This window comes from Antennarius striatus, chromosome 16 (assembly GCF_040054535.1).
Source record: "Antennarius striatus isolate MH-2024 chromosome 16, ASM4005453v1, whole genome shotgun sequence".
Taxonomy (NCBI): Eukaryota; Metazoa; Chordata; class Actinopteri; order Lophiiformes; family Antennariidae; genus Antennarius; species Antennarius striatus.
The window spans coordinates 3,583,045-3,722,202 of record NC_090791.1 but is presented as its reverse complement, the minus strand read 5'-3'; the positions used below and the strand labels follow the sequence as shown (position 1 = coordinate 3,722,202).

The 139,158-nt window shown below is 44.6% G+C and overlaps 10 protein-coding genes and 1 long non-coding RNA gene across 17 annotated transcripts; 8 read left to right on the top strand and 3 right to left on the bottom strand.

The window, feature by feature from the left end:
- Positions 1–9,796: 9,796 nt before the first annotated feature.
- On the bottom strand, positions 9,797–14,204 carry neurod2 (neuronal differentiation 2). Of its 2 annotated transcripts, none has more exons than XM_068337293.1 (2): positions 13,865–14,204; positions 9,797–11,367 (listed from the first exon to the last, which is right to left on the bottom strand). In XM_068337293.1, exon 2 carries the CDS (start codon positions 11,358–11,360, stop codon positions 10,290–10,292), a length of 1,071 nt encoding a protein of 356 aa, XP_068193394.1. In that variant the 5' UTR covers positions 11,361–11,367; positions 13,865–14,204; the 3' UTR covers positions 9,797–10,289. The 2 variants fall into 2 exon arrangements, with proteins under 2 accessions (XP_068193394.1, XP_068193395.1); XM_068337294.1 differs by lacking the exon at positions 13,865–14,204 and adding an exon at positions 12,175–12,278.
- Positions 14,205–22,830: 8,626 nt separating this feature from the next.
- ppp1r1b (protein phosphatase 1, regulatory (inhibitor) subunit 1B) lies at positions 22,831–37,454 on the top strand. Of its 3 annotated transcripts, none has more exons than XM_068335989.1 (5): positions 22,831–23,233; positions 32,696–32,779; positions 33,320–33,395; positions 34,440–34,577; positions 35,122–37,454. In XM_068335989.1, exons 1-5 carry the CDS (start codon positions 23,117–23,119, stop codon positions 35,280–35,282), a joined length of 576 nt encoding a protein of 191 aa, XP_068192090.1. In that variant the 5' UTR covers positions 22,831–23,116; the 3' UTR covers positions 35,283–37,454. The 3 variants fall into 3 exon arrangements, with proteins under 3 accessions (XP_068192090.1, XP_068192089.1, XP_068192091.1); XM_068335988.1 differs by having other exon boundaries at positions 32,696–32,785; XM_068335990.1 differs by lacking the exon at positions 34,440–34,577.
- An 876-nt stretch (positions 37,455–38,330) lies between these two features.
- Positions 38,331–45,319, top strand: stard3 (StAR related lipid transfer domain containing 3). The gene is made up of 15 exons (XM_068335986.1): positions 38,331–38,483; positions 39,887–40,126; positions 40,215–40,292; positions 40,552–40,629; positions 40,713–40,766; positions 40,925–41,042; positions 41,215–41,316; positions 41,434–41,489; positions 41,579–41,671; positions 42,311–42,373; positions 43,153–43,248; positions 43,336–43,415; positions 43,500–43,604; positions 43,697–43,790; positions 43,963–45,319. Exons 2-15 carry the CDS (start codon positions 39,911–39,913, stop codon positions 44,095–44,097), a joined length of 1,368 nt encoding a protein of 455 aa, XP_068192087.1. The 5' UTR covers positions 38,331–38,483; positions 39,887–39,910; the 3' UTR covers positions 44,098–45,319.
- Positions 45,320–45,713: 394 nt separating this feature from the next.
- Positions 45,714–48,492, top strand: mreg (melanoregulin). The gene is made up of 6 exons (XM_068335987.1): positions 45,714–45,989; positions 46,093–46,370; positions 46,471–46,633; positions 47,252–47,342; positions 47,433–47,596; positions 47,778–48,492. Exons 2-6 carry the CDS (start codon positions 46,276–46,278, stop codon positions 47,979–47,981), a joined length of 717 nt encoding a protein of 238 aa, XP_068192088.1. The 5' UTR covers positions 45,714–45,989; positions 46,093–46,275; the 3' UTR covers positions 47,982–48,492.
- A 1,943-nt stretch (positions 48,493–50,435) lies between these two features.
- tcap (titin-cap (telethonin)) lies at positions 50,436–51,930 on the top strand. Its single transcript, XM_068336917.1, has 2 exons — positions 50,436–50,726; positions 50,852–51,930. The coding sequence occupies exons 1-2, from the start codon at positions 50,578–50,580 to the stop codon at positions 51,240–51,242; spliced, it is 540 nt and encodes a 179-aa protein (XP_068193018.1). The 5' UTR covers positions 50,436–50,577; the 3' UTR covers positions 51,243–51,930.
- A 14,296-nt stretch (positions 51,931–66,226) lies between these two features.
- On the bottom strand, positions 66,227–67,759 carry rprml (reprimo-like). Its single transcript, XM_068337408.1, has one exon. It carries the CDS (start codon positions 67,293–67,295, stop codon positions 66,960–66,962), a length of 336 nt encoding a protein of 111 aa, XP_068193509.1. The 5' UTR covers positions 67,296–67,759; the 3' UTR covers positions 66,227–66,959.
- A 4,716-nt stretch (positions 67,760–72,475) lies between these two features.
- On the top strand, positions 72,476–84,309 carry itgb3a (integrin beta 3a). Of its 2 annotated transcripts, XM_068336511.1 has the most exons (15): positions 72,478–73,177; positions 74,308–74,393; positions 74,642–74,846; positions 74,933–75,185; positions 75,324–75,486; positions 75,578–75,739; positions 75,830–75,925; positions 76,032–76,121; positions 76,217–76,351; positions 76,430–76,859; positions 80,750–80,972; positions 81,881–81,981; positions 82,195–82,314; positions 82,671–82,837; positions 82,995–84,309. In XM_068336511.1, exons 1-15 carry the CDS (start codon positions 73,120–73,122, stop codon positions 83,058–83,060), a joined length of 2,355 nt encoding a protein of 784 aa, XP_068192612.1. In that variant the 5' UTR covers positions 72,478–73,119; the 3' UTR covers positions 83,061–84,309. The 2 variants fall into 2 exon arrangements, with proteins under 2 accessions (XP_068192613.1, XP_068192612.1); XM_068336512.1 differs by lacking the exon at positions 82,995–84,309 and having other exon boundaries at positions 72,476–73,177; positions 82,409–82,813.
- An 800-nt stretch (positions 84,310–85,109) lies between these two features.
- Positions 85,110–89,092, top strand: mettl2a (methyltransferase 2A, methylcytidine). The gene is made up of 9 exons (XM_068337086.1): positions 85,110–85,267; positions 86,292–86,380; positions 86,571–86,839; positions 87,346–87,395; positions 87,480–87,540; positions 87,621–87,760; positions 87,863–87,969; positions 88,421–88,486; positions 88,575–89,092. The coding sequence occupies exons 1-9, from the start codon at positions 85,116–85,118 to the stop codon at positions 88,751–88,753; spliced, it is 1,113 nt and encodes a 370-aa protein (XP_068193187.1). The 5' UTR covers positions 85,110–85,115; the 3' UTR covers positions 88,754–89,092.
- Positions 89,093–89,411: 319 nt separating this feature from the next.
- tlk2 (tousled-like kinase 2) lies at positions 89,412–98,357 on the top strand. 2 transcript variants are annotated; one of them, XM_068336173.1, is made up of 21 exons: positions 89,412–90,017; positions 91,139–91,221; positions 92,654–92,731; positions 92,833–92,899; positions 92,986–93,029; positions 93,189–93,287; positions 93,460–93,558; positions 93,755–93,847; positions 94,062–94,172; positions 94,310–94,446; positions 94,636–94,788; positions 94,886–94,952; positions 95,047–95,144; positions 95,221–95,302; positions 95,775–95,866; positions 95,971–96,060; positions 96,191–96,360; positions 96,442–96,580; positions 96,685–96,796; positions 96,935–97,042; positions 97,136–98,356. In XM_068336173.1, the coding sequence occupies exons 2-21, from the start codon at positions 91,141–91,143 to the stop codon at positions 97,307–97,309; spliced, it is 2,094 nt and encodes a 697-aa protein (XP_068192274.1). In that variant the 5' UTR covers positions 89,412–90,017; positions 91,139–91,140; the 3' UTR covers positions 97,310–98,356. The 2 variants fall into 2 exon arrangements, with proteins under 2 accessions (XP_068192274.1, XP_068192275.1); XM_068336174.1 differs by lacking the exon at positions 93,189–93,287 and having other exon boundaries at positions 97,136–98,357.
- Positions 98,358–99,855: 1,498 nt separating this feature from the next.
- Positions 99,856–121,186, top strand: mrc2 (mannose receptor, C-type 2). 2 transcript variants are annotated; one of them, XM_068336240.1, is made up of 29 exons: positions 99,859–100,090; positions 103,975–104,406; positions 106,552–106,725; positions 106,818–106,982; positions 107,150–107,263; positions 107,528–107,671; positions 107,763–107,954; positions 108,460–108,614; positions 108,740–108,844; positions 110,006–110,121; positions 110,205–110,353; positions 111,270–111,487; positions 113,366–113,508; positions 113,593–113,689; positions 113,778–113,907; positions 114,072–114,104; positions 114,233–114,399; positions 114,600–114,768; positions 114,844–114,986; positions 115,070–115,178; positions 115,262–115,428; positions 115,540–115,648; positions 115,746–115,984; positions 116,086–116,248; positions 116,333–116,482; positions 116,719–116,832; positions 117,239–117,418; positions 118,733–118,756; positions 118,849–121,186. In XM_068336240.1, exons 1-29 carry the CDS (start codon positions 99,970–99,972, stop codon positions 119,067–119,069), a joined length of 4,443 nt encoding a protein of 1,480 aa, XP_068192341.1. In that variant the 5' UTR covers positions 99,859–99,969; the 3' UTR covers positions 119,070–121,186. The 2 variants fall into 2 exon arrangements, 1 of the variants encoding a protein (XP_068192341.1); XR_011038333.1 differs by lacking the exons at positions 117,239–117,418; positions 118,733–118,756; positions 118,849–121,186 and having other exon boundaries at positions 99,856–100,090; positions 116,333–116,610.
- Positions 100,959–119,057, bottom strand: LOC137609294 (uncharacterized). The gene is made up of 3 exons (XR_011038334.1): positions 118,932–119,057; positions 115,495–115,631; positions 100,959–101,475 (listed from the first exon to the last, which is right to left on the bottom strand). It is a non-coding gene; the product is annotated as an uncharacterized lncRNA (long non-coding RNA).
- Positions 121,187–139,158: the final 17,972 nt, after the last annotated feature.

The window sequence follows — 139,158 nt, the reverse complement described above, 5'->3', positions numbered from 1 at the left end:
AAAAGAACTGTCGATTCCTCTGCGTAAAACTTGTGAGAGCGACTCCCCGGTTCCTCGGAGAGCCCCCTCCCTCCACCGCACAGCTGCTCTGTGGAGAGGGGGGCTCGGCGGGGCTCCGGGTGGCCTTAACTCTGTGCTTGAGAGAGAATTAGCCAGCTTTGGTGCTCGCCTTTCCTGGTAATCCGTTAATCTGGCGAGGCTGAGGAGGAAAAGCTTTGGAGGAGAGATGGTGTGTCAATCCATGTCTTCACATCTCTCCTGGCGCAGCGAGGCGGGAAAGTTTGCAGAGGAGAGTTGTTCCGCGCTTTAATTAATCAGAAGTATTATTCAGATAGTGAAATAAAATGTTCTTAAAGCTGGAGCCATTTTTTTTGAAGATGACATGGAGCAGAATTATCACAGTTTTATCCCTGTTTGAGTGTCTTGAGGAGGAAATGTGGCTCCAAATGTTTTTGTCTTCCGTTTCGAGCAGGTTGCGTTCAAAGTCTTTTTTATATCCGTTTCACTGAAATCGGTTCCCTGCTGCGGGCTGCGATGAGAGCAGCGAGAGGGGAACCAGAACTGATGGAACGTTTGAATCCTTCAGCAAATCGTCACAAAAATAAAAGAACAAATGAAACCAGAGGGTGTTCGAATCGTCTCGAAACAGCGGGCGAAGCTACAGTTTGATCCACGGCACCACATGACCGTCATTCAAAGTCACCTGAAACGTGACGTTTCCATGGCAACCGCACAAACTAAAATCCGTGTGAAAGTCGCGCAATGTCTCAAAAATGCGCAACTTTGTGATCCATGTGGCACACGATGCGTAAAACAACCCCCCCAGAGTCACCTTTTGTGTTTCCATGGAAACAACATATAATTCAGGAAATACAAAAGTGTCAAAATTCGCAAATTTTGTTTGTCATACAGGTTGATACCCCCACCCCACCCCCACGTACAGTGTTTTTTTCCAGGGGATGAAAAGGAGGGATGACGTCATGAAGAAACCAGCCGTCTAAAGTACAAACTTTGATTTTCCACTCATCCTTTTTTTTAATTTTTTTTTATTTTTATTATTGGCTCTCCGTGTCCGTCGTTTGGCAGCAGTGATGGGTTCTAGTCCAGACTTTATTTATATCATCATAAATATTTGTTTCATGCACAGATTTATTCTTCTGGCGCTGCTCTTCAATTTTTGGGTCCCCAAATATACTGGTGTGTGTGTGTCTGTGTGTGTGTGTGTGTGTGTGTGATTGATGATCAGCTGATCAGTCTGGGGCCTTCCTGGAGTCGACGGGACATTTTCCCACCCTTAACTATGGGATAGAATGGAAGCAGAGAATGGATGGATGAGCTTTTCTCGTAGGAATCGAACATTTTAGATGCGTTTTTCTCCGGTTTTGAGCAGCGGAAGGTGTAAATATACGGCGTCTACCGGATGTGGAGCTGTTGAAACACACTCCTCTGTGACTAACAAAGCGTCCCCACGCGTTAACTTTGTTATGAATGCGATAACACAGAGGGGAACGAGGGGCGGCCCCGGTCCTGATTGTGCAACCACATGGTAATGAATGGCTAATGTGCTGCTGCATGAGGCATTAATGCCATCCTAATTCCCTCCAGCGCGGAGCGGAGCGCAGCGGCCTGAGCCTGTTAATCTGAGCCCTTTAAACCTTTAATCTGGGAATCTGTCAGCCTCACACACACACACACACAATCAAACACACACATACACACAAACAACCTGCCATTGCGTTGCACCCTACCTGTCACACCTTCTCTCCCCCCCCCTCTCTCTCTCTCCTTTCCTCTCTCTCATTCGGAGACACGTGTGACGCCTGGAGCGAGATTCTTCCCCATGAGCGGCATTCCAGAGCAGGACGTCCCAGGGGAGCGTTGGGGGCCGGGGCCGGGCAGTGGTGCGTCTGGGGAGGGCGGGAGGCGGTAGTCTGGGGGAGGGGGGGGGCAAAAGGGGCCTTGTTGATGTCGAGGACCCGGTTGATGGGGTTTTATGCTTGCATGGCGCGCCGAACACCGAACGCCCCTATCACCAAAATCTGATCAATAATCTGGATCTATTATTGTTAACTAAAATGTAAATATTGGTATGAATATTAATTCAGATTTTGAGCTAAAAACACACCAGGAGGATGTTTTACTCGTAAATCTGAACATTTTTTTATTCCCTGTGATGACATACTGGTCCTTTATGTTGAATTAAGGGAGGGGGGGGGGAAGCAAATAAATACAAATAAAATGAGAGCAGGCTGTCAAATGTCTCCGTCCGGCGTGGACGTTAAGGACCATCTAGAACGTCCTGGACCATCTGGACGTCCTGCAGCGGTCGCTCATCCTCACTGAAGATGCTCAGTGGCCCCAAACGGGAAGTGACCTTCACACTGAACTCCTGCTTGTCTCTCTACACTGACTGCTCTGCAGCTCTGAAGTACATTTCATTACTCCAGCTCTGCGCTGCCTGTTGTGTCCCAGCAGTGGATTGCTCTGATTTTTGCCTTGGCAACCTGTTTCCATCATGGATTCCCATCCCTGTCCACCGTGGACCGTTCCTGACTCTAATCGGATCCGAACGTGTGTGTGTGTGTGTGTGTGTGTGTGTATGCAGACACTGTGTTCGTATCTTTGTCACATATTATCTTATCATTTCTCCTCTTCCTCTGTCTTTGTCCTCCATCTTCTCCCCGTTCTTTCAGTCTGCTGGTAAATATTTCATCTGCTCTGCCGGCATAGCGGGTTGGTACATTAACCAGCGGTGCCAGTCGAGCTCTCTGCTTGTGGCTGGCTGTATAAAAATAAACACACTCTAGTTGTAATGAACAGATGTCACAGAATTTAAACACCCCCCCCCTCTTCCCTCCTTCCTTCCTCCTCCTCCTCCTCCATCACACAAACACGCTTCCTCCTCATTTTTGCTCATGCGTAAAGGCGCACATGCATGCATGCATGCACAACATGCAGTGACACTCGTGGATGCACGTGTGTGTGCAGAAAACACGGAGCTGCAGGTTCACGACGCTTGTCCACACGAGTGTGTGTGCAAACACACACACACACACACACACACACACATACACACACACTCCCCTGGCAGAGGAGCATGCATGGCAGACATTGTGTCGCTTTGTCAGTCTCCTCCTCTCTTTATCTTCCTCCTCTTCCTCTTCCTCCTCCCTTCCTCTGTCGTTCTCTCTGTTAGTCTGACAACCCTTTAACACTCTGGTCATTTTATTTTCATCAGGGCCTCCCATCCACTTTACGGGACCAAGCCTGTCGTCCCACAATCCCCAGCGGCGTCATCAGAACCAATTTTGTGTTGGTTTTTTTTTGTGGGGTTTTTTTTTGTGGGGAAGGGAGTGGCCTAAATGCGCAGGAGTGTGTTGGTGTGATTGTGTGTGTGTGTTTGTGTGTGTCCATCCCTCTTGTCACTCTCGCTCTTTTCCCACTGAGTGTGTGCCAGCTCTCTGTGTTTGCTGGCTGACAGGACCGGAGGAGAGACGATTGTTCCGAACGCACCCAGAGACCCTCCCCTGCCAAGTCTGGGATGAAATCCCTTCTATAGCGCTAACTCCTCACAGTCGGCATCTCACAGCAAAACACACACCAATGCTGGGGGTGGGGGGTCAGTCACACACACACACACACACACACAAAGGTCTGTTTGACACAACACTGCAAAATAAATGACTTGCAGCGAATCAAAAGGTCCGGATTTGAAGTTTTTATAAGAATAAATGTGATAAATGTGATATCAGTGGTTCAGGGATGATCTGATAACTTGTGTTTCTTATTTTCACCACATCACGCATCCATCATTAGTCCTTTAATTCCTGATTTATGAGCTGAAACTAAAACTTTGGAGTCTCTTCTTTCTGATGCTCCTTATTTCAAGTTTAGAGGAAAGAGAACTCGACATCGGCGGTGATGAACTGATCCGACCCGCCTCTTGATGCTGCTGAGGCGGGGAAGTGAAGACCGCAGGTGACGGGGAGGAAGATGAGATGAAAGGATGAAGACGAAGAGGGAGATGAAAGGAAGAGGAGAGAGGTACGACGGAGGTCGTCCGGGGGTGGGTGGGGTATGTGTGTGGGGGGGGTGATCAGTGAGGTGGATGCGATGCCATCTGACAGGTCCAGCTGGGAGACCGCCCGCCCCCCAGCGCTGCAAACTGGTCAATATGGAGGCCAATTACTGCTGCCCATGTGACCAGGGCATCATCCAACCCTATCATAACACACACGCACGCACTCACGCACCCACACATGCCATCTGTGCAGATCAACGACCCCCCTCTGATCCAGTTGTGTCCCCGTGCCCGCTCCTACTTAACCCCCTAAACACGGGGCCAGCCACACCCCGCCGCCGGACCCACCGGGGCAAACCGCGACCGGGCCTCCGTGAGGGGGGAAGGTGGTCGGAGAGGTGAGGAAGACTTTCTGAACGCGCTCTGCGGATTAAACCCCATAATAAACACTCGCTCCGCGTGCGCGTCAACATCTGGCCCCACCCAACCCACGGCAAGAACCCTTCTGGCCACCCGCCAAAGGCCTGAAACCTGCCTGGCGCTCACCCGGATCTCCACCTCTGTTCCCCCCCCCCCCCCCACACACACACAAACACACACACACACACACACACACATACTCGGTTATTCCCTGCCCCCTTCACCTTCACCCCCCCCCATTCCCCAGCCCTCGTTTCTCCCTTGGCGCGACCTCCAGCAGTATTGCGCACTCCCTGTTTAGCTTCTGCCCCGTCTTCTGCCCCACTGCCTGCGCTCCATTGTGTGATAACGCACAGATGTTGTGGAATTTCCTCTGAATGGACTGCCAGTGACAGGCACACGCGTGTGTCTGGCAGCGCGGGGGGCCAATGGGGGCCAATGGCGCGCCTGTCTGGCAAAGAGGTCGGCCTCAAAGTCTGCACCATTATTTCCTCTGTGCGCGTCGACGTTTTAAGTTTTTACGCGCGTCAGAGAATTAATGTCTTTGCTGCAAATTGTGCAGTGTGTGTGTGTGTGTGTGTGTGTGTGTGTGTGTGTGTGTGTGTGTGTGTGTGTGTGTGTGTGTGTGTGTGTGTGTGTGTACGCTTGCTTCCGTGCGTGTGTCTGAGTAGCCCGTGTGTTTTGTTTTTTTTCAAAATAAAATCTGTGTCCTTTCCAACTGCATTGCCTCGTGGTTTGTTTGTTAATCACTGACAGATTGCAAATGGTCACAATCTCCTAACCAGATTATCTTTTCACTCCTGTGCATCGAATCCTAAATGCCTCCATCTTCTCGTATTTTATATCCCTTTTATGATCTGATATCTGCCTTTTGCACAAACACTCGGTTATTATTTTAGCTAGACGTTAATTGGAATTCACACCATAGTACTTGTGACATTTTGATAATCGCACTATTGACTGTTATGTCGGACAAACACTCTTGATTTTTTTTTCTCCTCCTACCAAGTTGAGTGAGAAAAAGAGTGGGCATGAACATGATAATTTAAACAGCGAGATTCATTCAGTTTTCATCCTGAGCGGAGCACAGAGTGTCACTGGAAGTTTTTTTTCTTTTTTCTTCTCTTTCTTTCTCGAGACTGCAAATACAAGTTAGTCTGACTTTTATTGGAAAGGAAATATACGGGAAAGGATTATTAATATTTAAGGATCCATTTAATAAATATAAAAAGTTTGCGTAAATGCGCATTTCTCTCCTGATGCAATGCGTAAAAATCAACATCTATTTCATAAAGGTGTGACATAGCTATATATATATATATATATATATATATATATATATATATAATATATATATATATATATATATATATATATATATATATATATATATATATATATATATATATATATATGAATGTTTTATATAATTTGACCGTGACACTCCCCCCTCCGAGGCCTGATGGACGCATAAACACAAACATTTAAAAAAATAAACCCATGACGTCTGACTGGTAAAAAATACATTTATATTTATTTATTGTTAAATATCCTTTAAAAACTGATTTGAAAACAACAAGTGTGTGTATGTGTGTGTGTGTGTGTGTATGTGTGTGTGTGTAGGGCCTGATTTATTGCAAGGTTACCGAAGCGCTGGATTCACTGCAGCCTTGTCTCACTGAATGCGTGTTTAACACACTTTTTGGACTTCTGTACTGTATTTGAATATTCATGCGCCAACTCTTCTGCGCAAATGTCTTGCTGTTTGCGCGCGGTGTGCGTGCAGCGAACTCGGGATGAGCGCTCTCGTTTTTAAACGTCCTGGATAATGAACAGATGCTGCAAAAATTAGGAAAGAAACATCGACTCCTCCCAGCAGTGCCACTTTGGCCCGGTGAACTGGCACACTGGTGCGCGCACTGGGTTGTCCTCTCCGGAGCTCCCGGTGCTGCTGCTGGGGAACATTAAGGGACTTGGCACGGATCTCCTCCGCCAGCCTGCCAACCTCTCTTCCTCTTCCTCTCTCCGGACCGTGGAGGAAGAAGAGGTGGGAAGGGAGGGTCGGGGAGTATTTTGATAGATGCCCTCTCCTACTGCTTGCTAGCTTCTGCAGAAATGTATGAAACTTTTTTTTCCCCCTCTTTGCTGATGAAGCCAAAAAAACAGAATATTGAGGCCCAAAACTAACACAAAAGCGTCAACTTCGAGTCTCTGGTTTGTTCAGAAGTCGGTTTAAAACCTGCAGAGCTGCGAGTTTGGTTCCAGTCTGAGTCTAAATTATTGATTTCACCTGTAATTCATAGTAGATGTGTTATGTTAAAGGTAAAGATCTGACATATAATTAAAAAAACAAAAATCAAATAAGTATGACTTCACGCCCTCAGGGAAAATCATTAAAATATTTTTCTACTATTAAAAGTCATAATGCATCTCTATAGAATTATTATTTAAGAATTAAATGCATTATTTTACGTTTTATTATATAAACTATTTATAGACTGCAAACCAAACTTGTAGGAAACAAATCTGGGCTAATTTTTAAAAATGAAAAATAAAACAACTCGAATATTCTTCATATTCGTCTTTTGATTTATTTCAAAACTAATTCGGAAGGATGCTGCAGGATAATCTTTTTATTCCAAATACATTTTCAAACTGGAGCTGCTGGTTTGAAATGATTCTTTGAACTGTTTGCTTTTTTTAAAAAAAAAAAAACTATTTTAGAACCATTATCATTGAGAAATGTCCTTCCTACCAGATGTAAACCTTTTAAACGCGCAAAGACATTAAATTAAGGAGGAGATTAAGTGACGGAAGCGCTGATGCTTTGGAGGAAATTATTAACAAATTATTTGGTGAGTTGCTTCAGAAAAATGGATCATCTTGAGCTTCTTGTCGTGCAGCTGCCTAAAAAATATATCATAGTTCCTGTGATAAAACTCAAAATGTGTATTTGATTTAAATAAGATGATTAAAGAGTTCAAGTTTTAGCTGCCATTGATATTGAAATTTGGTCTCTTGCCACCTGAAGCCTGTGTGTGTGTCCTTACAGCAGGACATTTTGGGGAACATATGGGTCCCGGGGCAGCGCTCCAAACCCAGGCAGGGTGGCAACGGCTACCCCTTAACACTGTGTGTGTGCGTGCGTGTGTGTGTGTGTGTGTGTGTGTGTGTGTGTTTCAATATTTATTATTTCTAAATTTAAGAAAGTCCACAGTTCGATCTTCCACAACGCAGAATGTATTTGACGTGTTCACGTTTAAAAATAGACAAAGAAAGAGATTTGATTGGTTTAAACCAACCAGGAAGAAGAAATCTACAGGCCCGTGTGCGTAAAGCCGCAGGAACCCGTGTTAAAAGCTGTGACATAAATATGAGATGTGTGTGTAAAGTTAGAAGGAATAAAACTCTGAGACGGGTCGACTTCATAATTCATACCTGATATTTAATTCATCACCGAGATGTGAAATAAGGGTTTTAAAATTATTAAAATACATTACATGGAACTGTGTGTTGATTTCACTACATGTAAGTTTGCAATTTCATTTAAATAATTTTTTAAAAGGTGAGGAAATAAATATTGTAGAGCCATTAAATTAACTGACTGTTGATTGGTGTTATTTTATTCTTTGTTTTTATTATTTGCATTTCCCCCCCACTCTTTGAGTGGTGTGTGTGTGTGTGTGTGTCTGTGTGTGTGTGTGTGTGTGTGTGTGTGTGTGTGTGTGTGTGTGTGTGTGTGTGTGTGTGTGTGTGTGTGTGTGCGTGTGTGTCCTGGTTAGAATAAAAACTCAGCTTCTGATGCATCCTGGACAAAAAGCACGTTATTTTTTAAAACATATTTCACACGTCGTGTTTTGAAGTGGATTCTTTCCAAATTCCAGGGTCGCAGCGTCGGATTCGACCGACGACAGACGCGCTCTGCTGCGTTCTAGCAAGTTCATTCCCCAAATTTCGGCTTAAGGGCGGGACGCATGATCAGAACTGCTTTAGAGGAAGACGGTTTGGGCTTCGAACCCGTATCAGAACTCACGGAGCCTATAGAGGTGACGGGATTTGAGAGAAAGCGTAAATGGACATATTGACATGCACTCCATAAAATAAGAGGACCAGCCATTATTATCCGGACGACCTTGAATGCAGCACGTGGCATCAGTGAGCCTGTAACCTTTATCATAGGGGTGTCCAGTTTCAGAAATAATCTGTAGTCTGAAGTCACTGAATTAATTTCATATTTTGAAGATTAAATCACTTCAGTTATCTCCTAAGTCTGTTTTATTGTCGTTAAAGAAAAAAAATCTCATTGGCACCATGATTACAGTCCTGGAGAAGAATGGCAGCACCGCCCTCTCCATCCTGTCCCACTTTAAGTTAAAGACCCCCAGGCACTAAGCAGCTCCTGCAGGTTGGTGCGCCTTCAGCTCTGCGTTCTTCATCGTTACAGTCCGCCGGGAGCAGGTTGGTCATCTAAAATAAAGTTATTACCTTTAAAATATAAAATCTATAAATGTTAACCTCGCATTGGGAATGAAGAATGCAAGTCATGTAATATCATAATAGTTTGATAGGTGTAAAAAAAAAATCAAGTGGCACGCACTCTTTTTATTGTGATTTTATTTTACCGCACAGTTGGTTGAATACAAAGTTTTAAGACTTGAATTTTATGAAAAAAAAAATTCTCAGCAACACATGAGATCCATTCATTTCCATAGACTATTAACATTAATTACAGAAAAACAACACAATAAATACGTGCAATAATAATAATAATAATAATAATAATAATAATAATAATAATAATAATAATAATAATAATAATAATAATAATAAACCTACTCAACATTATGTTGTGAATTCAAACAAAAATATTGAACCAAATTGTCATTTGAAATCAAAATGCAGTGCAATGGCTCAATTAGAGACAATATGAATAAATAAATGAATAAATAAATAAGAATTTTTAAAGAAAATGTGACGAAATATCTGATTTCATTGCATTTTTCATTAATGTTTTGGACGTTAAACCATTTTGGCCAGCCCAGGCATTGTCAGATTCGTTCGTGTGTGTGTGTGTGTGTGTGTGTGTGTGTGTGTGTGCGTGTGTGTGTGTGTGTGTGTGTGTGTGTGTGTGTGTGTGTGTGTGTGTGTGTGTGTGTGTGTGTGTGTGTGTGTGTGTGCGGCTGCGCGCACCCGTGCGTGCAACATCACTGCTGATGAAACACAGTGTCTTCCTGGGCCTTGTCGCCTCTCTCTCTCTCTGGTCTCGTTGGGTTTTGCATAGATGTGAAATGATTTGAACAGATTCTTCTAAAACAACCCAAGTAGCACTTTTTTTTTTTTTATTGGTTCAGCGTTTCCCTTTGAGTAAATGTGATTTGCATTAACATTATTTCTAATTTCACGTCTTTAGAAAATCCCTACCAGTGTCATATAGCCAGGAATGTAACGGTAATCTTTGACCTCCTGTGTCACCAAAATGCAAATAACCACCGATACAAGCACAAATAACACTTTAGAAAATGAATAATATTTTAAAATTCCACTTTAGTCCAATATGTTGACATGATATACTCGTCAGATTTCCTCTAACAGATATATTTCACTTTAAAACGTTGGATAAATTACGTTACGCGCCATAGAGGAGTGGCCTTTAGGTTGGATTGATCTCCATCCCATCCCTGACTATTTTCCATTTTTTTGAAGTCGGGATAAATAAAGGGAAAACACTAATGTCAACGAATGGAACATGTGTCCAGAAGGAATTCAATCCTGGCAGGCGTATAGTTGTCAGATTGTGTGCCGTGAGTAGATTGTTGATTGTAAGGGGACGCACGATACCCTTCTCGTTTCAGTTGTGGAAAAACGCGTTCAGTTCGTCATACACGGGGGCCCGTTCGTGGTGTAAGTGCATGTCGTGGTAAGGCAGGACGTTTTCAGAGTGAATGCCGCTCCGGGTCCCTGAGGAGCCAAACACCAGGTTGTGGGCCCCGGTTGATCTTGAGCCGGGCAGGCCGGAGTAATGCATAGAGTAGTGGTAGCCTTTCTCGTTTTCTGGGGACGCGGATCCCTGGTGCTTCAGGGAAAAGTTGCCATTGATGCACAAAGGCGGACTGAGGGGCCCCTCGTACTCGGGGCTGTTATATTCAGGGGATCCGCTGCCACCGTACAGGGAATCATAAGTCGAGCAGTAGCCGTGCGTCCTCAGAGGATGCGAGTTCGAGCCCGGCTGGCAGTGGGGGCTGGAGAGACGCGCGCACTGGTAGGGATACGAATGCATGGAGAAGGAGCCGGAGCCGTACCTCCCACCGTCCTGACACTGCTGCTCGGTGAGGAAGTTGCGGGAGTTTAACTGCAGGCATCCCGCCACCAGGTTGGTCGTGGGCTGGGAGAGTCCCTTGCACAGCGTCTGGACGTAGGACACCAGATCGGGCCTCTTTCCAGAGCGCAAAATCTCTGACAGAGCCCAAATATAGTTTTTGGCCAAGCGCAGCGTCTCGATTTTGGACAGTTTTTGCGTTTTGGAGTAGCATGGCACCACTTTACGCAGATTGTCGAGCGCAGAGTTCAGATCGTGCATGCGGGTTCGCTCCCGTGCGTTGGCCTTCACCCGGCGCATTTTGGAGCGCTCGATCCGGGCCTGCGTCATTTTACGCTTCTTTGGGCCCCTTTTCTTGGGCCTGTCCCCCTCCGTATCCTCGCCATCGTCCTCTTCCTCCGCCCCGTCGTCCTCGTCGTCTCCCCCGTCGTGTTCGGACTGCGTGCGGCTGCTTCCTCTCAGCTCAGATTCATCCATGTCGTCCTGCGCGTCCTGGTCCTCGTCTTTGATCTTCTCGTCCTCGCCATCGCTGTCCTCCGCCCAGCCGGAGTATTTCTGCACGTCGGGAAGCAGTGAGGGGTCACTGAAAAGCCTCGTCAGCATGGTGGCTCTGGGGAGGACAGACATCGACAATAAGCTTTTACGCGCACAAAGGGGGAGGCGTGACGCGCTCATGCTCGCGTCCTGTAACATGGATGTTCCTCTGGTGACACAGACTACTGATTTCAAGGTACGCATGCCACTATAATTAATTATCAACACGGTGGATTGATGTCATGAAACAAATCCTGGTGATAATTTTTTTTCCAGGAATAAATTGTGTAAATTTGTTAGGAATAAAAGAAGAAAAAAAAAAATCATCTTCCAGAGATTTGCGCTGGGCCTCAGCCAGACGGATCCCCATTTAATTCCCTGCTGTCATCTGTGTGCCCTATCGCGTCCTCTCGCAGCGGGTCCCAACGGCAGGGGCCACATTACAGGTCCCATGGGGGCCCCCACTTTCACTCCTCCTGACGCCCATATACACTCCTGGCTGCATTCCAGCACTATTCATCCACGACGTATACACCTCAGAGGAGGCGAAATGGATTTTATTTAATTGATAGGATGTCCCTTCCGTTTTAAAGTCACGCTGGTTGTTAAATTAAAGCTCACAGACAAGAGCTGTAAAAAAACAACAACAAAAAACCCCCCAAAAAACAAAACAGGAACATAAAAAAGAAACAACGACAAATAAAAAAAGCAATAATAATAATAATAATCAATAGTAATAATAGCGTTTAAAGAGGTTCAGTTGGCCTCAACATTTAATTCCCATTATTTCCCTACTATAACCCATTAGGTTATAACAGTAAACCATCGAGCTAAGCTGCTAATCAACACATCTAAAATAACGTGAATGAATTGTTCGTCCTACCACTTGATTGGGGAGTGTGTTTCCATTCCAGAGAAACGGGGCGACAGAGACGAGGTGAACCCTGACCGCTTCAATCAGCCTCCATCGGCCTCCTGAACGCGTTTCCCTCCCCAGCTATATTATCATAGAGCCTCAGCAGACACACTTGCAGCCTCAGTATAAGGTAGGCTGTGATGGTTGGTTAATTACCTCGAAGGAGGGGGTGGTTTGGGTGGGTGTAGGGTGGGGTGAGGTGGGATGGGATGGAGGTGGGGTGGGGGTGGGGGTGGGGGTGGGGGGGTTGCCAGGGGCAAAATCTAGTTTTTAAATCTCCGGCTCAGGAGGTTCGCTCAATTAGAAGACGAGGGGGGAAAAACACACACATACACACACACACACACACACACACACACACACACACACACACACACACACACACACACACACACACACACACACACACACACACACACACACACACACACACACACACACACACATACACACACACAACAACGTTTAATTAACAGAGCATGCAGCTTACACGAAATAGATTTCACACATAATTCAGTATGCACGAGTGCATGATTTCAAAACACTTTTTAGTCGGCAGGAACGTGTATTTTTTTTTATAAATATATAAATGGAAATCGCTTCGATCCTTTTAGAGCTCGTTAAATATAAAAACGCTGCAACAAAAAAAATTAAAAAAAAAAAAAAAACATACTAAAGAAAGAAAAACACCCGCAGGTGCTTCAACAGCGACGAGGCTTAAACGGCGTTACGTGGAGATAGATTGGAGGAGATAAAACTAGACAAACACAGATAAATCACGCTGCGCACCGCCTGTCACAGGCGATGGCGTTGTCCCACCCTTTCATTTTTATTTTTTTTTTTATTTTTTGCTGCGAGAGTGGAAACCATCGACAAAATCATTAACAGCCTTTATCTCCCATTAAGCTGGAGGACGTCCCTCATATTCCCCCCCGCAAAAAAAAAAAAAAAAAAGCAAAGTCTTATCTTTTGTCTGATTTAAGGTCCAGACGCATGGAATCTGTGAATCCCATTAGTGTCCGGTGGTGTGATCTATTTACGGCGCCGCCGTCCTCAGGAATTGCTCCTGGTAAATGATCCCGGAGGAGCAGGAGGAGACCATTGTGTTTCTGAGTCGATCTGGAGGTCTGATCTTTAGGTCTTCACATCATCTCAGGCGCATTCGGGTGTCAAAAGTTGAAGGGCACAGCAGAGGGAGAGCGACAAGGTTGGGTGGGTGGGTGGGGGGCGAGGAGGAATTTGTACGAGAGGGCAAGAAATCCTTTGAAACGATAATTACGTTTCTGTATATTTATGACATTTTTTTATTTTTTTTGGGGGGGGATTTCAAAACGGTGCCGTCATCAGATGAACAGATTAGATGTCGTCAATCCACAGTCACATCAGAGCAAAGTCGCAGACTGCGACTGGGCACTAAAACATTAGATTTCCATATTGATTTGTGCCACTAAATTAGCGTTTTATCCCATTAAGTGTAACCAATAAACGCGCTTTAATTCACTAAGACATGGAAATTGACATCACATTTAGGAAACACTGCTGGACGCATCGCTCTCACTCATTTCAGGTTAATTCTCTCTTCCGTTTCCACTATCCAGGAATTTCTTTTTTTTTTTTTTTTTTTTTTTTTGCTGGTGTTGTTTCTGTTCCAACTTACCTCGGTTAGAGCTCTTCACAACGGATGGGAGGAAACACACAGACGCGCGCATGAGTTTCAGACCATCTTCAGGAAACGCAACGGAGTGAGCGGATCCACGCTCCTTGTCGGTGTGGGTGCGGGGAGTGTGCGCGTTTTTTCCCTCTGCTTTGCGCCGGTTGGCTCGTTTAGGGTGCTTCTCTCACGGCGCGCACACTGGAATAACCGGAGCTGACGAGCGGACGTGCGCCTTGGCCTGTCTGTGCGTAAAAATGTGCGAGCGAGTGAGCGAACGCGTCTGCGTGTATGCGTGCGCATGTGTGTGTGAGTGTGTATGTGTGTGTGTGTGTGTGTGTGTGTGTGTGTGCATGTGGCAAACCGTGAGCTACCGGGGACGGGGTTACATACCAGCTAAGGCTGTGATGCCAGCGCCCATATGGCTGGCACGTCACCGGCAAGAGCCATCACATGAGAGGCCGGTGATTGACATGCGCCCGCATTTGGAGAGATTTGCCCGCAGGGGGGGGGAGAGAGACAGAGAGGGAGAGAGAAGGAGAGAGAGAGAGAGAGAGACAAGGAGGAGGTAGGAGGTAGTGGTGGTGGTGGTGGAGGAGGAGGAGGAGGAGGGCTCCGCCATCTGTCACCGCGCTAGAGCTCACACAGCCAGAAAAAAGGAGGAAAAAGCAGGAGAAAGAGGAAGGAAATAAAATGGAGGAACAACAAAACTCATCATTGTTGACCTGAGCTGCTTGCTACAAGCGATGCAGGCTCCCTTTATTGATTTATTTTAATTATTTGATCAAACATGTGAATCTTCCTCAATCACCTGCCAAACTCACCCATCAAAGCCATTCAGAGGAGATCTGCAGAGGAGAGAGAGCAGTCAGAGGTCCTAAAGGAGGTGAAGGAGGACATGATCGACCTACATGTGGACCGACAACGACTAGGAATGACACGAGGAATACTTTTCAGGATTTAAACCGTAATCAAAGTAGCAGAAGTAAATCTTTTATAGAATTACATCCATTAACTCTCCATCAAATGAGAGGAGGTTCAGTTGGGTTTACCCTCAGTAACATCTCCGGTTCAGAGGCTGGGTCGGGACGGGGGGAGGGGTGTGCATTATAAGTGCATTAAGAATGCTGAACAGAAGGCATATTGTTTATTTATTTACCTAATTGGATCAAATTATGCTTCAATGTATTCAGAGGAACAACAAACCACAACCAATCAGATCCCTTCTGACTCCTGAGGGCTGCAGAGACAAAGATGACCCAGATGCCAATAAAGCTCCAAATGAGTGGGATTAAAAAAGGTGAAATATTCCTGATGCATCCGTGGTATACCTGTGTGTGTGTGTGTGTGTGTGTGTGTGTGTGTGTGCGTGTGTGTGTTTGCACGTGTGTGTGTGTGTGTGACTGGTGTAGATCAAATGCTGGCTGGTCGCTGTGTCCGAATGCGAGCGCTTTGCCAGAGCTGCCGCTGGTGTTTCCAGGATTTGGTGCCGAGCGAGTGGATGCAGGGGGGGCACCTGCAGGGGCGAGCATCAGAGAAAGAGAGAGAGAGAGGGAATGAGACCCAGGTGTGCAGCCCCACTAGGGAGGTGTGAAAGATGAGGAGCATGGAGGGGGGGGGGGGGGGTCGCTGGAGGTGACAGGGAGTCGGTCCTGACATCCATGTTGGCACATCCGCAGCACGGATGCAAGAATTCCTCTCCTCCGGCCTTCGCTGTGTTTCCCTGGCTGCACTGTGCCCCCCCCCCCAAGATCTGAGATATCTCTATTTAGCCGACATTAGTGGAGTTAATGTGGGAGAAACCGACTCCACGGCCACCGCGTCCAACTTGGCACCACGACCCCCCCTGCCGGAACCGAGGGAGCTGGGACCCGGAGACGTCGCCGGCTGGAGGAATCGTGGCGTCCTTGGGCCCGGATCACCCCTACTTCTCCTCCACCGCCGCGGCCGGGACCGAGGGGGGTGTTTGGAAGGGTTGTGGGGTCACCCCTGGGGTCATCAGCATGTGTGGCAGCTGTGGTTAGGGAGCTGTGATGCTGCGCTGTCGCTAATGTGGCTCATCCCTTATGGGATGAGGGGATGGTACCCTGGCACTCCCCCAAAACCACAGCATGTGTGTGTGTGTGTGTGTGTGTGTGTGTGTGTGTGTGTGTGCGTGGAGGGAGAATAGAGCAGCAGCTAGCGTCACTGCTAGCCAAATCCATGCCCTATCCTTCAGCTGAGAGGATGGGGCAGGCGGGGGGGGACTTATACCTCAACATTCCCAAACAACCTTCAGGTCACCTTGCCAAAATAAATGCTAAATGTCAACAGCGCCGGTTTGGAGGTGGGGGGGGGGGGGGTGAGATGCCTGAGTGTATTCGGGCTTGTTTGGAATTAAATTTTGGAATGACTTTGCATCCTGTTTGTGGACGGATTAACGTCCAAATAAGGACCTGCTGTGCTTTTATTTTTTCCTTCCTGGTTGAATGCAAGTAGTAAAAAAAGGAAAATCAAAATCTCCTTCACTGGTTTTTCTCTCTCTCTCTCTCTGGTCAAATCGTATCCGGATATCCTTTTTTTCAAAGTCATCAGGCCACACCTCTGCACCTTCCTCCTCCTCCTCCTCCTCCTCCTCCTCCTTCCTGGTCTCCTCCTCTTCCAGTCAGACGAGGTGATGACCCGTACTTCACTTGTCTTTCTGGAAGAAGAGCAAAAACTTCAGCTGATGGCTTAAACATGAAATACAACACACACACACACACACACACACACACACACACACACACACACACACACACACACACACACACACACACACACACACACACACACACACACACACACACACGCACACACACACACACACACACACACACACACATGCACGAACCCCCTCCCGCCCACCCCACCCCCACACACCCTTTCCCCTCCCACCAGACTCCCGGACCCCATCTGCACTCGTGTCTCCAGCCCCCTAATTGCATATGCACAAATGCAAATGCATATTAATTAATTACTTGACTAATTAGTGCAGTGGTATTTCAGAGCCATAAATCAAGTGGAGATGGGGCGGCGGACGGGACGGCGGGGCAGGAGGAGGACTGAGAGGAGCATCCACGGTGAACCCGCACCGGAGGGACCCCACTCGCTCCCATTGTGTGTGTGTGTGTGTGTGTGTGTGTGTGTGTGTGTGTGTGGGATTATGCTGCAAAGAGGAGGTGAAGCTTTAAAAAAGAAAAAAAAAAAAAAAAGATGAGGTGAATCGTCTTCATCCGAGGATGCGACGAACGGAGGGAGGAAGAGGAATCCAAGTCGGATGCGGTCTGACCTTTGACCTGCCAACATGCGCTCCTTCCCTGGCATATGGCCGACCGTACCGACGCCGGGCGCACCTTTTTCTCCACAAAGGAGCACCATTAGCCACCTAGCATGCCCGTTCGCTGCTGATGCATATTTACAGTGATATTGTAAACCTGGTACAATAGTTCAATGAGCCGAACAGTTGGCAGCGTTTACGCTGCGATGCTGATGTGATAATTGTGGCATCTGTGATTGGGAGGTGAATAATTCTGGCAGCCGTGGTGAGTGGTATGTGTGTGTGTGTGTGTGTGCCTGTAGGTGTGCCAGGCCCCCCACCATAGGTGCCCACGGAGATCTCCGGACTGAAATATTCATTCTGGTTCTCTCGCCCAGACAGTGCGGTCTCTAATTGCAGCATCAGAAGGCTCCGCCTCGCCTCCTTTGGATGGCGCGGATGCAGCGGAGGCGGCGGCGGCGGCGGCGGCGGCGGCGGAGTCAGTACCTTCTTCAGGGGAGCTGGGAGATGAGATGCTCGCGTAAGTTTGTGTTTGAATTTTGTGGGTTCAACCCCCCCCCCCCTTTTTTTTCTTTTTTTTTCTTCCTGGGGAGGGTTTAAGGAGAGGAGGGGTTCGTGCTTGGCTCGATGTTCCATCACCTTCTCATTCATTCACAAAAACCCCCCCAAAAAAACACGTTTTTGGAGGAGCGGCTCCCATCTGTAAGATTCATTCATGTAATTTACCCGTTCTTGACTATTGATCTCTCTCTCCTAACGTGTCTGTCTGTCTGCCTGCCTGTCTGTCTGTCTGTCTGTCTGTCTGTCTGCCGACCCGTGGGTCCTCTGGGTGGGCGTGAAGCTCTGGAGTTTTTTCCATCAGTTCCCGTGCCAACCCCGACCCGTGTCTGGCCAAGCCGAACCATCTTGTGGGATTTTTTGGGTTTTAATTATAGTAAGAGAGGATTAATTATGGCAGTGGAAACAAGGGGCCATGCATTATTGATGCTATGAGTGAAGGGCTGGAGGGGGTAGAGGGTGCTAATTAAATCACTGCCCTACTACCACGTCCTCCCCTGACTCTGCTTCCACCATGTCTTCCACCTGCTACGCTTTACCCCCCCCCCCTCCCAACCGGACCCCACCACACCCACTCACACCCACGTGGAGCGTCACTCATCTGTTAAATCTGATTCTTAAAATCCGTGCAAGAAAAGTTTAAAAGTCAAACACTCTATCCTCACTTTTTTAGGTCAAATATCCTTTAGGTCAGGGGGGTGTCAAACTCATTTTCACCGAGTGCCACATCAGCATAATGGGATTCCTCAAAGGGCCAGATAGAAGGTATAAATTTAACTAAATGTAACTAAATGCAATGCAAAGTAAATGTAACTACTGTTTTATGTTAAACCACTCTGAATTTATTACTTATTCTAGTTTAAAAAAATGACGTTTGCTTATGTCACAGCATAAATCCTTTAAATTTGACAGAACTCCATCAATCAAGGATCAAACTATCCAAGAGAATTTAAAAAAAAAAAAAATCAAAAATCAAATCAAACACAAGTTAGGACATTAACTTTGTTCAAGACGTTTTTTGTCAAAGTCAAAATGAGCTGAATTACTGCATTGTGGGAAATGTAGTTTTGCTCAAAGCAGACTTTTGACATTTATTTTTAGACACTCTGACCTTAAACCCAGGCCTTGGGTTTGACACATGTGCTTTAGGTGGTGTGTGTTTTATGCATTCGATGCCCCCCCCTCCTTTGAAACTGCTTTCATTCTAACTGACCCTTCAGATTAATTTCCTTCATGCAGTTTTGACTAAATGCCTCCATCTAGTGGAGTTTTTCCCCCCGCAATTATGACTAATATCAAAGACAGCAACAGCAATGAACTAAAAATAAAGACAGAACATTTTATTCCACTTCACCTCCAATGAGACCAATATGTCTGATTTGTGATTTTAAACACGCAGGACTCACAGCGGACTTTCCAGGCAGCCGTTTTCCACCTTAAAGGTCACCAAACAAACCATAGAAGTCTCTTTTATAAAGCAGTTTGTGATGTTTGCAGCCTGTCTTTACTGAACATGAAAGGTTGACAGTGGAGACTGAACAGCAACGCGGAATAACATCCAACTTTCCGAGCTTCTCTATGGTTTTAGGAAACATTCCATCTCCTGTCACTCCTGGTTTCTACTCCCATATATCTTCACGTTCATTTAATTCTCCCTCTGAATTCTCACGGATTATCTCCTGTTTTTCCAGCACATTCCAGATGGACGTTGGTTCCCTGGCGTCCGACGTCGCAGCGATAACAAGCCGAAGAGGTAATCCCCTTTCTGCCCCTCTGTTTATACTCTATGTTCATGTACAGTTGTCACTGCAGTGTTTGGAGCCAGGTCTTCCACTGAGGGGACATTCTGGCTGAACAAACCCTCCTTCAGTCAGACAGTCTGGCTTCAGGGGAAACACCCATCTGGATGAAAGTCCAGCTGAAAAGCACTCAGTTACAAAGTTCTTTCATGGAAAATAGAATAGAATAGAATAGAATAGAATAGAATAGAATAGAATAGAATAGAATAGAATAGAATAGAATAGAATAGAATAGAATGCCTTAATTGCACAACAAAATTCTTGGTTTAACAACTCAAGTGCAAAAAGTATTTTAAAAAAAACAGAACACAGTTACAACAAACAAAGGGACATAAAGGACCTGAACAAATCAAAAGAAACTAAATCTGACCTTTGACCTTTGAAGAGGAGCAAAGAAAATCAAATTGAATGGGCTCTTGTGACTATAAGGTGCAATTTCACCGACTAAACAGCAGATGGCGCAAGTGCCTCCTTCATCATCAGGACAGCTCGGCTTTGACTCCTTACCTGTTCATTGTGTGATGGTATGTTATGTAACCGATGGGGCTCTATGCCCCCCCCCCTCCCCCCCTTCATTGAAACCACCGGGGCAACTGGTTTGTCGGGACAAAGCCTGTCTGTGTGATCGTGGACAGAACATCTCATCCTGTCCCTGAAATTCCCCGTGAAGGTATCGGCTTATTACCTGACATAGAGAATTAGCTGGGATTAAGGAATGAGTTGGTTTGTCAGAATAAATTCCCACAATGCTTTTGTTCTCCCGGAGGAGATCTGAGGAGTTTTTTTTTCTTTTTCTGTCAGCTCCTGCTCCACCGACTGTCACGTGGTACAAGATGCCCGGGTTAGGATTCAGAATTACTGCCCCTCTAATCTGTCTTTGGAGCTGGGTGCAGCCTGGATGTGTTCGTGTCACATTCTGTACAACATGTCCCTGAGTTATTATCATTCTCCCTGCTCCGGGGCTACAAGCAGGATCCATCTCTCAGAGGTTCTTCCCCCCCCCCCTGGGCTTCTGCCAGCGCAGCGCTTTAATGACAAAACGTGTGAACATGGTGCGCACAATTAAAGGAGCGCAGACACCTGTGAGCGCGCATATAGATGGGCTTTAGTCGGTGTGTGTAAATACATGCGAGTAGAACAACAGACAAATCAGGCTTAATTAGAGACACAAGCAAATACAGGGATCCCTCAGGGTGTTCTAACCCATACTGTAGAGATTAGCAGGACATCATACACAAATAACACGACAAACCTCAAGAATACATGAAGCACGGCTCTAGGATTGTATAATTACTGAGGTTAAAAAAAAAAAAATAATATAGTGAATTTATGTGTTAATCTATTTATAGACAAATTATTTAACACACTTTCACATCAAGAGTGCTTTTTTGGCGTTATTAGAATAAAACAAGTTCAAACAAGAACCACGGCAGTTGGAGACTGCAACATCCCGCAAAGGGTAGGTCAGGGTACCTGACAAGTGCATAGCTGTGACCTTTCAGGGTAGGTCAGTATACACTAGCTATGACCATAGATCAAAGCTAGTGCATAGGTAGATCAAAGCACTCTATTGTTTTTCTGTGTTTATATGCACTTGCTCTCCTAACTCAATCTACAAGTCTGGCAGATGTGTTTTTCTTGACGACTGGTTGATTGTACTCAGTCTTTATTGGATTGTCAGATCACATTTAATCATCTTATTCCGTCTGTACGTCCTGCACTCCGCTGTGCAAACATGATATTAAAAGTTGTAAAAGATTAACATCTACCTCTGGCTTTTATAAGCAACTCAGTGTGTGTCCATCAAAGCTAAGGCGCCATGGATTAGTCCTGCTGCTGAGAGTCACGTGTCTGGATCTAAATCCAGACACCCCTGTGTGAAGTCATATACTGGAATTACCATGATAAATGTGTGTATAACGTTTAAAAATACACATTTAAAGGAGACTAGTGTTGTCATTACTGACAAAAATACTGACCTGAAATCAGCTAATGAACTCCTGTTGAGGCATTTTTGAACCTGAGGCCTCTCTGCTTCATAAAAATAAATTTGCACTGACCCAACTTCTAACTGAAAGCTATTCCTCAGTTAGTCCATAATTTGACAATAAGTCAATCTGTAGTTGCGAGCCGGTGTTTTAAATGCTGCGCAGGACGTTTTGTACTATTCCTTCTGACGTTATGCAAGCATTTCAGGAGGAGGAAAACGAGGGCAGCGCGGCGACTCCAAAAGGGTTAAATTTTTTCAGCGATTTGTTCAGACAGTCTGTGTTTTGTCTCGCTTGTCACGTCCTGAACTATAACCCTTCACATACATGAAGCGACACGGTAATGAATATCCACCTGCTGGTGTGTGTTAGACAGTAATTCATTTGTGGTAAAGTCAAAGACACAGACAGACATTTAACAAAAAAAAAACAACAACTCCCCTCGACCTCCTCGTTCACTCCTGCACAGAAACTGTGAATAAATAACAAGCTGGCGCGTTTGTAGGGATGAAAACTCACTCCACTCAGTTATTTAATGACTTTCTGGATCCTTCAGACGGACGATGCTCTTCCCAGAGTACCTCATGAGGCACACCTTGAACTTCCTGCCTGCGCTTGCTCACCAAACCCCCTCCAGCGAACCTCACTCCTCCTCCAGTTCCTCCTCAGATGATGCCAGAGCTCAACTCTGGCCAAATCCACCTCTCTCCGCTGCCCAAATCCCTCCGCCGTGGGAGAGAAAATAACGCCGAGAACCCCTGGAAATAGCACCGAAACCACCGTTCAGAAACAAGTTGCATCCCTTCTCCCGCCTCATCTGCATCCAGCATCCTTTGTCCCATTTGTTACTCAAATATTCTTTGATCAGGATTTTAAAAAATAATTTCTAAATAACATTTGGATTGCATTTATGCATTTATATTCATCGTCATTATGAATGAAATTTAAATTTGCTGGTTATGACATCATCCAATGCCAGTAAATCCAGTGATGTCAGCAGGATGAGCTTAGCCGCTGCATCCCTCCTCTTGTTTACCCCACCCCACCCCCCCACCCCGACCCCCTCCAGCGTAAATCTCTCATTCACAAATAGAGGCCAATAGAGGCTCAGCTGATGTGATGAGATTAGTTTCTTTCTCATTACAAATCAAACTCAGTTCAGCGAGACAGAAAAAAAAAAAAAAAATTCGACTCTGGCTCCTCCCCTTCTTTTTCTTGATGTCTCCACCTCCTTTTGGACTTTGGCCCCTCCCCTCCAGCTTGTGCCCGCCCACTTCTCTCCAGTCAGAGTCAGATCCAAGGACTCGCCTCTTTCACACCAGCTGCACAGGTTGTGAGGGAGGGGAGAGAGAGAGAGAGAGAGACGGGAGAGGCAGGGGAGGATATTTGCAACTGCTGGAGAGAGAGAGAGAGAGAGAAACGGAGAAGATAAAAGTTCTGCTCAGCTTTGGGGGGGTTTCCTAAGAGAAGAAGGGAGGCAGGAGTGAGAGAGAGAGGACGAGTCTTCAGGAGTGGGACTACCCAAAGTTTGGAGGTGCAGGAGGTTCCTCCAGGGAGGTTTTATTCTGGGAGTCGAGACACCCACCCCCCCTGCCCCCCAAAAGAATCCAGAACCATGGATCATCACTCCATGTCAGCAGAGGTGGAGGGGGAACCCAAGGAGAGGAAGAAGATCCAATTCGCCGTCCCCGCCGCCGCCCCCACCAACCTGGACCCTCGACAAGTGGAGATGGTGAGCAGGAGGTGGACAGATTGGCAGTTTGACCCTAAGAAGGAGAAATTAATCTTTTGCAAGTCTGAGGATTATGTTTCAGCTCAGACCTGTTTGTTTTTTTTGTGGGTTTTTTTTCTGTTCCGTTTGAAGGTTAAGCTGTATTTAAGCCCAGTTTCTGATTGGCTAATTTAGAGCAGCCCTGAAATGTCTTTATATTTGGGTATCGTACCTCTGATTTTTAAAATCCACCACGGTTTCCTCATGCAAGTGTGTGTGTGTGTGTGTGTGTGTGTCAGGTGATTTTGGTCAACGTTTGCGAAATTGTGAAGACATTTCCCTGTCTTCGCTTCCTCATGAGGTGTCTTTTTTGTCTAATTTCTATCTTCTCAACAATCTAACGCTGACGTTCAAGCCGCTATCTCACACATGAATCTGTTTTTATGCTTCCGTGACTCATCACTCACGACATTCCCTTCACGTCTCACAGGTTCCAGGTTTTAATTTTTTTTAAACTCATTGTTTGCTTTCGAACTCTCTTTGCGTGTGAGTGACCTCTTTGTTTGAGGCCACAAATTACTCAATCTGGCTTCTGCAGCAGAAAAGATATCATATGACGCTCATTACCGATGCTCATTTTTGATAGGACGGCTCTGGTCCTCGGTTCCTGACTGGAACAGAAGCTCGTGGCTCTTATTTTAGTTGATGGGAAACTGGGCCGAATCGGGGGGGACGCGTTTTGTCGAGGAGGTAGATCCAGATCCAGGCCAACTGCTGGTCTCTCCTGGGAGTTGGAAGGAGAGATCGGGTGGGGAAACCAGGAAAAGAGATGAGCTATAAGGAGGGAAGTAAGACGAATCTCTGGGGTCACCTGTTCGGGGTCAACTCCCCCAGTAGCTGCCCTTCATTCCTGGATTGGATTAAAGAGGATTTTAATCAACTCCCAGTCATTCTTTCACCTCCCAACTCGTGTTTTTCTTACTTTTCTTAGCAGATTTGAGACATTTCTCATGTGAAGTTTGTTTTGCTTCACTCTTCATTTCCTCCGTCTCTCATGCCGTCGTCTCGCTCTGATCCCCCCTTCTAAGAAACCACAGGATATTGATCTTCCACGTATAAGCCTTTCCTTTATTTAAAAATAATTCTTTTCACTTCCTTTTCTTTTTTCCGAGGCGGCCCTCGCTGCTCGGACGGTGATGGTCTATATTTAGCCGGCGTGGCCTTTACCTCCAGAGAGGCGGCGTGTGTTTAAACGTGCTCCTGTGCAGTTATTTAAACACGCTGTTGTTGGCGATGCTGAGGAATTTTTGTGTGCAGCTGAAATGGATTATGGGAAAATGAAGGGCGCTTAGGGGCGGGATGTGTTTATGTGTGTTTAATTGCAGATATCATCTCCCGGATGGTTGGTGGGTGTCCCCCGTGGGGGGCCGTGTGGGTGGGCGGGGTCAATGGTAATGAGATTCAATTCTTCCATTTCCCCTCGCGCCGCAATTACAGTCGCCCGCGAGTCCATCGCCGCTAATGAGTCGTAATAAACAAACCGTCTCTCTAAACCGGTCCTTAAAATCCTCCGTAAGATTTATACACGACAGACTCTTGTTACTATGGAGACAGGCTGCACAACAACATCGACAAAAGGCCCCCTAACCCTATAGAAGGGCAGTTTTAATGGACGGCTCTTCATCTGATTGTCGTTTATGGGTTTGGTGTTAATGTGAGAGATGCTTCCATACCTCACTTAATAAATATTCCACACTGTGGAGCCAGACAGATTTAAAAAAAATTGTAAGATTTCCTGTCAAGACATTTTTCAGTCCTTTGTGGAAGATTTGCTTCGAGAAAATTATCATTTAAATTAAAAATATGCAAGATATATAAAAAAGTTGCTCAAATAAGACAAAATAAATAAAATAATATATATATAATATATTATATATATATATATATATATATATATATATATATATATATATATATATATATATATATATATATATATATATATAATTTTATTTATTTTTTCTTATTTGAGCAACTTTTTTTAGCATTAGTATTTAGAAGATAGGGGTATATAGATGGACTGCAAACACACCAACAACAGGCCACTAATGATAATAGTGGTATTATTTATATACAGCAGCTCAGTGATGACAGGTCATTTTTCTCATCAGGTGTGATGTGTGTGTTGTGAGTGTTTTCAAATGTCCTTGACCGGCGTTTCACTTCCTGACACGAACAAACCCTGAAGTTCAAACCAATTTACTTTATAAAGCGTTGAATGATGGAGAAAAATATCTTTTTATTCAAATGATCACCGCCAATCCGCTGACCTCACTGTGAGCAGATTTCTAATAACCTTCCTCATTGTGTTCCGTCTGTAACCCATGGCAACCTCAGTTCAAATGTTCGGTTACCAACCTACTTTCTAGTTCTGCCTTCAAACGCTTCGAGTTCTCAGACGCACATCCGTCTTTTTATGACCTCCTTCCATATTTTCCACCTGATCGGATCTCAGTTTATCTGCAGTTATGGTCTGTTTCCTCTTCAAACCTCCATAATATTTTTTTTAAATATAATCATTTGTCGCTTTAAAAACTTATCGTCTATTGTTTTAGCGGTTGTGGACGACAACAACAACACAGGGGGAAGCACATGGCTGTGTTTACCATCCCTCCCCCAACTCTCTCTCTCTCTCTCTCACACACACACACATGTGCATGCACACACACACACACACACACACACACACACACACACACACACACACACACACACACACACACATGCAAGCATCAATCCGACATACTCAATAAGCGATGTAGAGTAATGTGCATAATGGAGAGATTAGGGTCATGGTGCAGACGTCCCTGATTCCCTCCCAGCAGCCATCACTCCCTGTTTCTCCTCTCCGGACGTTGATTCTTTGAAATCACAGGAAATGCAGGACGGGATATCCAGTAGGGGGGGAGGGATTTAGATTCCCACCACCTGCCCCCCCCACACACACACACCTTCATCCCTCATCCTCCACGGTCAATCTGTGGGCGAAACGTCAAACGGCGACCTTTGATTGCGGCGTGTGTTTGTGGGTAAACACTGGCGGTCTGGGGGAGGGTCAACATGGACTCCCAGAAAGAACATCCCGTCGGATCACGCCAGGCCGTGCTCTCGGGGCGTCAGGGTGCAATGATCCTTCCTCGTCATTATGGCGGAGCGATGACGTGATCATCTGGGTGAAAATGAGACTTTATGTTCCTCCAAAACCAAATGCTTTGGTAAGAAATGGTTTGGAGTGACGGCATCAATGGGCCAGTCTTCTCCTGGTTGAGGATCTGCATTTGTTCCATCCTGTTTTTGACAACCTGTACATTCTGATTAGTCCACGACGGCAGAAACAGCTTTTCCCACAATGTTTTCTTTCAAAAACACTGAATTTGATGAGAAAACAGCTTAAAACTGGTGAAATTATTCGTTGTTCAGGCGCCAGGATTTTATTTTACTGGTGGAGAAATCTTCAAATATGTTCTGTCAGTTTGGAAAAAGACTTCAAAATTAGACGATTAATCTCATGGTGGATTTAAAACTTGGCAGGAGCAGAACAATTCGCCCGAGACTCGCCAAAGCTTTTCTCATTCAATTCAATCACATGTGTTTTAATGTCAAAATCATGACTTCATGAGAACATCAGAGGAGCGGATCCGTCCTCCTGCACACACGCGCACACACACACACACACACACACACACACACACACACACACACACTTGTGTGATGTGTACACAGTCAGGAAACATAAACACTGAGCGATCTGAGGACTGATGACAGTGTACACATTAGAGATGAAGATGCAGCGGCGGCGCCCGCCGATCATCAGGTGCTAAAAATTTACCCTCCTCTTCAGACTCCACATCCTGGTCAACAAATCCTCTGTTGTCAGTCGTGTGTCATTACGCACACACACACACACACACGCACACACGCACACACACACACACACACACACATGTCCCTTCAGGGACCATTCATTGTTAATCGAACCGAGGCAGGCTGTCGTCAGGGGATGAAGAGGAGCAGAGAATTCTGAAAAAGAGCGCTCCATCTTTTAACCTTGACTTTATCAACAATCACATTTTGGGCAGGAGGGAGAGATTAGAATGGGGGTGGGGGGGGGATAAAACATATTACCAAAAGCCATCATCTGTCATCGCTTTGAAGATCGCGACCCTGAACCTTGACCTTTGAGCCGTTTCAGGGTTTGGAACTGGACGGCGTCTCTCACTCATACAGGCTGACGTAGCCATGCTGAGTGTGTGCGTGTGTGTGTGTGTGTGTGTGTGTGGTGTGGGGGGGGGGGCGCACTGAGGCGTGACACCAAACAAATGGGATTTGGCTTGATCCTTGTTTCATCAACACAGACAAGACATGACATTATGTTATTACTGCTCTGCCGCTCATAATCTCCCCTTTTTTTTGGGGGGGGGGGCTTTTTATTTTTGTTTATGCTGGCGACATAATGAGCCCCCCACCCCCACCCCTCCCAACCAGCCCATCAACCAGGTCACACTGGGTCATACTGAATATATCTGAAGAGGAAAAACAAGTTTATGCCAAAACATCACCACAGACGCAGCACTGATATCTAGAATTTACACAATAAGACAATAAAGGCGTGTGTTTTGAGAGCTTTTATATGTCACCGCGGCGTTTATGATGTTTTGGACTCGGTTGTTTCACACATGCCTTTTGCATCCATGGAGTCGCCTCTAAGCTGCATAGCAACCGTCAACAGCCGCCCGGCTTCATGCGTGTGACGCTGCAGATGAGTAACTATGGAGCTTTGTCCTTCTGTTCAGACCCGTCTGTTGACCTCTGGAACGGCTCTTTTGTCGACCTCGCGGCGCAACGCCGCTGATCTGGAATGCACGTTTGCATCGTCGTCTCTGTGCAACCTTTGATTGGCGCCTTCCCAGTGGGGCGTTGATCCAGTTTGCGGCGGGTGGACCTCCTGTCAGTCATTGCCTCCGGTAGACGGCGTCCATCCTAACCCGTCTCTGGAACGACGTGCCTCTCAGCTAATTACCTTAATGCTGGGGGAGGAAGTGGGGGGGGTTGTGGGTATCGTTCTGCTTGTGGCTGTAATCACATCATCTCTTTGGGGGTCATCGGAGAGCCCCTCCAGATGCTACCTCCAGCCTGTCTGCTGATTCGGTTAGACACCGGTGGGGGTTAAAGGTTAAAGGGAAGGAGCGTCTCACCAACTCGACGCTGCTAATGTTTTACGCTGCAGACACAGCCTGGCTCTTGTTCAGACGTAACCTCGACCGTCTTTTGCAACAACTGGAAACTTGACAAGTGGGAGTCGCCCTGTGGATTCGCTCGGGCTGCGTCGCGTCTGAGCGATGATGACCGGATTAAAGTCACATGATAGATCCGATCGCTTTGGCCTTTGGTTGCATATTTGTCATGGAAACATTTTGGTCTGCCAGCTTTGTCAGGAAGGGGCAGGGCGGCCTGGTATTTAGAATTAAACGCTGCGTGGAGGACAAAGAGCGTTTGAGCAAAACAAAAGAGCTAAAAAGGAAACTCCTTGAATTCTTTAAACGCGTTGGCAAACAAAACAAGACGGAGATGACGTTGATTAGGGCTGCTCTACGTCTCAAAACCTGCTGGTGGGGTTAATTTATAAACAAATAAGCACAAATCTATTCAGTTTTATCAGATAAAGAAGAGACGTCCACACCTTTATCTTTATTGCCTTTATCTTGTTTTGTTTAGAGTTCAAATGGGCGAGGAGATCAGTACAATGGAGGTCCTGAAAGTCAATCCAGAGGGAAACTTTCAGGAGATTTCTGACAGTCAAGGTGAAAAAAAATCAGTTAAAAATGATCAGAATCTAAAAAAAAAGATGCAAACTGTTTGAATCTAGACGTCAGGCCTTCCCGTGTCCGGCCGTCCCTGAACGCACGGACCCTAGTTGATATTTCTGAGCGATGCGTCGGCATGCGCCTGCAGCCGGACGTCATAAGTTCAAATCAATCTCGCGCAAATCCATATCTGTTCATCCAGAGTGGGCTTATACGATGAGAGTCAGAGAAAAAAAAGCTTCCTATGGAGCTTCCTCCCCACCCCACCTCAATCAGAGAGCGCCCGGCTCATGCCGACGAATAGGATGTCCTGATTTCATGCGTTTTTATTGGACGCAGGAGACGTGAGCTGGCAGAGAAGCTGATCGGTGTTTTTCCTGGATCTCTACTTTGTGTTGAGGCCAGATCTACACCGCTGACCCCCCCCCCCCCAAGTCGCTCCATTGTTAGCGTCGGTGTGGGGCTAGAGGTTTGGAGGCGTTCTGACTCATCCCGCAGAGCCCCCCCGGGACCAGTCCGATCTAGTTTATGCTGTCCTATTGCTGCTGCTTTTTATAGACCCGACCACAAGAGCACCAGTTTAGAGGATGGCCTCTGGGGATCAGACCCACATCAGCACATCTGCACCCACGGTAACGCAGAATATATAATACTGTATGGAGCACACACATATATACATACCTCACCAGACATAAAGCATTGGTGGTATAATGGATTGGTTTATTGGCTAACAAGGTTTAAATCGATGTAGGGGCTGTGGGTTCAGGACACTGATCCACCTCAGATACCTTTTAAATGACTTTTTAATGTTGGTAACTTAAAATAAAATACAGATGCTACACTTTTACTCTCAGTTGACAAGTTATGACAAAGTCTTACAGTAACTTAGGGTCCGTCTATCTGAGGTTGCCTTTTCCAGGACAACTTTTCGTCAACTCTTGATACAACAATTCCATTTTCCTGAGCTTTCAAATGCAAAACTTGAAAGCAGCTCCTGGGTTGTTATCTTTTACGTCGTTGTCGCGTTGCCAATGTAAACACGCAAACCAGTTCCCGCTCATAACGATGACATCACAGCCCTGGCCCGACTGGCTCCAGTCTTACATGGCTGGACAAACATCTTACCAGGACTGTTTCTCCTCAGCTGCCTCAGACCAACACGCACTGGAAGATTTGCACACACATACACACACACACACACACACACACACACACACACACACACACACACACACACACACACACACACACACAATCACACCCAATAACAAATCAACACACCGCTCCATCCACTCGTTTTTGACGTATGCCAAACCTCCGGATGAAACCCTTGGAGGTTCTCCTGCAGTCGTGCACCTACGGAGCTTCTCGCTTCAACCGATAGCGGTGCAAAAACTATGGCTGAGAGATTGGGAGCATAGGGGGTGGGGGGTGGGGTATTTAGAAAGGTGGGGGTGGAGGGATAAAGCGTAGCAGGAGTAATCTCACACGCTGTGCCCCAGTGTTGGCACAGATGAGGAAGTCACATACATATTACGTAACCGCTGGAGAGCAGGGCGGTTTTAAGGCTGGAAAATCACCGGGGTCACCGTGTGCAGTCGTATCTGGCAACGCACCACCAACCCCCGTGTGTGAATGTTTGTAAAACTGAGATAAACTGCTGGAATATATTCACACAATCGACTAAATCGCACGTCCGTGTCTCTACTTCCTGTTTTATATTTAATCTGAGGTGGATTCTGGTTCAGGAGGTCGTGTCTTTGCTTTTCACAAAGTTCTCCAGGTTAAACGCCTTAAATGCTGCAGGACCCAGGTGGAGACTTGGTGCGCCCCCCCCCCCCCCTCTGGTGGTGTCCCTGAATGATCCACCTCAGGCTTCCTTGTGGGGCGAGCAGCAGGTGTCATCAGACTTGTAGGGTTCACCCAGCAGAGCCCCCAGGCCTCCACACCTGCCACATTTTAGGGGGTGGCGGGGTGGGAGAGAGAGAGAGAGAATTAGGGGGGCGTTAAAGGAAGCTCTGTTCGTGTTAGAGTTAGAAGGGGGGGAGCAGCTGAGGAAATGAAAAGACAGACAGGAAATCAAACGAATGTAAAATTCACTTACGCCGGCGTTCAGGTGATGGAGAAACGAGAAACGAGGAATGACGGATGAGCGGGTGACAGGAGGAAGCGGAGGGTCGGATGGGGGGAATTAAAGGTGTGACAGATCCTGAAGAGACAGGAAGTGAAGATTTAAATGCGTCCGGCGTCGTAAAACAAAGGCGAGAGCCTACGCTTGATGGATTTGTGTTGTGGTGTTTTGACGCCTCGCGACCCCTCCCAGCAAAACCTCTGCTTTGGCAACACGGGGGCCTCGCGGCTCGTCCGACCAGACGGGGGAACAGAACATAAACACACGTCTGCAGGAAAAGCAGCGGGACACAAAAAGAACCCGATGATGCTGTAAACAGCGGCGCCGCGGTTCACGGCACGGCCGGGGTTGGTCAGCTCCACAGAGGACACGTCCCAGCAGCTGGTTAGGACCTGTTAAGGTAGACACAAGGTAGATTTATCACAAATAGGTTTTAACCCCATTGAATTGTGGGAAAGTGAGTCAATGCATTGAGTTGAAGGTGTAGTTCATTAAAGAGATACTAGATCCTAACTTTATATTCCCAGTGCGAACGAGAGGCTAGAGATTCCCAGAAAGTCCTCCATCCTGATCCCGATTATCTTTAATTTATTCTTAGACTAACTTCTAAATGAATTTACCATTAATTCTTTAAAGAAAACAACAGAAAAAAACCCATAAAATGCTGTAATATTTCATAAAGTGTAAAAAAAATGTTAAAAAAGTGTTGTGATGAAATTTAAAAATAAATGTTGTAATAAAAAAAAAAGTATTGTAATGAAATCTAAAAAAATTGAATAAAAATGTTTAAGAAATTTGCAAAGAATTAAATAAAAAGTTTAAAAAAAATTTTTAAATTAAAACCTCCATAATTAAAACTTGTGTGAAAATGGAAATCATTTGTTTTAAATCCAGACTTAATGATCAATCGATTCATTACCTGGATTTCCCAAATATGGGATTCTCTGAGAACAGACAAGACTAAACTTTCTCCAAAGAAATTCCAAACTATATGAGCGCCGTCTGACATTCTGAACACAATTGGGGTGGGGGGTGGGGGGGTCACAGTGGGACATTTATTCCTGTGAGGACAGGAAAACGTCACTATTTGTGCTCCATCTGCGCCCGGATTGACAGCGACATGGTTCCATCCCCCTGGGGGGGGACTTAGGGTTAGGGTTAGGGTTGGGGAGGGTAATTGTTTAGTGTAAAATCCTTGTCGTGAGCGACTGCTGGTGTGTGAAGAGGTCATCCGGTGCATCAAAAGCTTTGAAGCTCTTTCCTGATCGATTAAAACTTTCTATGAAATCAAAACATTACATAACTGTGGGGTGAGGGTGGGGGGGGGGCACTCTGCAATCAGTACCATGGAGATGAATCTGTTGACCCATCATCCAACGGGGCCACTAATGAAGCCCACCCCCTCACTTTGACGACATGCATAATGAACGACGTGATGGTGTTAGCCACTTTAATTATTCACGTGTTTGTTTGTGCGTTTGTTTACAGATCCGGCGCAGGAGGCCAACACCCGCCACGCTGTTCCGAGTCGCCGATCAAACCTCTCCTGAGGATGATCAGTCCACTCACCAGGTAAAGGTGAAGTCCAGACACTTTTCCTACTCTTCTCTTCAAAGTATATGCTGCTCCTCTTCTTCACTTCACCTGTCCTTCATCTTTAAGTCACAAAAAAAAACTCAAATTCAAACTTGTATTCATTTGAAACAGAAGAATTTATTATTACCTATTAGACATGAGGAGGGACGACGCAAACATCCACCTCTGCAGCCATTGCTGCCCCTAGTGGTCAAAGATGAAACAGCAACGATGGATTAAATAGAACATTTATCAAAATTTGAAGCTGCGCATGAGAAATATAATATTTTCTGATAGATACTGCATCTTGTAAATTTTAACTGAAACCAGCCAAAAAGGTGACGCTTTGGAACCAAACTATAAATATGAATGTTGTTTTAAATTTCACTCGTGCGCCGATCAGGATTATTTCGGAGCCAATAACGTCCCTGTAGTGAGTCAACTCCGACTTTCAGCATGATAAACTTTTGAAATTGAATCTTATTTGCATGTCTAGAGATTCCAGACATTTTTCAGGAACATTGTGTTTCTTCCCAGTGGGTCGTCGGGGAGAACGGCGTGCTCAAGCCAAAACGCGTCAATCCAAACGTGTACCAGCCCCCGTCACTCAGAGGTAAGAGCGATCGGCGTGGCTTCTGCAGGTGGTGGCTGCGTGTCGTGATTCATCCCCGTGTCCTTTTAGTTCTACCGTGCTTCTCCGCAGTCAAATCGTCTCATTGCTTTTTCAAGCTTCGCTGTACAAAAAAATAAAAAAATAAAAAATTAAATAAAAAAAGAAAATGCATGTGACAGATGGGTAGCTGTCATTCTAGTTTGTCACAGTCATTCTGTGCACGCGCTTCTGTGATATGTATAGGCGTGTTGGTGTGTTTTCGCCTCTCTGGTGTGTTTGTGTGATGGAGGGAAAGGGAGAAAGAGAGAGATTAGAGTGTGACAGCTGTGAGACAGTGAGTCTAGAAAGTCTGGATGATCCTGGATTACAGTCAGTTGTGTATACAGCTGCGACACACACACACAGACACACACACACACATACGGACGTGCAAAACGCACATATAGGCCGTATAGAAACGCATCAACCTAAATTTGTAGCGCGTTTTGTTGCTGACTGCATTTTCTTTAAGGAGCAAAAATCTACTTTTAAATCCTCGTCAGCAGAGCGTCGGTTAATTGGGATTTCTGTGTGTGTGCGTGTGTGTGTGTGTGTGTGTGTGTGTGTGTGTGTGTGTGTGTGTGTGTTGCATGTCAAGAGATTACACAATGAACACAAATCTAACCAGCTCAGGGCGAAAAGGGGGGCTTCTTTAGAATAACTTCTGATGATGTCATCAGAGGGCACAGAAGGGGAGGAGCCAAGTTAGCCAAAAGTAGGAGGAGAGAGGGCGGAGTTACCGCCTAAAATAGGGTGTGAGTGGACCAATGAGAGGAAACAATCGGGATGAAGTAACGTAGATGTAAATCTGTCGCCCGTCTGTCTGTCTGTCAATGCATTTGTTAAATTGGCTTCCTGTCTATCTGGCACCTTTTCAAAATAAAAGCTGACAGTGTTGAAGCGTGGTACAACCAAAACAACATATCCCTCTATCCCCGTGTCCGTGTGTTTGTGTGACCCTCCCCTTTGCTCCTGTGTGTGTGTGTGTGTGTGTGCTGTGTGTAGCCGTGCAGAAGATGGCTGAAGCACACATGCAGAACCTGGGTGTCTACCCCCCCCTGGAAGACCCCTGTGAGGGGGAGGAAGATGAGGACGACTGGAAGAGGGAGGAGGGAGAGGACGGGTCTCCCGCCAAAGCTGCTGGTGAGAGGGAAGGTGGACCACGCTGCAGGAAGGAGCATGCTGTTGTTGTTGTTGTTGTTGTTGTTGTTGTTGATGTTGTTTGACAAAAATCTGTTTAAACCTTCTCTCCCTACAAGACGTCATAGTTTGTGATTCACCCTCCTCTTAAATGACGACAACAACGGTTCTCTTCCTGCTTTTCCCCAATGACGTCATCCGCAGAAACTAAAATAAGACGCAAAATAATAACGTAATAAACAAAAAGATAAATTATTAATATAAGTAACAAAAAAAAAAAGAATGAACATAACTTAGTGATCGCATAGGCAAAATAATTATAGAAAACTTATTGACACTGAAATTTAATATTATTTTTTCTTAATTTTAACTTTTGGTCCACCTTGAAGCTGGTGGATGGAAAGAAAAACAATAAATAAACTAGTCCAAATTAAAATAAAGTATTGAAATGTGTAAAACTGCATATAGACTTACAAGAAACTTTATGACATAGAAAAGGTTGAAGAAGAGTTTGTGAAGAGTTTGACATCATTATTTCTCTCCTCAGATCACCAAGAGACGGCGACCACTCAGCAGATTTCCAGAGAGATGACCAAGCAGATCGAAGCAGCGCAGGAGGAAGAAGAGGAAGAAGAGGAGGATGAGGATGAAAAGGAGGGAAACAAAATTAAAGAAATGACAGAGGAGAAGAGCTGGGGGAGAAAGTGAGACAGATGGAAAGAGGGAGCAGGGCAAACATTTGGAGGAAGGAATCTGAGAGAAGGGGGGAGTTCAAATCTGAGCAACTCAGAGTAAAATGATGATGCGTCGTTTTGTGGTTGTCAACATGTGGATCGCACAAGCGAGGATATCAGCGATACAAGGCATTTGCGTCACCTCCAGTGGGTGAGGCGGATTAAAGGGGAGTGTGTGTGTTGGGAGTCAGTCCTTATAAGCAGGTGAGGACTGATGTACTGACTGAGCAGCCTGCAAACCGCCCTTTATTTATGAGGAGAGTAGAGGGGCCAAAGGTTACCATGGAAACCAGTCCCCCTTTTTACCTTAATATTTCTGCACAGAGCTAAATGTTCCCTTAAAGAAGGCAAATTCCACAATAATTAGGAATGCACAGATATAAAGGGAATTTCTGGCCAGTGTTCCACCCTGTTCTCCCTTCAGTCGACGTTTAGCCCAGTGGTGAAATGTGCGTGTGCGTGTGCTGCCATCATGTGGTGAAAATTGGAACTCCACGTTCAAAGTGATACTCCAACCCAAGCTCTGTAGTTATTTTTCTTTGACTTAAATCCAGCTTTAATGCTATGTATGGCTGACATAAGGCACTCATATATTTACACTGTGTAGTGGTCTTTCTATGCAGTATTTCTCATCAAAAATGATGGGTTCTGCCATGACGATGTTGGACTCAAACTAGCTTCCTAACCCTAAGAGAGTCGTGGAAAATAAATGTACCATGGAATCCAGCAGGGCTGACTTATATTAGTTTTATCTTGCAGATAAAATTGATACCTGAGATAAAAATGTTCAGATTATATTTTAATCCTTTTTGTCCACGCAAATAAGCAGAACCGTAATTCTTCTATTTCCTTAAAAAAGTTACCCATATAAATTTCTTTATGGAAAAATAATTTTAAAAACACACCACTGTGTGCCTCCAGAATGCTAACGGTATGATCCCAGTGTTTGTTGTCGTCCCAGCTGTGACTTCCTCGCAAGTGTTAAATTCTCCTCAGTCTTTTGTGCCTTTTCATTGTAGTGGGCCTGTTTAACAAGGGAGGGGTCATTAGGGATAGTTTAGATAAAACCAACACGTGTTTTTCAACTCAACTCACCCGTATGCTAAGATTAATCTACTCTACATGAAGATGCAATATAGAGAGCAGGTTTTCTCACTTAATAAATAGTTAGAGGTGCATCTTTTGAATCTCGAGTGTACCTTAATTTTACCATCAGTATTTGAAATTACAATATCCAAAACATCCGTCTAGAGTAATTAAATCTTTAATGAAAAGCTGGATAGAGCTGCTAAAACATTTAGGGTGGAGTATCACAAACTAAAACACATCAACATGATTGTTCATGATTGTTGAAAAAGCAAATCTACCTCTAACTTGTTTGAAATACCCAACTGTTCGCACATCACGCATTTCAACTTGACTCATTACTGACATAATATTGAGAAAATAGCAAACATATGTTTGTAATTTGAAAGGATTTCCAGAAGCGTTGACTCATTGGGGATTTCTCACTGCCCACAGATTCCCATTTGTATGCGAACTCCTTTCTATTTTCATCTGTTGAATGATGAATAAGTCATGGATGTGTCATAAGTTTTCTGATCTAATGTTGTGTGTGAGTAGCTCAGGTCTGCCCTGTTTCCATTTCCAATGTAGAAGCCTGCATGAGGAGTAAAATCAGGTACTGACATCTGAAAAAACTGCACAAACTGTCTGCAATGTTTTAACCTAGTCTCTCCTGTCTTGCCATCAAAAACATCAAAATATTTTAAGTCAGCCTCGAACACGTTTTCTTATACAGATGAAGGTATTCTGTTGGATGAATAAATCTCGCTGTTTGCGGCTGTGATTTGTAAATACTGTGTGAAACTTGGGCCCAAATTGTGAGACGACTGGATGAGCAGGTTTTGTGTGTTGATACTCCACGGCCAACAATGTCCTCCCTCCTCCGCTCTCTGTGCATCTCCCTTGTCCCACCAGGTCAGAGGAGAGCCACCGTAGAACAACGTGTATGAACTCCTCTGCTTGTTCTGTCTTTATTTTAACCTTTGTTTTCCATTCTCTTGCCTCTCAATGTAAAGTGCTTGTTTTAAAGTGAGCAACAATATGATAGCAAAATAAACTGTTTTTCCTTTTCGCCTATAAAGTGTCTGTGTGTGTGTGTAATGTAAAACATTAAATGTTTTATCAAAATGAAATGTTCATTGAAAAAATTTGGAAGTTAAAATGATCAAAAGTTATTTTTAGAAGCTACACACACAATAATACATTAGAAGTGTACTCAAACTATCTTAAGAGGTGATACCAGTTCACGCCTGAGTGTATAGGTGTGTGTGACTGAGATCATTGCAATGCAAACTACTTTATCTAAGTCACCTGATAAATAAAGTTAATCACTGGGAACAGTGATCATGTTATCGGAATAAGTAAGGTAATTACAATTACAGTAAGGTAATTTTTTATATTGCAAAAAAAAGTGTTTTCTTTGCAGATACTAAAAAAAATTATATATTGCTTTGATTTAGTGTAATTAAATCATATTTTAATGCATGGGATCGATTAGAAGCTTATATAATTTGATAGAAACTCCTTTTTTCTTGATATAATTTGTCTCCTGCGTCAACAAAACCGGAAGTACGACACAAATGTATTTTGCTTTTGAGGACTTGGTTCAGGCGCTGATGTTATTCTATAAAACGAAACTTTGAGCTGAAACTAAAACTTATTTTATAAAACGAAACGAAACTAAAATACTAAAAAAAACAAAACTAAAATAAAACGATGACAGCAATAGCTTCAAAACAAACAAACAAACAAACAAAAAAATATTAAGATGCGCTTCAAGTTATTTCTAAGCTTTATTTTGAAATGCCCGTAGAGGAAGTTAAGATTTGTGATCGTCAGAGCCAATGAGAGGACGGGAATCTCCGCTCCAGCGTCACAGGGAAGCATTTTGGACTGCCTCGCGAGAGCCTCACATACCCGGAAGTGCTATATCTCTTTATTACCGGCCTCAGATACACCTTGATAGCACTTTCAAAATAAAAACAAAAGAAGCAATAGCGGTCACTTTTTTTTTAAATTTTGGAGTCCGGGAGGGAGACATCTTGCGTTGATATTTGTTCTTCGGCGTGCAAAAGCGGAAGACTGCAGGCGATGTGGATGCGGTAAACAAGTAAGTTGAATTCTTTGTGTGTGTGTGTTGTTGTTTTTTAAATTTTGAAATAAAATATCAGATTAATTTATCTGTTTTAAGACACATGTCGCTCCGTCAGGTTTCTGTTTGTGTCGTTTTTGTTCTAAATGGGCTAAAAATTAGCAAATGACGCTCGGGGCTAACGTGCTTGGAATTGAAAGTGAACTAGCTTTAACGAGGTTTTCTAGTTTAAGCTAATCTAAGTGGTGAACTACTATTAACATTTAGCCTGGCTAGCATTAGGCCGTCCGGTCGAGTCTTCTCTGTGCTTGGTGTTTGTTTTCACCACCGATAGCAGCTAGCTTGTTAGCCTAGCTGAAGTGAAGCAGATATGTTTGTTTTTAATAATAAACAGAGTTGAAATTTTTTAAAAAAAATATTTTTTTTTCCCAGAATGTTAGACATTTAAATGTGTCCTGTCTGCTGGTGTGATGTTGTCATGCAGGATGATGATGATGATGACGATGATGATGATGATGATGATGATGGTGACCCCATGATCTGCGTCAACACTGAGTTCATTGTGTTGGAATAAATCCAGACCAACATTGTTCACTGGATTAAGTTAAATGAGTTGGGGAAATAAACAGACTGTAAAGAGCAAGCCCTAACTTTTTAATGTGTAAATAAACAACCTTCCAGTAAATGCTCCAGTGCATTCAGGCTTACTAATGATAACATCTAATACTTTGAAATGTCCTTTTCCTGCTCTAATCTGCTTCAAACATGATGTTTATTCAGATGTTCAGGTGCTGGTAGTTTTCCTGAGGTATTTTATCTGCGTTCATGCCAGGGGACTGTGATACGACTATGTCATGACCCAGGAATTCTGAAATCAAGTTCATTAATGTCATTGTTATTTAGGAATTTAAATAAAACGACAGCCAAGTTTCAGCTTCCTTCCACCACGCCCAGCGTTGGGTCGGGTGATCTCCTCATCATCGGCTTTGTTCTCGTTGAAAAGTTGTGCGTGATGATTATGGGTTATTGTTTCACTCCTGTCTGTTTGTTGTTTGCTGGTCAGGTTTGATTTTGACCTTTGTGTTTGTAGGATTGCGCAAAACCTCTCAAATGATTTCCATGAAGCTTTTTGTAGGGGGAGGGGGGCACGGGTCAGGCATGATCCAGACAAATTTTTTCTGGAGATTTGATGGATCCAGAACTTTCTTTAGCATTACAAGATTGCTCTTTTTTTTTAACAATTTTGTCAATTTTTCATTCAAATAAATCCGTAACCTGCTTTAAAAATAAAACCCACACATATATTTTGTGTTGATTGCTGCGAATGTGTGGCACAACCAGAAATATTTGCTGAATTAAAATCTGTAGACAGGTTTTTGTGCATATTTGATGCAACTAAAATGTAATCTCCCTCCTTGCAGGGGGATTTTCCTGTCGCTGCAGGAATGCCAGGCATCGGGTGTGGGCACCTGGGGGGCAGCCTCCCTGCCATCGCCTCCTTGAATGCCTCGTACTCCACGTCGCTGTCCATCCCTTCCCCGTCATATCTCTTCTTACCCCCCGTGCAGCGCAAGGCCATCTCCGACGTCCGCCGCACCTTCTGTCTCTTTGTGACGTTCGACCTGCTCTTCATCTCCCTCCTGTGGATCATCGAGCTGAATGTGAGCGTCCGATCGGGTTCGATGACGATGGGGGGGGGGTGAAGCTCAGTTCGACTCTGATGTGTCGTGTTTCTCCCTTCTCCTGCAGATCTCCAGCTCCATCAAGGAAAGCTTAGAAAATGAGGTCATCCATTATGACTACAGGTCTTCCTTCTTTGACATCTTTGTAAGTGGGTCGATCCAGTGTTTGTGCACATTTCTGATCGTTTATGGAAAACCCCTGAATGACAAAACCCTGCTTTGTCTTAGCTCCAAGCGAAGTGGTGGATATTGTTATAAAACCTGCTTTACAGCATCTGAATGAGCTGTTAAAGGAGGTCAAACCTCCGCTTTTATAGACACGAGAAAAAATGTTCATACGGATCAAGGCTTGTGCAACACGTGATGGTTTCTCTTCCTTCTCTGCTCCTTCGTCGTCGTCTCAGCTCCTCGCCGTGTTCCGGTTCCTGTGTCTGCAAATCGGGTACGCCGCTTTCCGTTTGAGGCACTGGTGGGTCATTGCGGTAAGCGAGTGCGACGCACGTCCATGAAAACACACCACAACGCTCTCATTCTCAGGCGAGTCAAATTTCTCCTTCCTCCACAGATCACAACGCTCGTCACCAGCGTCTTCCTCGTTGTGAAGGTCATCATTTCTAATGTGAGTGCACAGCCGCGACCTCGGCGGTCGAAACCACAGAAGCTGCACGAGTTCTGCTTTTACGGCAGTAAATTTTCTGTGTGACGTGCAGCTGCTGCTTTTCTTCAGGAAACATCCCTCATAAAAACCCAACAATGGGATGTTGTGTCTCTTCGCAGCTCCTGTTCCAGAATGCCTGTGGCTACGTGCTGCCCATCACTTCCTTTGTGGTGGCGTGGCTGGAGACCTGGTTCCTCGACTTCAAGGTGCTCACTCAGGAGGCCGAGGATGAGCGAGGTGGGGGGCAAGGGACTCTAAAAACCAACATAATGTGCAGCTGCATGAAAAAAGTCCATTCTAGTTCATTGTTTTGTGTTTCCATGGTAACATCTTATAACTATATCAATAAGAAAATGGTGCGGTTCATTTTTTAGCGTCTCATTCGCCACGTGTCTCTTTTAAACCTCAGCCTACCTCGCGGCGGTGAACGCAGCCTGCGAACGAGCCCCCATGATCTACCCCCGAGCCGTTTCAGACGGGCAGTTCTATTCTCCGCCTGAATCCGTCGCAGGTGAAGCCCGACCATCTCTAGATCTGTTCTTGTTCTATCTCTTTGAGCGCATTAGCGTGTTCTATCTTTACCAGTCGAGCCACAAACGGACTCTGTGCTCCAAACTTGTGTCTCCAGGTTCAGAGGAGGATCTGGATGAGGAGGGTCTGGGACGTAAAGCCGTCACCGCACAGGTAGCTGCATCACTCCCAGGCGTCTTGAAATTCTCGATCCCCATCCGATGGTGATGACTTTCCTTTCCTCCTCTCACTCCTTCCTCCAGGAGAAGGAGTACGTCCGACAGGGTCGTGAGGCCATGTCCGTCGTCGAGCAGATCCTGGCTCAGGAGGACAACTGGAAATTTGAAAAAAGCAACGTGAGTGTTGTTAATCAACAACAAGGAGAACTTCCTGTGTTGGTGTAAAACCAACCAACAATGGGAGCCAACAGCTTCCAAAACTTGAAATGTGGAAGAATTAACCTTTGAAATCTGTTCGGTGGATCTCAATGGTTGCAGGCTGAGTTACAACTGAACTGGGAAAGTAGTTTATGACTTAATAATACAAGTTTGTTTTGCTGAACCAATTTTTAAAATTAATTTCGCTGTGTCTTTGTCATCAATGAAATTATCGGGCCAACATGTAGACAGGAAGTGCCAAACTCTATTTGGTTTCTAAACGATCAGCAGTGCTCCGTGTTCTATTTGGCATATGTTTGAATGGATGATCATGATTTTAGTCGCGGTTCTGATTCAATAGTAAACTCTGATCACATGAGGAAAACAAATATCCCGATTTTCATTTAGATTGAATTACAATTTTGGCTGAAGCACAGCCGATTCACAAAAACGGCGACTTTTCCCATGCCGCTGCTTCATGAATATTCCAAAAACTCTCCATTTAAAACCTGAACTTTGAGCCACATTTTAGCACCAATGGAATAAATCTGTCATTAAAATTCCTTTTAAAGTGAATTTTAATGACATTCTGATCCTAACGGTGTTTTCTCTCATCAGGACATGGGCGACTCCGTCTACACCCTGGAGATTCCCTTCCATGGAAAGACTTTTATTCTCAAGGTACAGTACGCCCGACTGTTTGTGCAATGAGTGCATGTGAAACAGAATTCATTGTTAAAAACCGGTTTATGACCTGAGGTAAATATAACGAGTCACAATCCACTTCCTTTGGTGACAGTTTCCCAGAGAGGAAGTTTGTTATTTACCGGTTTTTCCTGTAACCTGCTGAGCCGTTACTGTAGGTCGTAAAGTCACTTCTTTCAGCCTGTCTGATAAGATTCTGTTTAACTTGACTAATAAGCAAATTTTAATGATTGTACAATCTATTTCTGACTAATCTCTCATGTTATACAACAGAAAACGCCTTGATTTCACCCCAGAACCTTTAACACAAAGGTCAAACAGGATGCTCCCGGCTAACAGTTTGTTAGGTTTTGTCAGCACTCTAAGACGATGAGGACACGTGATTGGCTCAAAGGTTATTATAATGATAAATATGACCATCTGTGTTTGTCATGATCATTCGTAGAAAAAAAGAGAGGCTCTGAAAAAAAGAGAAATAAAATGTTGGGATTTCTAAAGAAGAACTGTGACCACATGAGCGCCTGCTTTCGCAATTATAGGCAAATAATTTTGACTTTTTGAACGCGTCTGTGGCGAGTTTTATCTCTGGAGGTCATGTGAGAGACAGATTACTTCAGCTCTGACAAAAAAAAGGGAAAATTAGCTGGAATTATTCCAGTATTTCCACACAGTTCCCACTGCCGTGCCGCTCAGATGTTTCACACGTGTGTGTGAAGTCACGTTCCTCGTTGACCGTTGTCTTCCTCTTTGCTCAGGCCTTCATGCAGTGTTCAGCAGAGCTCGTCTACCAGGAAGTGATTCTTCAGCCCGAGAAGATGGTCCAGTGGAACAGAACCGTCTCTTCCTGCCAGGTGACGCCTCTTTCGCTCCCTTTTTCTTTTTATTGTTCAGTCGCGTCGTGTCCTTGTCTGAACGCCACTCCTCGCTTTTCTCCGCAGATCCTCCAGAGGATCGATGACAACACTCTGGTGTCACATGACGTCTCTTCTGGAGCGGCGGGGGGAGTCGTGTCTGCCAGGTACACCTGTGCACCACGAGGGAAACGGTTTCTTCTTCTGTGGTTTTCTCACGTATATAGCTAAACTCATTCCTCTTCTTGTAGGGACTTTGTTAACGTCCGGCGGGTGGAGCGTAAGCGGGACTGCTACCTTTCTGCCGGCATGGCGACCGACCACGATGCCAAACCTCCGAGCGGTCGCTTCGTCAGGTCGGATCGGCGCCTCCTTCTCCGAGCCGCTTCGTCGTAGATCCGGCAGTTGCGTCTGATTGCTAAAGTTATTCCCTCTTTTCTCTTTCCAGGGGAGAAAACGGGCCGGGGGGGTTCATCGTCCTCAAGTCGAGCAGCAACCCGTCTGTCTGCACCTTCATCTGGGTCCTCAACACGGACCTGAAGGTGAGAAGACCCCTCAAGTGGGTCGGCCTTCACTTTTCTGTTAATTTAGAGGACATGGGACGGTGTTATAAGAATGGTCAATATGCTAGCAGCTGCTAGGCTAACACGTTTAGAGTGAAGACTAAAAAGAGAAATAAAAAACACATCAAGACAAATTCTCCTCTCTCTTCAGGGCCGACTGCCGCGCTACCTCATCCACCAGAGCCTGGCCGCCACCATGTTTGAATTCATGACCTTTCTACGCCAGCGGATCGCCGACCTGCGGCCCTCCCTCCGCCCCCACCACCACATCCAGAGAGACGTCTAACTGGCTTAGAGTCGTCTCCCTCCCCCGTCGTCCGTGGGAGGAGCGGCAGTAGTGCCGACCTCACCGGCTGTGTGTCAGACATAGGAAACCGGAGGAGAAGAGAGGAATCATCTGGATCCTTCAGCTTCGTACTGTTTAGGATTTTTTTTAAAAATGTGGACAGCGACGCCGACGCCCGAAAGGCGACGTTGGCGATTGTCGGACTCCAAAGGAAACGGAAGTGACGGCGCGAAGCAACTATTATCTTTCACGTTGTTATCCTTTCATTCGCTGCCTCTTCTTCTTCTTTTTTTAAAAAACTTTTGCATGTTTTCGCTGCACCGCCTTGAATGAAACCAATGCACACTTCACAGATACGTTTGAACGTTCTAATCTGAACGTCTCTCAGCTAACAGTTAATCGTCTCTCACCGAACAGTTCTTTTTTTTTGTTGTTGTTTTTTTGACGCTTTCTGTTACTTCCTGAATTCGCCAGGAAGTCAAACCGGGAGGCGTGAATCAAAAATATCATCACCAGGGATGTTTTATACCTCGACATCTTCTCGTGCCAATAACCTGAAGTGGCCTTGTGCTAAAACGGCTCATTAAAACTTCATACTGTGCGCGTATGAGTTTCTCTGCCTCTCCTACTTTAGCTTAATTTTTTGAAGCATTATATTTTTTTATTATTTGCAGATTTTTGCTTTTCACACGTTACGTTTTTGTTTGCAGAAAATCACGATTATGACAAGCAAAGAAGCAAAAAAAAAAAAAAAAAAAAAAGCTCACATGAATGTTCAGGCTCGAGTAATGAGACATAAAACTTTTTTTATTTTTTTTACCGTTTACACACAAAGACGAAGTTATTTAGAGGTTTAATTGTGATTTTTCAGTCAGGCAGCCATGATGTAAGGCTTTTTGTGAACTTTAGGAAGTGCTGACGCTGCAATCAGTTTGTAATTCCTTTTTTTTTCTCCAGAAACAAAAAGGAAAAAAAAAAAAAAAGACTTAATATTTGACTGTATGGTTTATTTGTTTTGCTACGTCCTGCACAGAGGAGTGAAAGTAACCGATGGAATAACAGAAATCTGTGCCTTCATGCCGAAAAACTCTCCGAGTGCTTTTTTTTGTTTGTTTTTTTTGTTTTTCATGTTTGAATGTCAAAATCTTTCACCGAGCATATACTGAACAACGGGCTGGGAGTCGTAACCACTGTTGTTTGTCCAATAAAGTATATGAACGCGTCGGCGTCACCTTATTGAACACATTTAATAATATTTATGTAGTTCATGTTCATTTTCATGTCAGTTTAGTCATGACTGGAGTAGCTAAAAAGTTACCACGGTGAATTTCACTCTTATTTCCCACCATTTGATCCTGTGACTTCAGATGAGATCCCGTCAACCCCTCCCCCACCAAGAAAAAATAAATCAACCACTATTTCCTCTTACATCACATGCTTTCAACAATTTTTTTTTTCTTAAAATAATTCAATCCCTACACATGAAGCCAATTTCTTTAAATAAAAATTTTATCTGCAACTAAACATATTTAGGAATAATCTCAAACAGCATACACACACACACACACACACACACACACACAAAAATGTAATAATGCGTAAATCAGTGCCAGCACAGTACATTAGACACACTGTGTGCCTGTTTAAGCGATGTACTGTCCTTGGGGGCAAAAACATCGGCGGGACTCACATGATGGTGTTGTGATCTGAGGGTGTGTGAATATGTCTTGTGTGTTTTAAGCGATGACCCAACACACTCCTCACTGCGCTCGCCAAACTCAGCCCGAGAAGGACCAGATTCCTCGTGGGGCCGCTGTCATCCGTCGGAGCTTCTCCACCCGGACTGGCTCCATGTGGAGCGCCGTCCTGAAGAAGGGGAAACTGAAAACTAGGTAGATCATTTTTCTGTTTTCTGCTTTATTTACCTTTTTTTTCTATGATTTTAAATCCTTTCTTTCTCCTGGGTTGTTTTTTATTTTTTATTTTTGAATCTAGGTTATGATTTAGGTCGTTCCATGAAAGCACCTTCGCATCCGGCAGCATTGTGGCTCACAGAAATCCAGTTCTCCCTCACCGGATCGGGTCTGGTATCTGCCCTCGCCAAAGGCTTGAAGAATCGGGGAGGTCACGCCGCCTTTCAAAGAAGTGACCCCGGGTGGCTGCGTGGACGCCTGACAGATGGGTGCGGCCTTCAGGATGTGTTTGCAGACCTGCTGCTGCTGCTGCTGCAACTTTGACGACGATGACGACGACGAGAAGCAGCCGTTAGTACCGTAAGTAGACAGGAAATGATAAGACCGGATCAGAACAGGAGTGTTAGGCTGACTCAGGGGTGTGTGGTAATAAACGGTACGTCTGGCTCCGACCACACAGTCAGGATCCGTTGGAGTATTTCAACCGGGAAGTCCAGAAGCGGCGCGATGAGGAGACCAACCTGTGGAGCACACCGGGAGACCCCAGCCACACAGAGAGGGAGGACGACCGGGTCCTGTACAGCCTGCTGCAGGCCAGGAACATGACCCGCATGGGATCCACGGTGGGTGGAGGGAGGGGGGAGGTATTTCGGTTTAACCCCCCCCCCCCCGCACCACCCGAGTCCTGGAAAAGAACCTCATGCATTTGTTTCTATTAGATTCAGAAATAATGATAGTTTCTATGAAAATTGAAACGATAATCTGATAAATCCTTTTATCATGAAGGAAAACTACTTCATGTAAGAACAAAAATGATGTGAGGAGAACCGTCGGAGAACAAAATGTGTCTCATTTACATAATCTGATTAAATTACCAATGAGATCGAGGTGTGATGAGGTTCTGCCTTCCCATAGAGGTCGACGACCGCAGCGATGGATGATATTATTTTATTAAAGACATCAATGTTTCATCTTTTAGCAAAGAAACGTATCAGGTTAGAACAAGAAAGTTTCTTAAAGATTAAGTTATTATAGCAGGGATTGTTTCCTGTTAAGATGAAAATAAACTTTTTAATGGAAAAGTTAAAAACAAAAGGCTTAAATTTAGTCGTAATGATATTAAGATATTGAGGGAAATCAACTTTTTTCTTGGTGTTGCAGCAATATTTCTAGAATATGAATAAAAAATGACTGCATAGACTTAATGACACGTTTTTAAACGCTTCGCCTCGTCCGTCCAGGGCTATCGCCGTCTGAGCGTCGACATCGAGGCCATGAGAGACACCCGTCGGGAGGTCAGAGACAAATGGCAGACGATCCTGGAGAACTTAGGTAAAGCCGCGAAGACGAGATGAGCGTCGCTCTGTGAACGTATGAGATGGTGGTGGTGGGGGGGGGTCACCAGAGTTCCTCCTTTTCCAGGTTTCATGGCGGAGGCTGAGACGTTGCTGACGGTGTCTGCCGGGGCCTCGTACGACCGCATGCGTAACGCGGTGGCGGCGCGTGACATGCTCAACACGCTCCACTCTGAAACATCCATCTTCAGCACCCGGGAACCCCCGCCTGAGAGATATCTGTTCATCCTGGTGAGAGCAGGGGAAACTTTTTGTTCCAAGCGCATCCAGATCTATTTTGGTCCTAAAATAACTCTTTATACTCATGAGATACATAAAGCCCTGACCTTTGACCTTTGACTTTGAGTGAACTTTTCTCAGATAGAGCAAATTTCCCAGCCTCAGTCTTTTCCTTCTCTTCTCTCCTCCGCAGGATCGTCTCTTGTACCTCGACATAGCTGAAGATTTTCTGGCCAAGGCAAAACGCTTCTACCCCCCCAACGATTACTCCGACGAGGAAACCCCGGGTCTGTCCATAGACCTGCCGGCCTTGCTTGCCAGGGTGAGCTCCATGAACGGTGGGGGCAACGAGGAAGAAGATGATGATGAGGAGAGTGATAGAGAAGATGAAACATGAGCCTAAGTGAATGCAATAGCAAATGACCGACAGCAGGGGGCAGCACTCATCAACCCTGGAGGTGCAGATGGAGGAACTTTCCTGTCTTCAAGGACCTTTTTGCTGCTGAAATCTGTCTGTCTTCAGCTGCACAGCTTCACTTCTATTCTTTTTGGTTTTCGTTGAACAAAAGTTAAGCGGATTTAGCCGATGTTCAGGTAAATATTTGGTGCTTTCTGTCCTGCAGACTTCTTACCCTGTTCCAGAGCTTCTTTGTCTTCTGTCCTGTGATCCTCAGCAGCCGTTTCATCCGATCACATGATTGGTAGCAACCCTGAATAATGAGATGTTTGTTTGTGTAGGAATGTTTGTTTACCTGATATTTTAATGGAAAGTCTGGTTTTTCGCAGTTTGTTGAAGTCCAGCTGAGGCAAGAAGGTGGTTTTTTCTTCCCTTCTAGCACTTTAATGAAAGATTTTTAAGACCTCCTGTCAGTTTGTGCGATGAAATAAAGCCTGTTGTGTGCTCAGTGTCATGTGTTTGGTTTGATTCTAACCCGGGAGAGGCCTCAAATTTCCATCTGGTCGAAAAAAAAAACCACCCCTCACATTCTTATGACATTAAATACGAGGATCCGGCCCTCACATGGCCCGCCTGTTGTCCATCCACGGTCTGGCTGCGAATCTGGCCCTGTCTGGCGTCCCAACAGCCCGGTGGGACCAGGACGGGGTTGAAAGCTGGTTGGCATAGCGATGGTGTTTTGGTGGTCAGCTGCTGCTTGTTGTTGTTACTGTTATGTAAGAGGGACATGCTGCAGAGGGCATAAGTCTGGACACGGAACCGGCCTGGCAAACGGGCAACAATCCGCTGCCACTTGACGTTCTTGGAGCGGTTGAAGCTACAGATTGTGTGCAGGAATCACCAGAAAGTCAGTTTGGCCTCAGATTGTTCTCACTATAGTGTTCTGGAATAAAAATGTCAAGTTGACCCGTGTAGGAGGCCGGAATCCCCCCCCCCCCCTACACAAAAAAAGAGCAATCTGAGTCACTGAAATTCACTCCCTCACAATATTTTGCCTTATTTACCACCCTCTGACAGGCCCCAGTGTTATCCTGCAGTCCCCCCCCCCCTCCCTCACTCACTCTCTCCCACCCCCCCCCACCCCTCTCTTTCCCGGTGACAGCACATTTAAATGTCACTTCCCAGCAGCTGTGGCAGCGTTGTTACGCAACGCAAAGCTCTTCCTGGCCGGTGCTCGGTGCAGACAGGCGGGGGGGGGGGTGATGGTGGTTGTGGTTGGGGTAGGGGGTAGCGGGGGTGCTGCTGCTGTGACAGCGCTCACCTCATCACAGTTCACCTTTACAGACTCCCCACACCTTCGGCGTCATTAGCGGCAGCATTATTCAGCTGGAAACAACACTGAGGCACAGGTGACAGACGCACGAGGCGCACCTGAAGATCTGGCAGGTGAACGGCAAAAAAAACCACACAAAAAAACCCCAGAAAAACTGTCTGTCTGCTCTCGTTTGCGACCCGATTGCTCAAAAGTTAAGTCATTTCCATTAAGATGTGACCTGAAAAGTGAAGGATGACACGTAAAAACTTCTGGACTGACATTTCACGGTTGCCATGGTGTCATAATATGAATATGATGACCCCAACCTACCTCCACCCACCCCCCATAGAGGTGCCCACAGTGTTGCCATTCTCTCTCTCTCCGTGAAAAGAAGAGATCCGCCAGACATTCAGAACAGCCACGGATTTAATGTCACGACGGAGCCCCGAGTCAGCAGATTGCATTCTCATTCAATCACCTCTGGTGAAAGAAATATGACGATTACGGACTAGGAGGGGATTGATCGGACTTCCTGACACGAACACATCAGCACCTGATGTGGTGACTGAGTCACAGACAGGGACCGGCCGTTCAGTGCGTTTCGGTAACCTGAGACAAAAATGACTTGTCACTGAGGTCATGAATCACCACTTCTTGCTGCTACTGCGAAGCTGCGCCCCATCATGGTATTTGATGCGTAAAAAAAACATTAATAGATGCTCCATCAAGTCCTCTTGACGTCCACCATCAACAGGCCGCCGATTCATCAATGCCTAAATGTGAAAACCTGCTGCATCCGTGTTATGAATATACATCAAGACCAAGAGCTTATTAAGATTCCTCTTTGTTGAGCAGACCTACATCTACATGTCTGTATAGTCTCTAGAGGCCATATGATATAACCCCCCCCTCCCCAGATGAAGTGGAAAGTGTTTGGCTGAGAGATTTCTGAGGTAACTGGGGACACGATTTAAGAATCAGGGAATTTTCAGCCCAATTAGCCCTTAACCCCTCCTCGGAGCCGCTCAGAGAATGAGACACGGAGCATTTGGCGTCGGGTGTCAGCGCACACTGATTGTCGAGTGACAACACGGATCAGAAATAGCAACAGAACAACTATAAAAGTCTGGGACGGGCTAGAGCTCGGACAGAGAGAGATAGATAGACTCATCCGACTGGAGCATCGCCTATTTGACCGCAGAGAGGTTCAATCAAGAGGAGCATCGCCAGACCTCGAGGAGCCGGAAGACTCTTATACTCAACTACCGATCAACTTCGACGATGTCGGTCTGTACCGTCCTGGAGAAGCATAACGGCGTTGTGGTGGGAGCCGAGCTGTCCTGCACCATTCGGGAGGAGAACAAGGCTCAGAGGGAGAGCTACAGCGCAGACTGGCATAGCATCAGGTTCAAGACTCGACCCGAGGACAGGTAAAGACCGGACAGGCAAAGGGTGGCCTCAGTGTCACCACTAGTTCTGGGTTGGGTTCTATTTCTTTGTTTCTTTGGCATGGCTTGTTTTCTGTCTAACTTGAACCTTTCTGTGCATTCTGCAGGCAGACAATGAACATGAACGACACCTCCCGTAGGGAGACTCTGTCTCGGCAGTGGCAGGCCCGTTCACTGACTCAAACCTGCCCATCTGGTGTCGTCAGAATAGGCACGGTGGAAACAGGGGTGAGGGAGCACCAGCTGCTACCGAAGAGAAACACACTCCCCTTGCCCATCTTCACACCAGCAGAACTGGGGGTCAGGTTCGGCCGTGGGGCTCTGCACACCGAGGAGGACCTGCAGCCCTTTCCCACCCCGGACGGAGTCTGTCCCAGCAAGAGAACCGTGGACGAGATCACCAGAGACCTCCCCCCGGTCAAGCCGACCCTCATGGAATTCTCCAAAGCGCCCAAAGTTCTGGGTCGCTCTATGTCCCAAGAGGCCCAGAGAGGGTGAAGAGCAAGAAAAAAAGAGGAAGTGGGTGAAGGATGGGAAAGGAGGCTGTGTCAGGAGAAGAGCATGACATGGTGTACATAGGTTTGTCAGTGACGACTTTAGTGAGAAACCCTAAATACTCTAGATCTTTAGCACGACCTGTGTTTTCTTGACGAGCACAGCACCAGCTAAATGTCACGCCTTGTCCTCGTTGGCATTTTGTGGTCAGTTATATTAGAAATGGCGGCGCAAAGGCGTCCCCAAGGCAAACGAAGGTGTTCCCGCGGACGATTGGACTCCTCAGGATAGGTGGTAGAGGTGTGTGCAATGATGGAAGATGGGCAAACGAAACGCAAAGGGAAGGGAAAGGTGTTAAACTACGGAAGGAAAGTGAGAAAGAGCGATAGTTCGAAAGGGAAGGGAGGGGTCCGGGCCTCTTTGACCACCTCTGATCTCTGACAAGAGTATGGAATGCTCCCCGCAGCTGTAAATGTGTGTGTACATGTGTGTGATCTAATGAGGACAAAACAAATACCTTGTTCTTAGACGAGGATTATCAGATCTGTAGTTCCCAAACATATATGATCCGATGGAGGATACTGGTTTAACTGGGAATGCGCTGTGGTGTAAATGGATTTGAAATGTGTGTATTGATGACATTTCCTGAGATATTTATTATTTGTACCAATAAAATCTGAGCTGCTCCACACGTGTCAGTCTGAGTGTGTTCTTTCAAACGCAACATGAACATGTATTTGTTATAAAGACTGGTGGAAACTGATTTTGGTGAGTCAAATGAAGCTAACATGCTAAATGTTGGTGGATCATGATCTGGATCGATTTTGAGAATAGGATGAAATGAGATGCAAAATGGGATAAATTTGACGAATGCTAAGTTGAAAGCAAAGCTTCAAAGAGATAACAGATCTGAATAACAATTGAAACTCATTTATGACGCAAAACTCAGAGATGGAAATGAAAGCAATGAAAAAAGAACTACAGAAGATCTTGTTGGAGGAAATCTGTCAGGCAGGCTGTTGAAATAACAGACTATCTATCACCCAAAATTTGGATCAACACCGCCTGAACAATCTCCATTTCACCACATGACATCCCTCATTTCAAGTTCCATTTCTTTTTTTGCTCTCACAACGGAGCGCACTGTTCCCTTCCTCTCCTCCGCTCATTCATTTACTCAACAAATCACCAATTCACTCCACTAAATTAACAGTTATTGCTTCTCCCATCAGCAAAGAGTCGCTAATCTCATCCCGTCTTCTGATGTCCCTTTGAACCTGTTCGGAGCTATCGTTCCATTCTCATCAGTCTCACCTGTGCCGCCGTGATATGGCAGTGGGGTATTAATAGCTGGGTAAACACCGGCGTCACCCTGGAGATGGTGGAAAGACAGCCGTGCCGGCACGTTCTTCCCATTTGAGCTTTTAATCCTGGAGTTTTATGGAAGATTTAGGGTGCTGCTTTCCCTCCCTCTGTTTGAAAAGCTCACGGGACAATCCAGTCTTCAAACTCCAAACGAACCCTGGAACTATTTTTATTGGACGCCAAGGAATGTGGGAATTCAAGATGGCATGTGTTGTCACGGACAAACAGGGAATTGAAATTCTTTCCTATGCCTCAGCTGTCTCGTTGTTCTGTGTTCTCTTTTATATCATTTTGCAGACTCGACCTGTCTTAGTGTTGTGCAAGCGAGGCAATAAAAAAACCATAAGAAATTAGTCTGACTCTACTTTCAACCCAACATCCAGGATATTACATCACCCGACTTGTTATTTAAACACATGCAAAAATAGACTTCTTGCACTTTTCCTCCCCTTTATTGTAGTGATGTTTAGGGATTGCCTAACCGGGCCTCTTCTTGGCCTCAGCACTCGACGCCATATATTTAAGGACGGGGTCACGGTCTCACGGCGTCGTCACACTCTTGCTATGTGGTAAAAAACGACCTACGTCACCACCAGAGTACATACAGTCGCTGAGTGACAAATGTCCTGGGCACACAATATGCACAAACAGTATCCAGGACAGCGTGCGTCTTTTTTGCTGTCCCATTTAACATGTGCTTCCGCCCCCTACTGGACAACCCGGGTAATACAAGTTGAGGAAACTACAAGTGCTGTTGTTTCATTTATTGTAATGGACATCAGTTTGAATTATAAAACAAAAGATTTTTTGTATTTAAAAGAGTTAAATCAAATCTAGATAGTTTTTGGTTCCATTGACATATTTATTGAGCGTGGCGTCAGCGATTCTGTTCTTCTCAGAGACAAAAACAACAATAAAAGATGAGGCTTCACATGAGTGTAAAGCGTCTGATGAGCTCATCCCATTCATGATCAGCAGGCCTGTAATCATTAGCAGCACCTCCAATCAGTTCGCCCATCATCATAATCACTGTGAAGCTTGCCGCCGTCAGCTCTCCTGTCGACCTGTTTCTGAGGCACCTGTGACATCACGGGTTGGACGGCGTTAATCAAGCGTTGAGTGGGCGCTGGCGTGCGGTCGGTTTTCCCTGCTGAGGGTGTGACGTCGGCTCCAGGTGTCCCAGTTGTGTTTGGAGGAGGAGGAGGAGGAGGAGGAGAAGAAGACAGCAGGCCTCATCACACAAGACAGAAAAATAGACATCCTTAGTTTATGTCCTGGATGTTCTTAACTACCTGGGATAAATGAAAGAGAGTTCTAATAAAAAATGCAATGGCATAAGAATTTAATCAAAATTTAATAAAACGAATGTGGATCCAGAGTTTTTATTCCTAAATCTACTGTAGAGATTTTTTTTTATCAGTCCTTTTTTTCTTGAGGGAAGCAATTTGAGCAGAGCAATAAAGGAGTCTGTGTTTGCACTCACATTTCATTCTGTGCGTTTTGAGAGAGGCGAGCTTGGTTCGGCTGATTTTCAAGCCTATTTATACGATGCTTCTTTCTCCAGCTTTCATTTCTACTATTCTACCAGTGTTGACAGTTACTATAAAAAAGTATCCCCAAGTTTTTCCCAACGACAGCCGGGAAGAAACGATGCGTTTCTTCCTTTGCCACCTCAAAATGCTTCTTAAAAATCCTCCATGGCAGTAAAAGTGTCGTCACGATGGTTGAAGAAACCTCAACTTGAATCGTACTTACGTATTCAAACTTTTCAAACATTTGTTGCCTATTCTGGAGAAATATTTGACCTGCTGAAAAGTTATAACTTCATTATAGGAAAAGAAAAATCCTGTTTTCCTTAGAGAATGCTTGAATCTGTCTGAGTCAGTGGAGCTTCTGTACAGAAAATCTCTTGCTTGCTACAAATAGTGAAAATTAAAGCTACAACACCTATATAAAATTTGATTAGTTTAATGTCTTTTTAACTCCATCAAACTGCATATTGAGGACATCCCACCCGTGGACACACACGCCCACCTCCTAAGATGCTTTGGTAACATTTAACACCCAGCTTCTCCATCCTCTTCCCTCCACGTGACCCACATTGCATCAAACCGAGGCGCTGAAAGTGACGTGTCAAACTTTCTCTCCCCGTCAGTCAATATTTGTTTGGCTCTGACTCACCTCACTAAATTATTTACTTCCTTCCCAGCACAGTAAATAATCATTTATGAGAAAGATTGAGTAAAGTCTGAGGAAGTTTCTCTAAATCCTCCATCATTTAAAGACCATTTTTATAAATGTTCCTCAGTTTAGTAAATAATTTTTGTTACTGTGGTGAATAATTAGCAGTTGAAGGATATCAGTTTGTTAGGATCCATGATGCAACTTTCAGTAATTTTACAGACTTTGTGATATTTCACCATCTGGAAGGAGTCAGTTTTATAAATAATACAGTGATAATGTCAACTAATGGAAGTCTGTTCATACAAAGAGCGTCTGATGCGATGGGAATAGATTAGCAGGGCTTTTATCCATCTCACGTGCAATATTTACCCATCCTTTACATGATTTCAGCCACATTTGTTCCAAGTTAAAGATCATTTTCAGGGTCAAACTCTAGGTTTTATCTTTCACCGGCTCCATAAAGATAAAACTAATGGTGCTGCTGAGTAAATGACAGCATCATAAAACATTTTGAAGTAGCTTCAAATTAACCTCCGCTTGTTGTCTGCTGTACTTTTTACTATCGTCGTCTGCAGATGTATCTGCTCAGACTAAAGTGGGTGGGAGGGCAGGATGGGGTGGTGACATCATGATGACATTTTCGCAATTGATAAAAATTGCGAAAATTGTTGCAGTTGGTATCCAACTCTAAAAAGAAGAGAAAAAGACCAGGAGTGGCACAACTTCTGAGTTCCTTCCGCACCTGAAAAGAGGATGAAGTGAAAGGGGGGTTAAAGATTGGCTTTGCCAGATTTGATGCTGCTTGCAAAGAATCCAAGACTGGAGAGGTTCTATGTCACCAGATAAATACAGATGACGTCTTCATTACTGAGATATTCCTGAATCTCTGTGTGAAAATGGTTTTTGACATTCTGTTGATCGCGTCACTCCTTTTTTTAATGTTAAAAAGGCCTTAACTATGAATCTAAACTAAAGATTTACTAAACTAAAGATAAAAATGAAGACCTTCTAATCAGAGCAAACAGCAGCTGGACCAAAGCAGCGATTCTGTTTCTCCAAACTCTAAAAGACTATTTAGGGTTAGAGTTATGATGCTTTTCGAGGATTTAAACAGGGCTGAGAAAAACCTGCCCTAGCTTACGGATGTGAATTTCATACACACCCTGACTCGGACTCATGCACACACATTTTATGCAATTTTCAAACGCAAGAGCAGACCATAAATAATATATCTGAGTGCTTCCTAGGAACCTGGTAAAGCAACAGACAGGCAAGAACAGATGAGAATGTGAAATCTTGAGACTTAGTTTGTATGTGGTGACAGTCTGTCTCACCCTCCTTGACATGACCATCAGGGCTAATGGAGGCTGCGGAGCCAGGAGGCATCATGGTCACTGGGAGCTGCTGCAGGACAGCGAAGGGGCTGCTGGAGACGCTGGGCAGGAGAGAAGAGACTGTAATGAGGCTCTCTGCCTGGAGGCGCATCGGCTGAGGAAAGAAAAAGTCCAATATCCTTCCATACAGGAGGTGAAACTCTATTGCACAGGAAAGAAAAATGTAATAATTATCTTTCCAAATGTGGGGAATATTGAAAACATCAGTTCCTCTCATGCAGTAAATGATTATGCGATGACATGAGCAGCTCTTCTGTTTCAGGTAAACAGAAAGCAGCAGGTTGGTTGTTGCCAGGATAAAGTGTTTTAACTGACACCGACTATAAACGATGAGTTAAAATAAAATCACACTTACAGGGAATCTGAAAAGCATGTGGATCACCAGGCTGGAAGTGTGAGTAAATATCTTCTGTCCACGCCATATGTGAGACTTTCAGCTGATATAATTTGCAAGATACTCAGTGTAATTGCAACCTGCTTGCTAAAATGCAGAGGCACAAAAAAGCAGGTTGCCAAGGTGCCAAAACTGAAACAACACACACACACATAAACACCCACACAACACATACACACACCCAGCGTCGGTGATCACTCCACTGACCTACAATACACAGGCTTTTTGTGTAATTAAGCTCACTTTGGAAGCCAAAGAAGAACAGGTGGTAACTCCAAGAAACAAAAGTGTATTCGAGAAGCTATAAAACCATCCACCCACTCTGCACTTTTTATGTTTTACTATTTTACGACAGTGACTCACTCTGGATGTAATTACTGCAGTTTTTATTTTTATTTTTTATGATGGTTATCCAAAAAAAAAAAAAAAAAATCAAATTTCTCCTTTAAAAATTAAAATGAGAAATCTGTCCAGATATTATCAGTACACCATCAAAAGACAACACACACCCAGTGCACACACTTACACAGACATAATTGTTTGCATTAATTAAATAGATAATGGATTTAATTAGTGGAGATGTATGCCGACGGTGATGTTAATGCGATAATGATATTTGCTGGCGGCAAATTTACACAAATTGTTATTTTTGGTGAACTGATCCAACTGCAGTTAGTAATTCTAATGTTAGCAACGTTATATTTAGTGCACTTTTTTTTTCTTTATTTAGATGCTTTTAATACTCCAATTTTTTACACAAAATTTTCAACTCCTCAGTTTTCGGATTAACTATTACGTGTTTCAAGGGGAAGACTTTTAGTGTGACACAAATGTAGAAGCAGCGAAAACTCACTATTTAAGAGTTAAATGTGTTTAACTTTTTCATGAAGACGTGTAGAGATAGTTATTTTACTATTGTTGCGACCAACAACATGAGCTTATTTATGTATTTATTTATTTATTTATTTATTTATTTATTTATTTATTTATTTATTTATTTATTTAACGCAGACATTTGAGTTCGTCTGATATGTATTTTATGTCGGACGCGTTGATGACGTCATTCCACCGGATGGAGCTACATCCGCTAACAGAGACATCGTTTATGCTCGGCACAGGTGCCAAAACGATTACCTTCCTATCAAACACTGTGGCAGGAAAAAGCGTCAAGAGATTCATTAACAACAGCACGATAACACGGTGAGGGCTGTCGTTGTGTTATTCGTAATTACAACGCGACAAAAGGTGCATAAAGGCGAATTTTTCAGGTGTTTTACATGTAATTTCGTCACTTTTCTTCTTCTTTGTTTCTAAGTTTGCTGTGCCTTGACTGAACTTTACGAACACTGCCCCCTTTATTTGTGGTGGTGAAGCTGCGCACTGCACCTGTTGATCCTAAAAGTTGAAAACCTTTAGATAGATAGATAGATAGATAGATATACTTTATTAATCCCGGAGGAAATTGCTAAAAATTGCTAAAATTGCTAAAATTTGAAATTGAAATATTTCATATAAATTATATATAATTATATATAATAATTATATTTCATATAAAATATTTCATATAAATTATAATTATATATATAATAATTATATTAATAATTATATATAATTATTATATAAATTTCAAATAAATTGAAATTGCCCAAAAGGAAATTTTAGTTTAAATGTGTGTATTTAAAAAGAAGTTATAATAATTTCTGGTGTATTAATACAAATGAATGCATTAACATACATTTTAATATATAATGTGCTATTTAAAAAAAAAACAACTTACCAATGTCAGAACATAATCTGTTTCCAACTGATTTGTCCTATTCTCTTTATAATGAAAGAAGAAAAAGACAATTTATGTTCCCGTTAAACCACTAGTCTAGTTTATACTTTCTATAAATAACTGAACCTTTGTAATTACTTGTTAGTCTTTCATTCAGGTTGACATGAAACACTTGAGGAATTTTTGTATTACGATATTCATCCCTGTGGTGAATGATACGTCAAGCTAAACTGTCCCCAGTCTCCCCAAAGGTGATTTCTACTGAGCTCAGAATTAATACAACAAGCCGGCAACGCAATTATAATAAACGGTTATGGGCCGCGCTTCGCTATGGCAGACACATTAATTAGCATGTAGTTTACATTCACTGTACCCCTCATGCTTCCAGCTCTCCTCCCCTCCTCAACCCTCCCCACTTACTGTCAGTGTGGGGGTCCTCTACTCCCCCGTCGCATCTCCAGCTCTGTAATTAAAACTCTGTAATCTGGGTGGATTGGCTCTAATTTTAAAGGCACCCTGTTATCGTGGCGGTAAAGTGACACAAAAGGAGGCATCAGGAGGAAGGAGGGGAGACGCAGGAGGACGGGGGGAGATTGGAACAACCGCAGCAGCAGGTGATGACCAACCGAGAGATGATTAAGCGAGCTTTAATTGGCAGAGCGGCCTAAAGATAATTCTCATCCTCTTGTCCAAAGCAGCCCACGCATCTCACATCAGCTATACTCAGAAATAGCACTTTTATGGGAACACAGGGGGGAAAAAAACAGAAAACAGACATCAAACTCAGACACTAGCAAAAGTGTCTGAAGTATTATCTCCCACATTTCTCTTATGTGATGTAAAACAACTTTAATTGCATCTAAAACCAATTATTATTTCATATGTGAGGATGCAAACGGCAAGTAGAGTTGTTCGGAACTTTTATTCAACACCAATTAGCAATAACGCTCAATAAAATCCTGCACTAGGGGAAGGTTCTGCGTTCGAAGTCTGTATCTTTAAGCCAATTGTAGAGTGAAGGAGTCCAAAACCAGTCGTTATTTAGACATTCTTTATAATTACTGGATCCTTATTGTTGCTGTTGTCACATAAACATTATAGTTAATCAGTTGTTTCAAACTGTAGCTATTGTAGCTCTAGCAATGCATCCTAACTATTAAAGGGACAATTCGTCTCTATGCTGCAATTTATGCGTCTAAAGTTATTTAATTTGAGTTTGAACAACTATTTTCTTTCTAGCTCATTGAATGGAATGGTGTCTCCGCTCACACTCGTGGCCCACAGTAAGATGAGCTGTAACGTTAGCTTGCTTATGACAACATGCATCCCTCCATCTGTCCGGTGATGCAGCCGGTGAAACGTGATCTGACACGGGTCAGCAGGAGGTCCGGGGGTTGCATCAAACTCTTATCTGAGTAACCGGGTCATCATTTCTGGAGCGAGACGTTGCTCTTTAATTTATCAGGTGTATTATTTTGGCAATTTGAGGACGACGTGCAAAGGGTCAGCTAGTTCTATTACATTTGAGACATGGACACAGATTAAGGAAACAATTTAGAAGAATAAATCTCATTAATAACATGTAGTAGTTTCCAAATAAACTCACATAACCTCCCGATGCCTTCAATTTCCTTTGAAATATCAAGTGAAACAAGTACGAGTCCCCAAAATCCCTGCTTAAACATGTTTTTCATGTATTTTTATATGCATGAATGTATATAAGAAATAAAAAAGAAGTATTACCCAACCTTTAAAATGAAGTAGAGACCCAAACTCACTCAGAGTTATTCTTAGAACATCTACATCTGCATTTATCAAACATATCCAATGTGACTGCGACCCTGGAACTTGCTGACACTTAAGCAGCTCCCTATAGGGGGCTGAATGCTAAAGGTATGATTAAATTATTTGCGCTTCTCTGTAATATTTAATGCACACACACACACACACACACACACACACACACACACACACACACACACACACACACACACACACACACAGCCTATTGGCTAAAGACTACCTCAATGCATTTGGGATCATTTATTCATACCCCATGGCGGTAGATGGCCCAGTGGTTTCCTTTGCATCCAAACAAACAGCATCAACGCATTAGCGGGAAAGCATTAAAAACAAACAGCGTGGCGATGCTGTTGTGTGTATTGTGTTTATTATCCCAACGGGGAGCTGCCGTTCTGGGGAGTCGTCGCCGCTGTCGGTCGATGGATGGTGACAGAAAGATGGCAGATATGATATTAAAGTTCTCATCATTAGTCCATGACTATGATTCACTGCCCCTCCACACACACACACACACACACACACACACACACACACACACACACACACACACACACACACACACACACACACACACACACACACACACACACACACACACACACACACACAACTCTTTTGCCCCTCACCCCCTGCGGCATCAGCTCAAGAACATGGCCATTACCTTTCTCCCGTTCCTATGGCAACACCACCCTGCAGCCCTTATGTAGTGGTAGTGCGTGTTCACATTCACGTATGGATGTGTGTGTGTGTGTGTGTGTGCGTGAGCGTGCGTGCGTGCGTGGCGTTCTTGGGTTTGTTTAAACAAATATTATTACCGAGTGAAATCCTTTTTGCTCAATCGTAAAGCTATGAGAACGGCACACACACACCCACACACACACACGCTGGCCTGCAGTGTGTGTGTGTGTATGTGTGTGTGTGTGTGTGTGTGCGTCGATAATAAGTTTCCGGCTGTGCTGTAATTCTTAAAAAAATCGATCCCCCAGGCAGACGATTAGTAAATCTCTCCTTAGAAGGACCGGAGAGGCTCGGCTCTTCCTCATCCGGAGTCATCAGTGTCACCTCGACCCTTCTGGAGGAAGTTAAAACTTCTCCTCCTCCAGCTGGTGCCGGTGTTCCTGCAACAGGGGTTGAAAAAAGGGGGGAGGAGATGAAAAGAGATGATAAGCGGGGAGGAAGGGAGCTCGGGCGTGACGTGACACAACCCAACTGGGAGTGAAGTACCGGCCGGAGAGGGGCGAACGTTCCCTCTGCTGTCTGACATGCAGGAGAAGCCATGAGAGATAAGACTTTGAATATATCTCCTCTCACTCTTTTCCTCTTCTCCCCCCAAGGAGTAGGGATGACTGACAGACACCCCCCCCCCATCACCACCACCACCTCCTTCTCCTGCGGCTGTGGGCAAGCACACAGCACCTACCACCAACTAACCAATTAACACATCTCCATGCAGACTCCGACTTATTAGTGTGTAATAATGTGAATGTAAGCGACGTGGGCGAAGGGAAGGGTTCGTACCAAACGCTGCAGTACAATGCGGCCGGCTTTATGGTCAACGCGAGCGATTTCAGTGGAAATCAATGGGCCGAGACGCACAACATGGAGTCTTTAGAGATAAGCATATCAATGCAACTCGCTTCAGATAGAATAAACCTCCCCCATCCTGTCGGATGTTTGCTTTTTTTGTTTTGGTGAAGGCTTGATTAGTCCCGTGATGATTGCCTCTGTCTGAGGCAGCTAAGCCGGTGTCATTGTGTTTTCAGCTCCCTTTTCTCCAGGGTCGACTTAATCAGACAAATCCTCTGCCAGGAGCTCCCCTTCTTCAGTTTTTGATTTGACATCCCTACCCCGAGCTGTCTCCACACTCTGCCCGGGTATCCAGATGCCTGCCTGACCTGGACGAGATCCCTGGTTCAAATGCGTAAAACGGATTGAGAGAGACGGATAGTCATCCCTCATGAGAATTAGATTTAGTCTTTGAGATGTAATCTAAAACTTTCCTTCGGTTTTCATAATTCAGTTTGGAATAGTTTATGATTCCTTCAATAAGAGCTCGGGCAAAGGGGCGAGAACATGTCGCAGACTCATCCAGATGTATAAAAGTTGGAGTCAAGTTTTGGATTCACCTGTGGTAAAGATGGCACTAGCTCTACTTGTCTCTCTGCTGTTTAAATTTACAGCAAAAGTTCATCTGTTCTCCACATAATAGCACTAAAATCAAATTCTACACACGAATTTGCATATTTAGTTTTACGTAAAAGTCCACCTATAAGGAAAAATCAATAAGATAGATCATTAATTAAGGGCCGTCCCCTTCCTTTCATCCCCTCGCTATCGAGGCCTTCCCGTCTCATTCCACTTCATTACACCAGTAAAACCAGCTGCCGATGAATTCAGGGACAGTTCCTGGTTTGCGTTTGCTGAGACGGATCCGTTCTTGACAGCGCCGGCTGACAGAAAGCATCAGAAGAGGCTTGCGACAGAGCCGCTGGAGGGAGAACACGCCGACTCACTGGCAGGTGGAGTTCAGCACCGCGTGGGGAAAAAAAGCCCTGACACATCCCATCATGGAAAACCTGAACATTCCCTGGCTGTGGATGACAGCGTCGAGTTGTTCTGGAATCAGACACGTTGGCAAATCACGGTCACAATGGTTTATGAGTGTGATATGATGCTGGCATGTCCTTTTGTGTGTGTTAATGAAGTTGTGTGTGTGTGTGTGTGTGTGTGTGTGTGTGTGTGTGTGTGTGTGTGTGTGTGTGTGTGTGTGTGTGCACGCCACTGCCAACTTTCCATCTGGGGGAATGGAGATTTTTTTCTGTTGTATTGTTAGTTTACATCTTGATGATCTTTTTTTTTTTTAGACTTTCTTGATTTTGAGTGAAAGGATTTCTGGTTTCCTGGAGCACAAAATCGCCTGCGGAAGAAAGACGTGTGTGTGCATGTGTGTGTGTGTGTTGTTTGTGTGCATGTGTGTGTGGATGCCTGTGGGTTTACTCTGTGTGTTTTGGAAATTCCTCTGGTTTGAACGTTCTCCAGCCAGCGAGGGAAGGCGAGGGAGAAGAATAACGGGGAGACATTTGTGGAACGACTTTTACGGCCGGTTTAAAATACGTGCTGTGATTCCACTTCATGGTGATGCCGTTTGAAACGATTGCTAAAAATCACACCACTGCGTTAGCGTGCACGCGCATGTGTGTGTTTGCATGTGTGTGTGTGCATGACAAACCAATGGAGAGCAAGAAAAATGTTTACATCCTCTCGTCGGTGTGAGATGTGACACACAGTTTCCATCCCTCAACATCATTCCGTGTACGGTACTGTTATTGCAATGCGACACATCCCGTTAGAGGCAGATTGAACAGGGCAGGAAGAGGCCACAACATCCTTATGGGATCTGTGAAACACATCTTTTGTATATTTTAGCCTCCAGTCAAAATTTGTTTCCCATGAAAATCAAAGAAAACCACATTTTTCTATATCCTTTATTTCCCTTGTAACCCAATCTGAAGAGAGTTATTATTATTATTATTATTAGTTAAACCCTGAACTTCGCAGATGGTTTAATCACCATTATTTCTGTATAGAATCCAAAACCGGAGCTTGGTTCATTATTTCCTGGTCTAAAAGGTCAGTGTTGACGCTTGACAAGAAAATGCCCCCAATAACGAAATCAGAAGAAGGCCTGAAAAACACCGATCCAGCTCAACGGCTCACGTGTTAATTGGGGTGAGGGGTCAGCGTGTTGTCGTGTTGTTTTTGAGCCGCCGCTGCAACATTAGCTCATTAATATGATTTTTTACGCTCGTATTATAATTAACTACACCCCAGCCGTCGCTGGCGTAGTCTGACTCATCGTGTTGATGACTTGTAAAGCCCGACCCTCTCAAAATAATCATCACACATCATCCTGTAGGTGAGAAGAAGATTCATGCGCTCGCAATCTGCCGCGGACATTTGGACGGCGCTCCGCGCTAGGTCTTTAGCATATGCTCAATAGTAGTGGGTGATTCATGATGCCTCCACGGTTAGAAGATTAAAAACCCTAAGTGGATGTTGGCTGAAACAATGAGTCACTGTGACTGACTCACAGCCAAGACCATAGAAAAGAGTTTTGTGTAAGGAAGAGACAAAAAGTCTCAAAGTGAAGCGTCTGAGGAGACGAGCGCTCGACGACTTCATCTCGCAGACGCCTCCGAGGATTTATTTGATCGTGATGTTTAATTTTTCATTCAGTTCAATCAACATTTTCGCTCACAGACATGGATTTATCACAGATACTCAGAGCAGTCTCCTCCAGTTGATTTATTACAGTTTAAAATAGAGACTGCAGATTACAGCTGGTTTCTTGTTTCACTTTCAAGATCCAAGTCGTTTGTTGTCACATTTATTTTTCATTTCAACTTTGATTGCTCTTATTTTCTCTAATGATGTAGCCGCTGCTATGCTAGATAGCAATGCTAACTGCTATGTCTACGGGCACCATTGAGATGAAATCTTCAGTTGTTGTCAGTGTCAGTTTATGACAACATTTAGAACCAGATCTCTTAATCTGATTCTTCTGGCTCTGCCTGATGATGTAATCCGTTCTTCTAATGTGATTCTTACTGCGCTCTGATTTAGTTGCTTAACTTGGAGCCTAAATTAGCTCAGCACCAGGTCTACTAAGAGTGTTTGAGTAGTTCTCTTTTCTAAGATGCATTTACTGCAGAGATAACCTTAATTTTTACCTCTCCTAAATGTAAAGTTGCGTATATTTGAGAATCTAGTCTGTCTTTAAAAGCAGAAACCATCTTTTCTGCTTTTGTATTAGCTTCTCTTTGGGATGCTAAAACTAAAAACAACACACGTGCACACTCTCTTCCAGCAGATGCCATGTCTGCATGTTTAAATACTTTTTCCTAATGCATGCATGTTGCCTGTTGTGTCTGAGATCGGTCATTAAAGTCTAATTGTCAAACACGGTTCATTTATTCATGTTGTTTTTCTGGGATGCCGTTGGTCGGCTCCAGAATTCACCGGTCGGTTGCACGCCACTGTCCATCGAGTGCACGGCGTCGCACTCGCGTTAATGCATGGGTGTGTTTGTATGGATTCATCTGCCCCAGCTCTCCTAACAAGTACTGAAATAATAATGAGAACACTGTGTCTGAGTGGGGCATATGAGAGAGGAGAGGAGGAAGATGAGGTAGAGGCAGAAAGTGAAGAGAAATTGAATTGGAATTGCGATTCGGATGAAGAGCATGTTTGTTTTTATTCCTTATTTGGGATCATTTGTGATTCTGAAATAAAGTTTAAACCGACTGCAGCAGCTGACACCTAGAATATACACCCAAACACTAAAGGGCACAGGAAGGTAAAGGTATCATAAAGCACCGTGACAGCGGGATGTCCACGTCGAGGTATTATAGGTTCGCTTCCTGTCAGCTCAATTGGATTTATGCTGCCTTTTACACACAGTCTGAAGTACAAGAGAACTCAAATGTCTTGGAAAGCTCTAGAGATGCACGGGCTGCTGGGAAGTGAAGTGGTCTGTTCCATAACTGACTGAATGTTCTCCAGATACATCAGGTTAAATACCGTGGAGCCGACCTGGGCTCGGCCTCTCGTCTGACCTCTCGTCACCTCTGAGCAGAGGACTCTAAACTGTGAAGACTTTATATAGACTTTAATACTAAGAGTCATTCAAGCGCCCTGATATCTTTGTGTCAAACTATACCAAACAGACTTTACTTTTCTGCAATTGTGAATGCAAAATCCTTTTCAAGTCATATTTAGTGTGTTTTAACGCTTTTAAAGCTTTATTTTTCCGCTCTACTGATGATTGCGTCAGGGTGAGTGTGATGGAGGAAATGAATCAGAACGTTGATGGAGTTCAAGATGCAAAGATTAAAATGTTTGCTGGAAATTTGCATATAAATGATACATTTTGGATATTTAAATGTGACAGTGGGAGGATTTTATATGAGAAAACATCATCAATTTGAAGGGAATCCATGAAGAAACTCATTTAGATGCACAGTCATGTTGAAATGATAAATGATGACAAAGCTGACTATGGTCACTTCAGTGTTTTAATTGCATGGAGCAATTTCAAGTGGTTGGGGGGTTTTTTTTGGTACAAAAATGAATCATGCAGCATTTTGTGATTTCAAAAGTGCAAAACGGTTCCAAAAAATCACTTTTACAGATCGATTAGCGAGCATGCCAAACAGGACCACGACCAACCAATAAAGCTGTGACGGAGTTCGTTGAAAAAACGTGCAAGATTTCATCGTTTAAAGTTGATTTACAAAACGAGACCAAGAAAAATACTTTATATAGAGAATACCCACATGTCCACCACGTCCACATTGTACACTGGCAGACGTGGAACTATAGAAGAAGTCACAATCATGCTGTTTGACAGATTTTAAAAACATTCACCGGCAATCATTTCAATTTTACAAAAAATAAAAGAAGGAAAAGAACCCAATAAAAATGAGGTAACAACTTGTAAACATTTTGTTCAATTTTGGCAACATTAAAATCACTCTAAAGATTGAATAAATCGGCCACTTGTAAACGATTACCCGTGATTTACGCACAAACTTTACGCACAAACGTTGGTCGCTTAACTACTTTCCTGTAGTCGTTTTTCGGAAGGAAGTGTGAAGTTTTGCATATGTTCCCTTACGGCACGCAGGGCGCGTCTTTAAGGAGGACATGCAGAAGCAGATCTGGACCTGCGGTGGGAAACGCGCACCGGATCCTCGTGGCGGATCTCCGCTCCAGTTCTCCACGACGCCAAACTCTCCATCCTCCTAGCTGAGCCCAATCATCACCGTCTCTACGTCTTTGGAGGGTCTCCGGTCCTTCACCAGGAAGTTGATCATGCTCTCCGACTTAATCATCAAGTTGCACCCAAGGAAAAATATACCGAACATGACGGTGAGCGACAACACGCACAGCACGGCGATCTGAACTACGCGCATGATGAAGAGTTTGCGCTCGTCTTGTGCCAACACCAGGGAGCCTCCGCCGTCACCGGTCACCACGTTGTCGGTGTCGTTGCCGGAATATGTGGCGAGAGTCCCGGCCAGGGTGTGACTCCCGTTAAACAGCGCGTCCCTGGTCGCGTCGAAGAAGGAGACGTTCATGCTTCCTTGCGGGTAACGCGCAAACAGACGAACGACTCCTCTTGGCAGGGGCAGAGTGTCACCACAAAATCTGGACTCCAAGCAACAGTTTGCGTCATGTGACTGTTCTAAAAAAAAAATATTATTTTTTCAAAGTCCAGATCTAGAAGCAAACATCGCGTAATGCGCACATCCGAGTCCACATCACCGGATAAATTGCGCTGAAGAAAACGCGTCGGTTCTGGCGCAGTCAGTTAAGTTTTGCTGAACTTAAAAGAGTCCGCGTTCTCCCGACTCACAGCTGGTCTCTCCAAAGGAGCGAGAAAAGGTGGCAAACGCGCTTCTGTTCGGTGAAATAAGAGAAGCTCTCCGCGAGCTGTTCCTTTTGTGCCAAGTCTCTGGTGCGTTATAAAGTGATGATGAGTTCCCCGTGGACCACACCACCACCACCACCACCACCACCACCCCACACCGGGGGAGGTGGCGCAGTCAGACCTCAGAGAACACGCTGCTCCTTTGATGACCGAAAAAAAAGATTAAAGCTTTTTTTTTTTTTTAAATTAAATGAATTTTAATCTGTGATTCAAACTTCTTTTTCATTAAATCCTCTAAGGTTTTTTTTCTAAGAATTGTTTCCACAGGAGGAAAGGGAGGTTTGGAGTTAACATGGATTCATAATTCAATCAGATTAGATTTTTCTATTCATCATTCATTGAGAAGCAAAGGTTTCCTAAAAAAAAAAAACCTCCTTAAACAAGTGTGTTTCAAACCAGCAGGACTTCATTTTCTTCTCATCCAGACTTGGTTTTCAAGCAGGAAGTGAGAAAACTACTCACAAACCCGGGGATGCTCACAGCATCCACTTTAATACAACATCATTTATCAGCAGGAAACCTCTCCCGTTATTGATTCAGACATTCATTAATTTCTCCCGGTACGTTGAAAACATCACGTAGGACCTGGAAATGTTTGGTTTATTAAAAATCAAAGTGACATCCAGATTTAAATCCACCACCTTGTGAGGTATTTTTAGAGTTTGATGCCTGTTCCAGATGGAATCTGTCACTATTACTTAGAGGCCTCCAGAGATGCAGCAGAGGGAGCGGCAAGCTTTTACTCAGAAATGAAGACAAATTAATAAACGATCATTGAACCGAGGTGAATATCAATATTCACTGCTGCGCCAATGAACCCCCCCCCCGTCCCCCAACAGGAGTCAGTTCTCTCACGGTTTTTTATTTTATTTTATTAGAACGTGTTATTCAAATTCGTGGAGGTGGTATTTATGTTCATCGCAAATGAAGTTTAGGATTGATTGATTCTCATCGCAATTATAGAAGTTTTATCTTCCATCGGGAGCTAATGAGCTCAACCCCTCCCTTCACACAGCATATTCCACATCCATAATGTGGACTTTCATGAGGTCAATACTGTACGAACAAGATGCAGCACAGTGTCTGTGTGTGCGTGTGTATGGGGGGGGGGGGTGTATGACGATATTTATCGTCATCAAACTCATATCTGATCGATAATCCTTGAAAAAGTCGGAATAAGTTTTAAAACCTTTCCGTCTGTGGATGTCGTGATTCATTGGTCTTCAATCTAAATTCTACTCGTCATTTAAAGTTGGATCTTATCATTGTTTTTATATAATTTACCTGGTAAACTATTAAAAGTTGAAAAATTATTCCCTTTTTCACAAAAAATGCACTGGAAAAACCGACGCAGATTGTTTCTTGATGTGTTTGAAAGAGAGTTTTTTTTTGTAGCAAGAAAACACACCGACAGATAGAATGTCCGTCAATATTATGGGGTCTAAAATTTAAAATTTACGAAACGTGTGTGGAGGTTTTTATGGAAGGAGATCAACAGGGTTTAATGACATCAGCTATAAACATGCGCAGATGTTCCTTTTTTTTTTTTTAAATTTAAAAAAAAAAAAAAAAGAAGAAGTGAGAAATCTTTCCCAGCGCCTCGGTTATCATGTTCAACATGAAATCAGTAGTAGTTCCTGACAGTCCTGTCAAATTAATCTGCTGTTTGTCTAAAAACAAAGGCCACGGAATTCAATTTGGGAAGCTCCTGATCTCTAAGTAAGCAGCTTTCACCCCCTGATTAACAAGCATGTGTCCAAACAGCGATTAGCTCCATCTACAGTGAATACATTCCACGAGGGAAGGGGGCCGACTTTCAGATGAATCACCAGTGGCGCAAGAAGGAATGTTTATGTACAATGAGATCAAATAATCTCATTAGTCGTCGGATCCGGTGCAAAGTCATCATCAGCGAGTAAATCAATGCTGCTTGTTGTGGCGTGACCGTGGAAAAGCAGCGTGTGCGTCTCTGTCGATGTGTAAACCCTCTGCTGAGGCTTTAATCTGCAAAAACCTGAAAAGAATTTACAAATGAGAAGAACTTTGCGCAAAGTCGGCATGCGCGTTGTATTTTTGAAGTATTATTACATTCTTATGGAATCTTCTCATTGAAGTTCTGCTCCCTGAACGCCTCACGATCTAGAACCTGTTGCTGATTTTACGCGTCAGACACGGGGTGGGGGGGGGTGGGGGTTGGATGTCGTGGATGTCTTGGATACGCACCGAAGTCGTGGTTATTGTCTCACTTTTTATGAAGATATATTCATATGAGGATGCATATAGACACCCATGTTGGTGCCTGACTTGTTCCTAAGCAACAGTAAACCTGAGAGCCCAGTGACAGATGGTTGGTGAAGTTATTTTAGTTTAGAGGAGAAGGAGGGGTGGGGGGGTGGGGTGAGGTGAATGGACGGAGGAGAGGGCGGCGGAGGGTGGGGTGGGGAGGGAGGAACGTTTCCATTTAACTTGAGGGAATTGGCAGCCTAGCAACGCCAAAACCAAGTGAAGACATCCTTAGCAACAAGCAGGTGGCGTTTGACCACACCCATGTCCCTCCTCCCTGTCGGTTTTTTTTGTGTGTTTATGGTGACGTCACAGTCCGGACTCTTTAAAAGCGGACACGCCCTCCTCATCCCGAGGGCGCAGACTCACCTTTCAATTAAGAGATTTCTGCTTCGGCGTGCGCATTTTGTCGTTTACGGTGCGTAAAAAACGCGGCAGGGAACCCTGAGGTGAGCGCAGTGCGCGCTGAAGGAGGAGGATCCGGGTCCTAATGGAGCAGGTGTCACAAAGGCCACACAGGAGAGGTGATGCCCGTGTTTGAATCCACCGCAGAGGTAAATACAGTCATTAATTACGCACAGTTACAGATCGCAGGGACACACAGCAGCGTGCCCCCCCCTCCCCTCCCTGCATCAACCCCATCACCAGTCATTAAAGTTATTTTGAGGAGATAGAACGACTCCGTTGCTTTGACTCCCTGCGGGATGTTAGACTCCCGCTGCTGCTGCTGCGTTCGAACGCACAGCCAACAAAAAAAAAAAAAAAAAAAAAAAAAAGGGAGTAGAAAATCAGTTTGTTCGAGAAACAGATTACAGATTTGACGAGTCTAACTGGAGGAAACCTCGATCAGCCTCCCCGCCAGTCTCTACCCATTAACCTCATTTCCATTTAGACACGTCTTCACACTTCAGTAACGCCGAGCATCATGATCCGTCTGGCTCTTCTGTCTCTGCGTTTGTCTCAATCAGCCAGTTCGAATTCATCTCTCTCTCTCTCTCTCTCTCTCTCTCTCAAATAAAACGTGTGGATGCAGAAGTCACAAAAAGTGTCCTCTGCCCGCCATCCACCCCCCACCCCCCATGTCTGATTGTTTGCTTCTGTGTTTGTTTGTGGGGTTTTTTTTTTTACTCTCCACATAAAAAGCTGCTCCACATCCGGGAGAGGGGGGAGAGGCTGAGATGGATCAGATCACAACAGAAATACAACACTGTTGCCTCATATGCGACTCCATCCCTGAGAAAACAAAAAACCCTCCCCAGTTTGACCCACCCCCCCACCCCCCTGGTTTACCAGTTAACCCAGCTTGTGGTTAATCAAACTGCTTATTTCTGAAAGCAGGTTACAAACCCGCTACCGGTTCTCCCAGACTCTGTGAGAAGCTTTAAGGTCTCCGGATGGATCCGTAACGCAGGTCAGGACCCATTTCATTCCCATTTTCCCTTGAGACCCCCCCCGCCCCTCCTCTCTTCTCCCATCTTCTTCTACTGCAGTCTTAATTGGCTGCCATCTGACCCAGTCTGTAGATTTTTCACTAAAGATAACTGGCGCTGCAGCTCGTCCCCAAAATACCATTCATCTGTGGGGGTGGTCTGCTGAGAAAGGCTTTGGTGCCAGAAGATCCAGATCAGTCAATAGCGTGGATTGGGTTTGATTGGCCGCGGTATTACCTGTGCCATCCACCCACAGTAAGAACTTAATGCCAGCGGAACAGTTGACTATTATAGCTTTTCTACTTATTTCTCTATTTCTGTCATTTCTTCAAGCAGCAATTTCTTGGACACGGGTGGCAGTAGCTTAGCAACCAGCCGGAGAATAAGAGCGGGGCGCAGGGATAACGATTCAATAAAATGGACAAGGGCAGAGATAAGAAGCATTGTCTGGATCTACAAACCCCAACAGTCTACTCACCGCCGCCGCCGCTCGCTACCCAAAGTTTATTTCTGTTGGCCAATCTGGGCTTTTATCCCATTTTCTGCCTCATTTTCTTTTTATTTCTTTTTCTTGTTTTAATAGCTGCAGATTCCCGTATACCGGCTCATTTAGGGGAAAAGGGGAACAAAGCTTTTCTACGCAGGCACTTAGGTTCATATATTTAGTGAGGAAGAGCTTTCCAGACAATGATACGACAGAACGATGTCTCGATGTGAAGCCGCTCCTTTTAGAGTCTCTTACAGACTTGAAGAAGTGGATGTTGTTCTCCTTGACCTTCATGAACTCCTGGTATTCATTATCCTGTAATGAGGCCTGTTAGGGAGAATTTACAAGGCCTGTATTTTCCCACTAGGGGTCCTTCTACTACAACTTCTTGTAATTTACTTCAAGACATTGAGATAATTCACTCATTTTGAGGCTAAAATTCTAAATGGATCTCAGGTTCAGCTGTTGCATTAATCTGATGTAGGTGTAAATTTATCTTAGTTTATTCCGGAGTCTGTTGTTCACAGCTGGAGGAAGAAGATGTGTTCAAGGGATGAAGAAAAACATTTTATATAAGATATTTATATTTATTTAAATAAAATGTGTGAATACATAACAATGAAATGTTTTTCCCCCCATTTTTTCGTCTGTTTATGTGTTTGTGAGTCTGTTTATTTTCATGTTTGTCTGTCCTTGTTTGTTGGTTAATGTTTCTGATTGTGTCCTTCTATCTGTTTGCATGATTCTGTTCGCTTGCTTTGCTGTTTGCTCGTTTGTCTGCGTGTGTTTACCCATTTGTCTTGTTTGATCACGTGACTGCTATTCAACAGTTCAGTCAACTTTATCAGGTTTACAGAAACTGAAAAAGTTTCACTCAAAAGTTTCAGTGTGTTTGTTTGTTGTTCGTTCTTTCGTTCGTTCGTTCATTCACTCACTCATTCATTCACTCACTCATTCATTCATTCATTCATTCATTCATTCATTCATTCATTCATTCATTCATTCATTCATTCATTCATTCATTCATTCATTCACTACGCTCCAATCAGTCAGAATGTGCCGACGCGTCTGCCGCGTCTCTGCCGCGTCTCTGCCGCGTCTCTGCCGCGCGCGGAAACCGACGCGCCTGCGGGATGAGGAGCGTTCAGAGGGGAGAGCTGTGACCCAACACGCATGTAGTCGAGTCAAGAATGAGGAAAGGCGTTCAAGTCCTGCGCTGAACGAGTCCGCAGGGAACAGACGGCTCGTCGGCTCTCCGTGACTCTCCAGCGATGGAAACTCTCCCGGCGGTGCTTCTCCTCCTCCTGTCCGCGGCAGCCGGAGTTTTGGGTAGGGTGTTCTGTTTTATTCCATTCCTTGCGGCCACTTGGAAAAGTTTCACCTGCTTTAGCGACCTGTGGGTGGTGGTGAAGTGAGGGGGTGTGGAGGGTCCTCCTGTTTGTAAAGATATGGTTAAGTCGCGCTATGAACCTTTATACCGCATGTGTTTGCAGTTATAAAGTTTGGAAAGTTCGCTGAATCCGTCGGAACTCTGCTCCGGGTTCCAGTCGCGCTGCTTCGGTGGAGTTTTCTCCACCTTTCCTTATAAGGGAGTGAAAACCGTCGGGATGGAGTCGCGATGAGGCGACGGGTCCGGGGGTCCAGGCGCGTCACAGGGGCCCTACCCTGTGGTTTATAAGGCAGTTCGCTGCATTTTGAGAAACAAAATTGAATGCATGAATAAAAGACTACAAAAAACTTTATGTAGTTTAGATCTAGATGATTAATGACAGCCAAGTTGTCAGTGTTGAGTCTTTACATCAGTTGCTGCTATGATCTGTCAGGTTTAACACTTTAAACAGAGTTGACGGTTGTCTTCTGTGTGTGATGGCTCCATTAAAGTAAATGATATCTTAACTATTAGCATCATTTAGGTTGTCTGTAAACTGCAATGAGACATCATGATGCACTTCCTGTCTGTGCTTGCTTGTGAAAGTCTGGTTTCTGGTGTTTGTGTAACATGAATAGAGCCGCAGACACAGGAGCAGTTGGTGTGATCGGTTGTGTGTGTGTGTTTCTGCAACATGTCTCAAAAAAGTCATAAAGGGTTTTTAAGGAAATTATGTGAATGCACCTTTCCTCTTTCACTTCAACTTTTCAGGATAACACATGTTAACCAAAATAAAAGCACCTGAGCTTTGACTCCTACTTTGACCAACTGGATCCAGACCTGAAAAGTAAAACGTGAAAAGTAAAGGTCAAAGAATAGATCAAGATACTATTGATCACTCAAACTGCTGCTGATAAATAGTTATTCCGAATACCAGGAGTCAGTTTTTACACATTAAAAAAAATATAGGTGTTGTTGCTTCATAGGACACCTCTGACAAACAGCTGTTGGAGGATGGAACGGCCTTTCCCTCAACAAGGAATCACATTTCACGTTTTCTTTTTTTTTTTTATCCGTGTGATTCTGACAGGTTCCAACATCTGCACGTCACGAGGAGTCACCACTTGTCAGCAGTGCTTGGCGGTTCATCCGAGCTGCGCGTGGTGCTCCCAGGAGGTGAAAACACAAACGCATCGACACAACGCCTCATCCCTCCTCCTTCCATTCGTGACTCAAGGCAGCAAGTTGGAACAGAAACCCAACTTGCCAAGCAAACATTCTTCATGTTGATCCGCTGATGGTTTCTTTCTTTCAGATAAGAAAAATGGGCGTCAGCACTTAGAGATTCTTCAAAGTGAAAAAAGCATCTCTTTATGTGATTTGCCTTCATTTAATAGTATTAAATAATAATATTTTTATTCTAGGAGTTTGGGAAGGGGGGCTCTGGAGCATCTCGCTGTGACTTGAAGGAGAATCTGCTGAATGGGGGGTGTAGTAACACGGCGGTGGAGTTTCCCTCCAGCTCGCTGACCATCCAGAAGAACGCGCCGCTCAGCGATAAGGCCTCCGGGAACGCTAAAGATGTCACTCAGATCACGCCTCAGAAGCTCCACATGACGCTGAGACCGGGTACTGCTCCGCCCAATCAGAGGCGAGCTCGAAAAAAAGATTATTCAAGACGTCATCTACCATGCGTTTCCCTTCCCTTTCCCCAGGTGAAACCAAGAGGTTCATGGTGTCGGTGAAGCAGGTGGAAGATTACCCGGTGGACCTCTACTACCTGATGGACCTCTCCTTCTCCATGAAGGACGACTTGGCTCGCCTTCGCACGCTGGGCAACGAGCTCGCCGTGACCATGGGCCGCACAACCAGCAACCTCCGCATGGGGTTCGGCGCCTTTGTGGACAAAACCATGTCCCCTTACATGTACACCTACCCTCCCCAGGCGGTGGAGAACCCTTGCTATGGGTAGGCGGTGGCGATGATTATTGTTGTGGAGTGTTTTTTTCCCCCATAATCTTCAAGGAGGTCTTTCTACTTGCGTTTAATGATTTCAAATGGATTCCTTCCTCTTGCTGATTCTCCTATTCCCCATTCGCCATGCAGGATTAATGAGAAATGCCTGGCTCAATTTGGTTTCAAGCATGTTCTCTCGCTGACGGAGAAGGTGGCTCGCTTCACCGAGGAGGTGAAGAATCAGGAGGTGTCTAGAAATAGAGACGCCCCGGAGGGTGGATTTGACGCTGTCATGCAGGCTGTGGTGTGCACGGTATGACACGCTGACCGCACACAGACACACAACCCGCTTATTTACAACAATTAATGTGTGCATTCACTAATTATAAGTCTGGAATCATCAGGAGAAGATCGGCTGGCGTCCGGATGCGTCGCACCTTCTGGTTTTCACCACCGACGCCAAAACTCACATTGCTCTGGACGGACGCTTGGCTGGAATAGTCCAACCCAACGATGGACAGTGTCACCTAGACAAGGACAACATTTACAACAAAACAACCATCTTGGTAAAGGCAGAAATTATAATACATCATAAATTCTGTCTTTTTATTCAAACCATTGAGCTTCTGTTAAATATTCCCCTGTCCTTTTTCCAGGACTACCCATCCTTGGCGCTCATGACGGAGAAAATGTCGGAAAACAACATCAATTTAATTTTTGCAGTGACCAGCTTTGTTGTGCCTCTTTACAAGGTGAACAAATCTGTTCATCTTTGTGCTGCAAGATGAATATAATAAAGTCATATCAAAAACAAATACGTCTGCATCACCATTTTCGCGGTCATGTCGGTCTTCGCAGGAGTACAGTCAACTCATGCCAGGCACGACTGTGGGAACGCTTTCTGACGACTCCGGGAATGTTATCCAGCTCATTGAGGAGGCTTACGCGGTAAGGGTTTCCTAAAGTTGAGTAATAACAGTCTTTTTTCAATCTGTGAAAATCGGACTCATGGTCGGTTAAATAAATTGTATTGTAATGAGCAGAAAATTCGCTCAAAAGTGGAGCTGGAGGTGTTGGGAGTACCAGAGGAGCTGAATCTCTCCTTCAACGCGACCTGCCTGAATGGGGAGCTCATCCCTGGGCTGAAGTCCTGCTCCGGCCTCAAGATTGGAGACACGGTACCTATCAATCAGAGATGCTGAACTGGTTATCAGGTGTCCAAACAGGTTGTCACAGAGGCATTTCCCCCTCTCCAGGTATCGTTTAGCGTGGAGGCTCAGCTACGATCCTGCCCCAAAGAGAAGAGCCGCACTTTTACCATCAAACCCCGCGGCTTCAGGGACTCACTGGAGGTGACGGTGGATTTCGCCTGCGACTGCGCCTGCGAGGCCAAAGCCGAAGTCAACAGCTCCATCTGCAGCAACGGCAACGGGACCTACGAGTGCGGCGTGTGTCAGTGTTACCCGGGGCGTCTGGGCCCGCGTTGCGAGTGCTCGGTGGAGGACTACAGTCCGTCCGATGACGCCAACTGCATCTCGAAGGCTGGGAGCCCGATCTGCAGCGGCAGGGGCGACTGTCTGTGTGGACAGTGCTCGTGCCACGCCAATGAGTTTGGTCAGGTGTGGGGCAAATACTGCGAATGTGACGACTTCAACTGCTTGCGCTTCAAGGGGGCGCTGTGTTCCAGTGAGTACATTCATTTCTACATCAACTCAATGTTTCATGCACCAAAGTTACAGTATCGCACCAGAAACAGCATCATGGCAGGATATCCTGCAGCCAGCAGCACAAACTGTTTTTTTTTATCTCTTCCTGGGATACTCCAGTGCAGTATGTATTTCTAATAATAGTTTTACCTTGGTCTCATCAGACACATGTATTATTACTCCTAACCAGTTATTAATACTTATTGTTTCCTGTTTGGCCTTTCATAGTTGTGGTCCAATGCAAAGATAAGATCTCCGTATTCCTTTAGGGCGACCATCTTCGACTCGAAGGTTTGCGATGTTGTCAAGTTGTGTGACATTGGAGACTGTAGTATGTGTTGCCCCAAGACTTGATGCTTTACTTTTACTCTCAGTTAAAATGCTGATTTTTTCCTACCATATTGAATGGAATGTTGAAATTTTTGGACAGGATGATTTCTACACATATGAGACATCACGTTTTACATTCATCCAAAGAATTCTGCTTCTGTCTTACGACTCCATCCGACTTCCTTATTCGGTACAGTGAGTTAGGCCTCTTATAGTCACGTGGGACCAATCGTTGATGAAGTTCTCTGTGAAACGTAAGACATTAATTATTAACTTGAACCAGGTTTTTGAGTATTACGTTCAGATCTCATGACTGTGAGGGCGGTTGAGTCCGATTCACAGAGGTGTCATACTCGTCAATCATGAGGCAACACTTTCCATTGTGTTAGGAAGGAAGTTTGTCTTGTCCTTGATAAATTTATTACAGCTTTTCCTTTCATATCTACAAACCAAGATGGTTGGAATAACATTTTTAAACTCATTGCTGTGGTATCTAGCGATGCAGATGGTTACGGGGGGCTTGTTTCCATTGCTGATGTTAGCCTGTAGCATCTTTAAATTATTGTCTGCGATGCAAACTGGACTCGATGTATAGGAAACTCTAAACCCTTCAAGTAAAAAATATCAACACAGCTGGATTTCCCCCTTTTTTCAGACATGTGTGAGACAATAAACTTTATGTTAGTGATATCAGGAAGGATGAAGCTGCCCTTCCTTTTCTTTTCCCACCTCTGAGGCCTCATCTGACTTCATTGGATTAACTCGGGTTTGTTTCCACTCTATAAACAGACTTTAGTTTGTGTACTTCGTCTCCCTGGCTTTGAGAATCCACAGCCATTTCAAAAAAACAACAGTGAGCAATTATTATGACAATCCTCTGTCGGGCCTGTAAACACTGAGTGCCTGGTCGGTGTTCTTACTGCTCACAGCGTGGTGCACCATCACACCCTAGTGCAAGTCTGCACAGCTCAGTGAACAGTTACTCAATCACAGAGATAAAACTTAGATGGACTTTTCATTGGGTTATTTCCTGTATCATAAGTGTTGGATTGTGTGTAGGAGGGCTGAGGAGCAGCAGAAGTAGGAACTACTTTGTTATTGAGAGGTACATTAAGTCGGGTAAATTTTATCTGTTTGCTCAGATAGAAATAAGACTCGTCTTTAACACGTTCTGCTGGATTTGGGCTACTTTTCAGCCGGAGTTTTGCCAAATCCAAGAAATAATCCAATTCATGTTGTCCAAAGTTTCTCCTCCTGGACTTGCAGAATTAAAATAATGTTAAAATCCTGTGACATAAGTGAGCCCATGGAATTTGAAATGTAGTCATATCAATTATTAAGGGAAGAAAATGGAAAAGAAACTTCAAAGCTAAATCGCAGAAAGCTCCACAATCCAATCACGACTTCCATTGACCTGAACTGACAATGCAGCATTCAGGTGGTCACATGGTGCACCCACATCCACCACCTACGAGAAGACGCAAGAGAACATGGAATCATGTCTATATTTACAAGTTACTATCTTGAAATGAAATATTTATATCAACAAGGAGGAGTCAGGAGTCTTTCTCAAGAGATTGTGTTTTTTTCCGAGAAGAAAGTATTGAGAAATCCAGTGATAACACCCAAACACACACACACACCTACGCAAACCAAGCCTGATGTCAGCCAGCCCACAGGGCTCAATTTGGGGGCCACTAATTTGTCTCAACGGAGCGGTGACACGATATCTTTAAAGGATGAGCGTTCCCCATCCTTCCGTCGACCCGGCTCGATCGGAGTCGCTGCATCCTGGGGATGCTTATGTGATATTCCTGTTCCTGGAGGCTGCGTGGTTTTTTTTGCTCTGCTTTAGGGGCCCTGGGACCCGCAAGGGGCCAGAAAGCAGGAGTTGGCAAGCATAGCCCCAGGGCCCATAAATACGAGGGAGGAGAAAACAGGAAAGTTTGCATTCCTCTGCTGGCTGTTTGCCAAAGATTTTTTCCTCTGTGCAGAACGTCTCTGCCCTCGCTTCACTTTCCTGTAATTTTTAGCTGTAGCAGCCTCTTGTCGCGGGGCAGTTTGTTAACCTCCTCTGAAAGCCTACACACGTGAGTAATGGGTAGGATTACTGTGCAATCTCAACAAAGGAGGATGATCTATGTCCAGCAACTCCCTTCAACATGTGTGAGTCAGCTGTAGGACTAATAAGAGCAGGACGGCTGCAGAATGCAGGCTCGTGATTTCACAAAAAGAAGATTAGTGAGTAGCTGCAGTGTAAGTGTTGAATGTAAGAGACTGTTAACCATTAACCGGTGACACCGCCGCCGTCAACAAAGCCAAATTCAACAGAGTGGAGATAAAGAAATTGTAGATGATTAGTTTTACCTCTGGAATCAGGGACCTTGAACCCTCTGTGATATTTCATAAGGAGTCACTCCCCCGGTCTGACCCAGCTGGGGCCGTGACTCACAGGCTTTGTTCTTCGTCATCCAGCGTCGAGTCCTGTTTGCTTTCCTAATAAGAACGATGCAGCCGCTGGGGCAGCACCCTGGTTTCTAGAGTAGCTTCACGCCCTGATGTGGGACGTCTCCCTAATCCAGGGAGAAAATCTCACCTCCAGATTCCTGTCAGCAAACATTTACATCACTACAACACCCGCCGTGGAGTGACCTGGCTTTTTGCGCTTTGCCACACTCCAGCAGAGTCTGAGGAAACGTCCGCTGCCCGTCCGCCTCCAAGGACATGAATCATTAGCGCGTGCTTTCCCAATAGATCGTTTCCTGCCTTTGTTTGATGAGGAGTGATGGAGAGATATGCTTAATGCCCCTCGGTGATTCAGATTACATTTCAGAGCAATTAGCTACTAAGCTATTGTTTTAAATGAATGTGCTGTCTGAGGAAAGACAAAGAAGCAGCAGCAACATTCTAATTTGAAAAATAACAAGCCGCAGTCAAGGTTAACAAAACGTCAAGACTTCCGAAACAATAAAATTCTGTACATAAATGGCATAAATGAGATTTTGCATGGAAGAAAAGGTGGGACAGCGCTTATTCTTTGGGAGTTTGGGAAGGAAACCAAATCTTTGATAAACGACACAGTGTCATTTCCTGTTTCTGTTGTGTACCACTCTCAGCACATTCCCAGAGCATGAAAGCAAAAACAACCAATCACAGCGCTGGGTTTGGGCCATCGCTCCCTGAAACAGTTCAGGATCAGTTATGGAATAACAAACAGGAAAATTCGTTCCACACTTCCAGAAATGGCATCGCCTTCAAATGAAATGTGTTTTGACCCTCTGGGCCACCGTAAATGATGAATCAGTTCACTAATGACACTTTAGTAACACACACCACCTCAGATCAGGCTAGTAATTACATGCTGGCGTAATCTCCATGCACAGCCTGGAGAACACCCGACTCAGCAACACCATTAGAAAAAAACATGTTTATTACGCAGCTGTGTGTAATATGTTTTGCTAGTTTTGCTTGCCTGGCCACGCCCATGTGATTATGGGCTACGATTAGCATGATCCTGCTAATTCTCTGTGATTCTTCCAGACCATGGGAAGTGTATCTGTGGGTTCTGCCAATGCGATGCTGGATGGCAAGGAGAAAACTGTAACTGCTCCACGCGAACGGACACCTGCATGTCCAGCATCGGCCTGCTGTGCAGCGGCCGGGGCAACTGTGAGTGTGGGGTATGTCAATGCACCCAGCCCGGTGCCTACGGGAAAACGTGTGAAAAATGCCCCACCTGTCCTGATTCCTGCACGATTAAAAAGTAAGCTCCTAGATTGATGTTTGAAATTGAATTGAATTGATTGAATTTTATTATGTCGTGCTCAAGACTAAATTTGAAAATTATGTCTGTAAAAACATTTTTTTATGTGACGGTATTTGATTCGATATTTCACACTTAACGACAGTAATGTTTTCGTTAATTATTTTTCGCATAACCTGTATTGAGAAGATGATGACGATGACCCTGTGCCAGAAATAAGTTAGCTTTCATGGTAATTTAAGTAGAACCAACAACACATAAACATATATATAAAATTAAGCTAATATTAGACATTAGTTTACCAGTTTAATTTTCATCTAGCTAATGCTCCAGTATATACTTCATAAATATGTTTATATGTTTATATGCTTCTGGCCTGTCTAGAACTCAGGTGCTACTCAGGTTATTATTTTTACTATTAGCATGAGCTAGTTCCATGCTAAAACAACATTTATTCTGACATTTTACATCTACATCATCATTATTTCATCGATGAATGTTGGCTGTGTTTACAAAATCATGCCCATGAGACAAGTGTCATGTGGCGGCGGGAGGCTACTGGTGATGACGTCTTTCCGAACTATGAGTGTGCTCAACTAATTTCATGCAGTCTAGCATGAAATTAGATTTTCAACCACCCTGCGTCTGAAGTTGACATTTCGGCCTGAGGGCGGTGGTAGACTAAAAGCTCTTCGATAAGTCTAAAACTGAGATGGATCATCCTCTGGGAAACGTGAGCAAAAGTGAAAACTTTTTAACTTGGTGCACAGCAGAGGAAGGTCACCTCAAGACTAGCGCCAACATGGCCAGAATGTATCAGCATTATAGTTTATCTACCTGTTATCGACTTGAGCAATCGATAGCCCACACACTGTGTTCTTTATAAAGATATGAGACTCTGCTTACAGGCAGTGCGTGGAGTGTCAGCACTTCCAGAGAGGATCGTACATCAGCGACAACAGCTGCAATAGAATCTGCAAAGACGAAATAAAAATAGTGGATGCAGTGGGTGAGAACTCTTCCATCTTTAAACCTCCTTACCTCATACTGAGAAACGGCAATACTCAGTTTTGTGTGAGCAAAATATCTCAGAAGCATCGTTGCGTGTTATGATCCGACGATATTGTGCGCTGATGACTCTTTTGCGTCCAAAGGTAACTTATGAGATCTCATAATCTGTTTTATTACCCCGTTTCTTCGTCTCTTCTTATTTTCATTCCAGTTTTCCACGATACCAATGCGGTGAATTGCTCATATAAAGATGAAAATGACTGTGTGGTGCACTTCCAGTATTACGAAGATGAAAGTGGCAAATCCATTCTGTTTGTGGTAAAAGAACCAGGTAATGTATGAGCTGCTGTGCATGTATGAGATATTTAAATTGCTGTGGGAGCAAGTTTACAAATCTAGGAGCATTATTTGGTCATTTTACCCAGCCAGCAACGAGAACAGTGGATTCTGGTAATGTAGACGTTTCGAGAGGACGTATCAGCCTGTCAACCACAGATACCACAGCACCAAACCTTCTAGGTGGTGATAATGCACTGAGTCATCGTGCGAAGACGTGTCTGACGCCAAACTGCAGCGGTTGCTTAACCACATAAATCTTCTTGACGAACATCGTGTTGATGAGTATTTTCACCTCTCTTGGATAATCCATTTCTCTTGAATAATCCTTTCCCGTATGACGTCTCTCAGAGTGTCCTGAGGGTGCAGACATCTTGGTGGTCCTCTTGGCGGTGGCTGGCGCCATTCTGCTGCTGGGATTAGTGGGCCTGCTCATCTGGAAGCTGCTGGTCACCATCCATGATCGCAGGGAGTTCGCCAAGTTTGAAGAGGAAAGAGCTAAAGCCAAATGGGATACGGTGAGAAATTGGAACCAAATGTCTAAATTTATATTATAAGAGCTTTATAGTAAGAAATCAATGAAACACCACAATTACACAAAGATAGCTGCTTTCTAAAGGGGGACGTCCTACATGGATCCCAATTAAACTTTTTTTATTTTTTTTTATTTCCCAGGCTAACAATCCCTTGTACAAAGGAGCCACCTCCACCTTCACCAATGTAGCATACAGAGGCAACTAGCAGCTAACCTAATGAGAAAAACTCAGGGGTCAACGACAGAGATGGAATGTAGTAGCAGACACAGATAAGAAGAAGACTGTTTACACTGTCACCTGACCGGATGCTGTGGCTAAAAAGAAATTATTGCTATTAACAACATGCTGTAGTTACTGTACATATTGTAAAAATCACTAAAACTGTTAATATAAGTCGCGGATGGTTGCTTGCCTATGTTTTTAGACCAGGTCATATCTTTCTCTGTACGGTACATGGAATCAGATTGGAGTTCATCAGCGTAAATAAATATACTGTTTACCGTCGGTTTACAGTAACTGCTGAAAGTCTGTCATCTTTGTCTTTTTAGGAGAGTCATTCTCGTTAAAATGTTTCTTGTATTTCATTAACTTTTTAAAATCATAATAAGTCACATCATTATTAGTTTAAAACAATTTTTGTCCTCATTGGAAAAAGCAGTTTCATGTAATCGCAATAACGTTTATTAGCGAAAGTGAAAACATGTACTGTACTATAGAATTTTAGTAAATTAACAAAACATGCTTGAAGATTTTTATCTACATTGACATTTCTCATTTTTCTACTCTAACTGTGTGAAGAGGATTTTGATGTGACTGCAGTGGTCTCTGGGTTTACACTTCATTGTAAAAAAGTTGTTTTTTTGTTAAAAAAAAAAAAAGGCATCGCCTGCACCCCCCAGGCTGATGAGGTTTACAGTGATGTTTGTGATCTTTATCGCTTTTAAAAGGAATAAAGGCTATGCTAACTTTATGCAAGCTTTCACATGTTTTTTTTTTGGCCTGTTTTTTGCATTTGTTGAACTTGAGTTGTACAATTGTATGAAAAGTTGTGATCTGTCCTTCCATTGCTCCATTGTAATTATTTTTGATTCATTTCTACAAACCCTGAAGTGACTTATATCCATATGCTACATTTATTATTCGGATTTTCGAACAGGTTTTTATTGCAAATGAAATTATGTTGTCCCTAAAATGCAAACACACTTTTGCTCTTTTGTAGTTTCTATATGGTTAAGTGTCCACAGCACATTAGGATTCATGATACCTGACTTTACCAAGTATTTTTGTGCTGCATGAAATTTGTAATCTTTTAAGATAAGTTCATGTCCCCCATCCTTATTGTGAAGGGTGGGGAACGAAAATGTTTTACCCCCACAATTATGTCTGCTTGGTTTGATGTTGACTGCCAATAAAGTTCCAGCGTTGTCAGAAATGGAGCACAAATTTCACTAGAATTTAATATTTCCATAATTATATTTCATCAGTATATAATTTACCTGAAACAGAGTTATTGTGTTTGAATTTATTCTTGGTAAATTACACAAAAAACAGTATTAAAATATAAATATTGAAAATAATTACTGTAAATAAAGCAGATAGATATACTCAGAACTTTCATGGCAATCTTGTGTCATCCCCAACAGGTGAACAGGAGGGGTTTGAATCCCGGAAAAAAGCTTTAGCAAGGAAAGACATAAGATTTTTGGTTATTTTTGACAACCCTGAAATAAAGATAAGGATTTTAATGTGATATTTTTGACAGAACTGAAAAGTAGTGAAGTCAGAGTCATATCAGAGATAATGTCTCCCTCTAGTGGCTAAATACTGATCGACTGATGGAAGAGAAGCAGTTAAAAGTTTTGAACTGTAGTAAAACACACATACTTGATGGGCGGAGCGTTGTGATGACGTCACACTGCACATCCACAGCTGGACAACAGGCATGTCTACTTCACGTGCTCGGAATAAAATCAAATTCAACGTTGATACTACATACGACTAGCGAGGGAGCAAGTGTTAAAATACTGTATAGAAGAATGAAATACAAAAAAAAAATAGCTAATGGAAAAAAACTGTAGATATTAAGATTAATTTAAAAACAAGATATTGATGTATCAACGCGTTCCATCCTCCAGACGTGACAACTTTTACGTAAAAAACAAACAAACAACGTAAACAGTTATATTTATAAAAAATAGTTTTCTTATTTCCGATTGCTCCTGAATGCAGCACTGCCCTCTTCCGGCGCGTCAGCACAAACATGGCGGCGTCCCATGCCGGGGACGGAGTGGAGGGAGGCAGCGGCGAAATAGAGTGGACTCCGCCGGTTCCAGTCCCCGGAGACGATAAGCGGCCTCAGTTCGGGACGCGGTTCCTCACGGACCCGCGACAGGTCTTCCAGCACAACGCGTGGTTGGTATTCCACACACCGTTAGCGGCTCACAGACGTGTCCATGACCAGGATCAGTGGGCTGGACGGAGGGTCTGAGGACGAACCGATTAGAACCACTGTCAAATCTGTTAATTATTAGTAATTAATAGTCACTTATTGATCGGTTTTCAGCTTTGAAATATAGGGTAATACATTTAAATGTTGTATTCATGCAATGTTAATGATTTATAGTGAAATATTATATACTAGCGGGTCTTATTTTATCACCTGGTGCTAGAATTTCAGATCTAAATGTTATTTTCCACCCATGTGAAAGAAGTGAAAGGAGAATGACGTGAGGCTCATCCATCAGGATCCATCCCTGCTCTTTTTTTTCTTTTTCTTTTTTTTTTACCATAACTCAGAAATATTTTATATTTTCATGAAACTTTCTACAACAACAAAGTATTTAAGTGTTATTTTTTTTTGTTTCCATGGTTAAGTGGGTGGGGTGGGGGGGGTAAGAGTTGTCTCAGATGAGGGTGTCCAGGACATAATTGAAAAAGAGATGACATGTTTTCCTCACAAAACTTTATGTACACATCTTTAATGCATCGGAGAAGGACATTGATATTTCTGGAATTGTAATCAATTTTTAAAAAAAAATCAAACCAAATATTTCCAAATATAGTTTGGTTTTTTCAATTAGGCCAATTCATATACGTGTTGACAAATAATATTAAGTTGTTACTGCTTGTTTATGCCCAATTAAAGGATTGACTTATTTAGATTAATTAACAGTTGGATGACACCTGAGAATATTTTACTGTTTCTTTTTTGTTTTTGTTTTGTTGACTGTAATTTTACCATGGGATCAATGTTTAGAGTTCTCTCTATTTTCTTCTGATCATCTCTAAAATTCTAAATTTTCCCCCATTTCCCAGTCCTATCAAAATATCACATGAGGACATTTAACTTGAAGCATCTCAGGATTGTTGTGTGTCTCTGTTCTATTATAATCGCTTCTGCCACTGGATCATAATAATAATATTCTGCTGTCAACAGGGACAATGTGGAGTGGACTGAGGAACAAGAAGCATCTGCTCAGAAGAAAGTCTTAGAAAACAGTCAGCCGTTACCGTCAGAGAAACAAGGTCGGGTTATTACTCTGAAATGTAACAGCACGGCATCAGCGTCCGTTTTTGTAATGACAAGATTTCACCTTGTCTTTATTTTTATTGTCTGCACTTTGGAAAAACTGACTAAACAATTTTTTACTATGTTCTACTGTAATTAATCCACAATAAAGTTCGTAACTTTACTCACTTGCCTTTTGTTTTGCAGAGGAATACGACAGCCGCGCAAACGAGTACTGGAATGATTTCTATGCGATCCACGACAATCGTTTCTTCAAAGACCGTCACTGGCTCTTTACGGAGTTCCCAGAGTTGGCACCGCAGCATCACCTCAACCACGAGTCCCATCCACAGGTCTCCGACACCAACGACCATCAGTGGAATGATCTGGATCGAGAGGAAAGGAGGGAAGTTGCACCTGTGCCTCGCAGCAATGGCGACATCCCTGGATCCTCAGCCACACATCGCATTCTGGAGGTGTGAGAAAAGTCAGCTAAACATGAAACAAATGGCTGCTGCTGCCTCAGCCGAGTTGTTTCAGGTTATGTCATCTGTTAGCAAGTTTTCAGTTTAAGCTAATGTTTTGTTTTTTTAATAAATATTGAGTGGAAGATTAGCTTAAAGTCCAGCTAAGGAGGGTGTTCCACCCTTCACTCTCCTTAGCTGCACATGTCACCGCATCTTAGGGAATCCAAGATGTTTTTGGGCTACCTGAGCGTTGATATCCCTCAAAATTCCTGCTGAGGCGGAGCCCAGCCACCGACAGCAGGAAGTTCATCTATTATGTACAAGATTTTACTCTATTTAGTATTCTAATCTATGACTTGTAACACAGACAAGGGCTTTAACCTTGGAGAAATGGATCCTTTGTTAATTTTTACACCAAGGTTTTATCAGGATTTGCTCTTTTGGAGTGAACTTCGCCACTTTAGCTGTTGGAGGAAACAAAATGAACGTTGTGTGAATTAATGTCTGTCTGACAGGTCGGCTGCGGTGTTGGGAATACGGTTTTTCCCATACTGAAAACCAACAAGTAAGTGCATTCAGAGCCTCGACGCACTCTGTTTCCTCTCTCGTTGAGCTCTTTAGGGTCTAACACCAGTGTGGTTCTTTGCAGCGACCCGGGACTCTTTGTTTACTGCTGTGATTTCTCCAGCACCGCTGTGGAGTTAGTCAAGGTGAGATGAAGGACTGATGAAAGCATCGTGTCTGCGGTTGCAGGCTAACGGGTGAATTAACATTGCCTTTCTGTCATCAGACTAATCCAGAATACGACCCAGGGCGCTGCTTCGCCTTTGTTCATGATTTGAGTGACGCAGAAGCTAATTATCCTTTCCCCGATGGAACCCTTGATGTTATAGTGCTAATCTTCGTGTTATCAGCACTGCATCCCAACAAGTAAGAACTTCCAGCTTCGTCTTTCCTCTCCTCTTTGGTTTTTGTGGACGGCGAGACTTTGAATGCAGCACAGGTTGCGTTAACGTTTCCCCCCCGTCTCAGGATGCAGGCGTCCATCGGCAGGTTGGCGCGGCTGCTGAAGCCAGGAGGAGTGATGCTGCTCAGAGACTACGGACGCTACGATATGGCACAGCTCCGCTTTAAGAAAGGTGACGAATGAGAGTTTATATGAAGTCAAAATTTAGTTTATAAACCACCTGTTGCAAAGAACATGAGACGGGGGTTGCAGGAACGCTCTGTCATAGTTCATTTGTGGATTAGAATTCAAAACTGTATTTATAACATGAATAATGTTCTTTTTGCTATTTTGAAATTTTTATTGCTTTTATTTTGTCCGTCTCCATGGTTACAAATTGGACTTTAGATCATTCAGTGTCTGGGATTTTTGCCAGCTCAGGGTTCCTTGAAAACTTTGTTGTTATTTTTTCTTCAATATTTATTTATCTCATTTGTTTGTTTTACTTTTTGTAAGGGCTATAATATTCTATTTTTCAAAAAATTCTTTTTCACAGATATACAGTTAATGGCGCCATCTTAAATAAATTCTTTCTGTCTTTCTTCGATGTTGGGCGATCCTGCATATCTCATTATTTCTTTCAGGAAGATGTCTGTCTGAAAACTTCTACGTTCGAGGTGATGGAACGAGAGTGTTTTTCTTCACTCAAGGTAAAAATAGTAGGTTAATAATAGTATCTTGGAATTATAATTTTTTATTATATATGAGCGTGTCCTTGTGCTTCTTTTTTTATTTCAGATGAGCTCCATGAGATGTTCAGCAAGGCAGGACTTGAGAAAGTGCAGAACCTGGTAGACAGGCGACTGCAGGTGAACAGAGGCAAACAGCTCACCATGTACAGAGTGTGGATCCAGTGCAAGTACCGAAAAGCTCCAGTCCAGCCGCCCGAAACGCAGGAGAGAACATGTCTGGCTTGACCTCTGACTGCAACTAATGCTATGAGTTAAAATCCAGATGGTGTGGACTTTTTTATGAGAGTGTATGGAACCGAAAACCTCCTTTGTGATTAAAGGAACACAACTGAATAGTCTCCAGCTTTCGACGCCTGACACGACACGGATGGTCTGAGTTTACGACCAGTGTTCCTGAGTGATGATTTGTCTTTCTGTGTGGATGAATTCAGTCGTCTGAGAAAGGGCTTGTCACACCTGTACATATGGTTCTATTTGGGCCAGATGTTTTTAAAGGAGCTGATATTTTGAAATAGATGGTGTGATTTTTTTTTTTTTTAAGATGACCACTTCATATTTTTGTACATGCAAAATTAATAAAAAAAAATATTCTAAAGTGTTGGTCAAAGAACTTTATCCCTACTCACTTATTAGTGGTTAAGACAATTCATGCTGACAAGGTGTAACGATTGCATTTTAAGTATTTTGCACAAGTTCAGTTTATGAATATGCACATCATGATTATTGCCAATTTCTGATCAGTGATCATATTGGTCGTGGTGACGGTGGGCGCTGTTAAATGTATTGTGTACAGAGGGATTTGCCATTGGTCCAGACGAGAGATTTGGGGCAGGCGTGGACTGAACGAAGGTGAAAATACTTGAATAATCTCACGAGAAAATTTGAGATTTTGCTGATTATTGTTTACATTGAAAAAAACATGAGAACCGAACCGAATCGATCCGGATTTAAGTGAACTGCCTGCAACCTCACAACTTCCGAAACAGAGTGGTTTCTTCCCTTCCGCGAGGAAAGGCGTCTGGAGCCGAACTTTGTTTTGATCGAGCTGAAAGCCAGGACCCGAAATTCATCACATCATCCGGGGAGGGGGGGGGGAAGAGAAAAAGATAGGAGCAAGTAACGTTAAAGACATTATTAATATCTGGTAAAACCCAGATTCTCTAGGGTCGCCATTGTGTGGAACGAGGTACCCGAAACAGCCGCTGTATGGTCCTTGGAAGGAAGGATGTGATGGGAATCCCGGCCTGACGGGGTACAGCAAGGCGGGCTAGGGATACCCGGAGTTGTCGAGGCCTCAGAGGGAATCCACCGTCATCTACCTTTGACCATACCGCCCGCTCGCGAGCCTTCGCGGCTGACAACCACCACGCGAGGGACGCGGCTGTTGATGCGGCCTAGCCTGGGAGGGTCTGCCTACCAGGGGAAACAACGGGGACGGCTTCGGGGCTTACACAGGCCCTCTGGAGGACCGAATTTTTATTAAATTGCAGTAAGTACCTAGTTAAGTAGTTTAATAAAAGACTGTATCTCAGCTGGCATTTTGTTTCGGTGAGCCCAGCCGCCGCGGAACGAGAACCCGACAACACAGGACCGGAGGAGATGCTTCATTTTGACAGACGAGTTAACGTTAGCCTGCTATCTAGCTGGCGCTAGCAATCGCGTGTGTGTTAACAAAATAATTTACTCCGATGGCCAGGAATGTTGTCTGTGGAGGTAAAATGTGACATTTAACTGATAATCGTCTGGTTGTTTACAAAAACGGGGCATGTTGGGATGTGTTATTTGACTGAATCACATCAACGTTACATGCTAACGTTAGCTACTACATAGCCATGCTAGGCGATGACCACCATTCTCTTGTTAGCTCACTTGCACAGTGCTAGCATGCTAACTCGCCGTGCGTTCACTGACGTTTCCAGGTCGTTCCGCTGGTCACCACCTGAACCAAGCGGACTCATGCGTGAATTTTTTTAATTTGGTGTGAGATTTAGGACTAAACAGGCTGCGCTAATTGACACGCATGCTTCTGCTTTGACTGGTTTCGATAAAGGTATGCAAACCATAGGTGACAGATTGACTTGGCATCAGTGCTGGTCGTTTAATTTTAACGCTAACCTTTGTACAATCCAACAATCCTGGTAATTATTGCCCGTGGAGATCTTTTCCACTGGTGACTAAACTAAGCAGGCCTTCCACAGTGACCTTTCCAAACTCCAGCTCCATGCAGCTTAGGCCTTTAATGCCAGGGTGTTATCACATGATGCTATAATTTTACTTGACAATGACTCCACACATCTGGCCTACCTATATGAAACACATTTAATACCCCTTACGGGCAATCATTTGGGTTAGATTTTGCACTTTAGCATTGTAAATATTTAAGTTTAGGACTCAAGGTTGGCTGGTTGTTGATGAACACACACACACGATAGTGGAAAACATTATTGTCAGGCTTATTGATGACTCAGTACAGGAATTTTCCACATCCATATAGCTAAAAACAGCCGTGACTCATCACAACCTTCGCTGTTGAAATAGTGATCCGTCACTCCCACTTGAATATACCAGACCCCACAATGCAGTCCTTAATCTGTGCTCTTGTCTCTGCAGCCATGATGGAAGAACTGCACAGCCTGGACCCCCGACGGCAGGAGCTGTTGGAGGCTCGCTTCACCGGGGTCGGCGTGGCTAAGGTTTGTGTTGGAACATGAAGACTGTCTCCTGTCAAAAGTGCTCATAATCACAGATTTTATTGATCGTACTTTCTCGTGAATGTCCTCCTGTCTTTGTCTCTTTTCTGCCTCGGTATCATTCTGCCGTTTGGCCCTACACAAGCTTGGCCCCGCTCCTGTTCTTTGTCTGTCTCTGGAGAAGGTTGAGCTATGTCTGTGTTTTTTTGGCTGGTGTGATATGGCATCTTTCCCTGGCTCATGATGTAGTGGCTGTATATGCAAGTCGCAACGCTTGCCAGAAGGCCACAGACAGGACAGGGGTGGCAGGAGGAGGAGGAGGAGGAGGAATGTAGAAATAGTTGTTGACCAGGTGTGAGCGGAGGCAGCGTTTAGCCTTCCGCTGCCTTCGTTTGCTGCTCGGGTGAAGCTGTCTTTGTGGAAGGTGATCTTGGAACAGTTATGGAGCGAGAGTCATCGCCAGGAGTGGGCCGCGTGCCAGCCATAGGCAGAGCAGAGCCCAGAGCATGGCATGGCCGCTGCTGCCGCCGCAGAGAAAATGGCGACGTTATGCCACCGCAAGAGATGCAACGCGTGTAGGTGGAACGTGAGAGAGATGTGTCAACGAATGATTAAGAAGAAGAAATATGGGTCGATGGTCTGAACACCCTTCAATGTCAGAGAGCAGATTTTTCTCTTTTGACCTTGAACAACCTGGAGGCAGGAGCGTTCTCTCGGTCCCCCCCAAAAAAAGTATTATAATTTGAAGACAAAGAGCGATAGGACACCTATTTTAAGAGAGAAATTTGTTGAAAAGATCACTTTGTTTTTGAGGAAGTGTGACAACTAAAGAGCTGTGTGTGTATGGGGGGGGGTGTTGGTTAAAAACAAGCGATCGTTCTTAAATCAAGCAAAGCGTCTTTCTCCAGAGAGAATGTTGAGAGGATGATGAGCAGGAGAAAAATGGATGACATTATCTAAAGGTGACAGACAGAGGGAGGAATCCTTCCTCAGCAGCATGCCTAATGTTCAGCCATTTTAGGGTGGGGGGTGGGGGGTGGGGGGGGTTCAGCGAGAGAGCTCTTGTGTGCTCTGAATGACTAAGTGTCGCTCTCTGATTGGACGGTGTCTGCTGAATTCCGATGTGATCCGTTTGACTGACAGGCGTCACCTAGGGAACGGGAGTCGGGACTGATGCAGGTTTAGATTCAGGGAGAATTTAATGGTGATGCTATTTATTCAAACCGCCGCATCCTCTCCCTTCGTTTCTCATCATTTCCACCAAACTCTTGCGTGCGTTCTCTTCCCTGTTTGCATACCTACACAAAGTGTGTGTGCGCACATTTTGTAAATATAAAATTTCCTCCTGCGTGTCTCTTCTTTTCCTTTGAGTTTTGGTGTATTTAATTGCCTCCCTTGGACGTTATTCTTTTGCATATCCGCTTCATCCTAACAGGGCTCAGGGCAGAATCAAAACGAGTCATCCAATCAGAGTCTTTGCAGCGTGGGCTCGCTGAGTGACAAGGAACTAGAGGTTAGTCTCTTGCATACGTCAAAGATCCCCCCCCCCCAACAAATCACCACGTTACTTTCTGATTTGTGTGGTTGATTCTCTCTCTCTCTCCTTCCTGACAGACTCCTGAGAAAAAAGCCAACGACCAGAGAGTGAGAAAACGGAAAGCGGATCATTTTGACAGCCAAGGTGCGATTGTCCTGTAGCTTCCATCCTCTTGTGGTTGTTTCCCCTAAAATTTCAGCCTCCCTGACCGACTTGTCTTCTTTTTTCAGGCAAAGCAGGAGCGAGGGGGCATAAAATTAGTGATTATTTTGAGGTGAGTTCCAGAAGAAAAAAAAAAAGCTTCTCCTGAATGTGTTTCCAGCTGTGCTCCTGTCCTCTACAAAGGTCACTTTTCATGCTTTTATTCCTAACCCCTTATTTTCTGATCTTCACACTGAGCTCCTTTCCTCTCCTCTCTTCACGTGTGTGTCAGTTTGCGGGAGGTAGCGGTCCTGGTACCAGCCCTGCCAGGGGAATTCCACCAGTGGTCCGCTCTTCCCCACAACACTCCCTGTCCAACCCCCCCGTCACGGTGAGCACGTCTGCTCCGCCATGCGTCTCCTTCTTCTTTCTAACATTTAACACACTTTTTCCTTCCATTATTTCCTTCACACTTATCAGCGGCACGTCTGGAAGAATTCTGAAAAGTGAGACGCTCTCTGTGTGTTAAGTTTTTAAGTTGATGGATCTTTTCTGCCTCTCAGGTGCAGCAGGGAAGCCCTTCCTCCGTGGGCTCGGCCAACACGGAGCACTCGTGTTCGCTGAAGCCCGTGTCTCTGCACATGCTGCACAAAGCCACACAGGTACCAGACATGCAACCACAGCCGGGTCTGTTAGTTTTTGTCGTTGTGTATTCACGTCATAATTCAAAAGTTATGTGGTTGCCATGTAAAACAATGGATTGCTAAAGTTGTTTTTTTTAGTCGACACTACTTGCACTAGCTTTTGAACTGATCCACCATTAATTTATCCACTGTTTTGTCCTCACTGTACCTGTAGTCCGACCTTACAATAGAGAAACTAATAGCAATGGAGAACAACAAGAACTCCGACCTGGAGAAGAAGGAGGGCCGAATAGACGATTTGCTGCGGGTACTAATGTCATTACTATGCATCCTTGCTGCTCTGCTGTCCATCTTTCTATGATTGAAAATGAATATCATGTTCTCCTTGTCTAGATTTTTTTTTTTTTTACTCTTAAGCATGTTATATTTGATACACTCCTTCCATCTGTGCACGTTTGAACAAATCAAAAACTTTCTTTATTTTTACTTGACACCTGTTCTCTGAACCTTTTGTCCTCCAGGCAAACTGTGATCTGAGGAGGCAGATCGATGAGCAGCAAAGGATGCTGGAACGATACAAGGAACGCTTAAATAAGTGTGTGACCATGTCCAAGAAGCTGCTGATAGAGAAAGTAGGTTATTGTGAGATCGCTGGGATTTTATTTCCAGCTGTTGATTTTCGGTCGTTACGGTTTTGGCCTTGATTTAATCCACATGAGAATCAAGAGGAAAAATGTCTGACGCCTGTGTTTCGTCGCTCTTCCTCCAGTCCAAACAGGAGAAGATGGCCTGCAGGGACAAAAGCATGCAGGACCGACTACGACTGGGTCATTTCACCACAGTGAGACACGGAGCGTCGTTCACGGAACAGTGGACGGATGGATACGCCTTCCAGAACCTTATCAAGTAAGGACCGAACTTTTAAGTCTCTCATTTCACAATATGGAGGTGCTACCATAAGTTCACGTGACGACCTGGCGACACGTTTGTGTGAAAACAACTGGTGCGGTGTCGGGTGGCGTCAGTAGATCACACACAGGTGAACGCGGGTGTCACGTATGTATGCGTCACGGCCGTGTGCTGCCTGTTCCTCAGACAACAAGAGAGGATCAACTCCCAACGAGAGGACATCGAGAGGCAGAGGAAGCTGCTGGCCAAACGCAAGCCGCCGTCCATGGCACAGACTCCGCCCCCAAGCCTGGAGCAAAACAAACGTAAAAGCAAGACCAACGGAACGGAGAGCGAAGCGTACGAAACTCTTGTGTTTTTATTTCTTCTGTTTGCTAGCAGCTGTTTTTTTTTTTAACCCCTGCACATAAATTGAGTTTGATGTTGGTCCCGGCAGGTTGTCGCAGGCGGAGTACCACGAGCAGGAGGAGATCTTTAAGCTAAGACTCGGCCATCTTAAGAAGGTAACACCTGTTGGGTTTTTTTATGTTTTTATTTTGGTCCTTTTATTTGTTCTTTTTTTTTTTTTTGAGTAATGATCTTTTGTGGCCTTCTCAGGAGGAGGCAGAGATCCAGGCGGAGCTGGAGAGATTGGAGCGAGTGCGGAATCTGCACATCCGTGAGCTGAAACGGATCCACAACGAAGATAATTCTCAGTACGGGCCAATCCTAGTTAGTCTGTCGATGTGTCGGTTTTTTTCTTTAACCCAAACTCTTTCTCTCCACATGTAGATTCAAAGATCACCCCACGCTAAATGACCGATACCTGTTGCTCCATTTACTTGGAAGGGGAGGTTTCAGTGAAGTTTACAAGGTGAGAATCGTCCAGACATTCCGTGTTTCTACTGATTCGGTGTTTCTAATGATTCAGACTGCAAAAAAAAAAAAAAAAAATGCATCAGTGCTACTCGGTTGTTTACGTCTGTTAAAAAAAAGAACCTCTCAAAGATGTTCTTCCATGTTTCCATTTGCTTATAGAGAGGGTTGTTTAGATTTCGTTTAGAATCTGTGGTGGGTTTGAAGCCAGACGTCGGGTTATTACACGAACCAACGTTAAACCAATAAACTCCTACTCGTAAAGAGATCTGCGGGCGGCTGTGCATACTTTGGAAAATATTCTGGGACGTGTGTTTCGTTACATTAAAGAATTTGAGAGTCGTTCCAAAGTGCCGACGTCATCACGGTAAAAAAATGATGAATGAAAGCAGCCTCAGAGTCTCGCTGCAGCTAAAAATGGAGCGATGCCAAATGTATTTCCTGACTGAGACGAGACGTTTGTTTTCCAGGCCTTTGACCTAACAGAACAAAGGTATGTCGCCGTCAAAATCCACCAGTTAAACAAGAACTGGAGGGATGAGAAGAAGGAAAATTATCACAAGTGAGTGCTTTTTCTTTTTTTTTTTTTTTGGTGTTTCATGCGGTTTTATTCTATTTTTCTCTGTGTGTGACATTTCTGTTTGAAATAAATGTTGTTTCTTTCAGACATGCATGCAGAGAATATAGAATTCATAAAGAGCTGGATCATCCACGAATAGTTAAACTCTACGACTACTTTTCGCTTGATACTGACTCGTAAGTCATCCCTTGTTTTTTCTTTCCGAATCGATTCTCACTTGTGTTACCTTTGAGCCAAATATCTGATATTCCCATTTCACAATTTGACTTCTTGCGCGGTGAAATCTCTCCCTTTATGGTGCGTCAGGTTCTGCACGGTTCTGGAGTACTGCGAGGGCAACGACCTGGACTTCTACCTGAAGCAGCACAAGCTCATGTCGGAGAAAGAGGGGCGCTCCATCATCATGCAGATCGTCAACGCCCTCAAATACCTGAATGAGATCAGACCGCCCATCATCCACTACGACCTTAAACCCGGTGGGTCTCCCCTCCGTGCTTCTTCGTCACTTTTGACACGTGAACGCAAGCATGCTGACTTTCACGCCTCGTCCTGCTCAGGTAACATCCTCCTGGTGAACGGCACCGCCTGCGGGGAGATCAAGATCACGGATTTCGGCTTGTCGAAGATCATGGACGACGACAGCTACAACTCCGTCGACGGGATGGAGCTGACGTCGCAGGGAGCCGGGACGTACTGGTGAGACGGAAATCCATCTGTCGGCATCGATAAAGGCCCAGATTTATATCAGTCGATGGGTGAAGAGACGTTTCGTCACACGTGGCTCAACCTTTTCCCTGCAGGTACCTCCCTCCTGAGTGTTTTGTGGTGGGGAAGGAACCGCCCAAAATCTCCAACAAGGTGGACGTTTGGTCTGTGGGAGTGATTTTCTACCAGTGTTTGTACGGCCGCAAGGTAATTTTTGAGAAAATTAAAGTCTTTTAGGTGCGCCTTGTAGTGCAGAAAATATTGTAGTTCTAGAAATGAGTGACTTTTTGGGATGGATGTTAGTTTAATGAAACGTTTTCACATCGTCTTCTTTGCCTCCTGCAGCCCTTTGGACACAACCAGTCCCAGCAGGACATCCTGCAGGAGAACACGATCCTGAAGGCCACCGATGTGCAGTTTCCCCCTAAACCCGTAGTCACACCTGAAGCTAAGGTAACGGTCGTCACGGCGATCCGTTCGTCCATGATTGTCGTAAGTGATCTGTCTTAAGATGCTCCGCTTTCCTTCTCCCCCCCCCCCATCCAGGCCTTTATAAGGCGCTGTCTAGTCTACCGTAAGGAGGACCGGATCGACGTGCACCAGCTGGCCAGCGACCCGTTCCTCATGCCCCACATCCGCAAGTCCGTCGCCTCGTCGGGGACCTCGGGCATGGCTGTGGCCTCCACCTCCAGCTCCTCCAACAGCAGCGCTTCAAACTGAGCCCACGCCACCTTAAATGACTTGACTGAACCATTTTAGGTTGGGGGGTGGGGGTGGGGTGTCCCCCTCCCCATCCCCAAAAAGCATCCCACCTGGCCACGAAGAGCTCAAGGGAAACTGTTCGGACGAGCGCGAGGGATGGGCGAGGGGTTCCTCGTCGTCCTTTAACTAATTCGCGTCAGCCCCCACCCCCAACCTACCGGTCCTCCTTGGCTCAGTTCTGGGGGTCAAAGCCCTGGACGAGGGGCGAGGGTTTGACGCCGCATTGGTGGGGGGGGGGGGGGGGGGGGGGGTTGGATTTTTTTCTTTTCCTGCTTCAAACAGAGAAAATTTAAAAAGTATTTTGAAGTGCTTCAGCTTGGCCAGATGGAGAGGAACACAGAAGGCCTCTTCACCCATGCATTCACACTCACACCCCCCCGCCCCCCCCATGCATGAGCCATCCTGATCCGTCTGAACTCCTGCAGCTCAAACATTTAGTTTCTTTTCTCACCTCCTTGAACTTAAACCAGAGAACCAGTCTGACCCGTTATCGTATCGAACCCCGCCGTTCCAGGAACCTCCCCCTCACCCCGCTTAACTTCCAGACCCGAGGAGGTGTGTGAAGCTTCTGTCCCCCCCCCCCGTCCCCTTTTAATCCCAAACCTCGTCGAGCTCCTGTGACCAAAGCGTAGAACTTCCAGCTGGTGGCAGTGTTCCACCTCCGTTTTTATAATGAATGGTTTTCAAGTCGTGCTTCTGGACATGAAGTGGAATCCGCTGACAAATGACACCCTCCCCCCCCCCAAAATCCCACTCCCACCCCCCTCCCCTGCTTTTACATTTTTAAAGAAAAAAAAAAACTTTTTAATTGAACCAGTTTTACGGAGAAAACTGCTGTTTTTCAAGTTGCCTTTAATTAGAACTGTTATTGTTTTTGATTGACACCCCCTCAACCCCCCTCCACCCCCCCCGGCCCACACCTACCATAAACACATATTTATTTAGGTATGTTTGAATTTATTTTTTTGGCCATTAAAATGCAAGGGACTGGTCTAGTACTGTTGGGGGGGAGGGGGGGGCCTTAGCAGAGAGTTGCATAAACCATTAAATACTATTGGTTAAAATGTGTGTGTGTGTGTGTGTGTGTGTGTGTGTGTTTCTGAGCCTGTTTCTAACACGGTGTGTTCACGAGCGTTGATGTCTGTTGGGTTTGGGTTTACAGACTGAATCTGGTCAGCCGACCCCCTCCCCCTCCCCCCATTGAGTGTTAGCATTTAGCTTAGCCTAGCAGGTGATGATGTGGTGGTGTTCTTTAATCACGGATAAGAAATGTTCCTCGTCAGGAGACGGAATCTTCTAAACACTGAAGAAACAAGAGCAACTGCTAACACACACCCACACACACACACACACACACACACCCTCCACAGTGGAGGCTTTGAGCGTGACCCACTGGTGTTGTGTGTCCTGGACCTCCACCATGCTGACTGAAAACATCTGGACCATCATTCATGTTTGTTTGTTTGGGACAGGTTGTGAATCACAAGCGAGTCCGGTACCAAAGCTCATCCCGGGTCCGGGTCTGGGCTCGGTTCTGGGTCAGCTCTCTGAGGCTCTCTCACATTCTTTACTGTGGGGGGTGAAGTTAGAACTCAGACTGGATGTGTTGTAATATTTGTTCTTGTTAAAAATATAAGAACAGGATGCAGGTTGTTAGGAAGGAAAAAATATGCTTACTAAGAATATTACTGATGCTTAAATTAAGTTCATGTTTGCCTTTGGCAAAAAAACATCAAACATGATAATTAATAGAGGAGTCCATCTACTAAAACATCCTGTATCTGTTGTCATGGTGACGCTGGACCAAATTAATTACTGCTCCTTATCTCTGGAAACCTCCGAGCATCTTAACCTCCAGGACCTTGGATGATGATCCAGACTTGGATCCAGTTTCACATAAAGGTGTTAGTCATTCTTAACTGGATGATTATTATTTCTCATCATACTTACACAAAGTTACAGAAAAAGACACAAACGGGGACAATTTTACGGGAAGGAGTAATTAGATCCAGAATCTGTCCACCTAAAAAAAAAACAAAAAAAACACAAAAAAAACAACTCTAGCTCTTCTTTGCGCCAACATCCAGACATTTTGAAACGAAACAAACATGAATTAGCATCTCATAACCCCCATTCTCTCCGGTGGTGGAGGCGACCCAAGCAGTGAAGGGGGGGGGGGGGGTGACTTTATTCCCAGACTCCCACCTACTTCCCCCCCTCACACTGGCTCGGTTTCACCAGCGTCTCTCCACACACACACACACACACACACACACACACACACACACACACACACACACACACACACACACACACACACACTCCTCTGGCTGCTATTGGCGGTCCTCTCGGCGCCTGGAGGTCCTCGGACCCCATGTTGGGAACCGCACAAACACACGCACACATTATTGACGCGGCTCCATTCATTTCGCTCTCATCTGACTGAGAGGCAGACGCAGCTCTCGCCCACCACCATCCTGCATCATCCGTCCTCTAAAAGTAAAGCTTGGGGGGGGGCTTCTTTTTTTTTTTTTTCTTTTTTTTTGCGCTCCGGCTTCACTTTTTCTCGTCTTAAAACGCGTGACTGCGCGTAATTGCGCGTGTGCGTAATCGCAACGATGAGCACGCACCGAAACGAGGAGTCGAGGAGGACGTGGACAAACGGGCAACTTATGTTCTACAAATGCACTTTATATTTATTCATCGTGTGTAGCGTGGATCTGAGGAGCGGCGCCACGGGTGAGAAACTTTTTGCATTTTTGTTTTCTTCTTGGATCCACTTCCACGGGAGACATAGAGAAAAGCAGCCAGGCTGGAGGAGACTTTGTGGGTTTGGTGCGCTGGTATGCCACGAACCAAAAGTCCGAGTAGTGAGTGGAACCAGATGTGGAGAGAATCTGGGGGTGGGGGGGGGCGAGGAGGAGGAGGGAAGGCTGCTTGACTCGCTGTCTCTATTGTGATTTTTGCGCACGAATTATATTCATTTATATCTGCGGGAGTGGGGGGGGGGTATTTTTTGACGCTATGTGCTATGTGAGACTTGACTGTAAAACTCTCCGTTTGGCGCCCTGGGGGCCCAAATACGACCTTTACATCCTTTTACAGGCTGCAATTAACACATTCAGCTCTAATCCCGGGGTGGGGGTGGGGGTGGGGGTCAGGATTGCAGATAGGAGGAGAGTTATCTGGAGTTTATTGCTTGTTCACAGGAAAACTGAGTGAATGACATCATGGAGTGGGATTAGGAAGCATGATTTCACCCTTGGCGCAGAAAAAAAAAGGAGGCATAGATTAAAAATTTACAGTTAAAATTAAATATTTTAAAGGCAAACATACTGAAAGTGAAGTTTTGAAAATGAAGCTGTTCACTTCAGCTGTCATGAAGCTTCCTGAAAGAAAATTATTCATTACAACCTTATTTTCATTTAACACGTTTGGCATTACAACAAAGAATTTCACTCAGATTATTGTTCTGTCATCTTTATAACTTTATTCTTAAGAATATACTCCAAAACAACCACATTTAAAAAAAAAAACTTTTTAATTTAAAATGACATGCACCCATCTGCTGTGAACCCCCGCCCCCCCCCCAGAATAAATGGGTGAACAGAAGGCCCTAAACTTGCATTATGAAAAGTTGTCGTCGTGTGATTTTTATGATGTCCTATAATTTAATTTATTTCCCATTCATGATGAACAGCGACAGCTGCAGCTCTGCAAAGATGCTCACAAACTCACACAGCTGTAAATCTATTATACAACCCTGATTTAACAGCAGCAAATGAGAAGTAAAACTTTATTTATTTTAAAAATCTGACAGACTTTCACGTTCCTTTTATCTTGGTTTCTGATTGTGGCCCCCTCCTTCCCTTCCTCCTCTCACCTCTCAGCCCACCATAAAACTAAAGAATCTAAAACAACTGTTTAAGAATGAGTCACAGCAGAGAAAACGACAACAAAAACAACAATCTGTTGATCCCAAAGCTGTTGATCAAGCCCCCCCCCCCCTCTAATTCTAAAGCAGCGTCCTCGGATGCGGTCCAGCTGACGAGGTGGAGGTTTCTGGGAATACGCGCCTCCACTGGCGACGGGTTCCAGCCTCTCTCTCCTCTGAGAGAAAACATCTGAAAGAAAGAAAAAAAAAAAAAGGAGGATGAGGTCACAGCAGGGGGGTGTGAGGGAGGGAGGGAGGCGGGGGGGGGTCTGTTGTGTCTCAGCGTTCACAGGACTCAGTGGTTTAAAGTTAATCTGGAATTCTGCTCCTTCTCTCTCCCATTGCCCAGGAGTTTTCACACGTCAAACTCCGAGGCTGCGTCCTCCAGACAGGAGTTTTTAAAAAAAAGAAACACCTCCTTTTGAATTTTCCTCTCGCCGTTTTGAACTCCTGCTCTTTCCTCTGCTTTCAAAAGCTTAGCTGCTCAGCAGCGTGACATTGTGGAAAACTCGACACACGATACAACAAGACCTCTGTCCCCGGTCTGTGCGTTGAAAGTTAGACACTATTGTGAAAATGACAAACTGTCAGCGGCGTGATTTCTGCAGCACGTCTCACCTCATTAACAACCCGGTGTGGCGTCGGCCTTCGCCGTTCATTCATGTGGAAAACGTCCTTGAGGTTTTTGAGCAGAAATCAAACATTTTATTATCCGTTATGTTGGAATCATCCTAGATCTGAAGTATCCTGAGGTCTCAAAATGCAAAATATGGCACGTAACCCGTTAATCGATTGTGTGATTCTTCATTAGTCTCATTTTCTTGCTGGTAAATGATCATTTAAATCAGTTTTTCATGCATGAACAAGTCCAACAATCGTTCTCTATTTCCACAAATGTGAATACACGTTGGATCCATTTGTTACTGCGTCTGCAGAACTGATTCTGCTGGCGTTTTAAAGTTCAGAAAAAGATGCATCATTTCATCGAGAAGTGAATCAGCGGATAATGTTCTGACGCGACGATGGGGTCGCTGGACTCCACGCATGCGCTTTACAGGAGAACAGGCCTCTTGCTGGCTTTTCCTTGACGCGCCATCGAGGCCGCGTTGATTTGGAGCGACTAGAATAACGGCTCTGTGGACAGACGGGCTCGACCCAAACGGGTTTCAAGAAGTGTTTTAAATCCAGGGAAGACAGCGAATGAGCAGCAATCACGCCTCGGATCTGGGTGTCACTGTAAGATGGATGGTTTTATATAAAGAGCAGGGTGGTGATTATGTCTGATTGCACTGTACGGAGCGTTTTTAAGCAATCTGCCGCTGCTCTGTTGGTCTGTTTGCCATCGACCAAATGAGCTGACACTGCTTCTGAGAAACTCCAACCACAAAGTTCAAAACGAGGGGCGTGTCGGCCGTCCCCGTGCAGATTACAGGGATTTCTATGGAGCTCTTGTCGGGACTCCATTGTGTCTGTAAAAAGCAGCACAGGAGGTTTTGGAGTGTTTGAGCCGGGAGGTCGGAAACCAGGACAGAGCAAATTGAAGTATCCCCCAAAAAAAAGGAGTTTTAGTTTTCAGGCTGGCCAAAGCCCCCCCCCCCCACCTTCTCTTCCAACCTACCCCACTTCCTGGCCTCTCACGGGAGCCCGCCGAGTAGGAATGCTCCGGGTCTCGCTCTTTCTCCTCTGAAGCCCCCACGTCGGTGAGGAGCGGGGAGTTCATGTGTGTTTTGGGAGCGTTTCTTAAAGCAGTTTTAACAGGATCTTAATTTAGAGTCACTCCTACACTCGTCACTTAGATTTCTTTCTCCCACCCTCGCGCTGACACACCCACACACACACATTTATCATCACTTCTAAGTTGTTGTAGTAATCCTTTATAAAATAGAAGAAAAGAAAAAAAACAGGAATGATGGAAAACCACTGGTTTTTTTTTTTGAGAAAGGTTGTTGGGTTTTTGTTCCTGAAATCCTAGTCACTCAAGCTGGCCTCCAGCCGCTGCTTTGAATATGCTAAACTCAATACTTTTTTTATTTTTATTTTTTGCAGCAACTCTTAGTTTTCTTTATTTTTTTCAATGGCATATAGAAGAATGCAACAACGCTTGGCGGATAACACCCCGCAGGCAGCTGAAGCTCCTCAGAGAATCACACTTAACCCCTAATGCCAATAAGAGCATCAGTGTGCAGCAGCGTGTTGGTGTGCAGACTGGAAACAGATGCCCATTCAAGCCGGTTTCACCAAATTAATCAAAGTGTGACTTTGTTAAAACATTCCAGTCAGGCATATCAGAGTCACCCTCATGATGAAAACCCTGGTATTTAGTCGATGCAGCAGCAGGAGAAGCTGTGATTCCAGGTCAAACCTGGGGAATGGGGTCGTTTGGAGCCGGTTCACTTTGAAATAGTGCAACATGTGCAACCACTTTTTACAGTTTACTGCACTGCATATCTGCAGTTACCTCCAGCGTGTGATTTTAGGGTTATAACAGGACAGCAGGGGGATTAAAACCATGAGATGGAACATTCAGGGACGTGACCCAAACCCGTTCCAACCACCCAGCGCTGCATCGATATGGATCCAGGCCATCCGACCCGTTCCCTTTGCCGCATGAGTTGCTAACATGAAATCCTGTTTTTATTGACGTTATTGACCGTTGCTGTTGTTGTTGTTCCACTTCTTGTCTTTGCAGCGCCGCTGGACTCGGACGAGTTTGCGTTCTTTCACGTGGGCGCCCAGGGGTGCCTGGGGGTGCGGGATCACTCCCTGGTCCTGTCGCGCTCCTGCGAGGAAGTCAACCAGCGCTGGAAGTGGGTGACCCGGGGTCGACTGTTCAACCTGGGCTCGTCGCTGTGCCTGGGCCTGACCAACGGGAACCTGTCGTCCAGATCGGACTCCTCCCCTCTGGGCGTGTACACCTGCGATCGTGAGCCCCCCAGGGTGCGCTGGACGTGGAATTGCGGACAGGTGTTGGACAACCTCAACAACTACCTTCCCTCGCCCTCCTTTTGGAACTCGTCCGCCTCATCCCAGACTTCTTCTTCTTCCTCTTCCTCATCTTCTTCTTCTTCGCTGAAATGGACGGTCCACAGCGGAGAAGACCTGTGCTCAAAAACGTATCGGGGTAAGCATCATTTATAGTTCAGAGCCATATTGCAGTGATTCCACAGCTGGGCAAAGACCGCAAACTTCTCTTCAATGGATGAAATTCAACTCCTAGCTTCTAGGTGGTCTAAAGGTGTTTCTTGAATTTAAAGCTTATTCTATTTTATGAATTTGAGGATGTAAAACTCGACATTCACAACAGATGAACCTCATAGATTAAATCCAGGCAGGTGGAAGAGGGCGGAGCAGACAGGTGGAACCAATCAGATACTCCCCAAGGAGGGAAAATTAGGAAGGAAACACAACACAGGGAAAGGGAAGCACTAGATGTGACACAAAGGGGAAGTAATCGACTCAGGACGGCGACTTCTGCAACGCCTCAGACGTTAGCTGTGGAAACCACAGCTGCTTCTGATCAGCAAAATGTTGCTTTTGGGAAATCTTCTTGCTCATAACCTGCAGAATTGTCTTCACCCTCAAGCGTAGAAGATCTCTATATACAGTATAGCTTTCAGTTTTCATTAAATCCGACCGCGGCGGTTCGCAGCTAAGCCGCATTTCCGTTGCTGTTGTTACCAATATCAAATGTCGCAGCTGGTTATTGACGAACGGCACTGGGAGCCCTCCATCCATCCTCTCTTCTGTATTTTTGTGTGAGTTCTGTTTCTTAACTTTTACACACACACACACACACACACACACACACACACACACACACACACACACACACACACACACACACACACACACACACACACACACACACACATACGATCTTCACCAGTTTCTTTGTGAAGTCGACGCTCTGCTGGAGAGGAATGCCTCCGACATTAGTCAGCCGAGAGGCGACCTCACGGCAGCCAACCAGCCGGCAGCGGAGCCGAGAGGGGAGTCTGGGAGGGAGCTTGACAAATCCTTCCTCCCTCCTTTCACACATCTGTCCTACTTTCCATTGGCCGTCTTTTGGTAACACTGCAGATCCAGATTTTCGCCCTCTCTTTCTGTTCCTTCTGTCTTCCCACCATTGCAGACACTGGAGCGGCAACCAGTTTGATTTCAGCCGTTAAAGGTGGGAGGTCAAAGTCACTAATTCTGCAAATATCTAACATAATTAAGTTGACTTAAAATATCCAAAAGGTCAAAGTTGAACCTGATGGTGATGTCAGTGTGCAAAAACATTAGCATCTGCAAAAACTAGCTTGTTGCTCCAGTATCTTCTTTCCCCGTCCCGCTTTTCCACCCCACGCCGCCGTCGTAGAGGCGGGACTAACACACGTCGTCCGACGCCAACGTGTTTCTCATTGGATGCTTACCTCCCATGAAATAAAAACACGCCCGACCCCACACCGTGTTAAATGGACTCAATTCAATTAAAAAAAAATACTACTAATTAAATAATAACACAAATATAAATAGAAATACAATGTTTGTGTTAAATAATGATTCAAAACCTAGTTAGTTCAGAACCAAGTGAGTTAGTTGAAAACCTAGTTAGGACAAAACCTAGTTAGTTTAGAACCTAATTTGTTCAAAATCTAATGGGTTAGTTTGTTAGTCAGTTCAGAAACTAGTTACTTTAAAACTTAGTTAGTTACAGTATTTTCCGCACTATAAGGCGCACCTAAAAGCCTTTAAATTTCTCAAAAACCGACAGTGCGCCATATAATCCAGTGCTTTTTATAATCCAGTGGGCTTTATAGTGCGGAAAATACTGTATTTCAAAACCAAGTTAGTTCCAAACATAGTCTGTTTAGGGCCGAGTTTGTTTAAAACCTAGTGGGTTAGTTAGTTCAAAAGTCGTTATTTTGGGAAAACTACTTATTTAAAGGAACCTAGTTAGTTTAACAAACAGACGTGTGTGTGTGTGTGTGTGTGTGTGTGTGTGTGTGTGTGTGTGTGTGTGTGTGTGTGTGTGTGTGTGTGTGTGTGTGTGTGTGTGTGTGTGTGTGTGTGTGTGTGAGCAGCTACAGCTCTGGTCCTTGTTCGCCCGTCCTCCTGCTGAACTCCTCCTGACTGTTTTCACTGGAACCTCATCCCGTGTTTTCACCGTCTGTTTGATTATAGAGTCTCTGAGAAAGCAAGGCTTTTTCAGATTATTTTAGCTCTCAGCGTGGCCCCTCCGTCTTGAAGACCTTTCCTCCCCTCCCCCCTTTGTGCCCCTCAGAGATCTACACCATCCAGGGGAACTCCCAGGGCCGCCCCTGCTACCTGCCCTTCCTGTACGACGGCCAGTGGTTCCACAGCTGCACCAGCATCGGGCGCGAGGACGGCCACCTCTGGTGCGCCACTTCCTACGACTACGGCAAGGACGAGCGCTGGGGCTTCTGTCCCGTCAAGAGTGAGTCGAAGCATCGCATCCATCCCTTCACCTCCAACCTCCTCCAGCTTTTCGTCCCCGACTGACGTCTTATTCCCTTTGCTCGCCGTCAGGCGGCGGCTGTGAGACGTTCTGGGACACCGACCTGTTGACGGACAGCTGTTACCAGTTTAACTTCCAGGCCACGCTGTCGTGGAGCGAGGCCCGGATCAGCTGTCAGCAGCAGGGGGCGGACCTGCTGAGCATCAACAAGCTGCACGAGCAGACGTACATCAATGGTAACGGCCCCGCGCACGCAAACGGGATTTTTAACTGTTAGCTGTTTATTCCATTAACAATTAAGAACTTTTAAGATCGTCTGTGGTTTTTTCGGACTTGTTTGTACTCAAATTGGCTTTTAATGTCAGTTTTCACCGTGTTTTGATTCATCTTCCTGCTGTTTCAGGTTTGCTGTCGGGCTACAGCGCTGCTTTGTGGATCGGCCTGAATGACCTGGACATCCACGGGGGCTGGCAATGGGCCGACGCTTCGCCCCTCAAGTATCTCAACTGGGAAACAGGTTTGACCATAAAAACAAACCACCCTTCTGTTTTTTGTACCCTTGAAGTCTCTGAGGTGAACATATATTTCCCCATTAGAGGCTGAATCTGCCTAGGAGCTCAAGTTTGAGTTAAAATCACATATAGTGGCATTCCAAAGCCCAACCACGGGCGTTTGATGTCGACCGCTGGAACATTTAGAGGTGAATATCCTCAAAGAGGGCGATCTTGGCTTTACAGATGATCTAAGGTTGTTGGTTCTTTTTCCGATCTTCATCCTACAGACCAGCCAAGCCACGAAGAAGAGGAGAACTGCGCCGTGATCAGAACCGAGTCCTCCCATCGTTGGCAGAACCGTGACTGTTCCATGGCGTTGCCCTACGTCTGTAAGAAGAGACCCAACGCCACCCTGGACCCGTTCACCACCGGTCGGTGTGGAGACGTTTGAATGAGTTCAATCCCGTTCCCGCCAATATAGAACCCACATCTCATGGGTTTTTTAATCACGTTCCCCCACAGACTCGTGGGCAGATGATGAGAAATACGAGTGCGATATGGGCTGGCAGGCCTTCCAGGCTGGCTGCTACAAACTGACCTCAGAGAAGCTGGACTGGAACGTGGCTCAGAAGACGTGTCAGAAGATGGAAGCCAACCTGGTCAGCATCCACACCCTGCCTGAGCTGGAGTTCATCCTGCGCAGCATGAAGAGAGGTGAAAGTCTGTCTTTTTTGTTCTGGTATAAGTTATCATCTGAAACCCGTCGCTATCAGGGGCAGGAAATTAAATTAAATTCAGTCGAATCAGAGTTCGGTGTCACAGGAAGGCGATTAGCGAATGGCTTTGAGGAGTATAATAACTATTCTAACAGATGTATTTTATTATAGCCTGGGCAAATCAGCACTTTAAATATTTTTTCGTGTAAATCCAGCTGATCTGTTCTTCATACGCAGAGGAGATAATACACTCATGTTTCAGCCTGGGTTCAATCTGGAAAACAGTAGAATTTGAAGTTTCAAACTCCAGTTTTTTACCTATTTTTTAAGCTAAAAAAAAAGGCTGCGTTAAAGAAATAAAAAAACTGCACTACAAAGCGGAGAATCACATTTTCAGGTCAAGGACTCGCTCCGGTGTCGTTTTTGAACCTCGTGGAAAAAAGTTTAACAGCTTATAGTTGGAACCGCGACTCCCAATCCCACCCCCCCACCCCCCCACACAGACATCGACCAGCTGTGGATCGGCCTCCACGACACCAACATGCAGATGGACTTCCAGTGGACCGACCACACGCCCGTCATCTTCACCCACTGGCACCCGTTCGAACCCAACAACTTCCGCAACACTCAGGAGGATTGCGTCTCCGTCTGGGGAGCTGTGAGTGACACCCACCCAACCCCGACCCCCCGTTTTAATTACCCTCACTACCGGCGAGTCGCCTCCTTCTATATAAACTGAACAGCTGTGTTGCCTCTGCCTGTCTGTGTCTTCCTCTCTCGCAGGAGGGTCGCTGGGACGACAGCCCCTGTAATCTGACTCTGCCCTCCATCTGTAAGAAGCCGGGAACAAAAACTGATGGGAAGCCGCAGCACCAGGACTGCAAACAAGTACTCCTCTTCCTCTCTCGGCCTTCACCGCTCCCTATTTTATTTCCCTCCTGACTTTTACGGTTCATGCTTTCAGTCACAGGATCGTTTTTTCCGTAATGAACCACATAAATTGTCTACTTAGTCTGTAAAGACTCGAACCAGCTCTGACTCGCTGGAGGTGTGATTACTATTCAGTGTATTCGGACCCCTGGTAGTCCAGGCAGTAACCGTTATGGAAATCTCTCTTCAACAACTTATCCAGGTTTAACTTTCCTGGATTTTCCATTGGCTCAAACACAGGAAATGCATAAAAATTAAGTCATTAAATTTTGGTACACGTTGTTTGGATCCCTATGAAACAAGTGTATACAACGGAAATACATTATCCTAGCGGCCTCTTGCAACCACATGGTGAATTAAACCCCATCTGGAGCGTCCGTCTACATCTGTCTGTGATTTAACAGAAGTAATTCCCTCCATGTGGGGATTTAAACTTCATACCTGACTCACCTGATCGTTCCTGCACACGTAGTTTGTGTCCCCCCCCCCCCACCAGCGGTATGTGTGTCATGGAGGACAATCATAGCGAGAGAAGACGTCTGGTTGCCAGTTTGCGAGTCTTCGGCGATGCTGTGTTTCTGCTCAACGTTGATTTACGATCACAACAGTCGGAGTCGTGCTGCGTCTCAGCTGCTACTCCCAACAAAGATCTTTTCTATGGATGGACTGTTTGTTCACTGTAATGAATCTTTACCCCCTCATCCCCCCACCAAGGGGATGAGGAGCGGGTGCATCATGGGTGGTAATGTGACAGGGGTCATTTGGCACGGCGCATGCTGCAAGGCCCGGCGGCGGTGTATTTTTTTTTCCTCCCCTCTGAAGCAGATGAAGTCGATTCGCTCAACATGTGGAACAACAGTAACAGAGATCCTGCTGACAGATTCGGCGACATGAACCCGCGTGGTTCCAAAACCCAAACGCCCCATCCGGCGCTGGGATCGTTACTCTGATGGATCGCTTATTAATGCAACGCCTTCATTTCATCTAGAACTGCGTTAGCAAGCAGCTACTTAAATGCCAGGATAAATGTTTGTCATCATTGACTTTTTATTTTACCATCTACACTTTCTTTTCAAGCTTTTAAATTTCATTCCCCATGTCCTGCCTCTTCTTCTTCAGGGCTGGAAGTGGCACAGTCCGTCCTGCTACTGGGTGGGAGAAGATCTAGTGACCTTCGACGTAGCCAGGAAGTCTTGTGAGGACTATGGCGCCGCCCTGGTTACCATTACTAACAGGTTGTTTTCACACGATGACACACTCTCTGCTATTGAAAGGCACTGCAGTGTGTTTTTCTGAAAGTCTTTTTCTTCGTCGGAAGGTTCGAGCAGGCCTTCGCCAACAGCCTGGTGTTCGGTCGCTCCGGCGATTCCTTCTGGATCGGCCTCCACGACCAGGGCAACCCCGGCTCCTTCCATTGGCTCAGTGGGGACGAGGTGTCCTACACCAACTGGAATCGAGACCAACCAGGTTGGTCACTGATACGTTCGAGTGTGACCGATTTGCAGATAGGATAACGCTAATCGAGATGTAGAATGAACTTATCACGGAATTGGTCCAGGTGTTGGCGCTCCAAGACATTTTTGACCTTACTGGTAGAATTATGGTCCAGTGATGCCCGAGGACAGGCGGGGATTTACATAATTTATATAAAAAAAGCAGTTAATGGCAATAGAGAGAACTTTTTTTTGGATGCTTTGCTAGAAGATTCGCTTCCAGAGCCAACTTTGAATTTTATCTATAAAGAAGAGAATGGATTGGTCCCAGGTGTTTTTTTTTTGCCTTTTTGGCCCGGGTACAGATCCAGACTTACATCCTGATGTCGGGTTTGTCTATAAATCTACGCTGATTCGAAACAGGTATCAGCAGCCGTCGAGTCCAAGCCAGCAAGGTTGTGTTTTAATTTAACATTAACTTATCAAACGCCGGGGCAGATTGCCGTTAAAATCGTGGCAGCTTCACAGAGTTTAGACGTAAAGGAGGGCCGAATTCTCCAGATAAAATTCAGGTTATCATAACTTTGTTATTCATTAAGCTTGTAATTACTAAACCGGACCTGGAGGTGGAAAGAACGGACGTGGGTGAGTCCTTTGGCTTCAGTTTCATTGATAGTCAAGGATAAAAACTGCCCAATTTCTGCACAGACAGAACTGCAGGATTTTGCTATTATTGGTTGCAGTACTTGGAAGTTTTAAAATTTGTGTAGTTTTTTATTTTATTTTAATTGCATGACATCATTTTAAAGTCTTGAGTTTCTGTGTGATACACACACACACACACACACACACACACACACACACACACACACACACACAACATCAGCGTAACTTGTCTTTCTCGCCCTCTCCTCTCATCTACGGTTATTTCACCCCAACGTCTATTTCAGTCGGTGGCCGCGGTGGCTGCGTTTCCATGGCGACGGGCATCGCAACGGGTCTGTGGGAGGTGAAGGAGTGTGCATCATCCAAGGCGAAATTCATCTGCCGCCAGAATCAAGATGCGTCTCTGAGCCCCGAGCCGCCGGCCCCCCAGCCCACCCCGAGCCTCGGCGGTTCCTGTCCCAGCGGCTGGAAGAGCAACAGCAACCTGCGCTACTGCTACAAGGTTCACCCATCGCTTTCACTTCAAACACATTCAGAGTTCCATCTAATGCTTCATTCAAGCTCGGGTTATAATTAGCATGCATATGAAAAAAATAGAAATGCTCCTCATTTCGATGTGGATCTGAATTTCCTCCATTGTAGGTCCTTTTAAAGGTCAGTGTTTCCCTTGTGAGTAGGAGGAGAAGAGCAAGAAGTCGAACTGTAGTTAGAAGCAAGTGAAATACAGTTCTGCTTCACTCGGATGAAAATAACCAGAAATACAAAAGATCCAGACAAACAGTCTCTTTTACGAGACGATGAAGAGTGGAAAGGGAGTCGGTCCTGATGATATACCTGTAGAGGTTTGGTAGTGTCTAGGAGAGGTGGCGGTAGAGTTTCTGACTGGGTTGTTCAACAGGATCTTAGATAGTGAGAAGATGCCTGAGGAATGGAGGAGAAGTGTGCTGGTGCCCATTTTTAAGAACAAGAGAGATGTGCAGAGTTGTGGCAACTACAGAGGAATAAAGCTGATGAGCCACACAATGAAGTTATGGGAGAGAGTAGTGGAAGCTAGACTAAGGGCAGAAGTGAACATTTGTGAGCAGCAGTATGGTTTCATGCCAAAAAAGAGTACTACAGATGCAGTATTTGCTTTGAGGATGTTGATAGAGAAGTACAGAGAAGGCCAGAGGTAGCTGCATTGTGTTTTTGTAGATCTGGAGAAAGCTTATGACAGGGTGCCCAGAGAGGAACTGTGGTATTGTATGAGGAAGTCTGGAGTGGTAGAGAAGTATGTTAGAGCGGTGCAGGACATGTATGAGGACTGTAAGACAGTGGTGAGGTGTGCTGTAGGTGTGACAGAAGTTCAAGGTGGAGGTGGGACTGCATCAGGGATCAGCTCTGAGCCCCTTCTTGTTTGCCATGGTGATGGACAGGCTGACAGACGAGGTTAGACAGGAATCTCCATGGACTATGATGTTTGCAGATGACACTGATCTGTAGTGAGAGCAGGGAACAGGTGGAGGAGAAGCTAGAGAAGTGGAGGTTTGTCCTGGAAAGGAGAGGAATGAAGGTTAGCCGCAGTAAGACAGAGTACATGTGTGTGAATGAGAGGGACCCAAGTGGAAGAGTGAGGTTACAGGGAGAAGAGATCAAGAAGGTGGAGGATTTTAAGTACTTAGGGTCAACAGTCCAGAGCAATGGAGAGTGTGGAAAAGAGGTGAAGAAGCGTGTCCAGGCAGGATGGAACGGGTGGAGAAAAGTGTCAGGTGTGATGTGTGATAGAAGAGTTTCAGCTAAAATGAAAGGAAAGGTGTACAAAACTGGTGAGACCAGCGATGTTGTTTGGTCTAGAGACAGTGTCACTGAAGAAAAGACAGGAGACAGAGCTGGAGGTAGCAGAGATGAAGATGCTGAGGTTCTCTCTGGGAGTGACCAGGATGGATAGGATCAGGAATGAGTACATCAGAGGGACAGCACATGTTAGAGGTTTTGGAGATAAAGTCAGAGAGGCCAGACTGAGATGGTTTGGACATGTCCAGAGGAGAGATAGTGAATATATTGGTAGAAGGAGTTTTGAACTGCCAGGCAGGAGGCCTAGAGGAAGACCAAAGAGGAGGTTTATGGATGTAGTGAAAGAGGACATGAAGGTAGTTGGTGTGAGAGAAGAGGATGCAAAGGACAGGGTTAGATGGAGGCAATTGATTCACTGTGTCCAATAAAATAATTTAAAATAAGTTTAAAGCGTAAATAAAATCAGATGAAAGCAATTAAAATAATGTGAAATAATATACAAGATCAACACTCTCGATGGTGTCAAACTAAACTAAACCCAAATTCAAATATTAACCTGAGATAATAGATTTTCCCAAAGAGATGCTAAACCCGGGCTTGCCTGCAGGTGTTCCACTCGTCGCAGCTGGAGCAGAAGCTGAGCTGGCTGCAGGCTCACTTGTTCTGCCAGAGACACGGCGCCAACCTGTTGAGCATCACCAGTCCAGAGGAGGAACAGTTCATCATGCAGGTGCTCCATGAGGCCTTCGGGTGGGTGTGGCCTCTCTGGACAGGTGACATACGATGCGATTTGACGATGCTGATGGTGATCGGTACCGATGGTGTGACCAACAGGGAGTCGGAGGACCACGAGCAGCACTGGTTTTGGATCGGACTGAACCGGAGGAACCCCACAGATGTTGACAGCTGGAAGTGGAGCGACGGACTCGCCGTGGGTGAACTTGACTGTCTAGCAACCGTTGCTAGGTGGGAAAAAAGATGCTGGAAACATGATTTTTGATTTATTTTTGGTGTTTCAGTTCACGTATCAGAACTTTGGCCGATATTACTACAACATTCGGCAATGTGCTGCAGCAGACCTGGGCAGTATGACCTGGTTGGCCATGCACTGCGACTCAGAGCTAGACTGGATTTGCAAGATCCCAAGAGGTAGGACAGCACTGGACCTTTGAAATTTTGGTATCATTGTTCTCTTATTGTGTTAGCATCATATTCTGATTCAAGTCTCTAGATGTCTTGCTTCTCTATTCGCTGCCCTTTGGGCGTCTTGACATTTTGTGCATCATGACTACACTTTCCCTCATGTTTTTTAGGTAGCGTTGAGAAAGAACCAGAGGTCTCTGAAGGTCAGTCTTACTTCCTTATTTTCTTATTTCCTTCCTCTTTGAACGTCTCTGCGTAGTGAAATCACTTCTTTGAGATTTTTCAAAGCCTCCCTGATCCACCTCCTGACTGTCTTTCTTTCCTCTGCCAGCCACCAGTTCACCAGAGTGGATCGGTTTCCGGGAGGCCGAGTATAAATTTTTCGACCACCGCACCACTTGGGAACAGGCCCGAAGGATTTGCTCCTGGTTTGATTCCTCGTTGGCATCTGTCCACTCAGCTGAGGAAAAGGCTTTCCTGGCCAACACTTTAAGCGAGGCACTGCACACTTAACACAAACTTATTTGCTCTAAAAATGGACAAGATTTTTATATTTTTACCAGATAATTCTGCTTTACGAGGTTAGAATTCTCAGAAATACCTGAGGCCTGTATAACTGCGGTGCCTGTATTGCATGATTCAAACCTCTTAGACTGTAGGCTCAACAAGACTTTTCACATTTGATCTCTCATCTCCAGCTTGCGAAGGTGGAGGGCGACAACTGGTGGTTGGGGCTTCACACCTACGAAAACGATGGCCGTTTCCACTGGTCTGACCATTCTGTGCTCAATTATGTGTCCTGGGGTCTCAGCAGGCCCTACCCAGTCAGCCGTGATCGCAAATGCATATACATAACTTCTGGCAAAGGTAAGCGAGAGACCTTTGCGGATTAAAACACGTACATTTTTCGCACGCAAACCCGTATTTTCCATCCCTGAACAGGAGATTGGGTGGATCAGAAATGCCGCTCCGACCTGCCCTACATCTGTAAGAGAGTGAACGTCACTGGCACCATTCCCCCAACTCCATCAATTCCCCACCTGCCGTCGGGCTGTCCTGAGGGATGGTCGTCCTTTCAGCATAAGGTGAAACATAGAATTACTTTTAGTCCTGTCTTCAACCAATCAAATGGAACTCCTTTAGCCAGTGACATCTGGTGTTTCTGCAGTGTTTCAGAGTATTCGATCAATCCTACCGGGTCACATGGTCCGCCGCCAAGTTGCGATGTGAGACGCAGGGAGGCGTGTTGGCAGTGGTGTCCAATTATTTGGAGCAAGGTAATTACATCAAACCGCTGGCACAGGACTGAAAGCAGAGTTCAAGTAGACTGATGCAATCTATTCTCCCCCCTCCCCCCCAGCTTTTGTCACCACCCTGCTTTTCAATGCCAGCGTTGACCTTTGGGTGGGTCTGACCTCCGACTCTAAAGGTCACTTCCAGTGGACCAAGGCTGTTCTGCTCAGCTACACCAACTGGGCTCCCGGAGAGCCGCGGGACAACAGCGGACCCCACCACAACAGGACTCCGGTACCCACACACACACACACACACACATACACACACACACACACACACCAGATGTGATGGTTTTACCCTTGATGCCTCGGTGTTTCTTGACTTTTCGCTGCCCTCCCCCAGGGTAACTGTGTGGCGATGATTCACGGGAACCCACAGAAGAACGCCGGGATGTGGGCGTCTCGAGGCTGCGAGATGCAAACCAATGGCTTCATCTGTCAAAGGCAACAAGGTGTGATGTCGGGTAACCACGACAACGTGTTTCAAAAACTTTACAGTGACCACCTTGTGGACTTTGTCCATCCTGTGCCGCTTTGTCGTTCCTTCAGACTCAAATCTCCCGCTGGCCCCAGCTCTTATTCCCGCCTCCCTGTCGAAGCCCATCGAGCTGGGGGGCGTGACATATCGGGTGGTGGAGAAGCGCCTGGATTGGTTAGGAGCTCTGCACCTCTGTGAATCTCTAAATGGAACCCTGGCCATTGTGAGGGATCCCTTCCAACAGGCTTACCTCACGCTGCTGATGAACAGCCTGCGCCGGCCTGCCTGGATCGCCCTCTACAGCTACGGAGTGAGCCTATTGATGACCTATTGATAATTTATCAATAAGAGGAATGGCATCTTCCAGGATGAGAGAACTGAATCGCATTTTAAAAAAAAAAATCATTTCAGGGATGGAACTTCGCCTGGCTAGGAGAAGAACAACTTTCATATTCAAACTGGCTCGAGGGGGGCCCCGGTCATGTGACTGGGTGTGGTCACATGACCACTAGTGGGCAATGGACTGCGACTGCCTGGGATGCTAAATTGGACGCTGCTATTTGTCAAATTGGTGGTGTGTGTTTATCGTAACAGCAGTAAAACATCACAGTTAACGTTTAAACTGAACGTATTCACCTCCGATTAATCTTCCTGCTAGATGAGCCGGCGAGTCACCAGTGGATCTACCCCGGCCGGTGCCCCCACTCTCTGGGAGGGTGGGCCTGGGTGCCTTTCAGAAACCACTGTTACGCCTTCAACCTGCAAAGTCTTAAACTGCAGCAGGACGCTCGCATGTCTTGTAAAAAAGGTGGGTCGTCCTTCCAGCGGCGCCCGAATGTTTGCAGAGATGCTGCACTGAGCTCAGTCGGTTTCTACTGAAGCCAAGTTCAACTCGTCTGACCTCCTCAGCAACGCTGTTGACACGACAAAGCAATGGTGGCTAAATTTAGACGTATTATTCAGCGTTTGGACTCCCCATACGATCAATTCACAATTCATCTTTTATTCCCTTTATGTGCATTTCTAACTTTTGCTCTCTTCTAGTCGGAGCGGAGCTTCTCACCATCTTGGATGAGACGGAGAACGGATTTGTGTGGGAACACATTCAGAGCTACTCGGAGCAGGCACACGGAGCATGGCTGGGAATCAGCGTCAAAGGTCTTGCAACCCATTCTCAGACGCCCCCCACCACCACCACCACCACCTCACTGTACAGCAGCGAACTTATTCACTGTCAAAAGTTATTTATTTCAACCAAACTTATTAATTTTAGTTTGCTTTTAGGCAACTTTTCTTGCATTGCTTGCAGATAAGTTTTACCTGTTCGATTGATTACTTTTACAGACTAATTATGAAACAATTAATTCAGTAGAGACGGGTTCTCTCATATCAAATAAATGCTTTAAAGCAGGGGGGTTGTTATCTGGGGGAAAGTTAATTTATTTGAGGATGCAATTAGATGATTTAATCAAAAATTGCCTGAAACGTTTTTGTTAAGTTAACAGGAAGAAATGAATGCCTCGCCCTTCCAAGATAAAACTCAAGTCTGGTGTTACTGCTGCAGGTAGAGGTCTAGTGTGGAGCGAGGACACGGAGATGTCCTACACCAACTGGGAGACGCATGACGTGGCCTTTTCTGTGCTGTCTCCCAACTCCTGCTTCTGGATCCAGAGCAACAGCGGTTTGTGGAAGCCGGGATCTTGCAGAAATCGCACACACGGAGTCATCTGCAAGCAGCCTCGCAGTAAGTACAAAGAAGCAAAGACGAGCTTTAGGCAAGGGAAAGTCGTGCTCAGAACCGGAGTCCGGCGGCTGTCGATGAGATCAGATTCTATTAAATGGTTTTCCATGATCGTGCAGACGTTTAGCGGGATGGTCCGTGACCTTTAAAGCGAGGCAAGAATATTTGTGCAGCAGGATTTAGACACAAGGCGATTCAAAATGCTTCATAGGACATATAATGTTTTAAAAATAAGAATATTAAAATGAAATATTACACCAGGGGGCATGAGAAACGGTCAAGCACAGTAGAACGCAGTAAAATTTTGCAAATAAAAGACGATATAAACGAAATGCAAAGACAAGTAAATAAACAGACATTAAATTAAGAGAGATAAATAAAAGCAGATAAGTAGCAGTTTCGAGTTTATGGGAAAGCTGAAGTAAACAAAAATGTTTTATAGCCTTGATATAATGAGCGGTCCTCAGGTAGTTTGTTCCACAGCTGACAAGCATGTAAAATAAAAATTGCTTCAGACTGGCAGGTTCTGATCTTAGAACTAAAACAAGAAATCCCAGAGGACCGAGGGCATCTGAATGCCTCCTGAAATCAAAGTAAATCAGATCTATGTTTTGGCACCAAGATAATTTGGTGCCTTCTAGACCAATAAAAGTAAAGTCTAGCCTTTGATGGTGGGATTTCATCTGGATGAGCTGCATAATTAACCCTTTTGAAAATGAATGCATGACTTAGAAATACACAGAAATTCTGTCATTCTTGCTGTGTTTTTAATGCAATGAACTGAATGAGTACTTTGCTGTTAAAAACGTGGGTCCACATTTGTAACTGCACATAGATGTCTGTGTGGATTTTAGTGTCAACTCATTGATTGCTTCGGTGCTTAATCAGTGAATATAAAGGGCTGTAGTTGTCTGCATAAGTAGCAAAAGAAATCATCCAGAATCAAATTAAGTGCTGCACATGGAATAGAAGCGACTCAAGAACAGATCCTTGAGGAACGCCACGGGATTTTACCTTGGTCTGATGTAGAATTTTCAGCAATGTACTTCGTGATTTTGATTCAGTGTATTACCAGAAGGTATCGCCCACTCCAGTCTGTCCTACAATAATAATTATAATGATCGAATGGCTGATCAATTCACAGCACAGCAATTCAGGTGCTATTCCAAGTGTAACCCTTAAGTTGACTGCAGAATTTTTAAAAAACGTAGCCAAAAAAAAAAAAGTTTGCAGGTGGAGAAATGGCCTAAAAACAAAATACTGTAATTTAAAACGAGGTTGATGTTGACTAAATGTCTCTTTTTTTTACCATTTCAGGGATTGAAACTGCGTCTTCAACATGTAAGCACAGTTATCAGCTGTTATTGCATTGTGTTCACATGATAGTGAATAATTTACACTAACCCTGACTTCTATCTTCTACCTTCACCCAGCGGATAGCGACCACCTGCCCACTCTGATTGTCGTCTTGGTGACCAGCCTGTTGCTGGTGGTGCTGATTGTTGGGTTGATCTACCTGTACCGTCGCCGGACTGTCGGGGCCCGGGGCTCCTACGAAGGCGCCCGCTACAGTCGCACCAACTCCAGCCTCACGGAGCAGACGGAGAAGAACATCCTGGTGTCCGACATGGAGCTGAACGAGCAGCCGGAGTAGCAGGATCGATGAGGACCAAATCGAATCTAAACTGGACCCAACCTGAAACAGGAGAGGCTGATTTCAAAGTGGCATTTAGCTGTTTCGTGTTATCTCTATTGAAACCAAAAAAAAAAAAAAAAAAAGATAGGAAAGATTTTTAAATGCTAAAGGGCTGCGTAGAGCGCAGCGGATTTTTAGTTTTAAAACTGGATCCTCCTCGAGACTTGACAGTTTCTCTCCAGACCAATCAGATCCTTCAAAACCTACAACTTTTACTCAAAAAGTCTTCATGAAGGCAATAAATTATAAGACTAGTTTTATCAAATATGTCAGTACCTTGGTTCCAATGTAAATTTTCATTTGGTGTATATTTGCTTTACTACTCCCATTTCGATTTAAAGCAAAAAAAACCAAACCCCAACAACAACTAGCACAGCCACAGATCTACTCCTTATTGATCCATTTGTCTTTTTCAGGACCAAATCCAACTTTAAACTGTATTTTTTTTTCCTTATTGCCATAACAGTATTTACCAGGAACATGATTTGTCGTCTTGTTGTTTCGTTGCGTTCGCGTCTGTTTCTCTGTGACGCTGTAGAGAACTGAAACCGGTGATGCTCGTGTGTGGGGATTTTTTTATTTTTTATTTTGTGAGCCTGCCTCCTTCCTCCTTCGCTCTGCTCTGACACGTCAGCACCAGCTGTCTGAGGAGGAAGGAGTCCAAATGTGAATGTGTGGAGGACGATAAGGACCGTTACTAGTGGTGACCTCTACCCGTCTGGGAGTGGAAGGGGGGCAGCACTCGAGAATCGTGCACGTGTCAAAGTTCAGTGGTGAACTTTTTGTATTGAAAGCTGGTCTTTGGGTAGTTTTTGTTTGTCTTTTTTTCTGGTACTGCAGGATTTAAGGTTGTCATGAAATGATCAGACTTTCACATTCCATTGATTCGTGCACATTTCGGCACTTTGTTATTATCTTCAGCTTCAAATCAATATTCAATATTAGCCATCCACTCGCTTCTTGTCATTATTTTTTAAGCATTTGTTTTCTTTTCCCTTTGTGTCACCATCTGGAGCTCATTCAGCTTTTTTTTTTTCTTTTTTTAAAGGACAGTAAATTCTCTTTGTGTGCACCTTGAAAAAGGATTTGCAGTTTAACACTTGCGTGATTCCTGTTTCTTCTAACCACAGATACATTTTCTGTGTGTGTTTTTATGAGGATATGTGGGGGTTTTTTTTTGTACATTAATACCTGCTTTTGAACCAGATATGACTGGTAAAGGAAATTAGGAAACTTTTATGGGGATAATTGCCAACACTTGAAACTCTCATTGTCCCACAAAGGAAAACGTCCTTCATGTGAACGACAGCGTTGTATATATGCGAACCAAATTGTGTTTTAAAAGTGATTTTTTTTTTTTTTTTTGTTGGGTTTGTAAAATGTTTGCTGCATAATGGTGACATTTTTCAGAGTTAATTTGCCTCCTGGAATATTTTTGTTCGTCACCCCTTGGCGATTGCTTCTGAGGGCATTTGCCCTCCTTTTACCTGGAGGAATGCTTCAGAGCCGTTTCAGCCTTTTTGGTGTTTTACTGAGCTGCCGTGAAACGAAAAAAAAAAAAAAAGGCTCTATGAGTTTGAGTAAGACAGAGGGGGAAGGGAGGTGGAGAGGGAGAAAGTTGAAGTGTGTGTGCATGTGTGTGTGTGTGTGTGTGTGTAGTCTCCAGCTGTGGAATGTTGAGTCGGCAAGAAGAGCTCAGTGGCACGTCTGGAACCAATCAGAGAAGGACGGCTCAGGGACGTGAAGGGTCAGGAAGAAAGCTGGATAAAAAAAAAAGAAGGAAAACTAGATGAAGGATAAATGGGAGGAAATGGAGTGTGTGAGGAGGAGTCAAGATGTAGGAAGTGAGGAAGGTGCAGAAGGAGGAGTGTAAAGGTCGCAGCGGTTTGTCCCAGGCTTACCCTGGCCTCTGCTGGTGGTTTTCTGTACAGGGTTGTCTTTCTATGCAGTGAATGTGAGGGGCATCTGTCCCTGTGAAGATTATCTGAAGCACCTGTTCAGCTTTTTGTGTTTCTGGAAAGTTTTGTGTCATTTTTAAAAAATATGAAAGTAATAAAGTATATGTTCTCAAAGCTTTTGCGCTCTTATATTTGACTTAATGCTGTCATTTCATGTTGAAAGAAACCAGTTTTCAGTGTTGAGTTTTTCCAGTGGTGGAGGCCACTGCTGGCCTAACATAACTAGAAATCATGATAATATTTATGATAAAAGTAAATTAAATTTTAATTCCTTTTCGTTAAATAAATATATTTAAATATATGTATAAATATACATATATATATATTATGGGATATAATATTACATAGGCCAACACCGGGTCAGTGTTCTATTTTTAGGTTAGAGAGGTTTTATCCAATCAGAATTCAGCTAGTTTCTGTTGCCTGGTTGAGTGAGATCTCCCTGCACATATAGTTAATAGACAGATGCGATAGCCAATCAGATCACGAGTTGGACTTCCAAGGCCTTCCAGCGGGCCTCACGGTCACCTGACATGAGATTGGATAATTACTCTGAGAAGGCGGGGCTACAAAGAAGCTACGCAGAGGCACACTTGAAGAGAAGCTGTCTCCGATCCCTGAACGAGTTAACCTGTTGCTGGATTTCTTGCTGGAATTCCAATGCACAGATAAACTGTAACACCAAGTCATCAAAGTGTTCTTGAGGAAATAATGGAGAATGGATTTTGTGTTTAAATAAGTTGTTTGAACAGCTGTTTTGGTGAGTACAAGCATTTAATTTATTTAAGTTTTCACATTTTTCATTTGTTTCACTATATCACTGTCACCGCTGGAAAATATCGTCTTTTATACACGATGGAAGCGATGCAACGTCTAGTAGTGTGTTAGTGTATTTCTGTATTTTGTTTCTCCAGCTACGGTGTCATAAACGATGGTCACTGCAGTGTGTAAATGGCACATCCGGTTTTGTTTGGTGACGTAGTTTGTGACGTAAATAAAAGGCGTGGCCGTTCGGCAGTGATGGTTTTTGTCTCAATTCAGAGACGTTACAAACGCCCCAGTACTGAACGCTAGATTAGTGGTGGGAGCCGTTGGCAGTATTCTGGGATGTATTTATGCAAGTTTGACTAAGCACAACATCACTGAAGGCCTAGGTGTGAAAAGCACGGCCTGCAACTGATTGATATCCCGGGAAAGGGTTGGGGTGGGATGGGCGTGTAATTTTAAAATTTGTCCACTAGATGGCACACCTTGCCTTCTGCTTGGGAAAGGTTGTGTCACATGGTTATTTGTCACTATTCTGTGATCATTGTGCAGTTTTGTCCATGCAACACCTCTATCTCTGCAGAGGTAGACAGTTTTGCGATCAGTCCCAGAATTCCTGATCCTTTCTGGATAAAATCACCTAAAAAAATCAAACAATTTTATGCGGATGATGTGTGATTTTGTTCCTGACAGAAGCGATATTGCGGTTTGCAAACCTTGGGTGGGGGAAGCTTTTTGTGTAGACTTTCTTAGACTGTCCTTCCACAGTTCAACAGGACTGGGATGGACTCCAGGAAATGATAAGTGGATGGATAGAACCTGCAGCTGGGATCAGAGGAGCAGCTGTAAGCCGCACTCCACCCACCCACAATCCCTGTCCTCCGCCAACTGGACTCCTTTGCACCGACAAAGGAGGATGACGCGGAGGCAGGAACGTGTAACGAGTGCTCTCCTCCTGCTGCCTCTGCAGCATCCAGTAAATTACTTATTATTCAAATCAAACAGGCTCCCTGTGATCCATCTCACTTAGGATGAATGTCACAACTCCACCGGCTGCTCGCTGCAGGCAGTCAGCAGAAAGCATCCAGGGGTTATGTGCTGCAGAAGTTTAAAAGTTTTAGAATGCGTCTCTGCTGCATAAAAAAAACTGTCCTTGAGTAACTTTTGCTTACTCTTTAAACATTATTTTGCATTCCAGGTGCATTTAACATCTCCACCACCTATTCACCTCATTTGGATGCTACAGCTGCCAACCCATGGAAGGAAATTTCAAGAGTTGTCTTGCGTTGACATTTTGTCAACTTAATCCTCTTAATATTTATGATAAATCATATATAACTGAATAATCTGCATGCATTCAACAAAGCAACACAAACGGAAACACGCTGATTTGAAATTCTTCCCATCTGCCTCCTACTTTTATTTTAATGAGACGGCTTTATTAGCATTCTTTACGAGCAGCTTTTGTGTTCTCCCCTGTTTCCTCATTTGAATCCGCCGTAATGGTTCGCTCAGAGGTCATGTTTGCTCTGCGGAAGCGCCGGCGTGAGGTGAAGCGGGTGAATCATGAGGAGGATGTTTATCGTCGGCTCTGTGGTGCTTCTGTCTGCACATGCATGAGCAGCCAGGGCAAAAGCTGCAGATATTTGCCCCGAGGCGGCCTGAATGCACCTGTCAGGGGTGTTGGTGTTCTGAAACAGACAAAGCTGCCTTCGCTGGGACTGACAGAACGATGTCACTGCCCTGAGACACCCCCAGTTAAAAGCTTTAATGTTTAACTAACCAACAAAACAGGAGAGCGAGAAGAATTAAACTCAGCATCAATATACTCTTATTTTGTACATCCTGCTCTTGTTGTTTATCCCCCCCGACTCCTCCATCTTTTCCCTCCTATCTGCCGGTGTTGGCACCACGGGTTGGGGGTGGGGAGGATGGGGTGGTGGTGGGGGACAGAGAGAAAGCCGCGTTAACAAGTGAAATTAAAAACCCATTCATTCTCCCCAGTCATCCCTTTGGAGGAAGGCCAGAAAGAGAAGCAGCTGTTGGGCCGGCAACGGAGGAGAGAGATGGAGGGAGGAAGAGGAAGAGGAAGAGGAGGAGGAGGAGGAAGGAGAGGAGGAAAGAAGCTGCTGGTTTGTATCATCAATTGTATGTAATGCGTATTGTTCAGAATTCCAACACTGGACAGAAATTCTAAGACTTTCTGTCTGAAGGGAAGGAAGTCAGAGATGTTACCTCGATGAAGGTGTTGTCCAGCAGAGGCTCCGCCCCCCTGCTTGTTATCTTTAAAAGTAGTGCCACCACAACAGAAAGAGGAAGATTCCATTTAATGATTCATCCATGCATCCATGGATTCACCCTGGATAAGTCGCCAGTTCATCACAGGGCCGTATAGAAAGAGAAATATCCAATCACACTCAAGTTCATATTACATGTGGTGAAGTTGGAGAACCCAGACAGAACTCACTGGGAGAGGATGCAAACTCCACTCAGACAAGTCCTCAGGTGGATTTGGATGCAGGAGACGGAACAAACGCGTCTCTGTATCAATACGCCACGTATAATTTTGTGGAAATCCAATTTTGAGACGGTCTCATCCCTTCATATTGAGACGCCAGTCTTTTTTCTGACTTATCTATAGCTGCTGCGTCGAGGTAATTCATCACATTAATGAAACATTCTCTTAAATCCAATATGGCTTCAAGTCATTCCTGCTCATTTGATTCCGGCATCGCTCACAATGGCAGCCGCGCGAATTATAGGGACGCCTTTTTTTTTTACAACGCAAAGAAACTAAATTACAAAAAAAAAAAGACAACTCTGAAGGTTGACAAATGTATTTCTGTTCTTTCCAATATACTTTTTGGAGGTGAATTTGGTTCTCTGTGCTTAAAACGCTGCAAAATTACTTTGTTGACAGCTTTGCAGCAAAGTGCGGGATTTTCATGAAGAAACATTTCCACTGTGGCGACGTTCTGACGCTCAAATCGTCCCTGGGAGACATAAAGTCCCTTCGACAGGAACGTCAAAACCTCACCGCGGTGCGATTTGAGTCCGCGAACACGAGATTCCACCGTAAGGAGGGCCAGCATTGTGTTCTGAAGTGGTTGCTGCATGTTTTCGCTGCACCTGTTTCGTCTTCTATCGAAGGGAACCATGATGATTCCCCCCTTCCGCCCCATCCGCTGATATCTAGAGCTATAAGAGCTCTCGGCTGAGATTGCGTCTCGGTGCAGTCAGCATGCAGTTTTGACATCCTTCTATCCACCTGTTGTCGCTGCTAGACACTCGTCCTCTGAACTGTGAGCGCAGAGTCAATAATAATCTCCTCTGACAGTGGGTTGCCTTTTGCAAACACTCAGACACACCCTGAGACGCACTTTTCTCCCAGCTGTGAAGGTTTCATTCGGAATTGGTCATTGATTTTGAGTCAAAATGTTTTCTAAAGGAGAGGAAAAAAAAACAACCTTTGTGCGTCTGCGTCTTTAAAACGGGGATCAAATTCCCTCATCTGCCTCCAAAATCATGGGCTGCTCGCTTCAAAGTGGCTGCATCAGCAGTGCCAACAAAACCGAGGGGGGGGGGGGACTCTCACCATTGCTGTCCAAAGTAATTTTAACATCCATCTTTCTTCTCTCTGGGGTGTTTGGGGTTCAGTTTTGATGTATAAGTGTGTGTTTGTGCTGTGATGGACAGTCATGGGGGGGTTGGGGTTGGGGCGGGGGGAGTGTGTGTAGAGGCAGGTTGGAGGTGGTGGACGACTGGAGGCAGGGTGTGGTGCAGTTATCTCCTCCGTACAGATGAGAACATGTCTCCGCCTGCGGGATGCTACTCCTTCTCAAGGCCAAGGACAGCATCCGTGTGGTGAAAGGGATTATGGGTATTCTGTTCCCTGCCGCTCCCCCTCTGGGGACGCTGGGATCTGCACTCTCTTGTCTGAATGTGTTCGCCATTTCTCAGGTATGTCGTCTGCAGGCGTAATTAACATCTGCACAGTTTGCGTTGAAAGAAAACTTTATTGATCAGGACAGATTTGGCCTTGAAAAATGACATCGGCTTTTATCTTTTGTCCAATATTGTAAAGATATTTCATTTATGCTGCATTAAATTAGATATTTTTAGGTTTGAACTGGGTGATGTGTGTTAAATTTTGCAGTGACAGGATCTTCTCGAGATCCATCGACCTGCAAAATAATAAAAAAAAGTTCCATTATCACCGCCTAGCAGGGACAGGATTACACGCGTCCTCGTTTGCGTGGATTTCTACCCCAAATTAATAATAATGAGGCACAAATAAGTAAAACATAAAGACAAAAGGTGGAGTTAATTTATGGAAAGCTCGGCTGTTCCATTGCTTAATCCGATACTAACCCCCTCCTGCCCGGAATATTAGGCACGCACGCCTCGACACGCAACCTGTGCGCAACCTGTCGCGCACACGCAGCTTGAGGATTCCTGAGTCACGGTAACGACAGTCATGACGTCACGCCTCCATCAGCCGGTTTCTGACATGTCTCCGCTCCTGAGAAATAAACACAGTTAAAGTGAGTGTGTGTGTGTGTGTGTGTGTGTGTGTGTGTGCGTGTGTGTGTGTGTGTGCAGCAGCAGCCAGGATATGCAGAGATGAGCTCTATTGTTGGCATAAATTGCTTGGCCCAGGCCTGCCGCCTCTCCGCGTGGTATCCCCTCTCCTCCCCCCTTCCTCCCCCACTCCAGCGACGATCGATCTAATCCTTAGCCATAATGACTTTCTCTGTCTGGGAGCGAGGGATGGGCCAGGGAGGGGGGTGGGAAAAGGGGTGGGGGAGGCAATGAGAAGAGAGGTGGAGAAACGAGGGGCGGTGTCGGGAACGATTAGAGGTCCTCAAGTTGGGAAGTTGGGGAGCTGCGATCTGACGGGAGATTAGATTCATGAGGCTTTAAAGAGGTCATAAAATGTTCAGATGATTTGTGATCACAAAACCCCAAGTGAGAGTCAGCAAATCACGCAGCGCAAGGAAAAGCAACAGAGCCTTCCTATTGGTGGAGATAAAAGTCGCATGTTTATTTTTTATTTTCTAAATTACCTGAATTAATCTGACATTTACGAAACTTTTAGTAGATCAAGATCATTTTTTTGAACAGCGAGATGATACATCATCATATGTTCTATATTTACACACCGGAAAGGATGGAAACTGTTTCGAAGATTCATAAAATCTCAGAGTTTGGTGATCACAGTTTCTTTCTGCTGCTTCTATGCAGAGAGAAAAGGATTATCCCTGGAGTAAAACAGTCCTTAAGTTTGAGGACAACAGTTCTCCAAGAGGAATTTTCGCCATTAAAAGACTGGAATATTGTCAAAAAAGATTTGGAGAATCTGGGGAAACAAGAGGCATAACAGAAAGACAAAAAAAACCAAGACGATTCCTAACATCTGTCAGGGTATGCCAGGATGTCTGCGCATCTGTGAAGACTCCATTAACGCTGAAACAGATGCTTTCATTTTTGGGTTTTTTTTTTAATTTCCCTGCCGAGTCCACCAAAGACGATGGTCCGGGAAACGTCCTGCATCTCAATATGAAGCAACTGAAACAGCAACTGAGGTCATATCTCAAGCAAAAGCGTCCATTTTTCAGAACTCTAGCAATTAGCATCCTCTCTTCCCAAACGCTAACGGAATTAGAAGTCCAGGATGTAGGAATGTAAGGCGGTGTTGCGTCCCTGTTGCAGAGACCAGAGGAGCCAAACAGGCGGATAATGAAACCGAGGCGCTGCCACAGAATAGAGGACAGACAGAATGACTGTCCATCGTCTCCTGGAGAGCTGGCCCTCTGCACATCAAGGTGGAAAACATGAAGATTTCTCACTATGTGAAAAGGCTTTAACGGCGCAAGAAGAGGCAACATTGCTGTGAATAGAAATACAGAACACGCTGCGTTCAGCGGGCGTCCTCACGTCTGGTGGACCTCTTCTCATCTCCCAGCTTCAAGGAACTTTGAGACAAAAGAGGAGAGTGTATCTCCTATTAAGTTTAAATATCCGTCTTTCGAAAAGCAGGTCATTATTTTCTTTTATCATTCTTTGACGTGTCAGCCTCTCTGCCATCTGTAATTGAAAAAAATTGTCAAGTGCTAGGTCAGTAGGTGTGCAGTGATTATTCTGTTAGTCTATTCTATGGTAATTCTAATACTTCCATTGGGGAATTATCATTCAATTACTGTTGGTGATTATACGTGACTCATAAAATATTCATCAAAATTTCTCTGAATTTGCCATAAAAGATCATGGCCTCAATTTTCATGGTTAATTTAATAAATTGCACAAAAGCCACTTATTTTTTGATTTACATTGATTTTAAATGACATTAGCTGACATTAGCTAGCTTATGTTGTCGTAGTTACCTCAAGCGAGAGTCCTTCTGTACAATGATGACAAAAGAGAATAGTTCCAACAAAAGATTTTCTCACAGGAACTCCAGATTATCTCCATTTCCGGAAAGAAAAGTCGCTTTTTTCGGCCCCACAGAGCACTCGTACTCAGCTATCCAGCTAGCTGATATCTCCAAGACGCTTTACCTCATCATAGCTGAACATAGCCATCGCCATTCTAATGAGCCTTTCACCATCTTCACTTAATCTCTCTCATAAAGATGCTAAAAATGCCATTTTCCTCCGATCCCTGTGTAGAAGTCAGCAGGCAGAGGTGCTCTCACATTTCCAACAAGATAATGTAAGAGGTTGTATTTCCACATAATTGATTTCCCAAAATGTCAAAGCAAATGAACATCAGCAGGATTTTTAGACCGTTGGGATTTTATAGCAGATTTTACTGTAATGATCTTAATTACCTCGGGACTATGGTAGGATAAGAAGTAAAACAAGTTGACTGCTTCGTTTATGATCAACATTTTTGTCCAGAATAGATTAACATCGATGGAAAATTTAGTATTTAGTAGATTTAAGTTCAATAAGGAAACTTATTTTGGAGAGTGTCGGGAACTTCAAAAAAGATTCTCTGGATCTGCACTAGAGTATGATGGATTATTTCCTGATTTATCCACATAATCCTGCAAACCAACCAACCAACTAACCAACCAACCAAGACGAGTGAATACACAACAATCTTGAAGACCCGGCCTTCAACTCGTGAATTGACCAGACATTTTTGAATTTGTCTAAACGGGTGCTAAATTCTGACGACATCTTGAGCTGTATTTCCACATCAAAGACTCATTTGAATCCCCCAGCATTTGGATCAGCAGGAATCCCGTGAGTCTGCCAGACGACTACTTGTCACAGCTTGGCCTTTCTTCCCTTCATCATTCAGAGATTGTCTTCCAGGCCGTACGCTGATTACACCGCGGCTGCATTCACATCCGCCGCCTTCATTATTATGGCAGACACACAACAGAAAATCAATAGGGTCGTTGTAGACTTAATAAAGATAATTTCTCCACCGCCTGACCTCACGTTGCACCAAAACACTGGCCTCATTTTTTGACTTGTTGGATGCTGCTCTCGTGGTTATATCTCTGCAAAAAGCAGTGACTAGACGTGAGCCATTAAAACTTTCAAAAAGAGATTATGAGAGAGAAAGACGAAGATGATCTAAATGGAGAAAGAAATTTTCAGTCAAATAGCTCATTTGATGCAGAGGATGGGGCATTTTCTGAGCCTTATTGGCTGAAATTTCTGATTTAAGGTGAATGTGAATGGAACTGATCAGGCATTTCAGAGTCATCTTCACAGCATCTTCTCATATTATCAAGTCCACCATCTCTGTTCCCATTTCTTTACGAATTATTCCGGCCGCTATTGTATTTTCTTACTGATCTGTATTTGTTTAACTTGGGTCAGTGATGTCACACATGAATTCACATGCTTAGTTCTGCTTTTTTTGACAGATACATCCATGCAAATCCATTTCTATATGTCATGGGAATTTATACAGCAAATTATATGACACTTTATTTGCTGTTTTACCAAATGTAATCAACCAGTAAAAGCATTTAACGCGTATAATTTCTGTACCTATAAGTACAAGAAATATTTTCCCAAAGGCAAACAATTAGCAAAGAAAAACACAGAAACTTGAGTGGATGAGCGAGGAGAGAGTATTTAAATGGCTGTTTTGGGGCGAACAAGACGCTTGGATTAGACGCCTGTTCAAAAAGATTGTCTAAGCCGGTGTGCAGCCTTTAGCGAGAGATTATCTTATAAATAGGAAACTGGTCAAGCTCGCCTCACAGCGACGTTTCTGATCAAGGACAGTTTCAGCCAGTAAGAGTCTGGATTAAATTCCTTTTAGTGTAGAATTTTTGTCTATGTGGAGTTTCTTCTCCGCTCCATTTGGAGACGGAGGTTTGACAGTTATGGATCTGGATAGGAAATAAGTCTGTTAGCTAAAAACACTACCCAAACCGAGCCTAGTATGGTCAGCTGTCAGATGTAATGACTGATCCTAACGCTTCTGCAAGGTGTGGACACAAAGGCCCCTGGATAGCCCAGATGAGTTGACTAAGACTGTGGCCTCGCTCTGGCCTTAGGCTTGTTGTGTGTGCGTGTCAACCCGAGGCACGCGTGTTTATCATTTCATCTTCGTGGCTACCAGCTCACCTTCAGATTTGAAGCGCTCCTTCATGAATTTTAATGTCCACTCCTGATCTTGACCCATCGGCAAAGACCGAGAATCTCAAATGCTGAAAACCGCTGACATGCTTTCCCGACATGTGTATACTGTCCCAATAAAAAATAAAAAAAAGACACATGGGACCACAGGTCAGTGGTGATCTCTAAAAGCAAAGAGTGTGCTCAATTATTCAATGGACATTGACATAGAGAGTGAGGGCGGGAGAGAGGTGAGTGATAGTCAGAAGTCGAAGAAAACTGAGGTTGCATGCAGGGAGTTTGCAGTTTGTCCCTTGATAAAACATAGAAGTACCGCATAAGATATTCATTCGACTGCCTCTCAACTGCAATGGTGATTCTGGTTTAATAGAACGTAGGTCGCAGATTCTTATTTTGGGCCATTATCATGGAGCTCCAGCCAACTTGTGCATTCAGGCTGCACTTGTTTCTCATGCCATTCATACCTCTCATGCATGTTTAATCTTATTTTCCTTGTCTCACAGTCTCAGACCACCAGCTGAGTTATTAGCTGTTCTCATAACATCTATCCAACAGTGCAGTGACACACCTTTGTGGTCAGCCTATTAGCTAGCTAGTTTTTTGTTAAATATGACTCTGTTCCTTATTTCATTGTAATGCTTAATGCATCCTTCACCTTCCCATCATCACCCAGTCTTCACAGATTCATCACTTTCAGCTTCACCAGGGCCACCAGACACCACCACCACCAGTGTCTGCAGTCAATGAGAGGAAATATATCTTTGTTCTTCTTAGCAGAGACGCTTTTCTAACTCAATGTCCCTGAAGAGTGTAAGGGCAAGGACCTTCTGATGGCAAATAATTTATGATGTCAAAGACTTCTGACAGCATTAACTTTGTGACAGCAAAGACTTCTGACACCAAACACAGTCTGATGCGCAAGACTTTCTGGTACCAAAGACTGATGCCAAAGACATTCTGACACCAAAGACTCTGACAACAAAGACTTTCTGACACCAGAGACTTTCTGAAACCAAAGACTTTTTGAAACCAAAGACTTTTTGAAACCAAAGACTTTTTGACACCAAAGACTTTCTGACTCAAAAGACTTTCTGACACCAAAGACTTTCTGAAACCAAAGACTTGCTGATGCGCAAGACTTTTTGACACCAAAGACTTTCTGATGCGCAAGACTTTCTGACACCAAAGACTTTCTGATGTTGCGCTGATATGGTCCATTCAGGATTATTGCTTCTTATCCAGATTATTTGAGTTTACTGTATTTGCATGGCGGAACTGCTTCCATTTATTTGCATAAACAAGATATACCATAGTTTCTTTGCTAATTTCATGTGTCACGTATGAGTCATAAATAACATCGTTTGGTTGAGCTTTAAGCTACTCTGACTACTTGTACTTTCTTGGGGCATCATCATGGATCCTGTACCAGCGGAGCCAAGCAAACATACACTTTTGTTCTGAACCAAACAACTTATATGAGGCAAACTGTCACATTTGCAGTAAAAAAGATGTAGAAAAAAAACCCTGCTCATCCCACATATTTTAAAGAACCACCTACGGGTCCTCAACTTCACCGAACTAAAGTTGCAGATCCATCCAGGCAGTTTCTAGACAAGTCTAAATAAAAATGTGACAGCTTCAGTAAATGGTTCTTCATGCGACGTATTTGTATAATTAAAAAGCAATTAGACTTGTTCTACATTAATGGGAGAAAATTAGCAGAAGACAATTAAATCGTTAATCACAATTATTTACATGACAATTAATGCTCAGCTGAAATTTAAGGATTAAACCCATAGAAAGACTATGGAACACAAGGAGCTGGAAAGATCCCCTACATTAATCTCTTTTTAAAAATAGTTGTAAGACAGAAAGAGCTGCCAACAGGTTATGGTACCTGAATGCATCTCGTGTATGCATGTTCACATGTGTGTCTATAAGGATGTAATCAACAGTAAATGGGAAACTTCTTCTACAAAGAGCAGCAGTGACATGACAGCTCACGCCAACCTACATATCCCAGCATGCACACTGTTTTCATCCATCCTCACACTTCCCATTCCCATTCCCTCCTTATGCATTCACAGTCGTTGCTCATTCGCATTCACTCACACACACACACACACACACACACACCAACACACAAACAGACATAGATGATTCGCACCTGACACTGAGCTTCGTCACGCAGAACAGAATCAGTAATGTGACGCAAACCATCCTGTTCCTCTCATTCAGTGGGTGACACAGCCAGTGGGGAGTGTATGACGTCACCTCGCCACTTCATCACTTTGCACTTTGAAGGCTGCATCTGCTCACTGTTAGCACCTGTATGCTGGCAAAGTTAAATCCCAAGATCGACAGCGGAATGAAAACAGTGAGTGCTGAGGGCGCTGCTTAGTGTTCTGCACGATTCATCATCATTCTTTTCTATCGTTTGTCTGCACATAATCATGCGTGGGTGTGCAGGTTGGTTAAACTTACATGCCTGCATTGAGAGAACACGAGGAACATATGTTTAGGCTCTTGTCCTGAGCGTGAAGTCTTGTTTGCGTGAACCGCTGTGCGGCTGAACGCTTCATGAGCGATTCTCTCTACAGGCTGGGTTATAATGAGGTCCCTGGGGCTGAACGCAGGCTGTCTGTGAAACAACAGATGTGACCGGACTCGTTCATCCTCTCCTCCCACTGGCCGACAGAGCCGTCACTCAGCAGGGGAGGGGGGGGAGAGGGGGGGGATGACTGACAGGTGAGGCGAGCTCCTGTTTAGGGTGAACCAGAGTGCGAAAGAGGAGGCAGTCACCTGGCCTGACGATCGATCCCACGGCTCACCACTCTCCAAACAGAACGATCTGCCGGCTGATGAAACATCCAAAATGTCAACAGCTCTATTGTGTCGCCGAGGTGATGGTGATGGTGATGATGATGATGATGATGATGATGGTGGCGATGATGAGACCTTAAACTGCGCTACTGATGCTGCACTTCAAAAGTGAGCCGCATAATCTGACATTTAAAAGTCATGTGGAGACTTCTAGATAAGATGACTTCTATAATCACACAGGAAATGTAATTCCAGTCTTAAATGCTGGAGACTTGTAAACTGTGAGGATGAAGGGGAATCAGATTATATCTGTTATGAATCCAGATATCGTTCTGATGTATTGCCCTCCACAGAATAACGCTCTGATTCAAACTCCTTATTGGAGAAATAAATCAGAATATTACACCTCTTTTTTTTTCTTCTTTTTTCTTTTTTTCCTCTTTAGGTGTCTGGAGAGAGCCTGACGGGGGGAACTGGCAGAAGGCCCCCCCTCTGCAGCCCAAGTCAAATGTTACTGCTGAGTGCCAGGAGCATTACAATGGAGCTTCTGTGTGAAGGAAAGAGCAAATGGGTACACACACAAAACACCCCCCTGCTCCCGGGCACGACGCCACCGGCCCACTGCTGCCTCTCAGTCAATAAAAGTGCATTGTGCTTTTTTTCCTGCAACAACTTGCTGCAGAAACCTGTTGCTGTGCCAGGTACACGAAAATTTAACAATTACACAAATGTTGAGAGAGATACAGCCATGTGGGGTTTTTCTTTTGTTATTGTACTTTTTGTGGCTCATTTAAATTAAAAAATGACGCTACTTTTATTAATATGCTCAAATGTAATATTTATTTTTCTAGTGCAGAGCTGTGTTAAATCAGATACAGCTGAAACACTTACTGGAAAGGAGGTCTAGAGTGTTGACCCAAAAATGCACATCCTTTTTAAAAACGTATGGCAGCTTTTTTGTTTGAATATTATTAATATTTCATTGTGCTCCATTTTGTTCGTTTGTGTAATTGTTGTTTTCTTCCTCAGTACCTCGGTTGGAATTTTCAAAACTCGGTAACTCTTTAAGCCCCTCCCACTTCCGCTACGTAACCAGGAAGCCGATCCTCGATGGCGAAAAGTTTTTTAATTGAAGAGGAAAAAAACAAAACAAGTTTGTGTGAAACGTACAAAATATTTTATATATAAGCACAATGTTAAATAAGCACAACAAATGGTAAAAAATAATTCGTCACCAAAAATTTGAGCATCACATCCAGATACTTGTGGTATACCTGAGTGGTTAACAACTTAAATGGTTTTACTCACATTTCTGCAACTGTTGGATATATTGCTATAAAATATGAAGAGACATTCATGGTCCTCAGCGGTTGAATGCTATTAATTTGAGTGACTATTGCTCTAGCGCTACCAGCAAGCTGACATTATTGGGTTGTAGTGAATTATCTCAACAACAAATAGCTGGATAGAAATTTATTTTGGTGCAAATGTTTTTCTAATGATTAATAACAGCATGTTCTTACTCAAAATGTGGTCAAGCATGCTGACACTCTATATTAAGATGGTAACCCTTGAAACTTATAAACCACCCAAATCTCTGACTGTTGTTTATCCAGTAAACCGTGTACAAGCAGTGGACATCTGCAGCAATTAAGATCTGACAGTGAATCTGAAATATTTTACACTGCCGTGTGCTCTAGTTAATCCCTGTGCTGTTGTTCCCTTGTTTCTTTATGAGACAACATGTCATTAGCTAGATAATCAAGCTTGTTCCCATTATCACTGCTCATTTTAATGAGCTGAGTACATCCCCAGCATAGTCTCCAGAGATGAGCCATCACACAACAAGGCCTCGTTTCCTCTGGCAGTCCATAATGCACTGGTAGTGTGTTTAAATAAAACCACATGTCTTCTTATTAAAAAAAAAAGAAAAGAAAAAAAGTCCCATCTTTGGGACATAACAATTAATGTTTTTCTGTTAGGCATTATTTGCAGATTGCTTATTTTTTCCCCTCCAGATTGCTTTTTTTCTCCCCCCCTAAACATATCATTAATAGCAATCTCAGCACTGCAACAACTCCATCTGCTCCTTTGCCATTCGATCAGCGTGCGCTGGGTGGATATTTTTCAGGCAAAATATGGAGCGTGTCCATCATCAGAAAAAGCTATGATGTATGACCTGCTTGACTCGGGTGATAAATGATTTATCAAAGCATGCACAGCCAGTGTAGGTAAGGGTTGCGGACACATAGAGCAGAAAGAGGGAATGAGAGGGAGCTCTGAATCTGAAAGCAGACCTTTGAAACTCCAGATGGTGTCAGTGACAGGTGTGATCATCGTCGAGAATTACGCTACTCTCATGATACACTGACTGAACAGTGTGTGATATTTCATCTCTAATTTCAGCTACACATCACACCACAACAACAGCACCATGAGCATGAGTAGCTTTACAGATCAATAGGAACAGGATGACTCACCAGAAGGACAGTGTTGGACTTCATGTTGACTAAAAATGACACAATTCAAAACTTGGAAATAAGTTAGTAGATCAGAATTCAAGGATTTTGTCAAATTTAGATTTTTTTCTAAATTAAAGGATTTAATTTTGCAAATTATTTCATAAAAATATAAAATTTGTCATATCACTTTGATGCAAGCTCAGTCAATGATTTTAAAATTTAGAAAGGCCTTTGAATTTGCATAAAAATCAAATAAGACGTAAAATAAGGGAACAATGCAAATAAAAAAACAGATTATAGTTTAAGTAGTAATTTTGTTTTTTGTTTTTTTAAGAAGAAAATATTGCTAATCCTTAAATCCATACTAAAGTTATCTGGAATAAACAAGTGTTTTTGATGCTGTTTTGATTTCACAAATGAATGCTTGAAGGCTGTTTTCTCCTCTAAATGACACAGGAAAGAAATGGTCTTTTATTGACAAACACATAAATGCTCTATTGCGTGTGGAACATCTCCAGAATTCTTTACAGTTTCAGCCACTCCCGGGCAGAAACATTGAGTTGGGGTTGATTTCCTTTTTAAAAACTCTGTTGTTTTTTTTAACCTTTTAGTAAGAACACATCTCAAATGCAAACCAATGCAGTAAAAATAGTCATGTTAACATATCGCGCATTACATGAACTTCATATCTACAGTAGCAACTAGACATAACAGTCCTTTTCTGAAAGGAGGAACACTTTAAACAAGGATGTTTCCTTTTTTTATTGTAACCACACAGCCGTAAACCGAAACGATTCTACTTCTTACAACTCAGTTTTGAAGGACATTTTTTATCTCCCTCTCCAGCGACGGTACTCTCTCAGCCCAACCTTGAGGCACATAAGTGCAGACATAAGTGGACATTGATTGGCTGAACACGAGTCAGTCCAGCGCTGCCAAACTCCATTTTCAAAAACATTATCAGAGTAAACAACAGCTTGGAGCAAAAGCCTACAAACATGGTGCAAAACACAAATGTCTGCAAGAACATTGTGGGGTTTTTTTAATGTTTTTTTTTTTGCCTCCGTATGTCGAGCATGTGTGTCGTTGCTATGACAACTGGTCGGCATACTTTATTTCGGTGTTTCATGATGGCGGTGCAAATGCAGATACCACTGGTTTGCAGCTGGGCTGGATGATTCAGCATGGCGTTAGTCTTAAAAAATGTGTGTGTGTGTGTGTGACTCGTTATTTTTAGGTCTCCAAATACTCACCATGGGCATCAGGCGAGTCCCTCAACTTTGGCAAAATAACTATTTGGATACAAATCTCCCAGTGGCAATGGAGCGGTGACAGCTATAAGGGTTTGAGGGGACTTTTCTCCAGCTGAATACTTTATCTCTATTAACTTCCCTCCCTGGTGCCATCATTTTCTTTCCATTTATTTGCTTCTCTCTTGTTTCCACAAAAACACCTCCCGCTTCATGCCTCTCCTCTCTCCGATGCCGGTGATGTCGCCGCTGCTGCTGTGATCTCAGTTATTGGCTGCCTTTCCATCAATCCCAGCGCTGGGATGACAAATGCAAACTTTAACACAGGTGTTGAAAACTCAAAATGGGTATTAACTTTAAACTTTAAACAAATATGCTGCTGTTTCTCCCCCGAATCTTCATCTCCAACATCCTTTATAATTGGCATTAATTCAGCGCTAGCCAGCTGTGAAAATGTCATTTCCAGTTCAAGCGCTCAAAATTGGAGCTTAGCTGAAGTGGAGAGCATTATACCGTCTGCTGAATTGGTTTTGCCAGACTGAGATTGCCCCCGGTTCCTCTGCTGAGAGGGACGGGTTAATAGATCAGCGGCGACGGAGGAACACAGGCCGACTGATATAGGGAGAAGAGCCGGAGTGTGGTTAGAGGTAAAGAGAGAAGGGAAGGCTGTGGATGTGTGTGGGGTGGGAGGGGGTAAGTAATGGCTTGATTTCCCCCGTGTGACGACCATCATTGGAGAGCAGGTCTGGAGCTCAGCTGCGTCCCTCACCGCCTGCATTACATGGCTATTTGCAGGAGGGCTCTGTGGGAGCCATGGTCAGCCATATTGGTCATCATTGCTTCTTCTCCTCTGCAGGAAGTGAACAAACAAAGTGGTGGCAGTCAATTTCGTACTTAGCCTCTGCTTCCTTCGCCCTTCGTCTAAATTAAGTGTGGAAAGCTGCGCCTTTGTCGATGCTGGAAATCCTTTCTTACGCGTCAGCTGTGAAGACAATTGCCCTTCTTCTTTCTTCTGTCTGGTTAATTTGGATTTTCCGTGCATCCCTCTTGTCTGTCAGCGTGGTCGGATTTGTTCTTCTTATTGTCTGGTTCCTCCCCGAACCGTTCGGTCCGACAACACGTCTGTGCGATTGTTGGACGTCTCTCAGGACTCCTTGCGGCTAAGCAGGCGACGCTGGCGCGTCTTGGTGTTTATGAGACAGCGGGCATGTGTTTGGTCCCACCTGGCAGGGGGAGATAGAGAATAAGTGGAAGGGAAGGGGGGGGGGTTGGGGTGAAGGAGTGTGAATGAGTGGCCTGTTGTGAAGCCGTGGGGAGCGGGTGGGCATATTGGAGAGCAGCAGGTGCTCAGACAATCTGGGAGGTGGCCTGAGCCCCCCCAAAAAGTGGCCACCTCAAACGAGGGACGGCTGCCGATCAAAACGGACAGGGGGTAGCGATCGTTTGCCAAGGACCCAGTCTGGGTGCACCTGGCCTGCAGTCACGTGACCGGAGATGCCTCAGACAGACCCTGTGTGTGGCGTTTGTGTGTGCCCGCTTTGATGTCTTCGCTTTTGGCTCGCCTGTGCTGCGACCACATGGGGAGCGGAGGCCCGGCTCTTCCTCTCTGGAGAGCCAATGGGAGTGTCTTTGTCTGGTTGCCAGTCGCCCGTAGATGCGGCGGCTGCTTTGTTTTGCTGTTAATTTGATTTTACTCTGACATGTCTCGTTTCTCCAGGGGTGGCCGGTCAACCTTCAGCCTCTTTACGGTTTAGAAAACCGATCAAACGCCCAGCAGCGCGAGCTGAACACTCATCAGACCCAGCGCCAAGAGCGTCCGCCTCCTCATCTTGTGTCTTTTTCGAGTGTATACTTGTAGCTCATCAGAGCCATCTGGACACAAACTATGACGGCTGCTGCCCCCCACTCCCCCATATATCATATAAAGTATTGTAAATAAAGGATAAGGATATCGCTGCACAGCCATCGCTGTCAAAACACCCGAGCCGGTTGCATTGGTGGAGGAAAAGCTGGAGGAATACGCCGCTGAAGTGCGAATGTTTATTTAATGGCCGTGTCATTCCAAGCCTTTTAAAAAGCCTGTAAAACCCCACATCTCCGGGAAGATGCTAAATGGGTTTTTCGAGGAACAGCCTCATGCACTTACTGGAGGTCAAAGGGAGATAGCTCTCTCATCAATA

What these genes read in the sequence shown, in the direction of transcription:
- tlk2 (XM_068336173.1), top strand. Translation starts at nt 91,141, where the DNA reads ATGATGGAAGAACTGCACAGCCTGGACCCCCGACGGCAGGAGCTGTTG. An exon ending in GACTCGGCCATCTTAAGAAG is followed by an intron (nt 94,953 to 95,046) that starts GTAACACCTGTT and finishes TGGCCTTCTCAG; the next exon opens with GAGGAGGCAGAGATCCAGGC. An exon ending in TTTTCGCTTGATACTGACTC is followed by an intron (nt 96,061 to 96,190) that starts GTAAGTCATCCC and finishes ATGGTGCGTCAG; the next exon opens with GTTCTGCACGGTTCTGGAGT.
- itgb3a (XM_068336511.1), top strand. Translation starts at nt 73,120, where the DNA reads ATGGAAACTCTCCCGGCGGTGCTTCTCCTCCTCCTGTCCGCGGCAGCC. An exon ending in TTGTTGTGCCTCTTTACAAG is followed by an intron (nt 75,926 to 76,031) that starts GTGAACAAATCT and finishes CGGTCTTCGCAG; the next exon opens with GAGTACAGTCAACTCATGCC. An exon ending in GCCTCAAGATTGGAGACACG is followed by an intron (nt 76,352 to 76,429) that starts GTACCTATCAAT and finishes CCCCCTCTCCAG; the next exon opens with GTATCGTTTAGCGTGGAGGC.
- mrc2 (XM_068336240.1), top strand. Translation starts at nt 99,970, where the DNA reads ATGAGCACGCACCGAAACGAGGAGTCGAGGAGGACGTGGACAAACGGG. An exon ending in ATACATAACTTCTGGCAAAG is followed by an intron (nt 114,769 to 114,843) that starts GTAAGCGAGAGA and finishes ATCCCTGAACAG; the next exon opens with GAGATTGGGTGGATCAGAAA. An exon ending in CATCTGCAAGCAGCCTCGCA is followed by an intron (nt 117,419 to 118,732) that starts GTAAGTACAAAG and finishes TTACCATTTCAG; the next exon opens with GGATTGAAACTGCGTCTTCA.
- rprml (XM_068337408.1), bottom strand. Translation starts at nt 67,295, where the DNA reads ATGAACGTCTCCTTCTTCGACGCGACCAGGGACGCGCTGTTTAACGGG.
- ppp1r1b (XM_068335988.1), top strand. Translation starts at nt 23,117, where the DNA reads ATGGATCATCACTCCATGTCAGCAGAGGTGGAGGGGGAACCCAAGGAG. An exon ending in ACCCTCGACAAGTGGAGATG is followed by an intron (nt 23,234 to 32,695) that starts GTGAGCAGGAGG and finishes GTTTGTTTACAG; the next exon opens with ATCCGGCGCAGGAGGCCAAC. An exon ending in CCAGCCCCCGTCACTCAGAG is followed by an intron (nt 33,396 to 34,439) that starts GTAAGAGCGATC and finishes TGCTGTGTGTAG; the next exon opens with CCGTGCAGAAGATGGCTGAA.
- mreg (XM_068335987.1), top strand. Translation starts at nt 46,276, where the DNA reads ATGGGTGCGGCCTTCAGGATGTGTTTGCAGACCTGCTGCTGCTGCTGC. An exon ending in TGACCCGCATGGGATCCACG is followed by an intron (nt 46,634 to 47,251) that starts GTGGGTGGAGGG and finishes TCGTCCGTCCAG; the next exon opens with GGCTATCGCCGTCTGAGCGT. An exon ending in GACGATCCTGGAGAACTTAG is followed by an intron (nt 47,343 to 47,432) that starts GTAAAGCCGCGA and finishes CTCCTTTTCCAG; the next exon opens with GTTTCATGGCGGAGGCTGAG.
- stard3 (XM_068335986.1), top strand. Translation starts at nt 39,911, where the DNA reads ATGCCAGGCATCGGGTGTGGGCACCTGGGGGGCAGCCTCCCTGCCATC. An exon ending in TGTGGATCATCGAGCTGAAT is followed by an intron (nt 40,127 to 40,214) that starts GTGAGCGTCCGA and finishes CTTCTCCTGCAG; the next exon opens with ATCTCCAGCTCCATCAAGGA. An exon ending in GGAAATTTGAAAAAAGCAAC is followed by an intron (nt 41,672 to 42,310) that starts GTGAGTGTTGTT and finishes TTCTCTCATCAG; the next exon opens with GACATGGGCGACTCCGTCTA.
- neurod2 (XM_068337293.1), bottom strand. Translation starts at nt 11,360, where the DNA reads ATGCTGACGAGGCTTTTCAGTGACCCCTCACTGCTTCCCGACGTGCAG.
- mettl2a (XM_068337086.1), top strand. Translation starts at nt 85,116, where the DNA reads ATGGCGGCGTCCCATGCCGGGGACGGAGTGGAGGGAGGCAGCGGCGAA. An exon ending in CCACACATCGCATTCTGGAG is followed by an intron (nt 86,840 to 87,345) that starts GTGTGAGAAAAG and finishes TCTGTCTGACAG; the next exon opens with GTCGGCTGCGGTGTTGGGAA. An exon ending in CCCATACTGAAAACCAACAA is followed by an intron (nt 87,396 to 87,479) that starts GTAAGTGCATTC and finishes GGTTCTTTGCAG; the next exon opens with CGACCCGGGACTCTTTGTTT.
- tcap (XM_068336917.1), top strand. Translation starts at nt 50,578, where the DNA reads ATGTCGGTCTGTACCGTCCTGGAGAAGCATAACGGCGTTGTGGTGGGA. An exon ending in AAGACTCGACCCGAGGACAG is followed by an intron (nt 50,727 to 50,851) that starts GTAAAGACCGGA and finishes TGCATTCTGCAG; the next exon opens with GCAGACAATGAACATGAACG.